The 144,179-nt window shown below is 37.9% G+C and overlaps 3 protein-coding genes across 6 annotated transcripts in view; 2 read left to right on the forward strand and 1 right to left on the reverse strand.

The window, feature by feature from the left end:
* Positions 1 to 14,042: 14,042 nt before the first annotated feature.
* On the forward strand, positions 14,043 to 73,367 carry bbx.S (bobby sox homolog S homeolog). 3 transcript variants are annotated; one of them, XM_041584131.1, is made up of 17 exons: positions 14,044 to 14,315; positions 21,565 to 21,631; positions 39,231 to 39,401; positions 41,735 to 41,971; positions 46,319 to 46,517; positions 47,338 to 47,453; positions 50,194 to 50,274; positions 58,768 to 58,848; positions 59,567 to 59,653; positions 61,098 to 61,178; positions 63,435 to 64,263; positions 65,051 to 65,189; positions 66,460 to 66,608; positions 67,001 to 67,090; positions 70,163 to 70,351; positions 71,363 to 71,552; positions 72,397 to 73,367. In XM_041584131.1, exons 3-17 carry the CDS (start codon positions 39,240 to 39,242, stop codon positions 72,479 to 72,481), a joined length of 2,715 nt encoding a protein of 904 aa, XP_041440065.1. In that variant the 5' UTR covers positions 14,044 to 14,315; positions 21,565 to 21,631; positions 39,231 to 39,239; the 3' UTR covers positions 72,482 to 73,367. The 3 variants fall into 3 exon arrangements, with proteins under 3 accessions (XP_041440066.1, XP_041440065.1, XP_041440067.1); XM_041584132.1 differs by lacking the exon at positions 61,098 to 61,178 and having other exon boundaries at positions 14,043 to 14,315; XM_041584133.1 differs by lacking the exon at positions 67,001 to 67,090.
* Positions 73,368 to 102,456: 29,089 nt separating this feature from the next.
* On the reverse strand, positions 102,457 to 112,904 carry ift57.S (intraflagellar transport 57 S homeolog). Of its 2 annotated transcripts, none has more exons than XM_041582937.1 (13): positions 112,493 to 112,753; positions 112,148 to 112,195; positions 110,706 to 110,917; positions 109,248 to 109,410; positions 109,038 to 109,156; positions 108,601 to 108,691; positions 107,808 to 107,879; positions 107,358 to 107,480; positions 106,765 to 106,836; positions 106,510 to 106,641; positions 104,563 to 104,625; positions 104,409 to 104,475; positions 102,457 to 102,892 (listed from the first exon to the last, which is right to left on the reverse strand). In XM_041582937.1, exons 3-13 carry the CDS (start codon positions 110,858 to 110,860, stop codon positions 102,714 to 102,716), a joined length of 1,236 nt encoding a protein of 411 aa, XP_041438871.1. In that variant the 5' UTR covers positions 110,861 to 110,917; positions 112,148 to 112,195; positions 112,493 to 112,753; the 3' UTR covers positions 102,457 to 102,713.
* Positions 112,905 to 137,880: 24,976 nt separating this feature from the next.
* LOC121400355 (T-cell receptor-associated transmembrane adapter 1-like) overlaps positions 137,881 to 144,179 on the forward strand; it is an 8,414-nt gene continuing 2,115 nt past the window's right edge. Inside the window, exons 1-4 of the mRNA XM_041583269.1 lie at positions 137,881 to 138,055; positions 140,264 to 140,365; positions 141,750 to 141,786; positions 143,279 to 143,340. Coding sequence (XP_041439203.1) covers positions 138,049 to 138,055; positions 140,264 to 140,365; positions 141,750 to 141,786; positions 143,279 to 143,340 — 208 coding nt within the window. The 5' untranslated portion in view covers positions 137,881 to 138,048. The remainder of the gene's footprint in view (positions 138,056 to 140,263; positions 140,366 to 141,749; positions 141,787 to 143,278; positions 143,341 to 144,179) is intronic.

Genomic DNA, 144,179 nt, shown 5'->3' on the forward strand with positions numbered 1-144,179 from the left:
TGAGTCCCGTGACACTAGTAATAAGAGTATAGACCCGAATCCAAAATCGGACTGCCACAGGGCAGTTCCACCACGTGTGAAGGAAAGAGCCGGACTGGTTACAAGCTCTGAAGCAAAGAGTGGAGGAAGCAGGATACCATCTGGCAACCTTCTCTGGAACCAGGTACCATTGGTGCAGCACTTTCTGGGAGGTCTCCTGTATGAGAACGTTGACAGAGCACTTAATGGTATTTGTAAAAATGTCAGACCAAGTATCTTCATCCAGACATTGCCTGAGATCCCTCTCCCAATATTGGACGAACTTCAATGACTTGATAGGGGTGATATGGATCAGATGACCATATATGTATGACAACGCTCCTTTGGTGGAGACGAGATGCAGGCAAAGACTTTCAAAAGCAGTCGGAGGGGGGAAAGTAGTACCCCCTTTGTGAGATTTTATAAAGTGCACGATCTGCTGGTATCTTAACCATTCCCCCTGGGGAGCCTTGTATTGTTCCTGAAGCTGGGAAAACGATAGTATCTTGTTAGAGCGTGTGAGGGAGTAGATAGTCGACAGGAGAGACTGTTCCCACCAGGCGAAAGCCTTAGATGACTTACCGGGGGGGAAGTCAACATTGTTGAGGAAAGAGGTAGCCGGTTTATGAGGAGAGAATAGGCCAAAGGTGTCTTTTGTGCGGGCCCACACTGTCAGAGAATGCGCCACTATAGGGTTATTCGTGGCTTTAGTAGGAAAATTTGTAATCCACAGTATATTCCGTAGAGAAACGTCCTGGAGAGAATGTTGTTCAATGTGAACCCACAACGGGGCATCGTAAGGCTGATGCCAGGAGACTATTTGAGACAATTGAGCAGCAAAAAAGTAACATTTCAAGTTCGGGATACCAAGGCCCCCTTTGTAACGACTGCGGCAAGCTGTAGAGAAGTTCAATCTGGCCCTCCTACCGTTCCAAACAAACCTAGTAAAAGCCTTCTGTAGAGTGTCCAGCAAACCCCTTGGAGGGTAGGTAGGTAGAGTGCGGAAAACATATAACAAAAGTGGAAGAGCAGACATTTTGAAGGCCGTAACCCTCCCCAACCAGGACAAGTTAAGTTTACCCCAGGATGTTATCATGGCTAAGACTTTATGACCAAGTTTAGTATAATTGTCTGAGGCCAGAGTAGAATAATGGGAAGATATCAGTGTCCCTAAATATTTAATGGTTTTCGGCCTCCAGTGGAAGTCAAAGTTTATTTCCAGAAGCTTCCTGTGATGTTCTGGAAGGCAGATGTTCAGTGCCTCCGACTTAGAGGAGTTCACCACTAGGCCGGACAGTTTAGCATATGTGGAAAGCGTGTCATACAGAAAAGGTAGGGAAGTCATGGGCTTGGTCAGGGTCAAAATAATATCATCGGCATATAGGGCACATTTATATTCTGTCTCCCCCACTGACACCCCCGAAATTTTGTTATTAGCTCTAATGGCTTGTGCCAGCGGCTCGATCGCTAAGGCGAACAGCAGGGGAGACAGGGGACATCCCTGTCTAGTACCTCTCAGTATAGGGAACTCCGTGGAACTGAAACCCATGTAATTGACTCTTGCTCTAGGACGGCAGTAAAGCGCCGAGATGACTTGTGAAAAGGACGGAGGGAAATTAAAAGTTTTGAGGACTTCAAAAAGGAAAGGCCACGATATAGTATCGAACGCTTTCTCCAGATCTAGGGAGAGGAGCATAGATGGTATATTTTTCGATTTGGCAATATGAACTAGACCTAACTTTTTTGATCAATCTGAGGGCAGAAGCAAGAACAATACAGTTGGATGTTACTTCACGAACCATTGTGCAACCCAATACAGGCCATTGAGAAATATGTTTTTTAGAGATAGCTAAACATATTTATAATGTAAAAATCATGTAGAAGTCAATGGCACATGGTCCCTTTAAAAATTGGAACATGTTTTTTAGAATTCGTCAGGATTCTAGATAGTTTTGAGTTGTTTGCTTTTGTTTTCACTTTTTCTTACACCAATTTTATCGAGAATAATTATTGGTAAATTAAGGGCATTCATATTTGGGAGTTTGGTTATATTTTTTTTTAATTCAGTGAGAAAAAGTCGAGTTTTAGTCAATATGCCCCTTAATGTTAGGTCCTTGGACAAAAGTTGAAGAAATACTGTAGTAAGCCATGTCTAGATAGCTTGCTGCATCTTTAAATAAACCATGAATTCATATTAAACTATCTATACACTGCTAAACTACAAATATACAAATATGCTGCATATTTTAGTGCTAAATTATTTTTATTATTATTATTATTATACATGTGGTATGAAATCTGTTCATTGAAAACCATAATTCAGAATTATGGGAAGACCATCTCTCATACAGTATCTTTCTGTAATTTGGATCTTTATACCTTAAGGGGCAGATTTATCAAGGGTCGAATTGAAAATTTGAATTTTCTAAAAAATTTTATGGTAAAAATCATCAAATTCAACTAGGAAGTTATTCAAAAACAATTCGAGGTTTTTTTTAAAAAAAATCTAATTTGATTTTTGAGATTTATCAAACTCTGGCCCTTAAGAACTCGAATTAGACTATTCACCACCTAAAACCTGACGGTTTCAACATTGCGACTTCATTCGACATTTCTATCTCTCACCTTATTTCTGTTGCATGCAACTTGTCGCAGTGTGACAGGTCGCACCGAAAACATCCATGTAATCCTACCCTAACTGTATAAGTCAATGGGAGACGTCCAGGGATCAATTTGGAATTGTTTACAGCCTTCCTGACATTTGAGGTTTTTTTCAGAGAAAAAACTCGAATCAAGTTTTTTTTTAAATTCTAACTTAACACAGAGAAAAAGGTGATTGTTTTTAAAAAATTGGATTATTAAGTTATAATAGAGTCAATGGGAGATGGCCTTTCTCTAATTCAAGCTTTCTGGATAAGGGGTTTCCAGATAACATTTACCATACCTGTAATATACTGTTTTTATTAGTCGGTGCCATTGGGTAATCCTAAATAGAAAATTGCCATTTAAAGAACTAACAGTCACCCCCCTTGGATCCTATGATAATAAAACATTCCAAAAAAAAATTTAAATTTAACTTAAAGGTGAATCACCCCTTTTATTGTCATAGTAACTTGGATCTCCATTCTCAGTAGTGTTTATTACCTTTTTTTTTTTTAATTCTATCTTATCTATCTCCCCCTATTGCACACATTCTCCTGTCTGCACCGGCATCTACCTCAAACTTGCACCTGAACCAATTGCCTGCACCTGAACCCGTTATTGGAGAATACATGGGGGTGTCCTCTGAGGGCTCTGTCAAGAACAGTTGCACTTGCACCTCGAATAGTTTTTGGAATGGGACTTGGCAAAGGCATGATACAACACTGGCTAGTTACACATATTAATGTCATGCTCTTAATGGTAAATCACCCACTTTGTATTAGTTAGAATATGTTTTATTAGTATACAATTTACCAGTCACATTTAACTGACCCAGTGTTAGCTTCACATTTGTATGTTCCCTTTTGGAAACAAACAATTAGCTATATAATGCAATCTTGATGATGATGATGATGCCACACTTGGAGCTAAGATGTTACATAATGTGGAAGCTTTTTTAGATATGCACTTAGAAGAATAGATTGAAAATTTCACTCAGTAGTGAGTCATTATCTACTGGAAGGTTTTGCTTTGTCTTACAAATTTCCTTGTGCTCACTGCTATACTGTGTAACAGAATATATATCCTGGTTACCATCTTGTTTCTTATAGTTTTGAACATCTTTTTCTACTGCAAAAGCTACTATTTGATATCAGCACATGTTATGTTTTTCAGGCTTTAAAGGAGAAGGAAAGACTGTATTTATTTGGAGGTGCCAAAATTAGGCATCCCAAGTGATTGTATATACCTACCTAAAACCCCAGGCCAGTGCTCCTATCAGCAGAAAACTGCGCAGTAGCGAGAAAAGGTGAACTGTACCAAATAAGTTGGCTATTTTGTACTAATGCGCATGCATCTGCCCTGGGAAATTTGAAGAAAGAAGAAGGAAGTTGATCGCTCCGTGGTGCTCGCTGGAAGAACCCCCAGAATGGTGGAGTGTTCTCCTGATAGGTGCACCAGCCCAGGGTGTCAGGTAAGTATATACAATCACTTGGGGGTGCCTAACTTTTGGCACGCCCAAGTAAATAGGCCTTTTCTTCTCCTTTAATCCACTTACTCAGCCTCTCTTACTAAAACATCAGAATAGAACCTTAATTTCACCTTTCCAGAAAAATTGATTCATTGTTCATCAAGTAACTCAGTTGGTGAGCAAACTCACCTTTATTTAAATTTATCATCATATAAATTGTTCGCAGTGTATGATACATGGAGGCTTATTTATTAAAGGTCGGATTTTAGTGAGTTTTTCTCACAATTCTTAGTATAAAAATTCTGAAAACCTCTAAAATTATATAATACATTTTAAAAATAGTCCAATAGGATCAGTGCAACTCCCAGGACTTCTACAGCACCTTGATAACTTTTACTTGACGAAGTTTGGCATTAAAAGATGTTGTGGTTTTTTAACTTAATTAATCTTGAATTTTCAGAGCTTTTATAAATACAAGTCTAGTCTAGGATGACAACAATTTGCACAAAGAGCATTATACTGTACCTTCACTAAGTTTCTAAAATATTCTGATTGTAAGGTCAGTGATTGGCAGCATCCAATGATATCAATGCAGCATTGTGCCACAATGTCACCATAGTGCTACAGTAATGTGGTGCTACAGCACCAAATTAAAAATAAGAGGCCCATCTGGACCTGGGTTATATGTCTAAGCTTTTTTTTTACTAAAATCTGAACATTTCTCATTATTTTAGTAAAACTACTTTGACCAAACTCCCATACACAATATTACCTTATTTATCAATAAATGAACTTGAAAAAAACCTGGTTCAGGAAAGGCCCAATAAAATAGTGAAAAAAATCTGAATCACACAGTTTTTTTGGATTTGATGCCCAAAAACTCTGACTTTTTTCAATTATCATCTGAGAACCATGAGTATTATATGAAACACAGTGGAGATTATTATATCTTCCAATTGTAAAAGGGACATCTGCCATTGACTTCTTGACATTGGCAGGTTTGAGATGGAGTTCTTTTTTGTTCTGACTTTTAGCAGCCTCTGGTTTGATAAAGCTAGAAAAATTCAAGTTTTTTTCTTACAAAAAAGGTTATTTCCTGGGTGTGCTCTATATCATAAAATTATTCCGTTTATTGATCCTTGGCCAGTTACTGACTGTTGTGATCACTGCCTTGACTTGTGCTTGAACCTGGATTACAGACTTGTTTGTATACTTTGGATATCTCACTATTGGACATATACCTATTCCTCAGTATTAGCGTGCTCCTAGTCCTGGTCCTTAAAGGGGTTGTCCACCTTCCAAACACTTTTTTCAGTTGAGTTGTTTTCAGATTGTTCACTATAAACAAATACTTTTTTCAATTTCTTTCCTTCTTTTATTTTTACTTTTTTACAAAATTTCTAGTTTAAAGTTTGATGTTCCTGTCTCTAGGGTTTCAGGCTGACAGCTCAGGAGCATTGCTACATTTAATTGATACATTTAGTTGATACATTTATCAGCAGTAGCTGTGGAATATTAGCAACTATTGTATCAATTCTAACAGCTGCCTTTAATGGAACTCAGGGATTCTGCTCAGCAGGGACAAAGATAACAAATGTATCAACTAAATGTATCAATTTAGAGCAGTTAAAGAGTTGGCACCCCCCCCAGAGCTGGTTTAAAAGTTGAAAAATAAAACGTTATACTTCAATATGAGAAAAACAGTCACAAATAGAAAATAGAAAGTAATTGGAAAAGTCTTTATTTCTAGTAATCTATCTGACACCAACTGAACTGAAAAAAGTGTTTGAAGGAGAACAACCCCTTTAAAGCCCTGATGATAATCATTAAAGGACAAAAAAGTTCTGTTGTTCACTATTTAACTTATTCCATATAGCCTTTTTTCAATTTCTGCCATTGCTACACAGCAGCTTGTTTATATGAACTATAGTAGTGTTTCTGAAGCAAACACATCAGTTTTACCAATGCAGGGCAACAGTACATGATATTTTCATAACTTTAAAACACTTTAATTGTTTGGTGTTACTGTTCCTTTAAGCTAACATTGCATTGATGAGATATGCCGAATGGTCTAAGGACGGCTCAAATTAAATTGTGGCCACATTCAATTAAACCAAGAAAGTCCAAAAACCAAAGGCTGTGACAAAGTGTCCCTGGAAACTGTTTCCAAGTGTTGCCAACTATACAACATTAATATACACAGGCACATACACAGGCCAACCCCCATCCACTTGCTAAATGGACAGATACCACATGAGGAACTATACAGTATGTTTAACATTTTACAGTTCTGCTTGCCCAGAGGATTTGAACACCAGGAAGTGAAGAGAAGCACTCCACTTCACTTCCTTATCTGCCAATGCACCATGCAATGACTGACGATGCATCCCAATTGACAACTAGCTCATACAGTAGAACCCCCATTTTACATCCCCTGATTTTAAGTTTCCCCTCATTTTACATTGTTGTTTTGTGGTCCCACCTATATATTATGCATTATACATTTCCCTGATTTTACATTTTCCTGGATTAATACCATTTTTTTTCTGGTCCCCTGAAAAACGTAAAATGTGGGTTCTACTGTGTATATAAATACTACACAGATTGGTCATTGGGCCCCCATACACACGCATAGATGGATAACATTATTTTATTGGAACAGGCATGGCACGCTTTGGGCTTATGGCAAATGGGTTTTCTCTGGCAGTGTATTTTTACCGGTGGAGAAACACCTGAAACTGTTCCTGCTGCCCTCCATCCCCCTATATATGTGAGGCAGCAGCAGGTCTTGGATTTTAAATAGGCCCTGGAATTTACTGAATTCAAGCTATCAGGCTGTTTCAGAACAGCAGTCAAGCTATCAGACCATATTTCAATGCACAAAGTCAAACTATCAGACTATGCTTTTAGCAACAGCAAATCACATTTTCCGTGCATTCTACCACTAATGCCACGCAGGGGCGATCCTGGCCCCTCCGCCGCCCGAGGCAGCAGCAGTTGCTGCCGCCCCCCCCGTTGCGCTTACCTTTTTGCGCCTGAGGGGGTCCGGGGGGTCCACACGGGCAGCAGAGAGGGCCAGTGCACTAGCGCAGAGAGCCTAACTGCGCTCTCTGCGCTAGAAGAGTACCAGGAGCGGCATTTTTGCCACCCGATAAAAAGCTGCCGATTCAAATCGCAGTTAAAAGCTGCCGACAAACGTGTCGGCAGCTTATTGGCCCGTGTATGGGGCTCCCCGACGGGCTTCACCAAGCGAGATCTGGCTGAAAGTCGGCCAGATCTCGATCGGATGGGGCGAAAAATCCCGCCGATCGCGGCCGCATCTATTCGTTGATGCAGTCCCGCGATCCGACCGCCCATTACTATTCGTTACTATTCGTTAGGATCAGCCCTCAAGGTGGGCATATCGGGGAGAGATCAGCTCGTTTGGCGATGAGCGGATCTCTCCGTGTATGGCCACCTTTACTCAGTCCACTTAGTTTGGTGAAATTTCACTGTCGAAATTTATCGCAACACTTCGCCAAATATTGCAAATCGCACTAATTTCTAATCCTCATATGCAAAGTTCTGTTATCCATAGCAACAGCAAATTACATTTTCCGTGCATTCCACCACTAGTGCCACAAAGTACAACACCACCTTACTGCGGATTAGAAATTAGTGCGATTTGCAATATTTGGCGAAGCGTTGCGGTAAATTCCGACAGTGACATTTCACCAAACTAAGTGGACTGAGTAAAAGGAAATTTGTTCTTACCGTAATTTCTCTTTCCTTTGGATCCAAGCAGCAGCACCTATGAGATTGATTCCTCCCCTTCAAAAATAGGACAGTTAGACACACCTCCAACAATTAATTATCCAATAAAAACCCCCCTTTGCCCCACACTCCTCATTGTCATAACAAGTAAACCATAATGCATCTTAACCATTTATTGAGAAAACAAGGGGTGGGAAACTACTGCTGCTGCTTGGATCCAAAGGAAAGAGAAATTACGGTAAGAACAAATTTCCTTTTTCCTTTGCATCCCTCGCAGCAGCACCTATGAGACATAGAAAGTAATTCTTTTATACAGGGAGGGAATTTCCAGACATCGCCGTGTGGAGAATGTTTCTGCCAAAACTTGCTTCTTCTGAAGCCCAGATGTCAAGCCTATAATGCCTCGAGAAGGTATGCAAGCTACTCCATGTAGCTGCCTTGCAAATTTGCTCCGCTGACACTTGACTCCTTTCAGCCCAAGATGTGGCTACAGCTCTGGTGGAATGTGCTCTGACAAACACTGGAAGTGGAAGATTTGCCAACTCATAACATAAGTGAATAGTATCCCTAATCCACCTAGCAATAGTAAACTTGGAAGCCTTATTGCCTTTTGTTCGACCTGAAAAAGTGATCAGTAAACTTTCGGACTTCCTGATGGGACTGGATTTCCGTAAATAACTTCTCAATGCTCTCGCTACATCCAAAGAATGCAGATTCTCTTGCTCTTCTCCCACGGGATTTGGAAAAAAAGATGGCAGAATTATTTCCTGGTTTATGTTTGAAGCTGTGGCCACCTTTGGTTGGAAGGATGGAACAGTTCTTAATACCACTCTGTTTTCCAAAAAAAGAATATAAGGCTCTTTAGCAGATAGAGCTCCCAATTCACTGATCCTCCTCGCCGAGGTAATTGCTAGGAGAAACGTCACTTTCATAGATAATATTTTAATGTCTGAGTCTTCAATAGGTTCAAATGGGGCATTACATAATCCCTTAAGAACAACATTCAAGTCCCAACTCGACACAGGCTCTTTATAAGAAGGACGGATCTTCCCAATAGCCTTCAAAAACCGTGTCACCAAAGGATCCGATGAAAAGACAATCCCAGTGAAAGCAGAGATCGCAGAGACATGTGCTCTAATTGTACCAGGCTTTAACCCTTTGTCAAATCCCTGTTGTAGGAAATTTAACACATCACGCACAGACGGGGTCAATGGCACCACCTTGTTCTCCACACACCATTTGCTAAAGACTTTTTGAATCCTTGCATAGGCTTTATTCGTGGAAGCTTTCCTAGATTGCAGCATGGTTTCGATTACCTTATGTGAGAGTCCATGCTTCGTTAGTAAGGGCCTGTCAAGTTCCATGCTGTCAAGCAAAGTATCTCCAGATCCTTGTAAAGATATTTGCCCTGAGATAGTAGGTCCTTGACCTGTGGGAGAATCCAAAACTCCCCATGACTCATTTTCATGAGTAGGGCAAACCATGCTCTCTTGGGCCAAAAAGGAAGTATTGCGATTACTCTCGCTTGGTCTTCTCTCACTTTCTTCAGTACCCTGGCTATCATCGGGAAAGGAGGAAAAATGTAGGCCAGGCTGTAATCCCACGTCACTGACATTGCATCCAGCTGCTCCGGAGCATCTTGAGCAAACAGTGAATGAAATCTGGGGAGTTTGGCATTCTTTCTCGATGCCATTAGATCTATTTGTGGAACGCCAAATTTTTTTGTTATCTTCCAAAACATCTGAGTTTTCAAGGACCATTCCCCCGGCAGAATTACCTCCCTGCTCAGCTGATCTGCCCACACATTGTCCACACCCTTTATGTGGACTGCCATGATCTGCACCAGATTTGTCTCTGCCCAATGAAGCATCCTCAGAGCCTCTCTTAGCAACAGTGGAGATCTGGTCCCTCCTTGGCGATTTATATAGGAGACGACCGTAGCATTGTCCGTCTGGACCTTTACTGATTTCCCCGTGACAAACTCTTGGAAATGTATTAATGCCAGGCTTACTGCTTTCAATTCTCTGAAGTTTGAGGATAGAGTCCTCTCTATTATGGACCATGTCCCCTGAATTGAGCGACTGCCTAGATGGGCTCCCCATCCTTTGCCGGACGCATCTGTTGTCAGTATACACCACTTCCTCTGAAGTAGTGACCTGCCCTTTTCCAATCTGACAGCCTGGAGCCACCATCTGAGCTGTGATCTGGTGTCTCCTGACAATATCCAACATTTGTCCAGAGAGTCGAGTTTTCTGTCCCACATTGTTAGCAACTCTTGTTGCAACAATCTCATGTGGAGACGAGCCCAGGGTACTGCTTCTATCATTGATGACATTAAACCCAGGACTTTCATTACTCTCCTGGCAGATATGGGTACAGGCTGTCTTAGCTTTTTCACATGATCTATTAATTTCATCTGCCTGTCCTGGGAAATCGTTAGACTCATTTGTCCTGAGTCTATCACAAAACCCAGGAATTGTTTCCTCCTCTCTGGTTGTAGAGATGACTTTTGTAGATTCACTATCCAACCTAAAAATTGTAGGAGATTCAGGACTCTGTCCAGGTGTTTTTTCAACAGACTCTCCGACACCGCCTTGAGCCACCAGTCGTCTAGATATGGTACTATGACGATGCCCTCTGTTCTCAATACAGCCACCACCGCAGCTACAATTTTCGTGAAGACCCTCGGGGCACAAGAAATACCAAACGGTAGGGCCGTGAACTGGAGATGCCAGACTTCTCCCAGAATGTGAACCGCTATTCTCAAATATTTCCTGTGTGGTTGAAAAATTGGTACATGCAGGTAGGCATCCTTCAGATCTAAGGTTGCCATATAATCCCCCTGCTCCAATAGATTGATAACCGTCTTGATCGAATCCATTCGAAACGTCTTTTTCCTTATAAAGGTATTTAAGTATCTTAGGTCTATGACCATGCGAACTCTTCCGTCCGCCTTTGGAACCAAAAAGACCCTTGAGTAAACTCCCAATTTTACTTCGTTTGTAGGTACTCTCTCCAAAACCTTGTTTTGGACAAAATCCAGAATAGCTAGTTGTAACGCAAGCTGTTTCCTCTGGTTTGTTGATTGAGGGGTAATAAGGAAGCGTGGGTTGGGTGACTTTATAAACTCTATCTTCAAGCCTTGGTGTATTACTTGGAGTACCCAAGGTTCTCGAATGACCTCTACCCACTGCTGTGAAAAAAAGCGCAACCTTCCTCCTACCCCTTCCCTTCTGGCGTCATGCATCTGAGGGCTTAAATGAGTAGGGATATTTACCCTTGGGCTTAAACTCAGTATTCTTCCTATAGGGTCTAAACTTTGCCCTATCTCCTTGGTTCCTATATCCACCTCTGTTGACATATCTAGGGGGAGACTTTTTCTGCCCCCGAAAAAAAGATTTTTTCCAGTTACCCTTCTTTTTCTGTGGTAAATTTTTTCCCTTGTCATCTGACAATTTTTCCATGAGATCATCTAATTGTTTCCCAAAAAGATGTCCAGGTTGAAACTCCATATTGCATAGATTATTCTTAGAGGCCACATCTGCTTCCCAAGGCTTTAACCAAATAGCCCTTCGAGCTGTAGTAGACAACCCCATAATCTTTGCTGCAAGCCTAAGATTTTGGATTGAAGCATCACAGAGAAAATCTGTCGCCATCTTAATATCCTGGAGAGATTTTAAGATATTCTCCCTTGAAACTTTTTTCTCCACATCCTGCTCTAACTGCAGAACCCATGCTCTGAGAGCTCTAGAAACAGAAGTAGAGGCTACTGTAGGTTTGCATTGTGCTGCCGCCGCCGAGTAGACTCTTCTTAATGATGTCTCTGCCTTACGGTCCATAGCCTCCTTGAGGCTCGACCCATCCTCCACCGGAATTACTGTTCTTTTGGAGAAGCGGGCGACAGCTACATCCACCTTTGGTGGTGCCTCCCATTGATCAACCTCACTCTGTTCTACTGGATACAACAGCTTGAATCTCTTATTTATGACTGGAGCCTTCTCTGGATTCCTCCATTCCATTTTCATAAGCTCCTTCATAAGCGGGTGTACCGGGAAAGTTTTATTTCTTACACAGCCTCTAAGATCCCCCTCTGGGTCCTTTGACTGAGACTCTCCCTCAGAAATCTCTATTTCTGTTCTTACCGCTTTTATCAATTTGGGCACTTTTTCCGTTTGGAACAAAGCCAATTCCACTTCCTCCTCTGAGGATGATGAACCGACCTCATCTAGGATCACTAGATCCCCTTCTGGACCTGTATCAGAATCCTGTTGAGCAAAACTTCTCTTAGGGTCGCTGTGATGTCCCGACTCCTGCATGGACTCTTTAATCAACTGTTTGATTAAATTAATGGAGGACACCGAGAGTTGGTCTCCCCTCTGGGATTCCCTCTCTAAACACTCCACACAGCGCCCCCTCTGATAATCATCAGGAAGAGGTGCTTCACACTCCCTGCATATAATATGCTTGCTCTTCCTTTTCCTCTTTTTAGGTCCTTGACCTTCCATAGGACTTGACATCTAAGGTAGGTAACAATAATATGTTTTATTATTTGTCCCCCTTTTATATATACATATATATTTATATCATATTTTTACAATCCACTGCAAAAAATACCTTAGCTCTTCAGAAAAAATTCTTCAGGCAGAAAGAACCTCCTAGGTACCACAACAGCCACCCGTTTCATACGAAGAGGCCTGTTGTCAATAGTGCTGGCTATAAATAGCCTATTCAAAATTGTTTGGCGCGAATTTCGGCGTTTCCAGCGTCCTTACGTCATCTTTGCGCACTTGCGCCTTCGCGCATGCGCAGTAACGTCAACCGCCGTTCCTACGTCGGCTCGTCCGCACGTCAGCGTCTGACGTCACGACGGGCCGCATTCCGCCCCGTTGCTTAATCCCAGAAGGATATTCTGCGCAAAAAAACTGGGGCCAGATGACAAAGAGAAGACTTCTCTCCTACACAGAAAAAACGTCTTCCAATACGCACCTTCCTCAATCCGCCAGCCAAGGTATTTGCCTGGTTCCAAAGCCCCCTGGAGGTACTACTGCCCCTTTCTTCTTCTAACCATCCTATCTTGTCCGGTAGGACAGAAAAAAACAATGAGGAGTGTGGGGCAAAGGGGGGTTTTTATTGGATAATTAATTGTTGGAGGTGTGTCTAACTGTCCTATTTTTGAAGGGGAGGAATCAATCTCATAGGTGCTGCTGCGAGGGATGCAAAGGAAAGGTGGTGTTGTACTTCGTGGCATTAGTGGTGGAATGCATGGAAAATGTGGTTTGCTGTTGCTAAAAGCACAGTCTGATAGCTTGACTGTGTGCATTGAAATAAATGGTCTGATAGCTTGACTGCTGTTCTGAAATTGTCTGATAGCTTGACTCCAGTTGGAATTTTAAGCACACAAAGGCCAAAATAGCGCCCCAACAACTCACTAAATAGTGAGTGTCTATGCATCTTACATCAGCCCTTCTGCCATTTGCCAGAACCCACAGATAGCCAGTCTGGGCCTGTGTAACAGGGGTCTATTATGCCACATGCCACCAACTTTAGCAAACACAGCCAGGCCATAAAATAAATGAACAATATAAAAGCTTATTTAAAAAAATAAAATCACATTATAAAAATTGTATGTGGAGTTGGTGCAATACAAATGTTAAGTCCAGCCTTCTATTTCAAATAGAGCAATAGAAAACAAGGATAAAGGACCTGTCATGCTACTGACACAACTCATAGACGCAGTTCCTCTCGCACTAAAGGCTATTTCGGTGTTAAAGCTGATGCCGAGTTTCATAGCCCACTTTGAGGGCTGACTTCATGGAAACAACAGCTTGACATGATATTGGGGCACAGGCTAAAGGAAGTGGGGCTCCTGGAGTGATGTGCCCGTGTATATAGATGAATCATATCGCGACACAATGCACTTCTCTTCCTCTGGGAGACTGGCAGGCTGCATTATATCACTTCGACCTCCCACACAAACCCGTTGACGCCACTTTGTTTAATTCCCGTTTATTTGCACTGCGCACAACACATTCTCACCCAGGTGTTTGTATTATAGCGGCCGCTAAAAAAAATGAATACAAAAAAGTGACCGATTTACACTATGTTGCTCATCTAATGATAAAGAAACGTATGGGTGCGAGGGAGAGGCGGTCGGGTGTAACGGGCTATCTGAATGGCTGGCTAAGCTGTCCGTCAGCTCTGCAGCCAATCCCGCGTCGGCTTAGAAATGAATGTTTGCAGTTTGTCAGTGCATGTACACTATGTGGAGCACTGTACTGAGCGGCTCCGAGGCACAGTGCTGAGTCCCCTCTCTATACCCCATACACCGCAGGGGGAGGGAGCTCGCACTCACACGACACTCTGACAGACGGGGAGAGAAAGAGGGTCGCTAGTACCAAGAAAATAGTGCGCAAGGAGGAGTGGGACACGCGAGGTAAGTGCGGAGTGTGAATGCCATCAGCCCTGTGCACTGAGCTGCCTTCCTTCAAACACTTTTTCTTCACTTGCAAACACGCCAGGTGCCGGGGGAGCTGCAGGCAGCACTTGCACCGCACGCAGGGGGACACGGGAGAACAGCTGCTGCCTGTCCCGGCGACAATTTTCAGTCACTTTTTCGGGCCGGCATAAAGTTCAGCTGGGGATGTGTGTGTGTTGGTGAGAGCGGCTGCCTAATGCTTACATGTCTGAGCTCTCCCCCCTCCCTCTGTCTCTAGGCCGGGAGGTGAATGTACAGATGAGTGGGCCAGGCCAGCGGTGCCAGGCTGCTCCAGCAGCTCCTATACACAGGGGAGGGGGACACACAATGAAAGTGACCCAGCGACAATAGCATGTGAGTGACTGTGCCGAGTAACTGTACAATCATGTCTGACATCTCGCTCCCCAAACTTGCCGTGTGCCCGGGGAAAGTGTGAGATGAGGCAACGCATGGGGGGGGGGGATTGAAATCATCGCCACTGGCTCCATCTGTTGTTGTCTCCAGTGCTGAGTGGCACCTCTTACCCCAGACATGGATGGGATGCGGGTGCGGGTGGGATGCGGGCTTGCTGTCATTTGGTGGGAGGGGGAGGTAGCTTTGGGATTATATCAAAGTGCTGCTGCTGCTGCCATGTTTAACCTCCAGCGGCCCTCCAGCTCTTATTAAATGACATGTTTGCCGGCGAGTTATAGTTCATATAGAGGCTACAGGTTGAACTTCACTGAGTGCCCCCCAAGTTCAGGTGGGCGGGGGGGGGGGGTGATGTTTAATGGAGGGAGCCAGGGTGCAGGCCTTGCTTTTTTTAAAGTTCTGTTTACGAGGTACGTGCTGAACTGTCTGTGACGCGATGACAGAAAACTTGTAGTCGATGCCCCCCCCCCCCTGCACCCACCGGACCCCTCAACTCTCGGCTCCCACCAAGTCACACAGGGGCTGCTCGCTAGAAACAGATTAGAGGAAGCATCCCCTTGGCTTCCTCCTCCTCCTGCAATGCACTCCTAGGTGAGCCAGGCTAAAACTTGTGATGACAGAGAGGAAGAACCCATTGGAATGAGCAGGACACTGTGTAATGAGACCGGAGAGGCGGATGTGTGTGTGTCTGATCCATGTCGCGCAGGAGCTAAAAGCGAAAGGATAAAGGTGCAGAGCGGGGGGCAGCAATTAGTCCTGACACTGGGCTACACGGCCGCACGGAACTTTGCTTAAATATTTCATTGCTGGGGGAGGCAGAGGAGCTGTCCTGTGCTTGTGCACACACACATATACATATATACACATATACATATACACACATATACATATATACACATATACATATACACACATATACATATATACACATATACATATACACACATATACATATAGCTGTCATGCCGGTCACTGGCCTGGGCTGCGAAACCATCGGCGTCCCTGCTCATGACACGTTCTTTTCTGTCAGGGGCGAATACCCGGTACGCGCGTCCCATAACGGGGGTGGGTGTCCGAGCACATGGGGTCCCCGGAGCAGAAGCATATGGGCTAATCTGCCATGAACACACGGAGGAAGCTCGTTTCCACTTATTCTCTGCGAGTCGCCTCTCCTGGCAGGCAAGGACTGCGCGCTTTATTGTTCTCGGGAAGGGGCACGGCTCGGGGAGACCCCCTTTCCCCTGATGCTGCTTAAACATGATGTGCCTTGTTGTAGAGTTTGCTACTGCCTGAGCCTTTTACTTCTCCCCCACCCCTGCCGAGGCAAGATGGACTCTGTGCGTCTCACTGTCTATTTATTCCTCTCTCTCCCTTTCTGGGCTGTCTCGTCAGCCTTTTAGAGCGACATTTTGCACTGGGATGTAAGAACATGAATACAACCGACATCTGATCACTGCCTCCCTTCTCTCTCATTCTGTCGGCATCTTGTTTTTATTTGTGCTAACATCTGATCACACTGAGTGACCGACTTTGTTGAGTTATTGTGTTAATCTGTGGCTGATCACTGTTAGTAAGTGTGTGTTATTATGAGGCAGACAATGTTGGGCTGTGTGCAGGTTCAGCTTGCTTTGCAGTCATTATTAAAGTGTGTTTGTGGATTTGTAATGTTTATGTGACAAGATGTCAAGATGAAGATATGGGGTTTTCGCCTGATCCCACGTCAGTTTACTATACATATGTTTTCAGCACCACAGGTTCCTTTCCTAAGGTGTGAAATAAAAATATGGCCCATCCCACAAACAGTGAAGAAAGGCAGGGACAAGCATGTAACATAATCCGCACAATGCTATCATTGTTATATTATAACCTCCATACACAGTGCTAGAAAAATAGCAGAAGCCTACCTGTATCATGAGTATAATATAATGAGCTCGAGGCCCTATTATCTTAAAACTATTGCTGCACTTGTTTGGACTAATGTTTTTTTTTAAAGTATAACCCTCCATGACTAAAGCTGGCCATAGACGTGCAGATTGACCTTCACATCGAACAAACGATCGTTCGGTGCCATCTCCCGACCTGCCACTAACCTTTCAGATCAAATAAAGTAGTAATATTACAGATCAGCCGATGTTCTGCCCCTGACGGCAATCGTACGAAAGTTATGTCCGACAAAAGCTGTACATGTAGAGATATTATCAGTAGCCATCAGAAATTTTCTCACCTCAACAACCAATCACCATGGCACGAAAAATGTCAGGACACTCCACACACGGCCCAAAAATCGTACAAAACTGAGATTTATACGATCAAATCTTTACTTCTTTGGCCAGCTTTAGGCGCACATACAAAATAATAAACTTTTGGAGCTGAACACATAAGTAGTGATGGGTGAATCTGGCCTGTTTCGCTGAAACATTTGCCAAATGCATTCAAGTCAAAGGCCAACAATCTTTTTTGACACGTGCAAAATATTTTTACCCATTGGAGTCTATGGGTGTCTTTTTTTGAGGCAAACCCCTGCATAAGTAATATCACTGTTCAGCTGAAATGGAAACTAACAATGCAATTCTAGGATGTTCAACGGCAGTTTGTTGTTTTGGGATGGGGGTGTAGTTAAATGTAGTTTGAGAACATCTGGATTCACAGAAAGATGAAGGCCAGAGGTATATTTCTGGCAACTTAGTCCACTGGGAAGTGGTTAGTGGACCATATATGTTTTATTATTTCAGAGCACCCACCACTAGGTAAGTGAGGCATCAGAAGCCTCAGATAATGCTAAGACCACAGATCTCTTTTTTCATTATTGATTATTATTTTGCATTTTGGAAAAGGTAGATCTAACTGACTCTTAGCAAACCGTTCTTGGGTACTTCATGATGATTGCTTGAGCTCCATCAAACCAAATGATAGACAATGGAAAGTGGTTTATTTTTTCATTAACTTTTCTGAACTCCAGTTTTTAGCATATTCAAGGAATGCATTAATATGTACCCAAAAATGTCTCTCATCACTAGTGATGTGTGTTAATCAGGGCTGATGTTTTTACTGGCCTTTAAATGCTTTGGACTTTAGACCTTTTGCATTGGTGAGAACATGGCTAAAACATTTTGGAAATGAACACAATGCAATAATTCTATGCATGATAAATATGCTTTTACTTTAGATTGTTACATGGGAGCAGGGACCAGGGATTCTGCCACTATGAGGTGAGTTGAAAAACTTGCCTCAGATGGCAACGTTAGCAAGTTACCTGAGGTGACAAAAAGCTGCTCCTGGTAACTTCAAGAGTCCGAAATTCCACTGGGGTCAGCATCTACTAGGCCACCTTAGGGTGGCACTTACGTCCCTGGCATACAAGTGGCATAAATCATCAATATTCTCTGTGAAGCACTGCAAAATGTGTTTTATATTTTTATCCATTATTCTTTCCCCATTTATAAGAATTGATTTACTATATTTATATAAAATATAGTTAATCAATTGTTATAAATGGGGCAAGAATAATATATATACTATGAGGAGTCGTGTGTGTGTTTAAGTGTAAATATAGAGACACATATATATTTTTACCCTTTATTGATATAGGGCCGACATTCTGCAGTGCTTTATGTGTAGTTTATATTCTAAGATGTAACTAAGTTATTAGATACTAGAACCATCACATAGTAAGGCCCACTTAATGTTTTTTAGACCAGACACATGCACACCAAAGCATGGAGTCATTTACAGATATATTCAACAATATACTAAATAGGATTTGAACCCAAATGTATCAGGAGTGTCTTTTAAATGGGTAACTTTTAGTATGTTATAGAATGTCTCAATTCTAAGCAACTTTTCAATTGGTCTTCAATATTCTTTATATCGTTTTTTTTAAATGATTTGCCTTTTTCTTCTGCTTCTTTCCAGCTTTCAAATGGGGATCACTGACCTACAAATTCTCTGTAAAGCTAATATACAGTTATTGCTACTTTTTATTATTCCTCTTTTTATTCAGGCTTTCTCCTATTCATATTCCAGTCTCTTGTTCAAATCAATGCATGGTAATATGGACCTTAACAACCAGATTGCTAAAATTAGATACTGGAGAGCTGTTGAATAAAAAGCTAAATAAATCAAAGACCACAAATAAAAAATGAAAACAAATTGCAAATTGTCTCAGAATATCTCTCTCTACGTCATAATAAAAGTTAACTCAAAGGTGGAGAACATCTTTAAGAACCATGTAAAAACAAAAATAGGATTTTTTAGGTCCAAGAGAGATGTCAGTTATTTTCAACTATATTTCATAAATGTCACATTAAATATTGTTCGATTTCCAGCAGAGAGGAAGCACACCAATATATTTGGCAATGCCTTTAGCTCTTTTTTTCAGCAGAAATGCATTGAAGTCTACAAATCGCGCTACACATTTTTGAGGTGCAACATTTTTTTTCATCCATGGGGGTAATTTTCGTGGTGAAACTTTCCATAAAATTTAGTGTTATACCAAAGAGAAAAAGATAACAATCTACTATTCGGATAATGGACAGTGAAGTAACCATACATTACAGAGTCTGAAAATAATTATAGGTTCCCTAAGTTTTCATAAACATTTATTGCTAAAGACTGAACCATATATTCCCCTGGCTTCCTTAACAGTCACAGGGTCTTCTTCCTCTATAGTTATGACTGTGGTAATGCATTATTGATAACTTCTCATTTATGATCCAGCTTCTTACAACAGTTACATGTCCTGTTGTAAGCTTGGTGCAAATGTTTGTTGGCTGACTGCTGGGATATCAAGAAATCCAAAGTAATTGGTATTTGCATTGAAAATGAAATTAAAAGATTGTGTACACATTTCAAAGCAAGCATTATTAAAATTAGTATACCTGACAATGGCAGACATTTCAACCAATTTGCACAGCTCTTGTTGTGCTGGTTGAGTAATAGCCACTTATTGCAAGTGATATGATTCCCTCAACTTTTATAGTTCAACTGGGAACCCATAAAATCCTTCTGGATAGGGGAGAAATAGTTGGAGAATAGCTAAGGTTTTCCAGAGTTAAGAGCTAAAATAACACTGTAAATGAGTATTTTAGACTGCTGTTTTTCAGGGAAAATGGAAGAATTAAATGTAGAGAAATGATATGTGTAATTCTGGTACACATATAGATGAATTCAGCTGATATGTATTTAATTATTTATATAGCACCACAAATGTACACAGTGATTTACAAGGTGTAAACACAAACAGGGGTCTGGTTATAATAATGAAAAAGTGAAAATGAATCTATGCTTAAGTATTTCAATACATTAATTGTAAATTCTTTAGGAAAAATATCTCAATCTATTAAGAACAGGGACGTAACTACAGAGGAAGCAGACCCTGTGGGTGCAGGGGGCCCAGAAGATATGGATGCCCAATGAGGCCCTAATTAATGAGCAATTTCAATATGTATTGTAAAACAGGACAGCCTCTGTATGTTGGGGGCCCTAAAACGAATTTGCTGTGGGACCCAGTAACATCTAGTTACGCCACTGATTAGAAAGAAGAGACAAAACCAAAAAGGGTGTATTGCTGAAGACTATGGAAGTACTTCTTCTAGAAGCCAGTTTTTACTGAACTGGCTGACATTTCCATATGTTAGGGTCCAGTTGAGCAGAATTTCAATCCTATGTGCACTTGAGCTGGGATTTAGGGAGTGCCTGAATGATCTCAAGTTCAAAAGTACAACCATTTGGCTTGCATCTGCCATTTGTATCAGAACTTTGAAGTCAGATTTGTGGAGTCGGAGGCAAATTTGGGTGTCTGGAGTCGCTAAAAATGTACTGAGTCTGACTCACCACTGAAAAACTCACCCATGTTTTTTTCATTCCTATGGGATTTTTAAATTCATATTTATTAATGAAGTTCACTTTTTAATAAATACGCTTTTAAAAATCCCATAGGGATGAATAGAAAGTTAGTGAATTATATTGTGGTGAGTTCTAAATTCGCACTTTGATAAATCTACCCCTTAATTGCAATACAAAAATATGCAATGTCCTATTTCACAGGTAATAGTCATAATAAAGTACTTCTAAAGTACTGCTTTAATAAAAAAGCCCAGTTTGTAGCTGTTTCACTAGTGTGAAGGCCAGTTGAACTATTATGCAACCTGATATTCAAGAGCTTCTTTAAAGGAGCAGCAATTCTGCTTCTAAGAAGAATACTTGAGTTAATTTTGTATTGTATATAAATGGGTGGTTCATAGAATGGCTAATTCTAAGCAACTTTCAATTGGTCTTGGTTAATTTATTATTTTTTTTTTTATAGTTTTTGAATTATTTGCCCTTTTCTAACTCTTTTTTACTTTCAAATGAGGGTCACTGACTCCATCTAAAAACAAATGTTCTTTAAGGCTACATGTGTTGTTGTTGATATTTTTTGTTACTCCTCTTTCTGTTCAAGCCCTCTCTTATTCATATCCCAGTCTCTCATTCAAATAAATGCATGGTTGCTAGGGTCATTTGGACCCTAGCAATCAGACCGGTGAAACTGCAAACTGGAGATCTGGTGAATAAAGAGAGCTGGTGCCAGTAACAAAAAAAAGTGTTTTAACATAAGTATTTAACATATAATATGCTGTTAGTATGCACTGGTTAAAGCTGTGTGTTTGCTTCAGAAAGAGTACTATTGTTGACTTTTATATAATTTTTCTAAAATCTACTGATTCTACTGGGTGACATCTATTTTCAAACTTGTCATGTATCATCTAAATAGTATTGTTATCTTTGTGCTGACTGAAGGAATTATTTTTTCTTCTAGGTCACTGTCACATGACAACGGGATCAAAATATAGTTGCCAGTCCGTTCTTCCATTTGCCTTTCTTGGGTAAGAAATTGCTCTATCTTCTAAAAGGAAACATAGGAAAATCTATTAATGTGACCCAAACAATAATGGGCTAGTTTTGTCAACAGACCAGAAAATATGCTATGTTTCCTGAACTTGTTTATGAATACAGGCTATACTTTTTTGCTTTTAGTTAGTGTATATGAGAATAGTTTAAAACAAGAGGTTTAACAATGAGCCTAAAGTGGGTTAAAGGCTTTTGTTTAAATTGGAATGGAAACCCTAAAAAAACTCATGTATAATTATTCAGAGAGCACTTTTGTAACAACTAGGAATATAAACTTATGCATGAAATTTAAAAATGGGTAGCTTTGTTTTTCACAAAAAAACACTGAGCCCAGCCCACCACTAAATTACACTGTGCCCCATTTAAATACCTTGACCCTAATGATTCTCTTGGGTCCTAAAGCTCATTTCTGCCACTAAACTTTAACACTCCATAGAACAGAATTCTGGCTACATTTTGAATGGCCCTCAGTAAACTCCCCCAAGTTTCTTTAGGCATGTTAACCAGTTCACTGGTTGTTGTTGTTGAAAGTATCATTATGTGCATCTGAGAGCAATGGCACACTAGTAGATTAGTCGTCCTAGTTAGCGAACATTTAACGCAGGTAATTAGCAGCATATGTTTTCCGACTGGTGATTCATATTATTCTTGTCGAGAAAGCACTTGCAGGTGATTAGTCGCCCACAAATGCGAAGATTTATCTCAGCCGACTAATCTCCTAGTGTGGCATTGCCCTAAACATATTTGGCAGAAACACATAGGGTCAGATAGGTCTGTGCAGTGACTCCATGGCTGCCAGTTGCTCATCAAGCATATGCTCCTTTTCAGTTTTGCACGTAGAAGTCTAGAATATTTTATACTTATCCTTCTTTTAATACCTCTTCCACTGGAACAGTAAGCTGGAAAGAGGTTGGTTTTAGCTTCAGACTAGGCTAAATTAGCTTTCTGTCTAGCCTCCTCCTGGAAGGCAATATCCCTTTCCAAAATTAGTAATGCAAAGTTTTAAAAGCATGCCAAGAGGTGCTTTGGGGTGTATCTGGCATGTTGGTACACAAAGCACTTTTTTAGGCATGTAAAATATGTTTGCAGCTCAGAAATCTTTTAGCCATCGTTCCAAAAATTCTCAGGTGTGTCCACCTGTAAGATTTTCATTGTGAAGTTTACTGCAGTACTCTGTTCTCAAGAAGATCTTAGAGGTGCCCAGAAGGTTCTTTAAAATTCTGCTGTTATGTAAGGATCCAACTTTGTTTTCTAGAGCAAAAATCCTATCTCAGTTGCTTTGCATGTCCTATATAAAAATACAAAGGTGAACACTAACATCCTCAAAGCTGGTTGGAATATTGGCACTAAGATTTTGGTAAAAATCTTAAAAGATGCCAAAATAAATTATAATAAGAAAACTGATGTTGCCATTAACTCATGGAAAAAGGAACAGTAGTTAACAGTTATTAACACATAGAAGAAATATCTACTATCCCCATCCCTCTTAGATATAACACTGCTTAACATAGGCAATGCTCTATTCAAGGGGCCTTTCCCTAAGGAGGGAGTGGCTGACATGAGGTATGCGGACAGAGGGAAGACACTGCCTTGTGGTATGTTATGATGTAATGCCTTTGTTACATAGTTACATAGTTAGATTGGGTTGGAAAAAAGACCAAAGTCCATGAAGTTCAACCCCTCCAAATGAAACTCAACATCCTTACATACACACACTGACCCCTCCATACACCATCATAAACTAAATATGCTCATGTACTAACTATAGATTTTAGTTTCGCAATAACCTTGGATATTATGCTTGTCCAAGTATTCATCCAAGCCACTCTTAAAGGCATTAACAGAATTGGTCATCACAACATCACCCGGCAGTGCAACCTGACTGTCCTCAATGTGAAGAACAACCTACGCTGCTTCAAATGAAAGTTTTTTTCCTCTAGTCTGAAGGGGTGGCCTCTGGTGCAGTGATCCTCTTTATGGGAAAAAGGTCCCCTGCCATTTATCTATAATGTCCTCATGTTCCTTCTCAAGCATCTTTTTTTCCAGAAAAAACAACCCCAACCATGACAGTCTACCCTCATAATTTAAGTCTTCTATCACGCCAACCAGTTTAGTTTCACGTCTCTTCACTCTCTCCAGTTCAGTTATATCCCTCTTAAGGACTGGCGCCCAAAACTGTACTGTACACTCTAGGTGAGGCCTTACCAGGGACATATAAAGAGGCAGAATTATGTTTTCATCTCTTGAGTTTTTTCTTTAGTGGCCACAGAATGACACTGCCCAAAATTAGTCAACTTTTTATCCACAAAAACCCTAGATCCTTCTCAGTTAAGGAAACTCTCAACACACTACCATTTATAACTTACATTTATATTATTTTTGCCAAATTGCATGATCTTGCAATTTTCAATATTGAACCTCATTTTCCAGTTTGCTGCCCAGCTCAATTGCTTTCCATCTTTTATTTTTTACTATTTTCCTAAAATTGAAGTTTAAAGTTTGATGTTTCTGTCTCTGGGGTTTCAGTCTGGCTGCTCAGTGATCTAGGAGCAGATTCTGAAGTGTTGCAATTTGCTACATTTAGTTGATACATTTCTCAACAGTAGCTGTGGAATATTAGCAACTATTGTATCAATTGTAACAGCTGCCTTCAATGAAGCGCAGGAATTCTGCTCAGCAGGGACTAAGATAACTAAATATATCAATTTAGAAAAACAACCCCCCCCCCAGAGCTGGTTTAGAAGGTGGAAAATTAAACTTTACACTTCAATATTAACAAACAAAATGGTCACAAATAGAAAGTAGAAAGCAATTGGAATTAGAAGTCTTTATTTCTGGTGATCTATCTGAAACCAACAGAAATGAAAAAAGTGTTTGAAGGTGAACAACCCCTTTAAGAAGGAAAACCTTTATTAACTGGCTCCTCATTTGTGTATACGACGAAAAATAACAGTTTAGAATCTCTGCTTTTTTATGTTCTCATCAACCGGCTGACCCCCCCCCCCCCTCTGGTATCAAGGATTCGATCCATTCCTGCTTCATTTTTTTTACTATTTACATATTTAAAAAATAATTTTGGTTTCGTTTTACTGCTTTCTGCAATACCCCTTTCCATATTGATATTAGCTTGTCTGATAGCTTTTTTATATGATTTATTGGCCTCCTTGTACCTGATTAATGTTTCTGCTGTCCCAGGCAACTGCAAAGCCTCTGAAGCACGTCTTACCCACCTCAACACCAACATTGATTGAACTACAATGGTTTTGTTTTGCTATGATGTTCCTTGCTTACAAGTGGAATATACTGACATGTTTATTTGTTAAGCAACATTTTAAAAACGTCCCATTTCCCACTTAATATGTTGCAGAGATGCCCTTATACAGTTTACTGTTTTATTTACTCCCTTGTTGTTTCTATATCATGAGCTCAAAGGAGACCATGTTATGATCACTAGTCCCTAAATGCTCACCCACACAAATGGTAGAGATAATTTTAGTATTATTAGTTATTACAAGATCCAAAAGACACTGATTCCTACTTGGTTCTTGAACGAGCTGAAATATACAAACCTGCTAACTTTTTCTGTCTTGGCTACCCCATTACCCCAGTCAATGTCTGGATAATTAAAGATTAAAGTCACCCATAATAATAACTTGACCTAGTTGTGGAGCCGCTTCTATTTGTTTATATGCACAATATTTTTTATATATGTTGCTGTGGTGATTTTGCACTAATAAATGTCTGAAGTGAGTCACATTGCATATAATGTTGATTATTTGCTGTGTGCTATTGGACCCTTGCATATTGCTTTCTTATAGATGACATATATCCAAAGTACAAAGTTTAAACATCAATATGATAGTGGCTTATTATTGGCATTATTATTATTTCTAATTCATTTACACACTTCCAAATATCTGTGGTCGTCCCCATGACGTTTGGCCTGCCTCTTCTGCTGAATCATGTGTAGTTGCACTTGACATTTGGAAACCTTGGAGTCACAACAACCATGAAGTAGAAATTTTGTGGTACCAAAGTGTCTGTATGTCCAGACTAATTTTTGTTAACTGGTTATTTTATAGCATTGCTACACACAAATTATATGTGCCAAGAATTCACCATTTCAAAAATAAAAAAAAATATGCTGCAGACTTAACTATAAATACTGTACATAACTTTGTGACTGCAGAAAAATACAAATCACTTCAAAAGGTTGTTTTCAAAAAAGTAGATACAGTTTAACTCCCCAGAAGATTGTATAAGTTACAGTTTGGGGCATCAGATGAAAATAAAGATGAATGAGTCAGAAAATTAACTTACCAAAGTTATTTTAACTCTCGGCTGTGCATGTACAAAAGCATGAGATAGAGTGGTTATACAGGTGGAGTGTAATATTTATATTCATATTAAATTAGCGTTTAAAATGTGTCTTTGCCAAAAGGGAATTCATGAACATAGAACAATTTGGTCCAGCTGTTAGGCATTCCTTCTGCCATACCATTTGATGTGTGTTGGTTTATTTATGTTACCAAAGAGAGAGTGCAGGTCATGTTATAGTCAGGTTTATGATGATGTTCATGTTTACAAAAAAAGGGGGGATACTCACCAGGTTATGCCTTACACCCTAAATTAAAGGTCTTCTAAAAATCCCAAGAAAGTAAAACTCACAATTTTTGTGATATGCATAAGACTGCTGATCTGCTCACTGTTGCCAACAGCCATGTGAAAAGTCTTTATGTATTGAGTCACATTGGATTTAAAGTGCACCTTTTAATACAAAGATTTTTTTCTCTTACCAGAGATGCGGGCTAATTTAACTTATTATTCTCATGTTAGATGTAAGATCAGTTTTTCTCCTACATCACATGCATACAAGCTGGGGCGCTTGTTCCTTGTGTGCTCTATTAGCTCAAACCACTGGTGGAGGAAATAATTTTTGTATGACAGGTGCCCTGTAATTTTGTTCTTTTTTTTTTTTTGACACACTGATTAACAGAAGTTGTCTTTTTCATGTCAAAGTGAAAACATATCCCTGCAAAGTGATTTAAATTAATTACAATGAAAATACACAAAATAACTGATTGCCTATGTATACATCCACTGTAGCTAGTGCTTAGTAGGTACACCTTTGGCAGCAAGTACAGGCTTTACTCTGTGTGGATCTGTCTTTATCTGCAAAATTAAATTCACAGGGATTATACACATATTTAATCACATGTTGTTTTATGAACTGCTTCTTATTTTATCCACTGTTTAATGTCTGAATAATGTTAATCATGAATTTTATACGAGTCTTCAAATAGTGCTCCACCTTGTTAGTTTCAAACTACATACCTGTGGCAGTAATTCAGTGATTCCTGAAGTATGATGTTAACTTAAAACCTGTGCTTAATTACAGCATATTTGACATTTTTTAACAGCTGGCTTAATACCTAAATCTTACATCCTGTAAGGATCAGATTATTACTATATGAATAATGTGAATGAAGTATTTAGGAAGTCATGTTTTTTTTGAGAACAGGTGAGCAATAGTTGAGAAGTGGAAATGCTTAACTTTAATTAGCATCCAATGACACCTCTGTTTTGTCCTGAGTTCATAGTTAGTGAAGTCACGAAATGTATGTCATGGGAATGTTTTATATTTATAATTTCATTGCAGTCATTTTATGACAGTTGTTCATTGCTGACTATTGTAATACCACTCCTTTGCATTCCAGTGACCCTCTTTAACACTTTTAGAAATACAGCGAAACATCAGTTTTTCATCCCCTGATTTTATGTTTTCTCCTAATTTTAACCTAATATATAATGCATAATATATTTCCCTGATTTTACATAATTTTTTTTAAATGGGGGTTCTACTGTATATCTCCTGTAAAATAGCTTTAGTTGATACCAAAGTATTTTCAACTTGCAGAAGTTATTATTCTTAATATTTAGGCATGATTTTCTACTTAATAATTAACAGTAAGGGGCACATTTACTAAGGGTCGAACATCGAGGGTTAATTAACCCTCGATATTCGACCCTCGAAGTAAAATCCTTCGACTTCGACTATCGAAGTCGAAGGATTTACCGCAAATACTTTGATCAAACGATCAAAGGATTTTCCTTCGATCAAAAACAGCTTAGAAAGCTTATGGGGAAGGTCCCCATAGGCTAACATTGGTGCTCGGTAGGTTTAAAGTGCCGAAGTAGGTAGTCAAAGTTTTTTTTTAAAGAGACAGTACTTCGACTATCGAATAGTCGAATAGTCGAATGATTTTTAGTTCGATTCAAAGTCGTAGTCGAAGGTCGAAGTAGCCTATTCGATGTTCAAAGTAGCCACTTAATAGGTCCAATACCTGTATCATGAGGTTCTAAAGGGAGCATAGTTTGTCATTTTTACTTCTGATTTACCAATAGTGTGTTTATTATGGGCCTAGGTTAGCACCTAGCTTTGTCAGGGGTTCTGTATTTTTAAACCACAATTTACTTTTATTATTGAATGCGGAGATCAATAGACTTACTTAAAGGAATTGTTAAGTGTAAAAATAAAAACTGGGTAAATAGATAGGCTGTGCAAAATAAAAAATGTTTCTAATATAGTTAGTTAGCCAAAAATGTAATGTATAAAGGCTGAAGTGATTTGATGTATAACAATTCAGTCAGGACACTACTTCCTGCTTTTCATCTCTCTTGGTTTACACTGACTGGTTACCCTGGCTACAAGGCAGTAACCAATCAGAGACTTGAAGGGGGCCACATGGGTCATATCTGTTGCTTTTGAATCTGAGCTGAATGCTGAGGATCAATTGCAAACTCACTGAACAGAAATGTACCATGTGGCCCCCCTTCAAGTCGCTGACTAACTCAGAGTTATAGAGCTGAAAAGCAGGAAGTTGGATTCTGGCTGTTTTATTAGACATCTGTTCATTCCAGTCTTTATACATTACATTTTTGGCTAACTAACTATATTAGAAACATTTTTTATTTTGCACAGCCTATCTATTTATCCAGTTTTTATTTTCACACTGAACTATTCCTTTAAAGGAGAAGGAAAGCTATGGAGGCATTTTATTGCCAATAGATTAGCTGCAATAGTGCAAGCTAGAATGCTATATTTATTCTGTAGAATATTTTACCATACCTGAGTAAAAAGCTCTAGAAACTCTCTGTTTGTTTAGGATAGGAGCTGCAGTATTAACATGGTGTGACATCACTTCCTGCCTGAGTCTCTCCCTGCTCTGGGCTCAGATTACAGCAGAGAAGGGAGGGGGGAGGAAGAGGAGCAAACTGAGCATGCTCTTGCCCAGGGCAAAGAGGTTTAAGCTGAAGGCAGGAAGTCTGATACAGAAGCCCATGAGTACACAATAGAAGGAAAGAAATGCAGTGTTTCTTTTGACAGGGGACTCAGAGCAGCACTACTTTGGGGGTTTACTGGTATATTTAGATGGACCTTTCTGATAAGGCTTACTTAGTTTTAACCTTTCCTTCTCCTTTAAAGTAGCTCTTACATAAAAGAGTTGTTCACCTTTAAATTAACTTAAGCATGATGTAAGGAGTGATATTTTGAAACAATTTGCAGTTGGTTTTCATTTTTTGCTATCACCCAAATTACACTAGCCACCATGCATTGATTTGAGTAAGAGACTGACATATGAATATGAGTCGGCCTGACTTGACAGATGAGTAATAATAAAAATGCAATAACAATACATTTGTAGCCTTACAGAGAATTGTTTTTTTTTTAAAATTGGGTCAGTGACCTCCATTTGAAAGCTGGAAAGAGTCAGAAGAAAAAGGCAAATTCATAAACTATAAGACTAGGGCCAGACTGGTCCGAAATCAGTCTACAGAAATTTGCAGGCTAATTTTAGCCCTAGCCTTGTGTCGGCTCCACCACAAACACATTTGCCAGATTTTGGTGCGTGATGCAAAGTCTTCCGTTTCTTCACCAAATGTCATCCAGGTTTATTTCCAGTCGTTCTACTCTTCCACAAACCTTTGCACTAACTCTCATTTTCCATTCCTGGTTCTAACAGGTAAATCACATTGGATAAGGCTATTCAGTCCTCATCCAATGTAATTTTTTCTGGTAGAATGAAGACTGTTGCTGTAGACCACTGTCAACAGTTCTGACCTGGGTGTCACTTGGGTGGCCAAACTGTTGATTTGGAAACCTTGGTAAATAGTGGCAGATAAGGTAAATGCCAACTTTTACTAGAATTTATTAGCACACTCATATAGACAATAAAATTAAGCAAGTTGCAGTTTAAAAAGATGTCTTATTTAGTCAGAGAAAAATGCTCAGGAAATGTTGTTATTGCCTCTGCTGCAATAGAGTAGATGCAAGCTTTGCATGTGGCTTTTGCACAGTAGATACGCATGGGAGGGAGCAGAGGCTAGTAGATCAACTGATTCTCAACCTGCTTCTAAATGCAGATCATCCTCATCCTCATCTGGCAGTAGCCTAACAGTGCCTCTACCTCTAGTTCTGTACATTTCTTTTAAATAGCTTTAGCTGCACTCATGGGCACAAAGACCATAGTGTGTTTATAATGAGCCTAGGTTAGCACCTAGCTTTGAACAGTTGTGGAGGCACATTTATCAAGGGTCGAATTTCGAATTCATGTGAGTTTTTTTTAAACACCCTTAAATTCAAATGAATTCAAAATTTGACCTAGTGAAATGTATTAATAAAATCGAATTATTAAAACTCGGACGAATTTAACTACCAAAAACTCAAATTGAATTAGTTTCGAATTCAATCAAACTCGATTTTGCTTTTTTCTCTGAAAAAAACCTTGAATATCAGGAAGGCTGCAATCTCCAAATTGATCCCTGGACCTCTCCCATTGACTTAAACAGTAATTTGTTAGGTTTTAGGTGGCGAATAGTTGAATTCAAATTCTTAAAGGGCCAGAGTATGATAAATCTTGGAAATCAAAATAGAATTTTTTTTAAAAAAACCCAAATCGAGTTTGGATAATTGCCTAGTCGAATTTGACAGTTTTGACCATAAAAAATTTTGAAAATTTGAATTCCAATTTTTAATTCGAACATTATTATATCTGCCCCTTAATCTTAAATAATCCTTCTCACACGGGAATCAATTGTGGCTAAATTTCACAACAGCATGCTGGATGCTGTTGTGAAATTTAGATCTGCCATGTGCCATATAAGCCAAATATCACCAATGCGCGTGCTGTAAGGGTCAGGTCACACTCTCAGATTTGGGGAGATTAGTTGCCCGGCGACTAATCTCCTCAAACTGTCTCCCGCCGGCTAGAATGTAAATTGTCGGTGGGATGGCACTCGGAGCACTAAGTTTTCCGAAGACGCCCAAAATTTCCTCGTGAGGCAACTTTGGAAAACGAAGTGCTCCGAGTGCCACCCCTCCGGCGATTTACATTCTAGCCGGCAGGATGCAGTTCAGATAGATTAGTCACCCCGAAGAAGAGGAGATTTGTCGCTGGGCGACTAATCTCCCCGAAACTGAGCATGTGCCCTGACCCTCAAGGACTCACAAAGGTATATGCTCTGCAGAGAGTATGTTTGTGGACCAGTTGAAAATTATTAGCATTGTCAGTACTTTGTTTATTTATATGCAAATCAGTGATTTTTTTGGTAAGTGATAAAAAGTACAGTTGTCCGAAAGGAGTCAGAATCAACATCTCCTGATAGAAGTGCATTATATAATGGAAAAGAAAAAAATAGATGTTTTAGCTAATCAAACTCCGCTATAATTTATAAAGGGGTAGTTCACCTTTTGGACACATAGCTTAGGTCCAAGCCAATTTGGAAAAAACGCACACCTCACAAACCCCAGCAGAGTTTCCTGGTGCTCAGTGATGGGGGAATCCGCAAACACCCAGTCAAGGTACGTTGAAGGATCACCGGCACACAGGAGTTTAGTTAAGCAGGGCAAGCCCTTGCAATTTTATTGAATGCAGTGCCAGCAAGGGCTTGCCCTGCTTAACTAAACTCCTGTGTGCCGGTGATCCTTCAACGCACATAGCTTAGGTCAAATACTGTAGTTATTTTAAAAAGTTATTTATTTAGCTTCAGTAATATGTTTGTACAGGTATGGGACCTGTTATACAGAATGTTCAGGACCAGGGGCTTTCCAGATAATGGAACTTTCTGTTATTTGGATCTTCATACCTAAAGTCTACTAGAAAATCATGTAAACATTAAATAAACCCAATGGTTGGTTCTGCTTCCAATAAGAATTAATTATATCTTAGTTGGGATCAAGTACAAGCTACTGTTTTATTATAACAGAAAAAAGGAAATAATTTTTAAAAATTTGGATTATCTGGATAGAATGGCAACTATGGGAATTTCCATAATTTCCGTAGTTTCTGGATAACAGATTTCTGGATAATGAATCCTATACCTGTACTGTATTCTAGATAAAGAAAATTAAAAAAACAAAAACAACAAAACCAACATATTTCCAGTGTTTACAGTTTCCTTGTCAGTTTTGAAACCTAGGCTGTCCATTTTGATATGTGTAGCAGTTAAACCAGCTAATGATATGCCACAAAATCTTGGACATCGATTTCTATAACTGAGCATGCCAAAAGCTTGCCTTCTTTCCTAATGAGCACATGTATTGGTGGTGCAGAGATTGGTTTACTTCCTCAGTAGCTACAATCTGCTCAATCCGACTATAGCTGCTGCTATACATACTGCACCTGTATTTTTAGCAACTCCACTGAGTGGGTTACACATGGCTATACAGGTATTGTGTGGTCCACAATCTATGCCTCTCAACATGGTTATCCTCACCTCTCACTTATCACTAAAGATCCTATAGGTAGCATGGTCACTCTGGGAAACACTGAAACACTTAGCTTCACTGGGACAGAAACTGATGTGAATGATATATTATCTCTGTACACACTGAGGAAATGTGTTGTCACTATATAAATCATCTGGAAATAAATAATAAAATCATATTCTGACAAGTGCTTTCTCATATATGTGTTTTATACAACAGTATATAGTTCAGGCAGCTGCTTTTCAGAGTTGGATAGCTGAGGGCTTATTAGGGCTGCCCACCAAAGTGTATCTAAGTATCTAAGTAAGGAAGTAAGGAGTAATGTAGTGTTGCCCTGCAACACACACACACACACACACACACACGTATAGTTAATAAGCTGATGAGTAGCCATGGGAGCAGGTTTACAAATTGAAATGGCACTGGGTACCTAGCAGATAACAGATAAGATTGGTAAAAAAAGAGAGATGTTATTGGTTATCTGCTATGTAACCTGTGCCTTTTCTCTTTTTTTCCAGCTTAAATGTCAAACCCCATGGATACACGGCAATGTGTTTGTATAAATAATAGTAGTGTTTATGAAGCAAACACATCCGTTTTACCAGTGCAGGGCAAACAGTACATTGCATTACTTGAAAACTCTTTAGTTTTTTGGTGTTAATGTTCCTTTAACATGTACAACTGGAGTTTTCCAGAAAAGGTCTTGTGGGTAGAAGAGACCTAAGGTTTTTGGCAAAAGGTTAAAGCCATAGATGTGGCTTGAATCTAACTATAGTGAAGTATGGTGGTGGTAGCAGGACCACCATCAGAAATCACGGGGGCCCCCTTAAGACATTCTGGGCCCGCCAACCACCACAGGCCCCGCCCTAGACAATGGTAAAAAAGTCACACATATATGGGCACTAAAAACCCATTGGTGGCCAGGGCCCCCCATAAAAGTTAAAAAAAACTTCACAAGTGACCAGGCCTCCCCTCACAAGTTAAAAAAAATATTTGGTGATCGGGGCCCCCTATAAAAGTAAAAAAAAAAAAAACTTTACTTGTGGTCAGCCCCCCTCCCCCATAAGTTAGAAAAACCCATCGGTGGCCAGGATCCCCCCCCCCACAAGCTAAAAAAACAAAACATTGTTGGCCAGCCCCTTTATACGTTAAAAAAAATTGGTGGCCAGGGGCCCCAAGAATTGTTTTTTAAAAAAAAATGGTGGCCAGACCCCCCATACAAGATAAAATACAATGGTGGCTATAGGCCCCATAGAAAATATAAAAAAAAACATTGCTGGCCAGGGGCCTATGGAGGATTAAAATAATACATTGGTGGCCAGGTGTTTAATAACATAAAAAAACACATTGGTGTTCAGTGGAAATTATCTTATTCTTCCTTTTTGGCAATGGCAGCTTCTTCGGTTTTCATTGTCCTTTTACATCTTTTCCATTGAGACCCCATTTTTGGTATTCTCTATACTGCTTCAGAGATCACCTGATCAGAAATGCTAACTGTAACAGGAAGAAGCATGGAAGCTAAAGACAGAACTCTGTTAATTGGCTCATGTGATCTGACATGTATGGTTTGTTTGTGTGCACAGTCAATCGTAGGATCCCAGGGGATGACCCTTAATTCTTAAAATGGCACACACTAATAAAAAAGCTAATAATTATGAAATGGTTTATTAACATGAAGCAGGGTTTTAAATTTGAGCTGTTTTATGCAATATATTTTAATAGAGACCTACTGTTTGGAGGTATAGTTCTTCCTTCAAAGACTTGTGTATGTTTGGTTGGGCTGCTCGCCATCAGTGCTTGTGGCTAGCAGGTGTTAAGGTACAAGGATCTGCACTTTCTGGATGAATACAGTGATGTCAGCATTCACTAGCACTTTATTATGAGGGACAGGCTGAAGGAGGCACATATGCAACCCCCACCCCATAACTTGGACATCATTAAAACATAGTAAGGTAGTGCCAGCAGTAGTCTGGGAGCAGGTCCGGACTGAGAATTAAAATAGGCCCTGGCATTTCATTTTACATAGAGGCCCACTCAGCCCACACAGAAAGGTTTCAGTATCTTAGAATTCATGCTGTTGATACACGTACACATACACATATATTTATTGAAAAATATTATATAATAATAATTACTGTTTTTTTTTTGACTATTTTTCTAAAAATTTAATATCAATGATTAATTAGTTTTGTTTACCAGTAGCAGTGGTAAGTCATGTTGCCAACGTATAAACTCTTATGGGGGAATGTAATATGTTTAATTAGAGCAAAAAACATGCGCAAAGACCATTGCAAATGTTAGTGACCATGTTTACATCCTCTTTTTATGACATTCGCAGTGTATGAAATACAATTTCGCAAACCATGTCATGCAACAAAATATTTAATGTAACTCCAAAGCAGGTGTTAACGCTACCCTTTTTGATTTTACATTGCGAGCAGCACTAAACATTCGCAAAAACACCATTTCAAACATTGCTTGTGGTTTTTTATTACATTCCCCCTTTAGGGTAGGGACACACTGGGCGATTTGGGGAGTTTTAGTCGCCTGGCGACTAATCGCCGCGACTTTTCTCCCCGAATGCCTCCCCTCGCTCTGCGCCTGGCTAGAATGAAAAATCGCCTGCGCTAATCACACGCGGCGATTCGTTTTCCGAAGTCGCCCGAAGTTGCCTCACGAGGAAACTTCGGGCGACTTCGGAAAACGAATCGCCGCGTGTGATTAGCGCAGGCGATTTTTCATTTTAGCCAGGCGCAGAGCGAGGGGAGGCATTCGGGGAGAAAAGTCGCGGAAAGTCGCGGCGATTAGTTGCCAGGCGACTAAATCTCCCCAAATCGCCCAGTGTGTCCCAGCCCTTATAGTTTGAGACACTTCTCAGCAAAGTGCTGTGTGAGTCTTTTAGCAATGCTGTGTTGGTTCACAGACATAAACTTCCATGGCAGTTTATGTATAGAAATGTATATTGGTTCCTATATTTTGTACTAATGCTAAATATCTACTTGCTGTGCTTTTTTGGTACGTGTCATTATCAATGTTATCAATTATATCTGCTACTTTCCTGTGTAAAGCAACAGTATACTCATTTCTGAAGGGATTCCAAAGATATTGTGAAGCCCGTTTCACTGTTTTGTAAAATATTCTTTTAAGCTGTTGTAACAGAAATCCAACACTAGGGAGCAGAATGTGATTGTGTTTTGTATCTGTAAGGCATTTCTGTGCTGAAATCAATTTTAGATTGCGTTCATAGTTACTCAAAATAGCCCTTTATTATGTATCAGTGTTCCTGCTGTTTGCTTTGAGGAGCATCTGGCTTTCAGAAATATCTAAAATATTTATACAGTAGGTTTGGAAAAATATGCTACATGTGTGCCATTGTGTATGTACTTACATAAATGAATATGTTTTGTTTTTAAGAACAAGTTTTTTTGGTGTTTGCACAGAACTCTGCCATTTTAATTTTGTCAAATACAGCTTACAATTTAGTGGTGTTCATGCTAATTCTTGATTCCATCATTACGCCATGTAATTGGCTACAAAGCAGTGTGTTCATGGAGAGAATGTGCTTATTGTTGCAATCTCTTGGCAAACAATGCTGACTCATAGGATTGTGGTGTTGTTTCAGTTGCAGCACAGCAGCATGGAATACCTGCTCACCTGTTTTACACCACAGTAGCTTACAATTCCTCTGATTTTATTACTGCTACAGGCTCCGTTATCCGGAAACCCGTTATCCAGAAAGCTCTGAATTATGGAAAGTTCTCCATTTTATCCAAATAATCCAAATTTTTAAAAAATGATTTCCTTTTTTTTTTTTATAATAATTAAACAGTACCTTGTACTTGATCCAAGCTAAGATATAATTAACCTTTATTGGAAGCAAAACTAGCCTATTGGGTTTATTTAACATTTAAATGATTTCCTAGTAGGCTTAATGTATGAAGATCCAAATTAAGTACATATCTGTTATCTGGAAACCCCCAGGTCCCAAGCATTCTGTATAACAGGTCCCATACCTGTATTACTTTTACATAAACTGCTTTTGTATAAGTGAACATGGGTATTGTGATGCTGCCTTCATGTTTTCAAATATTGCTAAGTGATGTTTCTGTTGCTGTTAATATACTCCCCAGAACGACTCATGCCTCAGTTTAAGGTCGTTATTTGCAATTTGTTTTCATAAAGGTACTTTCTTAACATTAAACACTGCAACATTTATAATACATGTTCAATTTCCCTTTACATCTACTAATAGGCAATAGCAAAAAAATAAAAATTGTGTCCAGCTGGCAGACACAGATCAGATAGAATGGCATGCAGTTCCAAAACTGTTTAACCAAACATGCGACCCGACCCGTGTGTTGCTTAAAAGAATCTTTTTTTCCAGTCTCAGTCTGACTGCCGTTATGTGTAACCAGTATATGAGCAGATTGGGCATGTGTACCAAGAATTAAAAGAGAAAGTTCACCTTCACTTTGCTTTCTATTACTATTATGTCAGGCCCCCAATTGTTTAATCTGTTACAGTTTGATATGTTAGTTGATACATTACTCAGCAGCATCAGTGAATATTAGCAACTAAAGTATTCAAAAGTTGAAACAGCTGGTTTGTTATAAACTACTTTGAAACGTCAACTTTAAAGGAAAAATAACCCCAAGCTTATAATAGGCAGGTACTGACTCACATGGAAACAAGTTTTTTAATCCACAATGCAGCACTTGTTTCCAGAATTCTAGCATTTTTGTGGGTTCCTGAAAAATTGCCCCTTGCTATTTACGTGTTGCACCAATATAGACACAGATCAGCACTGATTTGGTACTTTGTTTGCATGTTGCAAATTAAGCAACTTTACCTGTATTTGTATCATACTGATGTCTCTTCTGGTGCAATTAATGTCCAATTCACATGGTGTAAGTCAGTGCTAGCTGTTGGCACAACTCTACTGTAACCCTGGACCTACTGCCATATCAAAGTTGGCAGCTAGGTGTGTCAGTGATTATTATCATAATTTTATATATGTTTTAATTATATGTCCTTACATTTTGTCTTATTTTAGAACATGAGCACAGTGAAAATGTTTTTGCATCTTTTTCATTCTTGTAACATGGCAGAGTAACAATAATAATGAGTAAATTATCTGCAACAGTGAAAGCATTGTGCGCCTGTTGCCACTTAAACATGATCAATTATTCAGTGTTCTTTGCACTTTACTTCACCACCCCTGAGAACATTATACTAGAAAAAGGAAACATTGCAAGGTAGTAAGAGAGCTTTTGGTGTTTCTTAAACAAAACACCCCAACAACAATGGTTTATAAAAATAACATTTATAAATGGGGATAGTAATATTGGCCTTGGCCTTTGCCTTTGCGAACACTTTACCCCTCACTAGACAGTAGTTTAGTGACAGTAGGATTGTGAATTTGTTGTTTCCCATAGTGAACAGTGTATGTAATAAAACTTTAATGAAAAGTTATCACATTTGCTCCAAAAGTTTACGTCACCTTCAAGCAAGGTTCTAAATGCGCAATTAAGATTCGAGATGCAAAAAAGCATAATAAAGAATCGCAAATGTGTCCTCTTTGCAAATTTTATTACATTCCCCCTCCCGAAGGATTTTATATGACAAGATCATCTTATATAGGTTTTTATATATGCTTCTCCTCCTTGTCTCTCACAAATATCTGGTGTCTAACCTTTATGTACATTTGTCTACATCTAAACTTTCGTTTTCAAAATTAATAGTATTTTCTCGGAGGAATAATATTTTATTTGGTATGGTTTACCAAGAATTCTATATATTTTCAGGCCGATTTGCTTTGGATACGGCCAATGACACAATACAGAGGCTGCTGAGGCAATTACTATACTGTATGTTGTTTTTTGGGTTGCACTCCATGTTATACCTAAAACTGTGTCCTTTGTAAATGAGCATTGATGCTTATAAAGTTTATTGCCAAACTACAGGGCACCCAAAAAGCAGAAGCACTCTTTTTTGAAATATATCATAGCCCAAGAAGGTTGGGGGAGGGGTTCATTTTTTTCCTCTAATTAAATATCATCTCTTGTTTGTAGTGCATCATGCAAAATTAGGATATTATGCTGCATATAGAGAATTCTGTCATTATTATCATTATTATGATAATGTTAAACTCCAAAACTCATTGTAACCCTGAATAGGAAATTATGCATGTGTTAATCCTCCGTAGTATCATGCAAGAAGTGCAGTTGGAACAATATCTAAACAATATCTTACTTGTTCCCAGCATGCAACTATTAAAACATCAATTCAGTGAAACTTAGAAATGATCATTAATGGCTCAGTGCTGAGAAACAATGGAGAATACATCACGCAGCTAGCCTGTAATTACCATCCTATGCACTTCTCCAGTGAAAGCATATTAGGCTGACACTTTAATTACACTTGTTTCACTGAGAATTTATGCATTGATCTTTCTTATTGCTTTGAAGTTGTTTAGTTTTTGTACACTGATCTACAAGGCAAGGGCTGAGTCTGATGCCACTATGCTGCATTATTCATTATTTACATCCACACCCACCCTGTTTTACATTACTTTATTCAAGTATCTCTGTTTTAAAAGGATTTTAGTATATTAAGCAATGTGAATTCTCAAAATCACACCTGCAGAACCTTTACTACTAGGCATCAACTAGGATTTCAAGTTGGGTTTTCTTATAGTTACTGTATAACTACTGTGTTCTTTTTGTCTTCTGGTAAAATTGCTATTTATATATAAAACATTTTATTATTTGATTATGTCTGTGTAAGCTCAATCTTTTTGCTTTCAGTGTATAGTCATGAAAGGCAGTGCAAGAAATAAGGACCATTCTACTGAAGGAGAAGGAGCTGGAAAACGACCAAAGAGAAAGTGCCTGCAATGGCACCCACTGCTTGCAAACAAAATCCCTGACTTTTCTGAAGAAGATGAGGAAGAAGAGGACGAAGAAGATATTGATAAAGTAAGTATTTCATGTTAAAGTATTTAGATAGCATGGTGTATTTTGCTATGGTAAGCAAACTTGTCTAATGAGAATTTAAAATGAACTTATTGAAATTAAGTTGACATTCATTATTACCTACAGTAGTCAATCACTTCAAGGTGGGCATATTGGTAAAAGATCTGCTTCTTTGGCAACTCCTCCAAAATGAGCATGTATGGCCACCTTAAATCTGCTCTGGCATGAGTGATTCAAGGACAATGGTTTAGTTTTGACACAGTGGAGAATCTGAGTCAAAACTGCAATCCATAGATAAATTCTAAACCTTAACACACCAGTAAAAAAGCACAGACATTGTCAAGAATTAGGTGAGATGCTCAATGTGGGTGACAGATTACGTGGGAAGTTCATGACCAGAAATGACATTACCGATGGGTGATGCTACTGTGTAGTACAGTACTGAGTAGGCGGAAATGCTTACAAGTTTGGGAGGCTTTCTTCCAGTGCATTGTTTTGTGTGCAATTAGCATATATTGAAAAAGCGCCCTTTTACTGAACCGCTTATTATTTTAGGGCATAGATGTATCTGTCCTATAAAAAGCGTACCAATACAAGATTGCTGTACCATACCCCAAAAAGTGATCTCACAACAGCAGGGCTGCTAGAAGATATTTCAACTACTTTTTCCTCTGAGCCTATTGATGCGGTTGCAGGCAAGAATGGAAAGATGCTTGTTCAATTCTAGGAAGCAGCTTAGCATAATTCTACACAATTAACAGCTAAAGGTGAATAACTCTACAAATAGGGTCTGTCCTTTCCTTCTTTAAAGGGATACTGTCATGGGAAAAAAACATTTTTCAAAATGAATCAGTTAATAGTGCTGCTCCAGCAGAATTCTGCACTGAAATCCATTTCTCAAAAGAGCAAACAGATATTTTTATATTCAATTTTGAAATCTGACATGGGGCTAGACATATTGTCAATTTCCCAGCTGCCCCAAGTCATGTGACTTGTGCTCTGATAAACTTCAATCACTCTTTACTGCTGTACTGCAAGTTGGAGTGATATTACCCCCCTCCCTTCCCCCCCCCCCAGCAGCCAAACAAAAGAACAATGGGAAGGCAACCAGATAACAGCTCCCTAACGCAAGATAACAGCTGCCTGGTAGATCTAAGAACAACACTCAATAGTAAAAATCCATGTCCCACTGAGACTCCTTCAGTTACATGGAGAAGGAAAAACAGCAGCCTGCCAGAAAGCATTTCTCTCCTTAAGTGCAAGCACAATTCACATGACTGGGGCAGCTGGGAAATTGACAAAATGTCTAGCCCCATGTCAGATTTCAAAATTGAATATAAAAAAATCTGTTTGCTCTTTTAAAAAATGGATTTCAGTGCAGAATTCTGCTGGAGCAGCACTTTTAACTGATTCATTTTGAAAAAAAACATGTTTTCTGATGACAGTATCCCTTTAAGGCAGAAGAAAAAAATTTACTCAGTAGGGGAACATTATATAGAGGGGGGAGTTTCTTTTTTTTATACTTCTGTCCTTCCTCCAGAGCTCAAGGAATACTTAACCCCGTACTGACAGAAAGGACCACTGGAGAGAAATAGTTTTTTTGGAGGTACAGTACTAGGTAAACAGATTAGAAAAGTAATTGTATAAGTTTCAGTTGAGTCAGGTGCTAAACTACACAAAGGCAGTAGCACTATTAACTGATGCGTTTTGAAAAAAAACATCTTTTCCGATGACAGTATCCCTTTAAGGCAGAAGAAAAAAATGTACTCAGTAAGAGAACATTATATAGAGGGGGGAGTTTCTTTTTTTTTATTCTTCTGTCCATCCTCCAGAGCTCAAGGAATACTTAACCCCGTACTGACAGAAAGGACCACTGGAGAGAAATAGTCTATTTGGAGGTACAGTACTAGGTAAACAGATTAGAAAAGTAATTGTATAAGTTTCAGTTGAGTCAGGTGCTAAATTACACAAAGGCAGTTACCATTAGCTACCTATAGCTACAATCAGCAAATAATTAGTCTACTAATTGCAGTCTGCTTCCAGTTAAAAAAGATCTAATTTGAAACACAAAGATCTAATGTTGCTATGGGCAAATGCGCTGGTGTAGTTATAGTAAATCAGCCTCTGTAGTTCATCCATGGCAATGCAATAATAAATTCTGATTCTGACATGGTCAGATATTTACCTATATTAGTAGTCAGTGTAGACAATATTTTTATTTTAAACGAATGATTAAAGTTCTACGGTAATGTAAAATTCCAGCAGCTCAGAACTCATGGTGGGTTAGTGATTGTGTAACTATTAGAGCCAGATTCTGACTTATATTGTCTTTAAAGGTCCAGCTTCTTGATGGCGATGGTCTTGAAAATGATGAAACAGAAGACAATGAGACTAGTGAGCAAAGAGCTCGCAGGCCAATGAATGCTTTCCTCTTATTTTGTAAACGTCATCGCTCTCTAGTGCGTCAGGAACATCCTCGTCTGGATAATCGCGGTGCTACAAAAATACTGGCAGATTGGTGGGCCTATCTCGACCCTAATGAGAAGCAAAAGTACACAGATATGGCTAAAGAGGTTTGTAAAACACATTTATTTCAAGAATGTATTAAGGTCATTCAAGTGCAATGGCTAGACAGATTGTTAAAAATAATAAAGTATATTATTTTTATAATATTTATTGCAAATTACCCTACTTATTTTAAAGGGGTTGTTCACCTTCAAACTCTTTTTTTCAGTTTGGTTTCAGATAGTTCACCAGAAATAAGTAATTTTTCTAATTACTTTCTATGGTTTTTTTATAACTGTTTTTCTATTATTGAAGTGTAAAGTCTCATTTTTCAAATGTTGATACATTTGTTATCTTTTGCCCTACTGAACAGAATCTATGAGTTTCATTAAAAGCAGCTGTTAGAATTGGTGTAATATTATCCACAGATGCTGCTGAGAAATGTGTCAACTAATGCAGCAAACTGTAACAGTTCAGAATATGCACCTGGATCACTGAGCTGCTAGACAGAGACAGGAACATTTAAATTATAAATTTTGGGAAAACCGTAAAAAATAAAAGATGGAAAGCAATTGAAAAAAGTTTTTGTTTATGGTGAAACATCTGGAAACAACTGAACTGAAAAAGTGTTTGGAAGGGGAACAACCCCTTTAATTTATTCATAATAGCTCTTGTCAGACTAATTTAATTGCCTTCTTTGAGGTGGTAAGCAGGAACCTGGACTCTGGGATGGCAGAGGATGTAATCTACTTTGACTTTGCTAAAGTATTTTTAAGGAATCTTGGTCTGTAACATAATATTTGTACTTGACTGATCGCAGGATAGATTACAAAGAGCAGTGGTAAATGGATCATTTTCTAATTGGACTATTGTGGTTAGTGGAGTACAGAAGGGGTCTGTCCATGGCCCTTTGCTTTCTAACTTGTTTATTAATGAATTTGGGTTGGGCATTGAAAGCACTGTTTCTATTATTGCTGATGATAGTAAACTGTAAAAACTATATGTTCCATGCAGGATGCTGCCACTTTGCAGAGCCATTATGCACTTTGGAAGAAAAACATAAATTAATGTAGATTCATTCTGAATATTATTCTGGGCAGTGTCATTCAGTGGCTACTAAAGCAAATTAAGTACTGTCTTGCAAAAAAAGGACATTATCTTAAAGAATGAAAGCATGGCAGATTTAAACTATGAGAGTAGACTGTCAGTGCTAGGGTCATTTTCTTTGGAGAAAAGGCACGTGTGAGAGGACATGACTACTCTTTACAAGCACATTAGTGGACATTATAGACACATAGTGGAGCATTTTACCCATAGAACAGATCGGTGCACAAAAGATGGTTCTTCGCAGGGAAGACATTAAGGTTGTAGAATGCCCTGCCTTGTGATGTTGTAACGGCTTTCTATTAATGTTTTTAACAGTGACTTGTGTGTTTTTTCTGAACAAGCATAATATACAAAGCTATTGTGATCTTATGATCTACAGTTATTTTAGTGGAGGTCAGGTGGTGTCCAAAAAGTAGATCGGAATCTACCAGTAGACCTTTAGCTGGGGATCAGTAGATCTCAAGACACGTCAACAAACAGCTTGTCTATATCACCCTCCTGTTTCATACTTTTCTTCTCAGATATTTATTATGTTATGTTACATAAGATATAGTTGTTTGTTAAGTAGCAATATACATTTTCTCATAAATTCTTATTTAAGTCATATTTTCCATGGAACATAATGCTAACAATGGTTTTATGTAAATCATAATGAGACAACATCACTATGGGGTATATTTATAAGAGATTGAAGATAGAGATTGCCACAGTCCTCTAGAGTGAAATTCCACCACTCTTCATTCATTTCTAAAGGGCAATGTCTAAAGGTCACTATTCCAATCCTTCTAGATCGCTCTGCAACCTTTGACACAGTTGACCACACACTCCTCCTAGAAATTCTACACTGAGCTGGCATTCATGACACTGCTCTTTTATGGTTTACATCTTATCTGTCTGACTGTTCCTTTAAAGTTGCCTTCTCTAACTCTACTTCTACTATATATATATTTAGACTGTAAGCCCTACGGGGTAGGGTCCTCTAGCCTTTTGTTTCCTTGACACTGAGCACTTAATCTTTATTGTAATTATATTTTTTATATTTATGTGAATTGTATTTCTCATATTCCACTTATTGTTACTTTTTATTCCAAAGACCCCTAGTTTGTTACTACTAATTTATTGTTTTGTTGTACAGTGCTTTGCCCTCAAGGAGCGCTTTACAAATAAAAATATACATACATACATACATACATGTTCCCTCTCTCTCTGTCGGAGTTCCTCAAGGCTCTGTTCTAGGCCCTCTGCTGTTGTCGCTCTATACAACTTCGCTAGGAAAACGTATTCAGTCGTTTGGACTTCAGTACCACCTTTATGCTAATAACACCCAACTCTACTTGTCTACTCCAGATCTTTCTAATTCTGTCCTTTCCCAAGTTACAGACTGTCTCTCTGCTGTCTCCTCCTGGATGTCACAACGCCACCTGAAACTGAACTTTTCAAAAACAGAACTCTTTATATTTCCTCCAAGATCTTCCCCTGTCCCTCAGATATCACTCACAGTAAACAACACCACCTTTCATTCCACCACACAAGCACGCTGCCTAGGAGTTATCCTAGATATCCTGCCTTCTCTAACTCTACTTCTACTATATATATTTAGACTGTAAGCCCTATGGGGTAGGGTCCTCTAGCCTTTTGTTTCCTTAACACTGAGCACTTAATCTGTATTGTAATTATATTTTTTATATTTATGTGAATTGTATTTCTAATAATGCACTTATTGTTACTTTTTATTCCAAAGACCCCTTGTTTGTTACTACTAATTTATTGTTTTGTTGTACAGTGCTTTGCCCTCAAGGAGCGCTTTACAAATAAAAATATACATACATACATACATACATTCTAATTCTGTCCTTTCCCAAGTTACAGACCGTCTCTCTGCTGTCTCCTTCTGGATGTCACAACGCTACCTGAAACTGAACTTTTCAAAAACAGAACTCTTTATATTTCCTCCAAGATCTTCCCCTGTCCCTCAGATATCACTCACAGTAAACAACACCACCTTTCATTCCACCACACAAGCTCGCTGCCTAGGAGTTATCCTAGACTCACATCTGTATTTTCACCACACATTCAAACACTTGCAAAATCTTGTCGTATTCAACTTCGCAACATTGCCGAATATGACAATATCTCAGTTCAGAATCAACTAAAACACTGATTCAGTCTCTCATCATCTCCCCCCTTGATTACTGCAACCTACTTCTCGCAGGTATTCCAACAAGTCACCTTTCACAACTCCAATCTGTTCTAAATGCAGCCGCTAGACTCATTCATCTCGCCGCTCAACATCAGCTGCTCCCATATGCATGTCCCTTCACTGGCTCCCACTTTCCTCTAGAATCAAATTCAAATTACTAACACTCACTTTCAAGGCCCTAAATAATGAAGCCCCCCCTATATTTCATCTCTGATCTCCAAATACTCTGCTTCACGCAACCTTCATCACGCAACCTTCACTCTGCTTCTGATCTTCGCCTCTCTTCTCCTCTCATCACTTCTGCCCATTCTCGTCTACAAGACTTCTCTCGGGCTTCTGCTTTTCTCTGGAACTCTCTGCCTCGAGCTGTCAGACTTTCTCCTTCTTTACAAACTTTCAAGCACTCCTTAAAGACCCACCTGTTTAAAGAAGCTTATTCAATGTACCTTAATCAATCAATCATTGCTGTATCAAAAATCACAAACTGTTTCTAAAATCCTAATGTCTCAATTGTACCCTAACCTTTACTTTATAAACTCTAATTTGTAGGGCCCTCTAATCCTATTGTACTCTGTAACCTTTGTTTATTATCCCCCATTTATTCCCTTTTTGGTATAACTAAGGTAAAGCACTGCATATCTTGTCGGCCCTATATAAATAAATGATGATGATTTCTTTGGGATTTTTAAAATAGTATTTATCAATGGGTGTATGTGAAAGTTCATCCTTTGATAAATATACCTTTCAAAATCCAATAGAAATGAATGGAGAGTGGCGGAATTTCACTCTAGAGGACTGTGGCAATTTCTAACTTCACTCTTTGATAAATATAACCCTAAACGTAGACCTTGCATTAGAACAATATGGGAGCTCCTGGTGTAGGTATTGGGCTATATACAGTATTTTATTTATATATATATATATATATATATATATATATATATATATATATATATATATATATATATATATATATATATATATATATATATATATATATATATATATATATATATATATAAAGTCTGAACTTGATGGACTTTTTTCAACCCAAATTTACTATGTTGCTATGTAAGTTTTGTCATTAATTCCTTTTTCTCTTTTTAAGTACAAAGATGCATTTATGAAAGCAAATCCAGGGTACAAGTGGTGTCCTACAACTAATAAACCAGTGAAAGCCCTTTCACCTACTGTAACTACCAGGAAAAAACTGTGGGCCTTTAGCTCAGAAACTGTTAAAGATGCTTCAAGTCCCAAGAAAGTCCCAGAAGAAGATGAAATGCCACAGCTTAATTTTAGTATTGCAGGTGAGTTATAAAGTTGCAATCCTACAATTTTATACATGCATTCTGGGGTTAATGCAATACAATTAGTTTGAAAGCAATGTCTCATTCAGTGCTAAAAGTTATTAGATTTGTTTGTGGCCATACACGGCCAATAAAATCTGCATATTTGACCCAGGTGTGAGGGCTTTGAGGAGGCATGTCTGACCAATGTTTGGCTGAAAATCAGGCAAGTTTGGGAATTCCCATTCTGGGAAAATCATGCTGTAAATTATGTTTTTTAAAAAGTAATTTGTGTTCTATTGTGACACACTGTTGAAATTATCAGTGTCTTGGATATTACTGATAGGTACACAACTCAGTTTACCATGTAAGTAAAACATTAACAGAAATACTTTAGTTTAAAATGTGCTGTACATTATTGCTCTAATCAAGCAATAATGTCATTTCGAAGTGTTAGCTGGCTTTGTTTTATAGTGTATTTATATATATAATATATAGTCTGTCTTTTTACACACCATTGTAACATTGAGCCACTGTTCTTTGTTCAACTGCTTATGTTCCACAGATTATAGAGTTACACCATTCCAACTCTGTGAATTTGCACTATATATACGTGTGTAGAGGGGGTACTTTATTCACTATATATATATAGATATATATATATATATATATATAGATATATATATATATATATATATAGATATATATATATATATATATATAGATAGATATATAGATATAGATATGTGAAAGGAAATTTTACTGACACTTTAAACTCAAATGAGAGAAGTACAAGATGGTTTGCCATCTGACTAACTAAAGATGTAATACTCTAAACCAGATCCCACACAAATGGGAGGACTGAGTATGCTGCTTCTTGCTGGTGAACATGCCTTGACTTCTCACAGGGATAATGCTGTGACTGGAAGAATGGAACATGTATTAAGTGACCCTGAGGTAGGGAATTATATTTGTTTTTCTCTCTTCAATCTCTTCAATTCTCTTGCAAATTAAGTATATAAACATCAGCATATTCTGTTATCACTTAGTCACAATGTTACTAAAAATGCACTCAGTGAGTATCAAATGCAAATCATATGTTTATTTTGGGTGCTAATTTTGTATAAATCAATTGCACAAGAATGATCTTTTTTGTAGGCACACCCATGTGCCATAAGTATCATATTAGGGTTATGAAGCCATCCATGCAAGTTGGTAGCTGTTATCACAGTGGGATTTTAGTTTTCACATATGATCATCCCTATTGGCCAGTTAAGATGTGTGCTGTTGATTCTATTTCTCTCTGTTGGAGGTACAGAGGACAATGGACCTTCTGTTATAGGGTTCTAAAAATAATATGAGACTTGTGATGGCTAAAGGAGAAGTAAACCCAAATATTACATTTTGCATAATGAAAGCATGGGACCGGTTGCCTAACATTGAAGTTAAGTATTGCCAATGATGGTACTCACAGCAGCCAATTAGCAATTTCATTTGACCATTCACAATTTAGAAAACAAAAGCGAAAATCGAATTGGTCATTATAGGCAACAGCAATGGTGATATATATTTCCAAAATGTGTAAACCAGTTCTGTACTGGTAAGCAACTTTCCAGAATGCATTAATTACAAATCAGTGATATTTAAGTTATTTGTAAATACTTCTGCTATTAAAAATAGTATCTGTCCTCCCCTTCTATACTCTGTACTGCTAGTCCAGACATGTACCACAGAAACATTTAAAGAATATTTCGCTCACTCCCAGCCAAGACTCTAGTTCCAACAATTCCTTGCAAACTTTTTTTTTTCCTTACATTTCTGTTAATTACAGAACATGCAATGCATTGTGTGAGATGCAGCACCAAAAGCTGCTCAGGAAAATGATAAAGTAAGAGTCTGCTTGGTTTTTGTTGCCCGTTATGGTGGAATCCAGATTATGCTGCAAAGTATCAGCCCATGCTGTCGGCTTCTGAGGTTGAAGTGCTGGTGGTTTCTATAGTCTGCCAGTTTTCTTGCTGTTTTCTCATATTCTCGTACAAGTTTGAGGGGTTTCTCCTCAAAATGAGTTGTAATATGTTTGTGATGGTTATCATTCATTCAGGTCATGGTATAACTATAGTAATAAATCAAATCAACTGGACTTGCTGTATTTTTTTTTTTTAAAGACATTTCGCTAGTCATCCGACTGGCTGTCTCAATTCAGAATGACCTCAGTGAGGAGTGCTCGGACTTGTATGTGGGAGAAACCAAACAACCGTTACATCAACGTATTGTGCAGCACAGAAGAGCCAGCTCCTCTGGACAGGACTCCGCTGTGTACCTACAAAGAAAAAGGACACAGATTTAAAGACTGCCAGGTTCACATTCTGGGCAGGGAGAAGGATTGCTGTTTTGGCATCTCTCCAAGACAGTTTAATAACACTTCATAGCTCCAATCATGTTAATACAATCAACACCTTACCATGAGGTATCTGACCCCATGCTGGTTTTACTAAACAGATGATGCTGATTGGAGTAAGATCCCACTGTATTTAACCACAAATATTTGGTACAGGTCATTCTGAATTGAGAAAGCCAGTCGGATGACTAGCGAAACGTCAAAAAAAAAAAAAAATTATATATATATATATATATATATATATAAAATGCAGGGATTGACAGCACTCCAAGGAAATACATCAAGTCAATAATTCATGAAAGTGGAGATTTATTGGTGATCCAACGTTTCTATATATATATATATATATATATATATATATATATATAAATATATATATATATATATATATATATATATATATATATATATATATATATATATATATATATATATATATATATATATAGTGAAAAAGGATTGCGGCACTCACAGGGTTTTAGTGAAAAAACAAAAAATGTTTTATCATTAAGCCTCAACGTTTCGATCCCCCACAGGGATCTTCGTCAGGAGAAAAAACAATCTCCTGACAAAGATCCCTGTGGGGGATCGAAACGTTGAGGTTTGATTTATTACCAGGGTTGGACTGGCCCGGCGAGACACCGGGGAAAAAACATGGTGGGCGCCCAGCTCTTGTGGGCCCCACAGGCCCAGATACGCACCCAGATGCCAGAACCGCAGGCTTCTTCCTGCCTTAACCTCGCTTTATCGGGCGATTGTGGCAAAAAATGGTGCGGCATGGGAGGAGTCGCGGGGGGCCCTAGACAGCAGCCTCGGGCCCCCCAGTCCGACCCTGCTTATTACTATAGATAAACCATGACCTGGATGAATGAGAACCTTTACAACCAGTACCTAGACTGCATAGCTAAAAATCTGTGGAATAGTAAGCTAAGGACTGAAGTAGTTTTAGGATCATTGTGTCGGAAGTTAACATTCAAATAAACGTTTACTGTATTATAGATGGAGCTATTCTTAGCAGCATCTAAATTTCTCTTCATTTTATATTTCTTATCATTTTCAGATTATTATCCTTCTTATTCTGCATCTTTCTGACATTCATCTTAAAATGCTTTCTAGTTGTTGGTATCTAATGGCCCTGGCCTCCAAAAGAATAGATTGGCTACTCTACTATTCATCTTCCATTTTGGCAGCACTGTACAATAAATGGGTGTATACACTGCCTACTTCATATAAAAAGTTACTACCCATTTAACCTGAATGCAAAGTATAACACATATATTTTATCTCTTTAAATTATAGGTTTCTTCAGGTATTTGTCCTTTAACTGAATCAGGGTTTCCCCAGGAAAATAGGAAATCCTCATTATTTCATTTTGATGAGGTACAAATTTTCTTCGTTATATTTATAAATATAAGTAATTACTGTTTATGTTAAGCTTATATTATGTAATATTCATAAAATGTCATTATATTTTTTTGTTATTAGAAACACAATCTAACATTTATTAATGAACTCTAGAATTACATTTGCCACAGTTGTTAGCCTTGTTTGTTCCAAAATCTGGGAAAATAAACTGAATTGACCTGCAGCCTTGTGCTTTTATATGGTCATGAGAGTGTTTAGTGACATTAGTCCTTATATAAATATAGTACAAGTATAGAATCTATTATCCAGAATGCTTGGGACCTGGAGTTTTCTTGATAAGGAATCTTTCTGTAATTTGGATCACCATACCTTAAGTCTGCTAAAAAATCATTTAATAAATAAAGCCCAATAGGATTGTTTTGACACAAATATGGATTTGTAAACCTTAGTTGGAATTGAGTACAAGGTACTATTTTATTATTACAGAGAAAAAGGAAATGCAAATTAAGCTAGTCGCACGTAATCATTTATCCATTTATCCATTTGATAAATCTGCCCAAGTGTAATTGCACACTGTCTCACAGGGGAGATTTTGGCATGGGCAATGCAATTTCCATCAGTGCTTCAGCAACATGATACAGAAAAATCTTCTCTACAAAATTTTTACTCCAGTGGAAAAAATGCCCTGTGTGGCATTAACATACAGAGCATTTCAGTGATGATAGACATAAAGAGTAGCATAATGCACATTTAAATTGGGAAAGAGGCACAGAACTATATCAAGACATTTTGATATCCCAGTGGGCATTGTTATTTCACTTTTCACTGAAGCCAGGATTAGCTGGAAATGTGGATTTCCACTTTGGTATGGGCATCACATAGCATTTATGTATTTAACTGTGAACTAATATAGAGATCCTGCCTTGCTTGAACATGAATACAGTATATAGAGGTATGGGATCCATTATAGGGAAACCCGTTATCCAGAAAGCTTTGAATTAAAGGAAGGGTGTCTCCCATAGACTTCATTTTAATCAAATAATTCAAATTTGTGAAAATTATTTCCTTTTTCTTTGTAATTAAAAACAGTACCAAACATTTGTATTTGGTTTAATGAATGCTTAAATCATTCTTTAGCAGGATTTAAGATATGGAGATTCAAATTACATAAAGACCCATATCCAGAAAACTCCAAGAATTCTGAATAACAGGTCCCATATATATATGAAGACACACACACAGCAAGTAATAGCAGTGTGGAGTTCAATTAGTGAGGTCATTCATTCTGTGAAAAAACAGCTGTCAATTACAGCCCTTATTTAAGGAAGGAAGGAAGGCAGCAAATGTTGTATATGCTGCTTCTCTCTGAAAATCTGAATAAAATGGGTCATTCCAGACATTGTTCAGAAGAACAGCGTACTTTGATTAAAACTTTGATTGGAGAGGGGAAAACATATAAAGAAGTGCAGAAAATGATAGGCTATTCAGCTAAAATTATCTCAAATGCTTTAAAATGGCAACAAAAACCTGAAAGTTGTGGTAGAAAACTGAAAACTACCATTCGAATGTATAGAAGAATACAAAAAATGGCAAAGTCAATGATCAGCTCCAGGAATATCAGAGAAAGTTACCTGTGAATACTGTTACAATTAAAAGACACCTATGTTAAGCCAAGCTATCGACGAGAAGCCCCCACAGTCCCTTTGTTGAAAAAAAGACTTGTTAAAGAGGTTACAATTTGCCAAATAATACATTGAATGGACTAAAGAGAAATGGTGCAACATTTTGTGGACTGATGAAACCAGGATTGCTCTATTTGGGTCTAGAGGCCACAGACAGTTTGTCAGGCAACCCCCAAATACTGAATTCAAGCCACAGTACACTGTGAAGAATGGGAATGATATGGGAATGTTTTTGTTGCACCTATTTATCGCATACCAGGGATTATGGATCAGTTTCAATACATCATAATACTTGACTGGTCATGTTGCCTTATGCCAAAGAGGAAATGTCCTTGAAATGGGCGAGCAACATCTTGGTTCCAGACCAACAACATTGACTTTATGAAGTGGCCAGCCCAAGCCTGGACCTTAAAGGAACAGTTCAGTGTGAAAATAAAAACTGGGTAAATAGATAGGCTACTATAGTTAGTTAGCCAAAAATGTAATGTATAAAGACTGGAGTGACTGGATGTGTAACGTAATAGCCAGAACACTACTTCTTGCTTTTTTTCATGCTATAACTCTGAGTAAGTCAGCGACTTCAAGGGTAGCCACATGGTACATATTTGTTCAGTGAGTTTGTGTAATGGAAAGTAAAGAACTTACCCCACGGGACGTCCAAGATGGCGACCTCCTGCTCCACCATGCGGTTCTTCCTGGTCGTAATATGACTGCGTCAGAAACATGTCACCCCAGGATTAGTCGCCGGCGACGGAATGGACGCCGGCGTCAGAATGTGCGTCGGCGTCAGGACGCCAACGTGAGGACGCCGGCGTCGGCGTCATGACGTCACCGCGTCAGTTTTGGCGCCAACCTTGGACTATTTAATCCCAATTTCCCTTTCAGTCTTTGCCCAATTATAGGTCTATCTTGTATAGTTCCTGGGTGTGATTTCTTGCCATTCTGATTATCTGTGTATCGACTTCTTGCCTGTTTTACGATTCTGATCCTTGCTGCCTGTATTTGACCATTTGCCTGCTTACGACTATTCTTCTGATAAATCCTTTTGTACCGCGAACTTGGTGTTGTTGTCTCCTCCTTGGTCCACACTACAACAGAGCCTTCGGGCCCTGACAGTATAATTGGGCCATAGACCCCTCTGAGGAGCCTCAAGTTCCAACTGATGTCGGCAGAGCCGTTCGTGGATTGGCTTCCCGCATGCACACCTATGAAGCCCAGCAAACCCACTTCGGCCAGGCACTTGAAGCAATCCTGGAGAAATTGTCTGCTTTATCTCCTGTGGCTCCAGTCCCTATGCCGGTTCCTGCAACTCCGCTCCAGGTTTCCGAACCTCGCATCCCTGCACCTCCTCTGTATAGCGGTGATCCGGAATCATGCCGTGGTTTCATCAACCAGTGTGAGATCCAATTCACCCTGCTTCCAGGTCAGTTTGTCTCGGAGCGAGCAAAAGTGGGCTATATTATCACCCGCCTGCAAGGGAAAGCTCTGGAGTGGGCTTCTCCTCTTTGGGAGAAGGAGGATCCGGTAATCGACGATGCCAAGGCCTTCATCCGGGACCTTCGCACTGTGTTCGATGCTCCAGGTCGGGCTACTTCTGCCTCGGCTCGTTTATTCCAGCTGCAGCAGGGGACTCGCTCTGTTCCTGAATACGCCATCGAATTCCGAACTCTCGTGGCAGAAACTTCGTGGAATAATGATGGATACCATGCTGCCTTCTATAACGGCCTGGCGATGCGCATCAAGAATGATCTAGTATCTCGTGAGATTCCTTCTCGATGGGAGGACCTTGTTGCGTTGGCTGTGAAGGTTGACACCCGACAGAGGGAGTTCCAAGTCGAACTTGACAGGGAACGTGCTAGGAAGTTTCCCAGGTTCCAACCCACCCTGGCTCCACGCTTCCAAAGACCCTTACTCCCCAGTCCGGCTTCCAACCTTTTTCCTCCTCCTCCTGCGGCACCTGCTACTTCTTCTCTACCACCTGAAGAACCAATGCAGATCGGACGGGCACGCCTTTCCGAACAGGAGAATCTCCGGAGAAGGGCTGCTGGGTTATACCTCTACTGTGGGGGAAAAGCCCACTTCGCCCAGGAATGCCCAGTGAAGCCGGGAAACTCCAAACCTAGGTAAGCTTGGGGAGACTTACCTGGGTGGAATTTGTTCTCCTCCCCATTCCTCTGCTCAACGTTTTCTTCTTCCTGTTCAAATCCAGTTCGGCTCCAAAAAGATCTCTTCTCAAGCCTTCCTCGATTCTGGTGCTGCAGGCAACTTCATGGATCGTGCCTTTGCTGATGACCATTCCATTCCGCTTCAACCCTTGGCAAACCCTCTTCGACTCCTGGCGATTGATGATCGTCCTCTTTCTTCCGCCCTCATCTCGCAGTCTACGCAGGAACTTTCCTTCAAGGTGGGCACTATGCATTTGGAAAGACTGTCTTTTCTTCTGATCGATTGCCCTTCAACTCCCGTTGTCCTGGGACTGCCTTGGCTGTGTGTTCATAATCCGGTCATTGACTGGTCCTTCTCACAAATTTCCCATTGGAGTCCATTTTGTGTACACAACTGTTTACCTGCTGTTCCTGTTGTCAAAGTTTCTTCAGTGTCTTCAAGTTCTTCTCTCCCTCCTGTGTACCAAGCCTTTTCCGATGTCTTTGATAAGAAGTCTGCTGAGACTCTCCCTCCTCATCGTCCCTATGATTGTCCTATCGAACTTTTACCCGGCTCAATGCCTCCCCGAGGCCGCACTTATCCGCTTTCTCCCTCCGAAACTTCTGCTATGAAGTCTTATATCCAGGAGAATCTTCAAAGAGGTTTTATTTGTCCTTCTACCTCCCCTGCTGGAGCAGGGTTCTTCTTTGTTGAAAAGAAAGACGGTAGTTTGCGGCCCTGCATTGACTACAGGGGATTAAATAAGATCACCGTAAAGAACAGATATCCTCTTCCTCTCATCTCTGAACTTTTTGATCAACTCAAGGGGGCTAGTTTCTTTACCAAGCTGGATCTACGTGGGGCCTACAATCTTATTCGGATCCGTGAGGGAGATGAATGGAAGACCGCTTTCAATACTCGTGATGGCCATTACGAGTATCTCGTCATGCCATTCGGTCTTTGCAAAGCTCCAGCGGTCTTCCAAGAACTAGTCAATGACATTTTTCGTGATCTTTTGGGACAGTGTGTGGTTGTGTACTTAGACGACATTCTTATTTTTTCCAAAAACCTTTTTGATCATCGTTGCCAAGTGTGTGAAGTTCTTTCCAGGTTGAGGAAAAACAATCTTTTTGCCAAATTGGAAAAATGCACCTTCGAAGTTTCTTCCATTCCTTTTCTTGGCTACATCATTTCTCCACAAGGTTTTAAGATGGATCCCGCAAAAGTTTCTGCAATTTTGGATTGGCCCCTTCCTACCAGCGTCAAGGCAGTGCAGAGGTTTATTGGCTTCGCCAACTATTATAGACAATTTATCAAAAACTTTTCTTCCAAGATCCATCCAATTCTTGCCCTGATCCGTAAAGGGAGTAAACCTCAACTCTGGCCCCCTCAAGCTCTCGAAGCCTTCAAGACCCTCAAGGAAGCCTTTTCTTCTGCTCCTATTCTTAGACACCCTGAACCCCTACAACCCTTCTTCATTGAAGTCGATGCCTCTGATGTAGGAGCTGGAGCAGTTCTGTCTCAAAGATCTTCTTCTGACGGTAAACTCCACCCTTGTGCTTTTTTCTCCAAAAAATTTTCTTCCCCTGAGCAGAACTACGATGTGGGCAATCGGGAGCTACTTGCCGTTAAGTTGGCCTTGGAAGAATGGAGACATTTGCTTGAAGGTTCATCTTTTCCAGTGACAATCTTTACCGACCACAAGAACCTTGAATTTATTCAATCCCTCAAGCGCCTCAATCCCCGGCAAGCCAGGTGGGCACTTTTCTTTTCTCGTTTTAATTTTATTATCACCTTTCGTCCTGGCTCCAGAAACAGGAAGGCTGACGCTCTGTCCAGAAGCTTTGCTCCTGAAGATTCCTGCCCCGAAGATCCGGTACCCATTGTGCCCTCTACCAAGATTATTGCTGCCTTGTTTCCCTCCTGTGCCTCTCAGTTACTTTCTGCTCAGTCTTCGGCTCCTGTTGAGACTCCTCTTGGTGTTGCCTTTGTCCCTCCGGAATTTCGTCATGCCATTTTATCCCAATCTCACAGTTCCAAACAGGCTGGTCATCCTGGGATTAAGAAGACAACCGAGCTCTTGTCTTGTTTGGTCTGGTGGCCGACCCTAAGGAAAGATGTCAAAGACTTTGTTTTGTCCTGTTCCACTTGTGCTGTTTCCAAGTCCGGACATTCCCCCCCCAAGGGTTTCCTCTTGCCTCTTCCCATTCCATCTCGACCTTGGACTCACTTGGCGATGGATTTCATTGTCGATCTTCCTGTTTCGTCTGGTCACACTGTCATCTGGGTGGTGATCGACAGATTCAGCAAAATGGCTCACTTCACGCCTCTTCGGAAACTGCCTTCTGCTCCCGAACTCTCTGAACTTTTCATCAAACATATATTTCGTCTCCATGGTTTTCCTGCCGAGATTGTGTCTGATCGGGGGTCCCAGTTTATTTCCAAGTTCTGGAGATCTCTCTGCAAAGCTCTTAACATTTCCCTTCAATTTTCTTCTGCCTACCACCCACAGTCTAATGGAGCCGCAGAACGGGTCAATCAGGCCTTGGAACAGTTTCTTCGTTGTCATGTGTCCTTGTGCCAGGATGATTGGTCGAATCTTCTTCCCTGGGCTGAATTTGCCCACAACAACGCTCTGCATTCTTCTTCCCAGACGTCTCCTTTCTTCTGTGTTTATGGTCTCAATCCTTTGGCTTTTTCCCAGGACCTTCTTCTTACCAATGTGCCTGCGGCCAATGACCAAGCTGCTCACATGTTGGCTATTTGGCATGCTACTGCGGCAAACTTAGAGAAGAGTTGAAGGATTTCTTCCCCTCCATATATTCCTGGTGATAAAGTTTTCCTTTCTACACGCAACATTCGTCTTAAGATTCCTACTCCCAAGCTTGGTCCTAAATTCATCGGCCCCTTCCCTATCATCGAAGTCATCAACCCTGTGGCTGTTCGTCTTCAACTTCCTCCTGAGTTGCGGATACCCAATGTTTTTCATGTTTCCCTGCTTAAACCTGCTATGTCTTGCCCCTCTTCTTCTTCCTCTCCAGCTCCTGTTTTGGTTGACGATCATAAAGAATTTGAAGTCAAAAGAATCTTGGACTCTCGTATTTCCAGGGGCATTCTTCAATATCTTATCGAATGGAAGGGATTCGGTCCAGAGGAGTGTTCTTGGGTGAGAAGCTCTGACGTACATGCACCTGTCCTGGTTCGTAAGTTCCACAGACTTTTTCCTTCTTCCCCTAGCCTCGGTGGTCCTGAGGCCCCCCCTAAGGAGGGGGGTACTGTAATGGAAAGTAAAGAACTTACCCCACGGGACGTCCAAGATGGCGACCTCCTGCTCCACCATGCGGTTCTTCCTGGTCGTAATATGACTGCGTCAGAAACGTGTCACCCCAGGATTGGTCGCCGGCGACGGAATGGACGCCGGCGTCAGAATGTGCGTCGGCGTGAGGACGCCGGCGTCATGACGTCACCGCGTCAGTTTTGGCGCCAACCTTGGACTATTTAATCCCAATTTCCCTTTCAGTCTTTGCCCAATTATAGGTCTATCTTGTATAGTTCCTGGGTGTGATTTCTTGCCATTCTGATTATCCGTGTACCGACTTCTTGCCTGTTTTACGATTCTGATCCTTGCTGCCTGTATTTGACCATTTGCCTGCTTACGAGTATTCTTCTGATAAATCCTTTTGTACCGCGAACTTGGTGTTGTTGTCTCCTCCTTGGTCCACACTACAACAGAGCCTTCGGGCCCTGACAGTTTGTAATTGATCCTCAGGATTCGGCTCATTTTCAAAAGCAACAGATATGACCCATGTGGCCCCCCTCAAGTCTCTGATTGGTAACAGGGTAACCAGTCAGTGGAAACCAAGAGAGCTGAAAAGCAGGAAGTAGTGTTCTGGCTATTATGTTACACACCCAGTCACTCCAGCCTTTATACATTACATTTTTTCTATATTAGAAACATTTTTTATTTTGCACAGCATATCTATTTACACCGTTTTTATTTTAATACTGAACAATTCCTTTGATCTATTAGAAAACTTGTGCGGTGACATAAAAAATGCTGTTTCTGAGGCAAAACCAAGAAATGTAGAAGAATTGTGGAATGTAATAGGTGCCAGAAGTTGGTCCACTGCATGCAACACAGATGTGCAGCAGTTCTCAGAAACCGTGGTTATGCAAAGGAAAGCAAAATCTTGAAACATTTTTATATAGGGAATGTTTGAGTTCGTAAAGAAGAATGCAGACACTGCAATTTTTTGGAACAGCTTAATATTCTCTTTTCTTCACTTTCTGTAAAGTAATAAAACAAATTTGATAAATTTTTCTTAATGTTTTGATTTAGAATAGAATGTGAGTGTTCCCAATGCATTTAAATGTATGGAAATAAAAGCTATTATAAGGAATTTTATGTAATGAAAAATATGTTAACCTCTTTAAACTATGCAATATTAATTCTTAAAAAATATCAGTGTTCATAAGTTTATTTGTAATATAATTGCAATTTAAAACAGTATTTGTTTATTCCATCCGTATACAGTATTTGGTTCTGACTATTAAAACAATGTTGCTGAAATCAGTTTTAGGAGACTGTAAATACAATGTCCATTGTCCTAATTGTTCATTATTTGTTGTCACATAATTTATTTACAAATTCAGAATATTTACAGTTATGTATTATTTTAAGGTATCTTCCAGCACATCACATTCAGATGACCCAGCACCTGCTAAGCAAAGTGAGAAGTCAGCACTTTTTCAGTTTGCTGAGGTATGACATTTTGAAGACCAAAAGTTAAAGGGCTTTTCTAGTCTTCTTTAGAACAGGCTCATAGTTCTACCAATCAACATATTCCTTAAGAGTTTTCCTATTTTTATGTGACTTTTTTATAGATTAGAATGTTATTAGTTATTCATATACAGCGTGTGATAGAACAGATTATTACAGTAGATCAGAAATGTCTCTGCTTATTAGGGTTACCTCTCTAGAAATACAGAGAAAAAAACATGTAAGCAAGGCATGTTTGTTAGTAAGATTCAGTTGGTGGCAATTAAAGGGTTTGCCATGAACATAAAAGTTGTAACTCCACTGAAAGCAAATACCCTTGAAAAGTTGAATTTTCAGCAAATACTAAAATAAAAAAACCAAAAAAACTTGATTAGCTGCTGAATCTGCCAAGCTGCTTATACCTTCTAAATCTTGCTCATATAAAATTCTTTATTCAGGATTGTTAAGTGTTACACATACAGTGTAATACTGTGAGTGTAAATGTTCCTCACAATGTGCGAAAAGCAGAACTGGGAACTATCACTGCTACAGAAGTTCTGTCTTTTCATGTTTATGAGGTTTACAGATATAACATGAGATAAGTTTTTATTTTTGTGCTAAATTTAGTTGCATCCTAATCTATATTGCATTTCAGCACAAAAATACAATTATGCAATATTTGTAACACTGTTCTAAGGCATTAATGTGTTTTCCTTTGCAGATATCTTCAGATACTTCACAGACACAGATTCATTGCGTTGATCCTGCAAAACGTTGTGGGAAGTCTTCCCTTTTCCAGTTAGCAGAGGTAATATATTAATTTGATATTCAGAGGTAATCATTCTAATACATTTGGCAATGGTGGCAAGACTATTGCTGAATAACACATTATTTAATTGTATTTAACATTATTGACAGTGTCCTTATAAACAGTGTTGGCATAGCTTAATGACATTCCATGCTGTTTTTAAACCTTTTACTTTTAGACTAAGTATAAAGTGTTTTATTCAATGTCATCAAAAAAGTGTAGGGTTTATTTACCATTGCCACAGGTGGAAATGCTAGAAACTTAGGAAAGCACTTTGCTGTTTGCATTAAGAAGTAGTCCTACAATATATTCTTACATTTGGCAAAATAATGGTCGTGATGGACCTAAAGTGGCAATATACAGCTATGTTCAGAATGAGTTAAAAATTAGTTAAAAATCCATTATTTTCATTTAAAAACATGTAATTTTTTGTGTCATACTAATCAATGGAGAACAGTGAAACATTTGTTTCTTCCTCTTTGCTTTATAGCATTTAATCAGTTTATAACGTCCTCCTTCTGTACAAGTCTGTAGTGGTGAATAAATCAGGCTCTTCTGATTGTTTGGCCTCTGGGCCAGTGATTGTATCATATGGGGGTGGAGCAGACTGTATCAACTGCATAATGTGATCCTTATCCTACAGTACTTTTTAACCTTTTACCACTAGTTTTTGATGAAATTTCACCTAATTATCTGTCAAGGAGGCAATGGTAAATCATACATATGCCAGTGGGCTACTGACTACATACTATTGCCTTTCTGTTGTGTTTGCAGTTATGGCTACAGGAATGTTATGTTATAGCTAAAGAAATACGTTTTTTGTTCAGTGAATTGTTTCCTTGTAGAAGAATATTTACAGTTTAATTTTTTCATTCTTGGGTTATTTTGTGCACATGATGTTTCTCTGACTAAAACTGCTATTGCTATTCAGAATTGACTTTGGACACTTGGCTCAAAGTAAATTACTTTCTGCTATTCATGTACCTTCCTAGAATGGCTTACAACAGTATATTGGATAGTAGTACAGCTAAGATAAACATGAAGTATTTTGTTAGCATTATTTGACTGTACTCTTGAGTGTCCTTATCACATATAGTTGCAATGTAGTTTATAATAACATCTTGTTTGTCAACTATATTAAAGAATTGTCACGAGTAACAAAAACACTTTTTGTTGAAAACAGAGAAGAGCTGAACACATCTATTAGTACTTATGTTATTGGTGTGCATACATTCTAAGACTTTTAATTAAACCACACATGATACTCATATATGACAAGTAATACTTGTGCATTACCTGTCATACATACAATTAGAGATAAAGTTTATCTATGCAAATGTAACATTAGGCAAAACATAATAACCCATTTCATATATTGTGTTAACACCTATTACTATTTTATTTTCATATACATGATTGATATGTTTGTTGGTTTTGAGTGTAGATATCTTCAAGTTCATCACATTCTGATTCATCTGCATCAGAAAAGCAGTGTGGGACATCAGCATTGTTTCAGCTTGCAGAGGTAACTCTTGGAAATGTAACTATGCATATTGTCCTAAGTAGCCATTGGGAATCATTATTAATAAGGTATTTTTAGAGGTACTCTTTGTACCAGAAGTCTTCAGAATGTTGCACCTTTAAAGAGGTGGTTCACCTTTTAGGTACTTTTATTATGTTATAGAACGGCAACTTTTCAATTGGTTTTCATTATTTATTTTTTTATAGTTTTATAGTTAATTGCCTTTTTCTTCTGACTCTTTGCAGCTTTCAAATGGGTGTCGCTGACTCCCTTCTGAAAAACAAATGCTCTGCAAGACTACAAATGTATCGTTATTGTTACTTTTTATTACTGATCCTTCTATTCAGGCCTCTCCTATTCATATTCCAGTCTCTCATTCAAATCAATGCATGGTTGCTAGGGTAATTAGGACCCTAGCTACCAGATTGGTTAAGAAGCAAATTGAAGAGCTGCCTGCTGAATAAAAAGCTAAATAACTGAAAAACCTTCAATAATAAAAAATGAAAACAAATTGCAAATTGTCTTAGAATATCACTCTCTGCATCATACTAAAAGTTGTCTCAAAGATGAACCACCCTTTAAACACATGCTAGCAGAGCAAGTGGAAAAAGGGCCTTAAAATGTTGCATTATTACCCAATAATTTGCAGGTGTTATCTCTGCTTTCATTTGCTAATTTTTGTCAGAATGTTGCATCCATCAATATCACATCATAGACAAATTGCAAAGGTGTCCAAAAAAGGATTTTTTCCCATTTAGTGCGATGCAGTCCAGTTCTGTCATTTTGGATTAAGGTGCAGAAGGCTAACTTCCTTTTCAGCAGTGGTGTTAAAAATGATCATATATGAACCTTGCTGCTAACATTTTTGAATACTCCTAAAATATAATACATTTGCACTCAAACACCATCATTGTAATTTTTTCCTCATTGTTGAGCATACATACCCAGGACTACTGCACATAATTCCTTTAGGACAATTAAATGTACATTCAATTTCTTTCACATAGGAGAACCATGCTTGAGCCCTTTACTTCCATTTTCTGTTTGTTAAAATTGTATTGCTTATAGATACCCCTATTATTCGATGATGATATGAATATGAAGCTCCATTAAATATGATGGTCAAAGTAAATTTCAGAATTTGGCTGCTGTTTCTGTCACTTCCATTTGTAGCCTGTCCCTAAATGTGTTGGTCAGAAATGGCAATGTGCACAGTGAGTGACAAGCAAGGTGCAAATGGCCTCTTCAGTATTCTTCAGTGATAGTGATATATATATATATATATATATATATATATATATATATATATATATATATATATATATATATAATGTTTATTTATTTATGTTCCTCTGTATTATACGGTGCTACTTTTACAATTAATGTTAACCAAGCCAGCAAAAATGTATTTTGATAGCAAAATGCGTTAATTTTGCTTTGCCTTGAAGGGATTCTGTCATGGGAAAACATGGGCATGATTTATGCTAAAACATGAATTTATGAAAACCAAGTTTGTGCACAGTACCTTAAATCTTTTCACTTAGAATGGGTTTAAGAACTGCAATAGAGAAAAGGCATCCGAGGAAACAATTGTCACTAGACTTTGGTATTCATAGAATTAATCCTAATGAAACTTTATTGTGATTCAAAAAAAGGTTTTCCATTGTACAGTTCTGTAGAGATCCATGAATGACATTTAACCCCTGAATGAAATTGTATTGTACACAGCTAAGTCTACTATATGCCTGTAAACAAGTACATATACTTCAAGGGTGCTGACTTTTATACAATCTGCTTTCCACTACCTAAATATGTGAGTGTGCTCTGACAGGCACAGGATCAGTCGATCATTGCGCACATTGTGCACAGATGTTGGCATGGAAAGGCTATATAATGCATTTTGGCACTGGAATTTGCTCTGTGTGTGTATGACAGTGTGATCCCATGTCTGTATGTCTGTCTCACAGTGGATCAAATGAACCCATGTGCCAATAGCCTTATGCCCTTTTTAGTGTGAATGGGTGTTTCCATGGCTCCACTGCAGCTTGCTTATTTAAACCATAGAAGTATTTCTGAAGCATATACACAATTTTTACCAATTAAGGTTAACACTACCTTACTGTATATTTAAATGCGTAACTTTTACTGGTCCTTCAAGATATCTCTTCAAAGTTAAATTCACTGTGAGTGATAATGGGTAATGATGCAAATTATAGTAAGATTGTTCTATCCCTGATCTAAAGTTGCCATTCTTTACAGATGTGCGTGGCTTCCGAAGCTGTAAAAATAGAAATATCCAGGAATGTAGATACAGATGATTTGGTAAGAAAACCTGTTCCCATGAAGGAAGAAATAGAAGGCTTGTCAGAGGACCTGATTTCTAGAAACCTCAATGATAGCTCACATATCTGTGAGAAAGTAGAAGCCAATAATGTTAAAACTAAAAAGCACAAAGCACATTCCCTAGAACCTATAGATGCAGAACATTTAGGACTTGTGAAACGAGAAAAAATAAAAAAGAAGAAGAAAAAAAATAAATCAGACCATGATGCTGCAGAGAAGGCATCCCCAAAGAAGACCTGTAAAAAAAGGCAATCGTCGGAGTCTGATATTGAAAGTGTCATGTACACTATAGAAGCTGTCGCGAAAGGTGACTGGGGTATTGAGCAAAATTCCAGTTCTCCAAGCAAGAAGGCACACTTTGCTACTAGCCCTAAAAACAGCATTTTTGATTTAAAATCAACAAAGAAAAAAGTAAAATCAAAAGAAAAAAAACTGCAGAAGGATAAAACATCAGACAGTACCAAAGAGCTGTCAGTGCCAGAACCCATAATTACTGCATCTATCATAGATTCACCCTCCAAGACTCCTGAAAGTTTAAAATCAGAGCCACTTACTCCTACTGATGAGCTGCCTCCCATGTGCTTGCCAGAAATGCAAGAAATGCTTAAAACTGAGGACTGTAACAGCAATAAAAAAACAGAAGCTTGTGGGTCAAGGAAATCAGAACGGTCTTGTAAAGGTGCTCTTTATAAGACACTGGTGTCCGAAGGCATGCTGACATCACTGCGGGCCAATGTTGATAGAGGTAAGTCTTCAAGGACAATACCTTCTGAATAAACACTTAACTAACAGATAATGTGTATCATGATAAGTGACCTATTAAATAATCTTTCCAAATTGGCATATCATTAAATATTACCCTTTTACTTCTTTTACCTTGTTCTACCATTTTGTGATGGTCTGTGTGCTCCCTCAGAGATCTCCTGACAGGAAATAATACAGCTGTTCTAACTAAAATAGAAAGAAGCGTGGGAGACAGACTTATTGACTTATGTAACCTAGCATGTATTTGTTCACTTGTTTTGTATGTGAGCACAGTGAATCGTATGAGCCAAAGGTAGCTCTTAGTACTTCAAATGATGGTTTTCTGTTTAAGATTATCCAATGGCACATACATTTATTTGTATGAGAACTGTGTATTTAGATGAATCAGTGTTTTACATATGGGCTCTTTTATGTGATATCATTTATAGAGACCTGTAGTTTTCAGGGGTATAGTTTCTCTTTAGTGATGAAAATGGTTTAAAAAAAAAAAAGAAAACACTGATATTGTCTCATAGACCACCACTATCTTTTAAGACAGAAGTGCATTGGCTACAGAGAGCAAAAGAAGCCCTCAGTTCCCCAACTATCAAATTTAGTTTGGTTTTTAACTTCTGTAGGTGCAGTGGGCAAAAATGCCAATTGTGGCATTATTCGCACACTGTGTGGGGCATTAAAAATGACCCCTATTATCATTCAAAAATCATTACATTATTTTAAGCAACTGTAAAGTTTATATTAACTGACAAAGCATCTTTTAAATTGACCAGGCAAAAGAAACTCGGGAAAGGGCTGTTTATCAGACCACGAAGGATGCTGGAGTGAAGACACTTGGGCATTTAATCAGACTGGAGCCACTGGGAGTAAAAAGCTGAAAAAAATCAAACCAAAGGAAGAGTCAACTCTTGGGTATAACAGAATTTAGCAACAATAGCACTGAATGATAGTCTTTAACACACACATTATATTAAGAGACATGTATCATCTATAGTTTCTTATTGTAATGATAAATGTTTAGCATGTTCAGATTTCTTAGTAGTATAGAAAGAAAAATATTTTTTAAATATATTAAAATGATATAAAAGTGAGTTTGAGCTATATGAGCTATTTCTAGGTTCAGAATAAGTTGGATTATCTTGCCACTAGTTCTATATATCGACATCTGAGAAACTGCCACAGAGCACAGAAAATTTAGCAAATGAACCAGGGACATAAGGACTCACTTATTATGTGCAGGGTGCAGCAAGCAAGTTAGGGAGCACTGCCACAGGGTGCAAAACAAATCTAAACTTACCACCTTCCCTATGGTGCTATTAGCAAGATATAAAATACAAACCATCAGTGCTGTGCTCTGCAACTAGAGTCCACACAGAGCACTAGAAACAGAGCACAGCTGACCCATGACACAAGTGCTTTTAAAATAACCACTTAGGCTGGCAGAAAGAACAGGGTTGCCTTGCAGCTGTCGGCACTATGATCTGCATCTAGTTGCAGAGGGCATCCAAACCACAAACTTCTGGGGTCTCTGTAAATTACCCCTGTTGTCAGTGGTGTGCCTTCAAAGCACTAGGGCCCCCACAAATCTTTAGAGGGGCCTTTTGCACTCCCGCAGGTCCCTCAACCAAAACCCCCCAACCCTATCCCACCCTATGTACTGTGACACCACCTGCCACAAACAAGCAGTTTGGTGATATGTTTGATTTTTACAAGGCTGAGGAACTACCAAACAACAACCCTTTATCTGTGCCTCCTTGTACCTCATGCCCCCCCCCCCATATGACTATGGGTTCTGCAGTATGGTAGGTATGCCACTGCTCGTCATGTATTTAGTATTCACACAGCAACAGAGAGTAAGAGTTTGAAGAGAACTTGTTTTCCTGAACAGCCATATACGTATAAATTGAATAGTGGAACATTGCTGCTTTATCTCAATCTCGCAAACCCCCAGTGGGCCCACAGGGGGTGCAGGACCTGGTGCACCCCAGGAAGTTCCGCCACTGTTCACTATTACTTTTGGTCTTTTAAAATATGAACAGCTTTTTGTGTTTGTAGTGCAACAATAAGAAGGATGCAATTATTTTTTTTTTATCTTGCAGTGATGGTAAAATTCATTTGTATATGTGTCCTTCCAAATGTAATATGTCACTGACGTTGTCTTATTTGCACTCTTGGTTTTAAGATTAGCAAAGCTGGAAGAAGAGTTTGAAAATAAGTTTAATAGCCTTCCTCAATACAGCCCTGTTACGTTTGATCGGAGAAATACATCACTTCCAAGGAAGAAGAAAAAGACCAGCAATTGTGAAGCTGAGCCACAGAAAGCCTATAAAGGTGAGGCTATAAGAAAACCATACATTGTATCATTTTCTGATCAAAATATCACAATAAATTAACTGCCCAACAACACTCCGACACATGTCTAGATTAATAGGTTTTTGAATCACTTGGTGCTTCATTCTTCCAAGTGGTGGAATTGGCTGACTGAAAATATGCCTTATAAACAAAACTAGATTTTATTACTTTTTTTTTACTATTTTCTAACAATATTTATATTATAATGATCTTTTCATTATTGGCTTCTATGAAACATTTAATTAGCTGTTTGTTCACATGAAATAGCGAGAACTGGAAATAGAAAATAGTCAATTCTTCAAGAATAATTTAAAAGCATATCTATACTGTATAAAAAATCCCTACCTGAAAATGTACTATATTCATTGCAGGTGTATTCCAGCCTCAGAAAAAGAACCTCTTTCACAAAATTGTAAACAAATATAAACACAAAAAGGAAAAACTAATGATTTTGGATAAAGGTATCTATGTAATATCTGTTTCTTTCATGTGTTGATAGTATATTTGATGCAACAGCACTTGCATACAATTTTGCTGTGTTTAGAACTGAACGATGTTTTAGCTCATTTCTTGTTGATTGCCAACATGATAGTTTTATTCTTGAATCAACAGGGGTGATATATATTAAAGCTGATATTTGTCCTCGTCTTATATTTTGACATCCCCGTGGTTTAAAATTCTTGATGATAAAAAGTAATTTTAGCAAAATAGTGTATTTTTATTTAATAACAGAATCTGTATTCTGTAAAAAAGCCTAAAGCAAAATAATGTAAATACAACCCAATGCAACAGGCTTTAGTTGGGCCCGTAACTTTTTGGGGGGATTAGTCAATGGTGAGCAGGCAGCGTAGGAGAAAGGAGCATGAAGACAGGGACACACAGCTTCTTCAAGGAAAACACACGTTTATTTTCCGACTTTTCACAAACACAGTATTGTCCACAGACACAGGGGTGACCATTTTATCATTCAAACAAATAATAAAATAAAAACCTAGCCCATTGGGCACTACCTTCACACCTTGAAGCAGTCCCTGACTAGGCTGGGCCACTTGTGGACTACCAGCAAACAAAACAATTGTTGTGGCTCACCCCTGTACTCACAGTCTTTGAGTGAGCTTCTTAGCCTCCTGGCTTTTCCTCAATGTCCCACATTGCCCGTGGCTCTTAGTGACGGCCACGGGCTCCCTCTGCTTCTGGCAGGATCAGGCGGCACTCCCAGCTCTTCTGGGAGTTCCTCACACAGCCAGGTCTCCTACCTGCTGTGCCCTGTTGAGAGACACACTCTCCCATTCTAATTAAGTTTAAATAGCCTTTCCACAGGACAGCTTTCCTGTGGAAGGTGAACTCCAATCTCTGGACTGGATCTGCGGAATGGAGTCCCTGACTACTAAAGTCTTTAAACAGATCACTGATGCTCTGTTTCATAACTCCCTTCCTGGAGCCTATCTCAGTCCCTGGGTCGAAATTAAAGGCTAGAGTGACCTTTTTCCTCCTTTTCCTAGTCACTCTACCACAATATATATATATATATACCACCCCTCACAGGCAGGAAGGATTATTAAAGGAAAACTATACCCCCCAAACAATGTAGGTCTCTAAAAAAGATATTGCATAAAACAGCTCATATGTAAAACCCTGCTTCATGTAAATAAACCATTTTCATAATAATATACTTTTCTAGTAGTATGTGCCATTGGGTAATCATAAATAGAAAATTGCCATTTTAAAAAATAAGGGCCGCCCCCTGGGATGGTAGGATTCACTATACTCACAAACATACCAACAAACCATACATGTTAGGTCACATGAGCCATGCTTCAACACTTCTTCCTGTTACAGTTAGAGTTGTATTTCTGGTCAGGTGATCTCTGAGACAGCACAGAGACCATCACGAAATGGTGGCTCAAGGCAAGAGATGTAAAAGGGCAATATTTACTTAAATATATATTCTAGTTTGGTAAGATTCTTTAATATGCCACTTAATATGATATGAACTATCTGTTGCTTAAGTGTTCATTTTGGGGGTATAGTTTTCCTTTAAGTGCCACCCCAAGACTTCGATAAGTTGACATGAATTGTGGGACTTGCAAACCCAGCATTATGCTAAACATGTTTGCATGTTAACTTATGTCTCCCACCCTTCCCAGTCAAGGATTGCCCAATGAACACTGTATACAAATGGCCAAAAAATACATTAAATGGGTTGTCTACCTTCCAAATACTGAATACTTTTTCAGTTCAGGTATTTTCAGACAGTACACCATAAATAAAGACAATTTCCAATTGCTTTCTATTTTTGACTATTTTTTTATAAACCTGAAGTTTGCTCCCTTTGGTGTTTCAGTGTGGCAGCTGGCAGTAATCCAGGTACAGACTTACAATTTGCTGCATTAGTTGATTTCTCAACAGTATCTGTGAAATGTTAGCAATGATTGTATCAATTCTGACTGCTGCCTTTAATAAAACTATTATTAAATTATTTGCAATGATTATATGCAATGATAAGAAATATATCAACTAATGTATCAAAGAGAAGAGTAGACAAATCCCACCCAGAGCTGCGCTAGGGAGACGTGAGAAGTTGAAAAACTGTTGGCGCACTCCACATACGATCCAAAAATCGTACAAATCGAGATAGGATCTGTGTGTCTATGGCCAGCTTTAGTAGCACCTAGTATAGTATGAGATCTTTTATCTTCCTAACCTCTTATGGTATGAATACATACACTGATGTTATCATTGGACATCATCTACATTTCTTTTCACTAATTCTTTTCACTAATAATCAAATGTATATATGCATGTGAGTTTGCACAGAGGAGCACTACACTTTGCTGTAAAGGTCAGCTAAAGCACTCATTTGGGAATTAGTGCAAATAAGTGCTCTTTCTCAGGAACCAACAAACAGAGCTGAAACACATATAAATAATCAGACATATAAATAACCTCACCCCACACACACTTTTGGCTCCAAAAACAGGTAGTGTAACCATGGCAACCAATATAGACACATTCCAATGCTTGCAAGATCAGTGAAATTTATACAGACTGTGTTAGTTAAAATAAAAAAGGCATCATATTCATTTCAAAAGTTAGTGACAAGCAAAAGTTTTTCTAGTTTTATCTTCAATTTGACAATAATTGAGTGTGATACATTCAAGCACATTCAGCTCAATTATCTGCTCAAGAATCCTCTCAGACTCCTCTCAGATGGAAACGCAGTAGCAAGTCCCACGCCCTTACCTTGAGCTATAAAAGTTTTCACATCCACTCTGATTGCACTGCATGTTCCTTTTGACATCATGCAAGCTCTGATGATGGTGCACATGCTTAAAAACTGTTTTATTTTTAACTGTAGGTAGCAACGCTTCTTAGAGGGTTATTGCGCATGCACAAACATGTGAGATATTAGATATATTTGAAGGATATATGTATATGTAGGTTGATTTTGTATACTCCTGTGAAATTAAGATTTTTGCATGTTCTATACCTAACATTAAAATGCTTTATTATGGCTAAATGTTGTGTTTCAGCCATATCAGAAGATAAGAACAGCAGGGAGAACTCACCCAGAGCCAGTAATTCTGCATTCAGCATTCCAGAATGTACAGCCATACAGGAGCCTCTGGTAGGAAGCCAGAAAAGAAAAGCAAGAAAATCGAAGATAACCCACCTCGTTAGATCTGTGGATCGTCAGACGTCATTAAAAGGACAGATTTTAGGTACTAACTGTAGATGGTTATTCTGAAATTGTAACACAATAATTTTATGTTAGGAGATTGACTTTTTCATATTTACACTAGTAAAGGTCATTGGATGCCTTATAGAACTTGCTTTGAATGAACTGCAAAGCAGGCATAAGGAAGTAAGCAATCTGGTCAATCAAAGCTGAAGGTAAGTCAGGTTTATTGATTCATAAAACCATGAGTAAACTAAGCATGGGGCTAAAGACTTGTTAAGCCAAAACAATTAACCTCACTTCATGATGCATTATGGTTTAGAATTGTAACTACACATAAAGGATTGAAGGAAATTACATCATGTCAATACCTTCAGTATGTAGAGTTTCAGTGCAGAATTTGGTATTTTATAAAACTAGTGAAGAACAGAGTGCTGCACATCCAGATCTACAGTTTTATTGACTCTGAAAGTGCTGAACTTTTCTGGAGAGTAAGACGTTTTAAATTATTGAGTTTCTTTTCTTAAAAAAGAAAAAATAATGAAAATGTATATACTTTAGGGGAGTATTTTCATGCCTAATCCTTCAGGACTACACAAATCTTTGAAAATCATGTCAACCTGGACTAAAAGTACATTCAGTTAGAGCAAAGTGTAATATGTTTTGTACTCAAATTTTTTTTTATCAGAGCACATAGAGAGATGAAAGGATAAGTCAAGTAATATTCACTGGGGGTGCCAATGTATTAGGCACCTATCAGTGAATAGAATCACTAATCTCTGGCATGAGGTGCACTATGCAGCCAGTTCCCCTTCCAGCAGAATAGCTTGGGTGTGCTTTTCTTTTCTATGTTTAAAGGTAGAGGAATTGGAAAAGTTGATAACAGAGATTGGTGTGACAGGTCCTGTCCTAAGAATGTAATAGATATCAGGCTACCCTGACCCCTTCCAATGCTACTTCTCCATACAGCATCTTTCTTTTTAAATGCATTTGAATTTTGTATTACATCGCTAGTAAAATCTAAACCTTGTTGCTCTCTGATTCTGTTTTATAGATGCAAAACCACTGCCTAGCATTTGTGAAAAGATCTGCAACAAAGATGGAACCCGCAGAGGTGAACAATTAATCGCTAGAGAAACTGAAGTGGAACAGAATAATAGTATTGCCCAAGACATGCCTGCTGTGTCTGCATTTTTTAGTCTTGCTGCTTTGGCCGAGGTAGCTGCAATGGAAAATGCTCACAGGTTAGTTGCTATTTTCTGCTACAGTTTTGCAAAAAGAGATAATTAAATCTTGCCACAAATGTAGTCAGCCAATTTTGCAGGGCATATTAGCATATCCATACCCAATATGCCTATCCTAAATGTAGTTCAGAGACCTGAGCTCCCTTCATTAATACAGCATTGACTGTATTAGTCAGTGCTGTATTAGTGGAGGTACATATGCTTTCCCACCCCCGTACCTTGTTTATCATTCAGAAGTGCAAAGTACAGAGTGGCAGCAGATGCAGCCTGCATCAGTGCTCTGTCCTTACCACCTGCCCAAAGGTGCAAATAATATTTAAATAATTTTGCATAAATCATATTGTAAGTTTAATTAGCAGACTTAACTATGGAGATCCAAATTATGGAACAATCCAATCCCTTATCCAGGAAAACCCTTTGTTCCGTGCATTCTGGATAACAGGTGACACACTTGTAGTTACTTCTACCTGTCAAGAAACTCTTCCCCCTTTAACAGAAAGAATCCACAATGTTGACTTGATACTGTAAAGAACAAAAAGAAGAGAGCTCTGCAGGCAAAATCAGGTCTATAGTGAGCTACAAAAAGCCAGTGCTCGTAATTTAGTTGTTAAAGGTATTGCTAGTCCATACTTCCAGTTTAAGTGAGGTTTGCTGTGCACACTGGACATTATAGTCTGTGTTACACAGTAGTTACATCATCATAAAATGTGCACCTTGTGATTAATAACTGGGTCATCATTTAAACTGGGTATTTAAATTAAGAGCATATTTCATCATGCATACTTTTAATTTGATACTTTATCTTGACCTAATATGTATATGTTTTTACTGATTCTTACAACAGAAGTCCAAGAGGAGGCCTTTCCCGAGATGGACAGAAGAAAGAAATGTCCCAGGCAGCTGTGCTGATTTCATGTGCTGATCAGTAAAGCTTTATTTTACTGTAAACTGTTTCTCTGTAGTCAGTTCTAAACCCTAAGCCTTTGAAAGGCAAATGTTATCCATGAGATGGAAGACATGACCCCGAGACAAGAGTTTGAAATGGCTAAGGACCTTGATTTCACTTAAAGCCATTCAGCTTTGCTTGACACATGATTGGCCCCAAAATGGAATCATCAAGTTTGCATTCTGTTGCGGCTAGAATTTGGAATGCATCAATGAAGTAAAAGATGCTGTTTTGTAATGTGTCTCACTCCAGAATCTCTCTGAAACAAAACGTGATACTAGTTTCATATATTACCAACTTATCAAAAAAATGAAAAAAAAAATTATATATAGAAAAACACAAATGCACTGCACTAGTTAATAGAGATTTTCAGTCATTTTTTACATGAGGTTTTAAGTTCCAGATGGTTTCTATGATAGTTTATGCTTAGATTTATATTGTAGATTCAGTTTTAAAACATGTTCCAGGAAGTCCTTACTAGCTGGCTAAGATGTACAGTACCATTGTTAACGGTTGTTGTGTGCCTATTCTCAAGTCTTTTTTTTTTCCTTCTGATTTACTATACTTAATTCATATATGTGCACTTTAGATAATTAGTCACCCCACCTCAAAATAACATTTGGCAAAGTAAGAACATAACATAATTTCCATCTCACAGCTGTGAAAATCTAAAAAAATGTTTTAATGCTTTAATAGACTGAATCTTGAGGCGCCATGTCTATGTGGTCCTAGCCTTGCACTGGGTAGTTCATGGAAGAAATTGGTTTATTGTTTATACTGACCTGTTAAGCCATCAGAGGTGGTACATACATGGATAACAACATGCCAAATGGGCTATTGTAGGGCTAATGAAACGACAGTTGCCTGAACATAGAACATTCAATTAAAATATTCAGTGTTACACCCACTAATTACAGTGCAGTTTACAATACTGTACTGGCAGATGAATCAGGATTAATCTTCTACAGGGATAGTTTACTCCAGTACACAAACCATTATTAACTATGCACTAATGCCAAGTTGACATTCTAATGCAAATAAGAAAGGAAGTGGAGAATAATATTCCTTTTTGTTACGACACAAATTTGTCAACTCTAAATTTGCATTTTCAACTGAAAATGTAACAATGATGGAAGTGAATACATGCAATAACACTACTCTGTACTAGTGTGTCTGAACCTCAAAATATGCAGTGTAACAAAGACAAATGATGCCATTGTTTTGTTTGTATGTGTTTGTGAAAATCTGTAACAATAATCTATTTATCCCCAGAGACTAGGAAAGAAAAGGATAAATGTGTTGCTGTGGGGTTGGCCTGATGCATGTTCAAAACATCAGTAGAAACAGAATGTATGATTTGCCACTGGATATTCCCCAAACATTGTCATTATCACCATGGTGACTTATTTATTAAACGCAGTGGGAATGTTTGTAGTACTTTCTCTGTCTAAGATAATTACTACTGTTATTCAGTCTTTAAAGTTATCTTAAATCAGCGGAGTCCAGCACAGATGTCTAGCTCTTAGGGTCTACAGCATCCAGTTTTCTGCAACAGCCTTTATATACTGGTAAAAGTTAGCAGTAGTACAACCTAAATCACAACAGCTGGGGGGTTGGGAGTCACCACTGCCTTAAAGTAAGGTATGAAACTCACAGCAATTCAGTTAAATAAAAAAACTCTCAGCATCTGAAGAAACATCTATATGGTGATTAGAGTTGTGCTTTCTAATACCTGAGAGGATGTTGTTTTACCATCCCTGAGCTAAGATTTAATAGCTTAAGACTGATAATAATTAATACACTGGACTTTAGTTGCCATTATGCTTTGCTTTTGCTTAAGCAAAAGTCATTTCTAGTAACACAAAATTGTACATTGACAACATTAAGGGTCGAATTGAAAATTTGAATATTCTAATTTTTTTATGGTCAAAACTGTCAAATTCTTCTAAGGAATTATCCAAACTCGATTCAAGTTTTAAAAAATTCTAATTTGCTTTTTGAGATTTATCATACTCTGGCCCTTAAACCTAAAACCTGCCGAATTTCTGTATAAGTCAATGGGAGAGGTGCAGTGACCAATTTGGAGTTGTTTGTAGCCTTCCTGACATCCGAGTTTTTGTCGGAGAAAAAACTCAAATTGAGTTTGGTCTAATTCAATTCGAGTTTTCGAGTTGATAAAATGTGTCTGAATTTTAAATATTAGTTTTAATTAATAATTAATTAATAAATAGTCGAATATTCAAATTTCTAGTACAATCAAATTCATGTGAGTTAAAAAAAAACTCACATGAATTTGAAATTCGCCTCCCAGAGTAATACAGGTATGGGAATTGTTATCTGGAATACTTGGAATCCAGGGTTTTTTTTATAATTTGGAGCTCAATGCCTTAAAGCTACTAAAACACACTTTAACAAAAAGAAAAAACATGATTGTTTTGCTATCATTAGGGATTTACTCTAGCTTAGTTATCATCAAATACAAGGTATCATTATTATAGATTAGAAACATAGCTGTAATTAATTATAAGTAATGCTTGTTCAGTTAGAAAGTATTCTGGAAAATAGATCCCATACCTGTACCCCTATTATCTTAGAATGTGATTGAGACTGTAATCTCAGTTTGCGGAAGAAGCACTTGCAGAATATTAGTGTAAATGTTATAATCAGCTGAAATCCAAATATATATATTAGTTTACAGTCCTAACGTAGACATGCACCGTAACAATGGTACAAATGCATTCCTATGTAGAATCCCCTTAAATATATCTATTTTTGTCTGATTGCCCCATTACATTTCAATATTGTTCCTAGCTATTTCTTTATGACTATGGTACCTTTATAAAAGAAAAGAGAATAATTCCTTATTTTATATGTGAATTAATTATTTACTTGATCTGTTTCCTAAAACTCTATTGTTTTCACTAGAGTAGAAAGGGTGGAGGGATCAATTTACTGGATATGACTGTTTTATTCTGAAACCGTTTTTTGTAGATAATGCTTAATTTTTAAGCTGCTAGGCAACGAGTATAGCCAGATTTCAGCAAAGCTTTAGATAGTGTCTGAGATACTTTCCCAGGCTGTGATCTTTACTAGTTACATTTGCTAATGCACTGAATCTCCTAGGCGAGGCATTGGTATAATCAGGTAAAAAACAAACAATTTAGCACAAGTTCCTAACATTTCACTAGAACAGCTCCTGCTTTATGTGTGTGTATAATTAGATTCCCTTTACCTGTACCCATTTTTTGTAACAGCGTACAATCAGAGTTGTATGTTTGAACCCCAAAATTGCAGTACTGTTAACTGTATAACTTTCCTAGTGTTGTTATCAAGAAATGCTTAGAACATTAGGAAGTTTTTGCACCTTACGTATCTTGAAAAAAACAAAAACAAATTGCAACACACATCTACATTGTGTTTCCCCAAGTTCTATTGTTTTCTCAAACCTTACTAATGTAGTTGAAAAAATACACAGGATACTTTTATTTCATCATCTGTCTTTAATTTCTGGATTTGAACCTGTGCTTCAGTGTCAAGAAAGGTGTTTTTAGTAAGTTATTGGAAAATATTATAGGTGGCAGTGAAGACAATAAATTATACAGTATTCTGTCACCTTTTATGCCTATAACTGATTAAGGTTTTCCTGCTGTGTTGTATTATTAAGTTTGGCGTTTGTTTATTGTGCCATATGAAATGTTACAGTATCAAACGATTAACTATGATACTGTTGATTAGTTGCAGCTGATATGAAGGAAAGGTAATTAAAAATCAGGTTCCTATCCAAAATATTAGATTTTATTCCAGTTATGAGACCAAACTTGTTTAGTTTATTTGTTACCTTTACACCTGTTGTGTTTGACAGTATATTCATCCCAATGCTGTGCTTCATAAGTGAGTTTATATTTATTAAATAACAGTAAACTAATGTTTTATACCGCTGTAATGATCTTGTTTTGTTTATTTCAAGCAAACCATTATAAAATGTACTTGAAATCTCTAAAGTGGTAAAATATATATGTGGTTATATTCTGTACATACTCACATATACACATTTGCATATACAGTACCTTGCAAAAATGTTTAGACCCTTGACCCATTTGACCTAATTTTTCTAAATAACAAATTCTGTACTGAAATCAAAGTATTTAAACTCAAAATTAGTTTATTACTGTGAAATGTATTTTTCTTCTTACAATAATTAAAAAAGAAAAAGAAAATTGTAAACCTGTTATTTGTGTAAATATTACATCTCGACACGTATTTAAATATTTCAGTACCTTTTACAGCAATAACAAATCCTTTTGGGGGAAATGTGTGTGCCTAATGGCACACTGCCGTGGAATGACTATGGATCTTTTTTTCCAGGTGAATTTTGCCCAAATTTATCCAGTTGGCCAAGGCTTGCACATTTCACCTAAAATAAAGTATATAGGTGGTATTATTTGTAGCACTGACATCTACTCAGCACTTTTCAGAGAGTTCATTTTTACATAAGCCACTGCCCAGATGAAGGTTACAATCTTATTACTTTTTCACTCACTAAGATCAGGAGCCAATTAACCTTTTTTGTTTGTATGTGGGAGGAAACCAGAGGACCTGTAAAAGCCCGCACATATATATTGAAAGCATACCAACTTCTTGCATACCGTAATAGAGCTCAGGTAGAAGCACTAACCACAGAGTCTCTGAGATTGCTTTTCATTTGCAGAGTTTGCTTCAAAACAAAATTAACGCTTGGTCATCTTTCAGCAGGACAATGATCCCAAAAACAATGACACATTAAAGTGATACTGACACTAAAAAACTACTTTTTAAAATATGAATGTACATTTAAGGGGTTATTTATCAAAGTCCGAATTTATCTCAATATTTTCTGAAAAAAACTCTGACCAAATCCGCACAGGATTTTGGGCTTATTTATTAATACACTTTCCCGAAAATTTTGTAAAATTTGGAAAAAAAATAGTGAAAAATCCGATTTTCACAATGTTTTTTGGATTTTTCATCTGATTTTCACGATTTTTTCAGATTTTTCACCCAAAAACCCAGTGCACATCAAAAAATCATTGGGACTTCTCCCATTGACTTATATGCAACCTTGACAGGTCTGAGATGCCGGATTTTCAGATTCTGACTTTTCCATCCTCGGGGGTCTAATACATTCCGAAAAATTTTAAAAGCCCGGTTGATTATTTTTTGCTGAGAGGTTTGTTTTTGTAAGTAACTGTTAGTTGAAGTTTCTAAACCTGACTGTTTTGCCAACCTGACTGTCCCATCTCAGCCTCATCTCAGTTAAAGTTTCTAATGCTAACGGACTTCTTCTACACAAATATGGCAGCCCCCTCATACAGGAACATGGGGCATCAGACAGGTAGTGCAAATACTTTATGGCAAAAGTTATATGTAGCCTTCAAAGCCATTATTAATATAGATGTAAAAATAGTTTAAATTTCTGGTGTCAGTATCTCCTTAATACTGGCGTTGCTCAAGAAAAAATATTTACAGTGGCCCAGTCAAAGATCTTAATCATGTAGAAGGCAATGGGAGATGTCCCTTTAACAATTGGAACATGTTTTTTACCTTCAGAATTCTCAATTGTTTTGGGCTTTTTGCACTGGTTTTCATTCGACTATCTGATAAATTTGAGTTGTCACTGTGAGAATTTGATAAAGCCAAGTTTTCGGGGTGTAAAAAGTCGCACAATTTTGTCACTACTTTTCAACACACCGATTTTTTTTCGATAAGTTAAGGAGATTCATCTTTGGGAGTTTGGTCAAATTTTTTTCTTTTTAAACTTTTAGTGAGAAAAAGTCAAGTTTTAGTAAATACCCCCCTAAATGTCAGTTTTACTCTTTTTTATTAAACAAAGTGAAAGAATTATAAATGGGTCTAAAAACTTGTACAAGGATCTGTACAAACTTTACAGCATGTGAATTATGGGTTTTTTGACTTTGAAATGGATCAGGATCAACTACAAAATATATCCGCAGGATATTATATTTAGTTATGAATTGGTCTCTTCTAGAATGATTTTGAGTTATTTCATTAAAGTATTAAAAAACATTAGAAAAAATCCCCTTATTGCTTGCCTAGCACTTAGTCATAGGCAAGTGCTAGGTAAGCATGAAACGCGTTAGGCACTATAAGGGGATTTTTTCTAATGTTTTTTAATACTTTGATGTAATAAACTCTATTTTTTAACTTGTAAGCATGCCTTGGAGAATTATTTAAAGTATATTTGGTTGTACCTCTGTTTGGTCACTAGAGGACTCCGGCATGCTCAAGACTAATGTTTATTGGCCTCTACTTCCAAGTTGATTAATATGATTTTGAGTTATGCCCATATTGAACACAAAGTATCAATGTAGTTAATACATAGTTGTGCTGAATATAATTATCTTTCCCTACAGCAAACAGAACTTGTTCAACATAGCAAAGCAGGCCTTTAGGCAAGTTTCCCAGCATGCTGCAGATAAAGCTGAGTATATACAGGTATGGGACCCATTATCCAGAATGCTCAGGTCCTGGGGTTTTCCGGATAACAGATACTGTATTTCTGTAATTTGGATCTTCATATCTTAAATCTATTAGAAAACCATTTAAACATTAAATAAACCCAATAGGCTGGTTTTGCTTTCAATAATGATTGACATCTTAGTTTGGAACAAGTACTATGTTCTGATTTATTATTAAAGAGAAAAACAAAATAATTTTGAAACATTTGGATAAAATGGAGTCTATTGAAGACAGCCCTTCCATATTTTGGAGCTTTCTGGATAACGGGTTTCTGGATAACAGATCCCATACATGTATCGAGTACTGTAGATCTACCATTAGACTTTGCAGCTGTTACAGACTTTCATTACCAGTTTGCTATCAGAAAGAATGTTTTTTTTTTGCTAAATTTATAGACAAATAGTTCAGGATTGTATCAGCTAACTGTGAAACAACCTAGAACAGGTCAGTAATATAAACTGGCACAATGTGAGCTATCGTTTACAGATGCATAATTTCCATGTGTATTGTTATTTACTTGACTGCACTATCCTAATTTCTTATAACCAAGCCTGCTGTTATATGGCTACCTCTACTACCAATAATTATATTCAACTTTCACTTGCTTAGAGAACCCAATATTAAAGGTTTCTAGTCTCTTAACTATGATTTATTTTCCTCTTTTTTCACCTGAATAATATACATATAAAATACACTGTATTTTAGGACACATATAAAACCCACATCACGAGTACAAAACTAAAAATGACATGTTTGTCTTGTACATAGGTCTTCAATCCTTGTATTAATATATGAACTTCGCTTCACCCTACAATAAAACTAGGAAATCTTATCTGCTTCATTGTTGGAATGATATGCCATAACCAATACACCAAACTGAATTACATAGGTAGCAATTTTATCAAGTTTACCGCTGCCAAAACACCATACCTGCTGATAAGAAGGGAATTTTTTCTGACCCTGTAATAGCAAGAGGTTCAATTTATGTGTACCCTTTCTTTAGAGAAGATAGAGTATTTTAAAGTCATTTGTCCAAAAGCAATCCTTCTGTGCTGCTTGCGAGTCCTCCATACTTACTGGATGTCTGTTGGGCATAGTCCTATTTTAAGTGCTTGCAAAAACAGCTTCATGCTCAAAAGTCATTAACCATACAATGGAAAAGTTGCTGTTCGTGATCAGCATCCATGTTCACTTTTTAAGTATTCAGTATCTGCCCTTTAATATATTTGTAAATCTCATAGATAGTATTAATCATATACAGTAGGATGTCAAGATTCAGCTGCTCATGATTAAGAGGTGCCACGGCTGCTCCTCACTGCACTCTATATGATACCCATTGCACGCAGCAGTCCTGTCCTGCTTTATGACTGAAATATGAGTTGTTTTTTAACATACAAACAAAATTCCCAATTAATATTGCTTTTATTTAGACAGTAAATTATCAGTTCTGAAATACAGATAGCATTGTTTAACTTTCCCAAACACAAAAAAGGCACCACATGGAAATGCAAGTAAAGATTCCCATGTGAAAAAGGCCTAACACGCAAGCATTTAAATGCACAGCTATGCTGAACATATCAAACCACATATACAGTACGTCCTTTGTATGCAATTATTTAACACTAGTGATTTCAGTCAGGGTTCAGTATGTATTTCATTTTGAACACGCCTCAAACATTAAAATGAAGCATGTTGCATTTAAAATATACACATCTGTGGTAAAACACAGATCTGAGTATGTGGGTACAACCCACACTCATACATTGGGCTCTAACATGATGTGTTTTTGTGACTTAGATATTCTCTGTTTTAATATATTTTAAAAAGATATTTAAAACATAAAATGCTGCATGTTTAAACACCACAATGGAATGTGACTGTTCTGAAATCTAGGTCTGAAGCTTGTGGGTACAACCAGATAAAATAATTAATCTCCCCCCCAAATATGCCTTTGCAGCCTTATTAGTTCCTAACTTATTAAGGTTCTATTGGATACACCTGAAAGCTACTGGGACTGAACTACAAAATGCCTCTGCTGATTGTCTCGTGGCCAGAACTCCTGCTGATTGTTTGTTATATGCTGTGTAACGCTGCAGCTGCTACTGATTCTGCTCTGCAAGCAGGTAAGATATTTTATTCCTGTTGCATTTCTTCATGTGTAATAATGTCCTAACATTTTATTGTGTTGAATTTGAATTACATATGACTTTACTGACATTGTACAGTGTTGGGGGTATAGCTGAGGTCCAGCAGATCAATATAGCTTTCCTACTCGCTGCTGAAACCATACCTGCCAGTTTTCTATCTGCCTTTGAGATATTTGCCACATCTCCAAATATTGCCCATTCGGGTGTAGGTGATATATTGATTAAAAAACTGGTTTTACAATAAAGAGTGACTTCATTCCAAAGTCCTGATTACTTTTAAAAGTGGCCACCAATGTAGTTCAAGTTTTAGTAAAGTAACTTTTATGTTTGTTTTTTATAACAAATAATTTGGTGCTTTGTAGCAAGTATTAAACTGAAGTAAACAAAACTAGCCATTGCCCTAACCAACTCCCTTTCCACCTACCAAAACACACAGGGATTAAAGGTTCTGCTAGGCCTTGAGGCAAATGGTTGGACAGTTGTTTCCTTCACAGCTTCTGCTCATCTCTCTACCCTAGCTGCAGAAGAGAGGGAGCTTGGAGAATACTGCCATGAAATCATTGTAAGTATTTAGACTTTCTCTTATCTCCAAACCACCTTTCATGGCACCAACTTCCCTCTCTTCTAGAGCTAGTATTGTCTGTATTAGCTCTAAGGGGCCGATGTATCATAGTGTGAAATTAGATCTAAAAATTCCCATACTCTCTATTCATTCCTATGGGATTTTTCAGAGGCGTATTTATCAACAAGTGAAAATGAGTTTATCATTAGATAAAATCCTTAATTTACTATCCTACTATGCTTTGGCATTGAGGGTGGGGATTGCCATCTTAGTGAATGCCACGGAAGGTGACATGGCAATATAAATTGCAGTAAGTGTGTTGAATTTTCTGTTTTGGTAATCCAGTAAATAAATTGCAGGCATACTTTAAAATTTATTTGCAAACACGCTATGTTACTAAATGCTGCCACTAGGAAATTGCAGCCATTAAAACAGTTTACAGTAAAGCTTACATTTTTTTCCCCTGTAAAATATATAAGTTCCCACCATTAGTGAATGGCTCCTCTTGCTGGGTAACAAACACCCTAAACTATGTTCATAATTATGATACAGAATCAAATACTTGTACTGTACAAAAGCCAACTCTGTTATTTATTAATCAATAGGCGTACCTTGACATTTGTACCTTCATTTATGTAGCAGACAATCAGCTGAGCCTGTGCCACATACTTTCAGGTAAGAAAAATACATTTTAATATTCTGTTAATGGTAATGTAAAACCAAAAATGATTTGTGTATAATGAAAGCAAATGTTATTTTAAACAACATTCCCAATATACATTCATACATTTGTTGTTTAATGTTTTCAAATGTATTTTTTTTTTTTATTTAAAGTTGCAATTGTAACAAACTTCCTTACCGTGGAAACTCTCCCTACTATCCTACTACACACTCCATGGTTACTGTTATACAGGCCTTCCAGAAGGCATTGAAGATCACTTGTGGTTCTTTGGAAGCTTGGTCTCCTTGTCCCATTCATCTTCCTCATTTTTGCTCTCTTCCAGAGAGCTGGGTATTAAAACCTTAGGTGACATAGCCATAGACTAAATTCAAGATGACCATAGAATTACTGTGAAGAAAGGGATGGTTTTATAACGGCCTTTCAGGGAAGGAAGTCCATATGACCAATACATGGAAAATACCAAACTATTGGGAATGCTTTAGGATTTCTTAGTTTGCATTTAATAAATCTGCCCACAAAGGCTATCCTAAGGGCTCTTACTGACGAGCGGTTGAAGCTGCGTTCTGTTTTTCAGCGTGTAGGCGCCGAACGCAGGTTGAGATGCAACATGCTGCATTTTTCCTGCGTTCGGCGCCTACACGTGCCTGTATGAGTACAGCCCCATTGAAAAAAGCTAAATGCGTCTATTCCTGCGGCTGAACGCTGAAAAACGGAACGTAGGGGAGCGCAGCTTCAACCGCTCGTCAGTAAGAGCCCTTATGCACTGGGAAATCTCTTGACCCTCCTCCCCTACCATCTTGGCAAAACTTGGTAAATGATTCCTACAAGTCAAAAATTGACTTGGCTTGAACTGCAAAATGTCTTAATTGTTTAACATCTCATTCTTTGAATTTGGTGCTCACTTTGTATTGCTTTCTCCTTTCCTTCCTTTACTTTCCTTTCTCTCTCCTTTAGTACTATCTCAATTGTTTGTATATTTAAAAAAAAAAAATAAAAAACATGCAAAATAAAATCTTTAAAAAAAAAAAAGTTGCAATTGTAAGGATTCTCTTTCTGTCCCTTTGTGCAGTGCTGTCTCTTGAAATGTAGCAGAAGTCAGCCTTGTCTGTGTCGTCACATGTTTGCTAATCAGCTGATTTCTGCTACATCATTTCAAAATACATAACCACCAAGGCACAAAACTAAAAGGGACAGATTCTTTTCAATTGCAGCTGCTTAGAATTAAATCTTTTTTCAATCCATACAAAGCAAACAGCAACACTAAGGGCTCTTACACATGAGCGTTCTGACCTGCGTTCCGTTTTTTGGCGTTCAGCCGCAGGGGAGCGCAGGAATAGACGCAAGTCATTATTTGAAATGGGGCTGTACTCGTGTAGGCGCCGAACGCAGGAAAAATGCAGCATGTTGCGTCTGAACCTGCGTTCGGCGCCTACACACGCCTGAGTGAGTACAGCCCCATTTCAAATAATGACTTGCGTATATTCCTGCGCTCCCCTGCGGCTGAACGCCAAAAAACGGAACGCAGGGGAGCGCAGGTCAGAACGCTCATGTGTAAGAGCCCTTACTGGTCTACTAATTGGTTACTACGATTAATTTAAGGCCTGCATGGGTTGGGGGTCATGTGTCCCTTCCAACCTATTCCAGATGCAAATTATTGTAAGATTCATCTCAAAAACTGTGTGAAGCCCAGAGGTTTTTTTTTTTTTTTGTTTTTTTTCCAAATCCCTAAATTAGTTTGGAAAATGGAGTTAGCAATACAAACTGAATACACTGAGGGTATATGTGCATATTACCCACTAGGTGGCACTGCCATATTTAACAAAACTAGGCAGCAGGTTTAAAAGAATGTTCTGCCTAAAGAATACGTGAAAAGCTGCACTGGCAACCTGTGACCATAAGCATGCAAGAATCTAACATTTCAACATTCTTTCCCTACACTGAATCTGTAAAACTTGTTTTTTATAGGTGAATCTTTCTCTTTGTAGTGACATTTTAAAGTCTTTCATAGATTAAATATCACTTTGTATTTAGTCAGACCCATGTTGCATACCTCCCAACATTTTAGTAGTAAAAAGAGGGACAAATTTTTTTTTCGCACGTAGAACAGCAAAATCTTTTGACCATGCCCCTTTCTGTGGCCACACCCCCTAATTACCATGTTCATTTTCAAAAATTTGGCAGGTTATGAAAGTTTGAAAATATTTCTCCTTATCTAAACTGTTTTTTTGTGTCTCAAAATTGTTACAAAGTATCTTATTTGCACCTGTTAGCTGTTCTGGGCTCTCTGCTAAAAGCCAATTAAGTGAGAAACTTTGTCTCTTTTTCTGGCTGTTCAGTGCAGAGAAAAGAGGGACTTTCCAGTACAAATGAGGGACTGCGGGTTGAGCTGTCAAAAGTGGGACTGTCCCTCCTAAAAAGGGACAGTTGGGAGTTATGCATGTTGTTTTTATACAGAGTAGTGACTTTTGGGTGGGTTCCCTTCAGGAAAGATGTTTACAGACTAGAACAGTGGTCTGACTATTCCTCTGGTAGCTGGCTGCAGGTACAGATGTAGTCTTGGTTAAAAAATAAGCCACAATCACGCAATCTTTAATTCTTTGCATGTCTCTAGTCATTTTTCTCTTCAGTTCACTTGTTTCTTAGCGAAGTCTTTTGAATTTAAATATAGGACACAATGGGGCAGATTCACTAAAGGGTGAAGTGGCCAACATAAATCCCATCTGCAGGGATATAGAGGACAATACGCTAGAGACCGTCAGGCAATGTGTGTGTTAGCCTGTTAAACCAGTTCTAGGAAATGATAAACATAGTGTTGCCTGGCGCTACACCCCAGTCACTAGAAGCAACAGCTACGGATCATCCACTAACACTAATCTGCTCTCACAGTAAGTGAATTTAGTGAAATCACATTGCTTTATCTTTTAAGACAGAAACTAGACATTTGGTGCTGGTGTGTGTACGTTTATTTTATTATATCTTGATGTATTTCCATTAGGGATGTGCATTTTTTCTTTATCTTTTCTGTGAGAAGACTATGGAATGCAATAGGCAGTAGATATTCTATAACCTGCCATACATTTTGAAATCACTGCACGCTTGGGGGCACATTTACTATGGGTCGAATATCGAGTGTTAATTAACCCTCGATAGTCCACAATTCGTTGGAACGATAGAGGGGAAAAATGGATTGAACGATTCTAATCGAGCGATTCGAAGGATTTTAATTCATCGATCAAACGATTTTCCTTCGATCCCAAATTGCTAGGAAAGCCTATGAGGACCTTTCCCATAGGCTAACATTGTACCTCGGTAGGTTTTAGGTGGCGAAGTAGGTTGTCGAAGTTTTTTTTAAAGAGACAGTACTTAGACTATCGAATAGTCGAACAATTTTTAGTTCGAGTTGAAGGATCGAAGTAGCCAAAAATAAACTTCGAAATTCTAAGTATTTTTTATTCTAATCCTTCACTCGAGCTTAGTAAATGTGCCCCTTGGAGTTAATTCTGTATTAGAATAACTCACTTATGAATGTACAATATAAAAGTGTTATCTTGAAGACCCTGGTTGCTAATGTATGCACTTTTTTAGCTAATGTGATATACAAGTATGAGACCTGTTATTCTGTATGGGTTTTTCAGATAGCATATCTTTTGTATCTTCATACCTTAAAGGAATAAAAAAAAAAAGACCCCACATAGACCCCCCTCCTCCCCCCAGCCTAGCTGCTACCCTGGGCCATTGTCGCAAACCGGGAAATTGCTCCAACTGCACATGCGCTGCCACGCCAGTCTCATTCTCAGATTACCAAAGATCAGGAAGATGGCTGCTGTGAACTCCAATCTCTGAATCTGCACCGAGGGGTTAGTAAAAAGTTAGGGGCATTTGCCCGGAGTAGCAGCTAGGCTGGGGGGAGGATCATCTTCTTGCCTTAAGTTTACTAGAAAATCATGTAAACATTAATAAACTGAATAAATTGGTTCTGCTTCCAATAAGGATTTAATTATATCTTAGTTTGGATCAAGTACAAGCTACTGTTTTATTATTACAGAGAAAAAGGAAATCATTTTTAAAAATTGTGGTTATTTATATAAAAGTCTATGGGAGACAGCCTTTCCGTAATTCTTAGCTTTCTGGATAACGGGTTTCTGGATAAGGGATCCTATACCTGTACAAGGTACTGTTTTATTATTACAGAGAAAAAGGAAATAATTTTTTAAAATTAGGATTATTTGGATTAAATGGAAAAAATTAATATTTTCTAAAATTATTTGGATAAAATAGTCAATGTGACAGCCTTTCCATAATTTGGATCTTTCTGGATAACTGGTTTCTGGATAATGGATCCCATACCTGTACATCATATAAATGACTTGCACGCACATTGAGACGCCTGCTCAATGTGCGTGCGCCTCGCCATCACTACCACTGTTGCTTGACTGCCTATTCGTTTTATATTGGTAGGAGGACGGGAATAGAAGTAGAGGCAGGCAGGCCAAGCAGAAGAGACGGTCATGGGCCATGAAAGTTTTGAGTGCTGCTGAAGCATAAGATATGTGGGGGATATGATTGCACTGCGAGCAACTAAAAAAAAAATTTCTCCTAAAAAAATACTTCTTTGCAATTTGAAAAATGCTTATAGTCACTCCACTAAGCCAAAGAGGGATTTTAATTTTTGACCATGCATCCCCTTTAATAACACTTTGTACACTATAACTGTGATCTATTAGAAGCTACTCTGGCTGTTTTATATTTTATTATTGTAACTGTGTTCCTAGATACTTGGGGAGATCCAGTCTGAAGGTGATTTGTGTTTAAAAACAAAACACATATTTTCCGTTCTAAATATTTGCAAATGGTTGAATGTGCACAAACATCAGAAGTCGCCATGTGGACTCCCTGACACTCAGATCAGCTGGAAATACAAGGAGGGGTGTGGAGACAAATTTTTATAAGTGTGAGATTAGAGTTTACCACGGAGTATATTGGCTTTATGCTTGGCAGCACATACCAGTACGTGTATCTGCTTATTACACAATGCTTTCTCAATCTGCTCACAAGAAAATAATTAACAAATGTTGAACTTTATCTAAAAGTGCAGAATTAAATTTAAAACAGTGCAAAGTCTACGTGGCTGATCTCAGTGTGGCAAAATAAATGCCAGATTTTATTAGCATTCTAGGTTACTTAGAAATAGGTCATTTCCTTGTTGCACAGCCTGCCAATCTTCAGTACAGAGACTAAGCAATAATGGGAGCAACCTATAGTAACAACAAAACATAAACTCTCCGTACCTACAAACATATATGCGATCGGATTCAGAGAGCTGTAGTTCTGCGTTACCATAGTTGTGCTGGAGAACAGTATAATTCTATAACCAAAAAGTTTCTATGTGAACAGGTTTCTGGTTTGAGTATTTAATACAGATTTTGTAAACCTGTGGTGTCTTATCTGCCAGCAGAAAAGCTTTAGGCAGAGTAGTACCTTCACCTAATATGATCCAAGCGGAACAACTTTGAAGGGCTGGATTTCAAGAGGCCAGGCCCCTAGGCTTTATTCGGAGACTGCCTCCCCCTTTCATGGGTGTGACTGGAAAATAACTGACGTTCTTATGTATTTATAACTCCCAGCTTCAGTACATTTTTGGGTAATGGCACAGTTATCAACCTCGTTATCAGGCGATAAAACACCCAGAATCAATTCCTATTCATTTCACTGGACATTGCCTTTACCTGGATGGCGTACATGTGACCAGGTCAGAAGGTAATATAACCACACCACCTCCCCTTGTGAGTGCGCAGGCCCCCTGAGGAGCACTGGGGATTAGGTGTGTCGTCATTGCCTCCCCAAAGCTTCCAACCAAACTGGAATGTGACCGGATGGCATGCGACCCTTAAAATCTTGCTGCACTAGGACAAGTTCCTTTGTGGTCTTGCTACAAATTGGGAGTCTGCTTGTTGCTCAGATAACTGTTGCTGACTCTCGCATTATTGAACAATAAGTATCCATTACTGGTTCTGGCAATTCTGGGCACTTGTTTTTTTTTTTTTTTTAAAGGTTTTTATTTTTACCATTTTAGAAAACCCAAAAACAAAGAGAAAAAACAAGATCTCATCGTTGTATCCAGTAACATATCGACATTAAGGATGTACAGAAGCCTACATTTATAACAACATTTACATACCATCAGATTATCACAGGGATTATCAGACATAATATGGTTTATCTCTATATACCTTTAGGCAAGCGTGGATACACTCGAGGCTCATACATTAGGGTCAGCCTCTGGGTTGGGGCACTTGTTTTTATTGAGCAATTAAGTAATAGTGCAAAACTCCCTTGACTGCATGTTTTTGTAAAGGTGCCAGTAAACCTTGCATAACCCAACACAGGAATGATAATTATGTTGCTAAACGGGTTTGATCTGTGACGAAACGAAATAGGAACATGCAAATACAGAGATGGGGTAATTTTTTGATAAGTAATTAAAGAAATATTTGGGACATTGTGTATGACAAGGTTCCCCAACCTTCTTTCACCCATGAGCCACATTCAAATGAGGGAAGCTGCTCCTATGTGACACAATTTTTTTTTTAATTGATTTTATATGCCTGGTGGGAAGATTACCTTATTTGAGTGCCTGTTTCACAAGAATTCCTGGGAGCAACACAAGCATGACAAGTTCCTGGGCTGCCAAATAAAGGATATGAATTGCTATTCAGGTGCCCTATGTAGACTGGTACCTCATTAAGGGTTCTTACAGATGAGTGTTTCTTGCTCCATTCCCCTGCGGTCATTTTTAATGCCTTCCACCTGTGCTTGGTGCTTCTGAGCGCCAGTGTGAGTACGGCCTTATTTAAGTTAATGGAATGTGTTCCTTGTGCACTCTTCTGCGAGTCACACAGCAAAAGGGCAGCACTCCGTACTTTGGTAAAATTGCCTTTATTTCCACATGCAGGGCAACATATACAGCAACGTTTCGAGCCTAGCACGGCTCTTTGTCAAGTGTTCCTTGTGCACTCTTCTGCGGTCTAACAAATTAAAACTGACCACAGGGGAACAGAACAAGAAGCACTCATCTGTAAGGGCCTGTAGGAGGATGCGTCTACATCTGGCTAACACCATAGTGGCATAAATAGGCCAGCAGATAAAATGCCATATTTTAATAACCATGCATTGTACATAAATATGCATTCCAGTGCGTTTCTGCTTCTTTTTATGTGTATAATTTTTGACAAAGCCAGAACCAGTGCCAGGCCAGTTGTCAGTGTCCTAGGCAACTGTTGCCCCCCTCGTACGTCCTGTGGTGCGCGCCAGTGGGGGGGGGGAAGACCAACAAGAGCTGGGGTTGGGAGGGTACATGGGCTATGACTAGTTGGCAGAAAAGATATGTGCATAGCACTTTCCCCCAACTTTTCACACTAGGCATGTGCCTTTGCCAGAACTAGAGATTGGTAGAAGTGTTGTGGCAAAGGCACATCTTAAGCACAAACAAAGGGTGTTGGGCATGTACCTTTTCTGCCTGCATTCCTCTAGTTTTTGCTCATCAAGTTCTGGGGATTTGGAGAGTGAGTTGCATGTGTGCAGAGGGTTGGGGTTGTGGGCCAAGATAATGAGCAGGAGAGGGATGGAGGACAGATTTGCTTTGGCTCCCCCAACTTTAGGCATGGCGCTGTTTTGTCCTAAGTCTGTGCCATCAAAGTGTTGTATTAAAACAAGAAAGCAACATCATTGATGCTCTATTCCTGAATTATGGTATTAAAATGTACATTTAATGTCATATCTGCATATAATCTTTGTCTCTCTCTCTCTTTTTTTATTTTTAACAGGTAATATGCTTCTTTTTGACTCGAAACCGATATCACAGAGCACTACTGAATGAAGGGCTAATAAGAGTCAGGGCCAGTAATTCTGCTTTAAACAACAGAGAAGGTAATCTGACTTTTTTGTTTGTTTTGTTTTTTTGTTTCTTTTTAAATAATAATTAGAATGTGGCTTTTTTGCAGATGAATTTTAATTTATATGGTCACTCTCCATGTTCTCTTCTATTTTACATGCCACCCTGGCCTCATCTCCCTTCTGTTTACTGAGCTATTGTCCTTTCTGTGCCATTCAGGCTATGTGTGCCGTATCCTTGTACTTCTTGGGTCTGTTCAGATGTTCTCAATTCTAAATTGATAAACATAGTGCAGAATACAAATGCAAGTGATTCTTTATGTACAAATGCAAGTGATTCTTTATGTGTGATATTCAAACTCCTTGTCGGTTGAGTTATTAGGGCACGTACTTATTGGTGGTCAGGAATTTCTTTCTACATTATTTGGCTGGTGAATATGGTAATGTTTGCATTTCTCTTGTATTGCCTCTTGGCAGGGGCGTAACTACAGAGGAAGCAAACCCTACGGCTGCAGAGGGGCCAGGAGTGTAAGGGTCATATACAGACCAACATTGATGGTACAATAAGTGAACTTACTAATGTTTTGAGGCTCCAAATTGAATTTACTGTATTGCCTGTAACACATAGTTATGCCAATGTTTCTTGGTCACTCTCCTTGAGAACTCAATTCATAAAAAGCATGTATATGTTGTGCAATTGTTTTGAAACTTGTGGGGCTGTAAAGGAAAGGGGCAAGCCTTAAGATCCTGGCTATCTTGCTAGTTATTTATCCCCATATAGTTTATATTTATTTAAATTAAATTTAAAGAATGAATAGACATTTAAACCACTGGTTTATAGCACAGATACAGCCTAATGGTTCAGAGCCATATATCCATATTCGATATATGGCTCTGAACCATTGGGCTGTATCTGTGCTATAAACCAGCGGTTCTGGATGCATAGTTGGCGAAAGGGACATAAAGGAGTGATTTGCATGTCTCCATCCATAATGCCTTATGGGAGAATTAAAACCCTCATTGGTATCTGGGCAGTGCTGTGTGTATGGCATGAGACAAGTAAATAAATGCCTTATGATTTCAGAAGGCTTTACTTTGCATGTAATTACTTGTGAAGGGCTTTTTGGCTCCTTTTAGCCCATCTCACCCTAACCAGGTTTGGTTTTCCATTTCAATATATTAATTGAATTAATAGAATAATTATATTTTTTTCAAAAACTGCTTTTTTTTTTTTTTTTTTTTTTTTTTTTTTTTTTAAGGTTGTTCCCTGCCAGTCCATGAAACAGCAGAGAGAGGGGCACATGTGCAATACTATATTTAAGATTCTTATAGTCTTCAGTTGCTTTGCTGTACATGGTATGTATACAGTCTGTTAACGTGTTTTCAGGGTCCCACTGGGCCAGACACGCTTGCTGCTGCCTGCTCCTTCCTGACCTCCCCCTGCCGTCTGAAGAAATAACGTGTACGTGTATTGAAGCTTGAAATTCCAGGGCCTATTTTAAATCCCAAGGCCTGCATCTACTTAAAATACATAGTCTAGGACTGGACCTTCCAAATCTCACTAGAGAACCTCACATCCAGGACCCACCGTCACAACAATTACATTTAAGGAGTCCTAAGTGACTGTGTTGAATGTAAGAAATTAGGAAATTTACCCAAGTTTGGGGCTCATAAAGACCAGGTCCCACTGAGAGATCCTCTTGTACTTTGGAACCAACCCTAAATACATGTATAGATTTGCCTAAAAGTCAAGTGATTTTTTGCACCAACTTTATATGGATTCATATCCATGTGCTTGCCATGTAAATTTAACTTCAAAAAAGGCAACATTTTTTGTATTAAAGTAGAGATTTTTTTTTTTTTTGGCTAAAGAAGGAGACCAATAATCTTCAGTAACAGACTGCATTCTTAAATCGACTTAGTTGGCAGGAAGCTCTGAAAATGAAGTCGATTAAAGACAGGCCTCTAATCTTTCAAGTTTACATGGTCTCTTTATTTTGAGGTCTTTGTTTCTAAAAACAAAGATCAAATTCTTAGGTTCCTTCGTTTGTGATATAATAACGGTTGAATAATTTGTATTCACTGTAAACGATGGCTTTTTCTTTTCTGTTTCTTTTACACCCACTGGTTCATATGATTACGAATGTATTTATTTTTACTTAACTACTTTTCTAAGTTTTTTTTTTTTATGTTTATTGGAAAGCTTTCTAATGTGTCTTATACAATACCTTTTGTGATTGTAGATTTGATGCTGTCATGTTAACTTCATGTCTATTGCAAAACTAAAAATGTTAAAACATTAGTTTTTTATATATAAAGTCATCTGTATTTTTATATTGACAATAAAGCCTTACACAAAGATTAACGAGTAAAAACGGTCAAACTGCTTCCTCTGTCAGTGTAAAGTGAAACATTACTCGTAGATACCAATGAAGCACAGTCTTGAAATGAGTAGATTGCTGATCTTTTAATGAAGCACCTCTCTGGCATGGAAGTATCTATGTTCTACTCCACAAAGGAAGCCATATAGCTGTATTTCATAGTAACCGCTAAGTATAATATCCCTTTAAGAGACATTCAATAAATATGACTAGTTTGCATGGCTTCAAAATGTTTATCATCAAGCATACGTTCAATTCTTTTTTCATTGTTTTCCAGAGCAGGTTGATGTGCTGGGGCAGCTGCACAGAGACATTACACTGCCATGTACATTCACACCAGGGGAAGATGTAGTTATCCACTGGTATAAAGCCAGCAATGGAAAAAATATTCTGCACTCTTACTTAAATAACAAAGACCAATTGGAAAAACAGGATAAAGCTTACAAAGGCAGGACATCATTATTTTTAAGTGAAATAAAAAATGGAAATGCTTCTCTCTTGCTGCAAAACATTCAAGAAGCTGATGCAAATCAGTATGTCTGTTATGTGGGGACAGCCGCAGACACAAATGAAGTAACTGTGAAGCTGAATGTTGCAGGTAGGAAAGCTTTTTATATGGTTATAAACTGGACTTGGCTCAAAGGACTAAAGCTGGCCATAGATGTACAGATTTTATCCTTGTATCCGACAACGACCATACGTCCCACAACCATTCATATTAAATAAAGTAGTAAAAGGACGAAATGGGACAATGTTCTGGCCTTGAACGCAATCCTATGCCGACAAATTCTAGTGACAGTTGCTCACTGATATCGTCGGAAAGCCAATACACGCAGAGAAATTATCGTGAGCCAACAGAATTCTTCTAACCTGTCCGATCAATTAAACAAGGTCAAAAAATCTTTCTGTATGGCCAGCTTTATTCCATACGCTTGGTTACACTTCCTTTAAAAACTGACTGTTTTCCTGAATGTATTCTACAGCTGAAGAAGGCCTTCCCTTTGCATTAAAGTGTGCTATACACAATATGTGCATCAAACACACCAATGCAAAACAGCCTGGGAATATACTGTAGGTAACACCTCATGAGACCCTGTGGCACACTGAACTGGAATACTGGTATTAAACTCTGGTCCCATTGTCAGGCATAATGAAGGGAAAAAAAGCCAATTAGTCCATGTATGTTTTAAATTTAGGATTGGATGGCAATAGAAGGACAACAGATGACAGCTGGCTAACATTTCCTCTGCTTGCCTAAAGAATACAGATGCAAAGACGGATACAAATATGACCGTCCCCAAATGTGTAAACCAAGAATGAGAAAAAAACACCACTATTTACAGTATACACCTAATAAAAGAAACCATGAAGCAGCTAATATGAGCTTATATAGCAAATGCTTCTGTTGCTTTGCCTTCATCGATTTGGTGCTGTGTCCCTGTTATGCACTTTATTCTTTTTAAAATCATTATCATGTAGAAAACTCTTCCAGGTGGCACTGCTATAAATTGCTTTCAGATGTGTGGAGATGCATGTTATAGAATTTATTGTATTTGTTCAAAATAACTGTTCCATGGTGTACAACATTTGACTGTTTAACTTACTGGAGAAATCCACAGTTATATTTAGATAAGGCATAAGGTGAAATTAAACTTTACACTTCTATATTTGAAAAATTGTCACAAATAGAACATATAAATTATTTGGAAAACATCTAATTTATGGGGGAAAAAATTAGTTCTGCATTTTTTGTAATTGACCATATGAATATGACCTATATCACTAATAACAGTTAATATTATTTTAGCTATAACTGGATTGAAACTAAATCCTAATTTCACTGTAAATTTTAGAAGCAATGCGTTTGCTTACAATTAACATATTTACAGCCTTTGAAGAAAACTCAATGGAATATGATGCAGACAAAGTTTGGTGCTTTGTAAGAAAGGCTACTCCAGCTGGTTCAGTCACAATAACCTGGAATAAAGATAAGAGTTTTGTTAAGAAAGAACGGAGCTTTGACAGTTCTTTGGAAATAAACTCCGCCAGTAACCTACAATGCACAATTCATCATTCTGACCTCAATATTAGCTGGACAGGAAACTGGGAAATAAAGGGTAAGTTTAATAGTCCTTTTTCCCTTCCATAGTCACTGTCTTGATAGAGCGACACTGGGCAATGCAAATATGCTTGTCACTGTTTTCATCAGGCATGATTTCTTTGAAAGGCCTTAGGGCACATAAGGCACAGGCTCCGCTTCTCTCCACCAGCATTTTCACCTTAGGCAGAGAAAAGCCAATGTGCTCCCAATTACTCAACTGTCCCTCTGCACTTACAGATGTACCGTAACTATGTATTTTTGCACCAAAAAATTCAATATGCAGCTGCAGCATGAATTTTTCTGTGAATTGGTTGCTTTGGCAATGGGAAAACAGTGTTGCACCTGACGCTACAAAAAGTGCAAGTATAGTTGTAGCAACTTGTTTATAATTATGTATTTTGCACCAGCTGTGTGTGTCTGCCATAGCACTTACAGTATGAGACTAAAACAAAAGGGCGTTGCCCCGAAACAATGCACTTCCGCATTAATAAAACTACAAGGGCTTGCCCTGCAACCATAAGCCTTGTGTGCTGGTGAATTCCTTCTACATACAGTATATATTGGGGGAGGTTGCTGAACCCTCCATCACTCTGCACTGAACCATAATTATTGGGTGTGTTTGGGTGTGTGATTGCTTCTCTGGTTTCCGTTACTAAAAATACTCAAAACACTTCAGACATTTATTTTGGGTTTTGTTTCTTTGTTTTTTGTTTTTTACAGCTTATAATGTAACTGAAAAAAGTGTTACACTCGGATGTGACCAAAACAAAGATTCTAATTTCTTGGTTACTTGGTCAAGGAAGAACAACTCGCAACTAACTGAAATTGCATCAACAAATAACTTATCTGAGCCATTACAAATAGCTGATCTTTATAAAAACAGAGTTGATCAGACTGCTGGCAAGCTAGAATTGACATTAAACAATCTCCAGGAGGAGGATAATGGAGTCTATCAGTGCACCGTCCAAACAGAAAGCAGTACTCGCATGTCTCTATTAAATCTCAGTATTACACACAGTAAGTATTTGCTCTAGTTATCTGCCTAGCAACTGATGATTGTATGTTCAGGAAATTAATTGACAAAGTGATGTAGACAAGTACTTTTGACAAGTACTTTGCATTCTAAACAGATTTTACTGCACTTTTAAAACTTATCAGTTAACGAGTCAAAGTAAAAAAATTAAATTTTTAATATGAAATTTTTAAAACTGGATTTTTTTTTAGACTAAAAGGGAAGTTAAACTGTGCTGTCCCATTGTGTCAGTATATTTCTATTATTGCACTGTAATCTGCCGGGTGATTAAGCACATTCTTAAGGTATGCATGTATTCTATATTCATGTGTACCAATCAGAATATACCACGTTACCATCTACCCAATGAATTTAAAAAAATGTTAATTTGGAACATTGTTGAAACAGTATAAATATATGTCCTAAAAGTGTATCTGGGATCAGCAATTCTTTTTTTATCGCTGGTCCACACGTGTATAATAAATCTAATCTGGAGGAATTTTTCCTTGTTTAAGAGAGTGATGGTTTCTTTAAAGAGACTAACTTTAACATGGACTTCTTTAATAGGATTCATAAGACCTGTTCATGGTAATGCTCACCAGGGCCGCCATCAGGAATCACAGGGCCCCATACGACAACATTTCCTGGGCCCCCTGGGCTGCGCCTACCACAAGCCCCACCTACAGGAGCCCTGTGGTCGGGGCCCCCTCCATCAAAAAAAAAAAAACATTTGTGGTCAGGGCCCCCCCATTAAAAAAAAACATTTGTGGTCAGGGCCCCACCCCACACTTTATAAGAAAATTGGTGGCCAGGGCCCCCTTAATCATCCATGTAAAACTTGCCCCCCCCAGAAGTTTAAAAATAATTGATGGTCAGGGCCCCACCACACAACAGGGACCACAAAGGGTTACTTTTAGGGGGGCCCTGCCATGTTGCACTTACTTTATTAGTGTGTGTGGCCCACCTGCTGTAAGTGAGCTCTCAAACTACACAAGGGAGGAGGGGCGCAGCATCTTCTTCCAGTGACAGCATTTTCTTCCCTTATTGGTGACAAAATTTCAGTCCCGGTAAAGCTGGATGGTGATTGGATGACCTGGAGGGGAAGTTCAAACCTCAGCTATCCAATCCCTGAGCAGCTCAACCGGGACTTGTAAGCAATAAGGGAAAGTAATGGACAGAAGATACCTCCCCATGTGCTTCTGCCCTGCCTTCCCAAAGTCGCCAGCTCTCAGAAAGCAGGGGGCCCGGCTAATCAAGTAAGTGCGGCGTAGCTGGGTCCCCCTTACCCTCGGGCCCCCTAGAACTCTTCCCCCTAGAACTCTTCCCCCTAATGGCGTCCCTGATGCTCACATGTATGGAGTAATATACACAAACATATTGCCTTCCATTTGTAGGACAATTGTGATTGACATAAAGCTGCCTTGATAAAACTTAGTGCCAGAATTTGCCTTCTGATTTTACATTTAAAATAGAATATAAACTTGTGATGTGGTAATTGCACATGGGCTCCATGGGAGCAGTGATATGTATACTATAATAATAATTAGAATAATAACAGGTGAATGTTTCATGTTAATTTAGAAACATTTAAAGTTCAGATAGAGGCTTATCCTGCTCCTGACAGCAAGGGCCACAAGCTAATTGAAATAACAGAGTTTAGACCTGAGTTTTATGCTAACGAGAAACTAGTTTATTGGAATAAAGAGCTATTTTAGTAATTTTTGTGTTTTGCTTTGGATTTTGCCAATTTAGTGACCCCCTCCTGAGGATACCTTTTGCTTCTAATTATTTTATATGGGGCTTTACATCTATATACCATTTTCTTTCAGGTCCAGAAGTGAACAACAACAATCAATATTATTTAATACTTCTACTTATTCCTATAGTTCTTGCACCCATTATCTTTTATGTCTATAAAAGAAACAATCCAGGTAACCTGAAAATAATTTATTTATAAAAATATACCAACAATTATATGATGTTTTGTCTGTTTGTTCCACCTTAACTGTGCAACACCATTAAACCAGCATTATTTGTTCTCTTCACTTACACAGGAAAGGATATCAACACAGGGGCATCTACCGCTGAAGAGATGAAACAAATGAATACTGAATGAAATGCTGACTAAATGTGAGACAAGACTACATAATGTAGTGGATATGATAATTTGACAGATCTGCACCAAATCCCCATGAAATAGCGGCTAAATTGGTCAACTTTCCCAAGCAGATCTTCCTCACTTTGCTGAGCATTAAATGGCAATTCATTGTGGGAGTGTTAGTGAAAGAAAATGCTGTGAACTGTTTTTATCCAGCAACTTGCAGGTATAAATACCTCCTTCCCAAATCTAAGCTACCAATCAGTTGTATTTGCGGGAGCAATGATTTGTACTTGCCAACCTTCAGGGGCAACAAGGTACATTTTACAAGTTATGATATTTTGCACTTTTCCACTAAAAGGAATCACTATTGTTTGCTTTCTACAGTTGTTTAAAAACATCTCGTGGTTTGATATATGTATATAAGTTGTGGGTAAAAAACAAAACAAAATGTAACCAAAATGAAACACTATTCAGCATCTGCATGGGGTTTTCCTCTCATCCTCCAAAAACATACAGGCAGTTTAATTGGCTTCTGACACTATAGTGTTCGAATGTTAATGGGACTTTAGATTGTAAGTTCCTCTGGGCCAGGGACTGATGTGAATGAATGTGTTTCACTGTGTCCAAGTGCGTGTGCACATATTCATTACAGGGATCCCTTGCATTTATGTCCCCTGTATTTTGTACCTTATTCAGGAATAGGTGCACATTTCTTTGTAAATAGTGGTTTAATGACTGTAGTGCTTTATTTATCTCCAGTACCAATACACTCAGGGACTTAAACTCATAATCAGAATCAATAGCAAGAGGGACACTATTCTGATTTCTCTTCAAGTGAGTAATGGCTTCTGTTTATTTATTATCTCCAGCGTGCTACAAATGAAGGGGACTCTTTGATTGATACTTGAATATATCAGTTGCATTCAAGCAAAAGGATTTTGCCATTATACCATAATTCCATTTATTTTTTACACACCCACCATTTAAAGGAGAAGGAAAGATTAAAACTAAGTAAGCCTTAACCGAAAGGTCTATATAAATATACCAGTAAAGCCTCAAAGTAATGCTGCTCTGTGTCCTTTGTCAAAAGAAACACTGCATTTGTTTCTTCTATTGTGTACACATGGGCTTCCTTCTCTCCTCTTAAACCTCCAGGACATGGGCTTGAGCATGCTCAGTTTGCGCCTCTCCGCCTCCTTCCCCTCCCTGCAGCGAGAGACTCGGGCAGGAAGTGATGTCCCACCAAGCTAATATGGCAGCTGCTATCCTAAACAGAGTTTCTAGAGCTGTTTACTCAGGTAGGGTAAAGCATTCTATAGAAAAAATATAGTCTTATAGCTTGCACTATTGTGGTTAATCTATTGGCAATAAACTGCCTTTTTTGTTTGACTGGAATCTGAAATTCCACTAGTTGCTTCTACTTCTTCAGAGTTGTACCCGCTTAATGCTAACCAATAACTGGTGTGACGTTACTCTTAGGGCTAAAGCAAAGATTGCCCACTTAGTACTTTGGGATTCTATCTACTATTCTACATACTATTTTCCATTACCATAATGAGGAGAGCTGTAGGTTGCTGTCAATCAAAACTTACACAACATCACTTTGTTGGTCTTAGAGTCAAACAAGCCTGGCCACACTTGACACTTGACCTACAAAGTAAGCAAATATCAAACTCCCAGGGCTGGCTGGGACAAACAAACAGATCTTGTGAACCAGATTAAAGGGTAAGGTAACCCTATTTCATTGGGGGCGCAATATGTTAGGCAGTGCCAATGAATTAAAGGAGTTGTTCAGCTTTAGGTTAACATTTAGTGTATTACAGAATGGCCTGTTCCTAGCAACTTTGCAATTGGTTTTTGCATTATTTATTTTCTATAGGTTTTGAATTATTTGCTGCCTTCTGATTCTTTTTTGTTTTTCAAATTGGGGTCACTGGCAAAAACTATAGCTCTATGAGGCTTTATTTGTTTGTTACTTATCGTTTATCTTTCTTGCCTGTTCATAGTTCTGTCTCTCGTTCAAACCTCTGCCTGGTTGCTAGAGTAAAAAACGAAATAATTAAAAACACTGCAAAGTGAATACCAATTGCATATTGTCTTAGAACCTCAATGGCTGCATCTTACTAAAAATTAATTTAAAGATGAACAACACATCTATAGCAGCCCTGCAATGCCTAAATCCCAGACAACCTTCTCCTAGGATTAGGGAGCCTATTCCTTACAATTCAAAATCACATTTGTTTCAGCAGTTCAAGTAAATTTCAGCATGTGGGGGTTGAATATGTTAAAGGAACAATGTGATTTTCATCTGGTTTACTTTATTTTCTGCAAATTCATGTGATTGATCACTTGTGACTCCACACTTTTGTTTGTTTATTAAAACACAGGTATGAGAGCTGATACTAAACTGCTAAGCACTAACAAGGGACTGGCTGGGATCAAAAGCAACTGAATTTTTAAACATTGTGTGGAAAAATACAAATTCTGCATACACCTCCCAGTTCAACATAAATGGGATTCCATATGATTGCCCCTTGTTCTGTCTAGTGGCAGATGTGTATCACTTGAAAATACAGGGCTGCATCTCTCTGAATAATGAGCAATTCCATCCACTTTGTACAGGAGGAAGGAGTTGTAGGGGGTTATTTATTAAACTCTCAAATGCCAAAAAACTGAAAAAAATAGTTTTTACTATAAAAACCCACAATTTTTTGGTGATTTATTATATCCCAAGGATATAACTATGAAGATTTTCATTGATCCAGGTCATGGTATATCTAGTACAGGTAAATACTAGATATACCCCAAGGATGGAAAAAGTCTAAATCGAAAATCCAGCATTTCAGAACTGCGGCAGTTGCATATAAGTCAATGGGAGAAGTCCTGAAGATGCAGTCCTATCAAAAAGTTTGGGAACCCAGCTCAGCCTGCATAATAATTTACTCCACTTTCAACAAAAAATATAACAGTGATATGTCTTTCATTTCCCAGAGTACTGGGGTGTTTTATGAACAAAGATTTTTAGTGAAGCAGTATTCAGTTGTATGTAATTAAATCAAATGTGAAAAACTTGCTGTGCAAAATAAATTTTGTTAATTTGAATGTATGTAAATGCTCAATTCTGATTACTGGTAACACCAAATTGGTTGGATTAGCTCGTTAAGCCTTGAACTTCATAGGCAGGTCTGTCCAGTCATGAGAAAAGGTATTTAAGGTGGCCAATTGCAAGTTGTGCTTCTGTTTGACTCTCCTCTGAAGCGTGACAACATGGGATCCTCAAGCAACTCTCAAAAGATCTGAAAACAAAGATTGTTCAGTATCATGGTTTAGGGGAATGCTACAAAAAAGCTATCTCAGAGGTTTCAACTGTAAGGAATGTAATCAGGAAATGGAAGGCCACAGGCACAGTTTCTGTAAATCCCAGGTCTGGAAGGCCAAGAAAAATACAGGAGCGGCATATGTGGAGGATTGTGAGAATAATTACAGACAACCCAAAGATCACCTCCAAAGACCTGCAAGAACATCTTGCTGCAGATGGTGTATCTGTACATCGTTCTACAATTCAGCACAATTTGCACAAAGAACATGATGAGAAAGAAGCCCTTTCTGCACTCACGCCCCAAACAGTCGCTTGTTGTATGCAAAACCTCATTTAGACAAGCCACAGAAATTTTGGAACAAAGTGCTTTGTACTGATGAGACAAAAATTGAGTTCTTTGGTCATAACAAAAAGCACTTTGCATAATAGAAGAACACTGCATTCCAAGAAACACACCTACTGTCAAATTTGGTGGAGGTTCCATCATGCTGTGGGGCTAGTTCAGGGACTGGGGCCCTTGTTAAAGGTTCGGGTCGGATGAATTCAACCCAATATCAACAAATTCTTCAGGATAATGTTTAAGCATCAGTCACAAAGTCGTTTTTATAAAATTAGATTCGGACTTTGATAAATGGGCCTCCCAGTTTTTTTTCCCCTTCTTGATTAATTGCTGGGATAACTAGGATCCCAAATCTGCTCTTGTTCGAGCACACCAAGTTAGTGCAGGGGTTTTAGATCATAATATGAAAAGCCAGTGAAGTGGGTTCTGCCAATCATCAATGGTACAAATGGTGACACTGATTCCTTATTAGGTCATTGATGCATCAGTGATTGAGTTAGAACCATAGAAACCCCCTTACAAGCATATGAGCAAACCTCTCCAGCTGTGTTTGCAGAAGGTATGTATTTATTTAACTAGGGTGTCGGTAAAGAAAAAGAAACATATGCACATACTTCTTAAATCCCAGGGGCACTGAATAAGGCAGGGTAAGGTAAATGTCCCAGCAATTCTTAATAAACATGTTTGGGTAAATCAAAACACACCTGATCACAGGAGCTTTTGTTGACAAAATGTATTCACATGCTACTATGTTTCAACAGAGACAGAACTGAATAGGACCTGTAACTGGTCAGAGACTGTAAACTCCACTGGGGGCAGATTATTGATGTAGAATCTCTGTAATGTGATGCAGAATACGTCTGCAATATATAAACAGCAGGAAATAAAAATAATAGATACAACTTCATGGTATTCTGCATGTGATGTAAATCTCTGTACGTGGTTTATTTGTGTAGAAACAATTGTAGACATTGAAATGTCAGTAAAATCATAAACACTGCACTTCCAGACATACAGATGGTCACAATTAAATTAAACTAGCAATAACTGGCCGAAACAAAAAGGGAATACCTTGAAATAAAATCATTTTATATGGTGTACAAAAAAATATTTTTTTTTCACATACATATACTACAACATATGAAATGGCTATGGTTATAAAAATCAGTAGGCCCCAATTGAGGAGTCAGGAATATTAAGGGCGTGCATATCTCGCGTCATATTGGATTTTTCCTTGAGTGTTGATTGAAGTAACGTGTGCTCCACTACACCGGTTCTTATATCCATCTGGACAATTTCATGTTTCAGTTTTGTTAATGCCTGCTTGATCTTTACCAGCGGTGCTACATGAAAAATGAAGGAAATAAGTTACAGTTTTCCATGATTTACCATTGCAGTTAGTCTTTAAACCACAAGGGGGGGTAACAATTTGTAATGACCCACGGAGAGTAAAAATTTAAAATTTGATAACAGATCTGGTTAATTTCCACATTTTTCTTCCAAGCAAACTAGTTACCGATTACATTTACTGTGGACATTAATATAATTAAACAGGTATGGGATCAGGAAACTCGTTATCTAGAAAGCTCTGAATTACAGAAAGGCCGCCTCCCATGGACTCCAATCTATCCAAATAATCCACATTTTTAAAAATGTAATAAATAAACAGACCACAACGATTCGGCAAAGGCGGAGCTCACCCTGTCTGTCCCGTCTCCTACCTGATCATAGCTCTCGCTTTACCCCGGTCACTTCTTGCCGACTACAACATCACCTCCTGGATCGCTGATCAAAGTATATCTAGGAGTTTTTAATAACAACTCGGCTTTATACAAGCGCATAATCAGGTTACATTACAACGGTGGGTGTGCAAATCTAACCCATTTCGTTCCCACAACCTTTGCACTTCATCAGAGTTTGCGGGCATGAAACGCATTAGATTTGCACCTGATAACCTGATTATGCGCTTGTATATGGGCGAGTTGTTATTAAAGATACCGGACTCCTAGATATACTTTGATCAGTGCTCTGCAGAGATCCAGGAGGTAATAATAAAACAGTAGCTTATACTTGATCCCAACTAAGATAATTCTTATTGGAAGCAAAACCAGCCTATTAGGTTTTTAATTTTCTAGTAGATTTAAGGAATTAAGGAGCTAAATTATGGAAAGATCCGTTATTCAGAAAGCCCCAGGTCCTAAATATTCTGGATAACAGGTCCCAGGTACAGTGACTTACAAAATTGTTCAGACCTTTACTTGGCTATCGGGCGGCCAGTGATCCCAAATAACCAGAGAGCATTTAGCTATAAACAGGAAGGAATTTACAAAAACTCTATAAGAAATATAAAGGCCAATGGAAATCTATAGCATGTGAAGAGGAGAATTACCCTTTTACAGAACAACACTGAAAGGCTGACTTTTAGGTTCATATTTATGTATTTTCTTAAAGCCTATATTGTAACCCAGCAAACGTATTGATCAAAAAAAATTAAGACCATCAACTAACGAAACAGAATTGCTGGCCTGTTTCTACACTTCAGCTGAGGATCACAGGCAATAAAGCAGTGACTTGTTCCACATTATTCCTCTCCTATATACTTGAAGTTGAAGGAAAAGCCAATGGATGATACAGAAGTCATTAGGTGTGATGGCAGGTGGCTAAACACTTGAGCTTCATTATACAGGAGGCAGTTTAGTGAAGACTGACAGCTGGCCTGTGAGTGTGTGTGTTGGTTTGTACAAAAGTACATCGGAGGATATTGAAGAAGTGAAACGTTGTCTATCTTACTATGCAGTATTGGAGAAAAGATTTTTGGGTAACCCATGCGCTGTTTTCCAAAATAAACCAAGAACTTACCGCCATCAGTCATGCTACTCCCCTTTTCTTCCATTTCCTGCTTTACTTTTTCTAATTCCTCTGTAATCTGATAATAAAACACAAAAGATCTGTATGAAGCAGGAACGGAGCTACACTGGCACTGCATCTGTTACCTCTAAAAGAAATACTTTACCTCAGCCAGAATTCTGGTTCTCTCAGTTACCCCTCCACTTGCTTGCTGGTATCTTTCTTTTGCCTAATAAAGGAAAACCTACATTATTTTGAATGTAAAAAAATTGTTGAAATCACTTATAATTATACAAAACATCCATCCATCTGTATCCAGGGTCGGATTTTCCTATAATCTCAATAACAAATGATATTCGAAGTCGAAGGATTTCAATTCGGCAGACGAATATCGAGGGTTAATTAACCCTCGATATTTGACCTTAAGTAAATTTGCCCCTACGTGTATGTTCAAGATAGTGGGTAAATGGCAAGTGATGAGATGCAGAAGATACAAGTTTCCAATGTGTTCTACATTAAGGGGGTGATTTATCAATGTTCAAATTTAAATTTTGCCACAATTCAACATTTTTTCACAAAACCTTACAAATTTTAATGATATTTTCAAAAACTCAAACGTTTGGTATTTTTTAAGCACAAAAAACCTTGAAAAATGCGAATGTAAAACTTCGCCATTTAAAAGCTTGCAGGTTCATGTATAAGTCAATGGGAGTTGTCCTAGGCAAGATCCAAGTCATTTTTTTTAATTTGAGATGTTTTTGGTGTTTTTTTAACTCGAAATTTCAAGGTATTCCAGTTTTTTTCCAGCACTTTTTATATTCAAATTTTAGAATAAAAAGAGCAAACATTCAAGTTCTTTTTTTTTTTCAATTGTTTATTACAAAAAACCCTCACAAATTCAATTTTGATAAATAAGCCCATAAGTAATGGGAGAAAAGCTGCTGGATAGTTTGTAAGCAGGGGGTAAAGTAATAGGCCTTCAACGAATAAGTGTGATTATGCAATCAGATATCAAAGTGCTGATGTTAGCATGCAGACAAATTAAATGGGAGAAATGTAAAAATTAGCTATTTGTGCAGAGTCTGTCAGGCTGGGAAGACTTGCACTCAGTGGGCTGAATCCAGGGCATTGCAATGGGGTGGTCAGGCTTTGCAACATCATGGCCGTATTCCACATGGTGGCTGTGACCATTCACCCACCACAAGGATACCATTCTTTGGTACTGCATTAAAGCAGATCTGTCACGTACACATAAAAAGCTGTATAATAAAAGTAATTTTCAAATTAAACATGGAAACCATTTTTTTTTTTCATTAAAGCATTCATACCTGTTATAAAGGTGGTTCAATTCTGAGCTGTCAATCAAATATTACCTGTCCCGCCTCTATGCCAGTCAATTACTTTCCATTCAGCAATTCCTACATATCACTACAGTCCTCACATTTCCCCTTCCCTCCTCAGGCTCTATAATTGTGTAGGGCACTGTGCATGGGCATTAGGTCCCCCATTCTGGTGCATACAAAAGATTTTGGGGGTGATACACAAAGTGTCTTAATAACAGTGTCCACTGTATAATTCTAAGATCGAAGGAAACACTAGATTTATTATTTAAATTTTGTAAGTACATTTTATTTAGCTATTTTTTCTTAGGGTGACCAGTCCCCAACAAAAGGTGCAGTCTAATAAGACCCCCACAATCTGGTTGGGGGTAACAGTATGTTTTAAAAAAATTGCCCCCCCCCCCGCCAGCACTAGGCCACCCGCATTGGGAGGGAGCTCCTGGTAAGAGCGGCCATGTTGGGGCACGTGCATGCGTGTAATGAGCGAATGGCACGACTTGCTCGTTATGCGTGTGACACCAGAAGAGCCACAACATGACTCCCTCTCAGTGTCCTAGCGCTATCGGGGGGCAATATTTTTTTTTAAAAAAACGTCACCCCCAATCCTATTAGAGCTCTATTAGCCCACGCCTTTGGTTGGGGATAAACTTGTGACCTTTAAGGATTTAAATTGGCACTTCTTGAGGTAAACAGTTTTCAGTTGACATATACAAGATATGACCAATCCTTCTAAACAACAAAGGAAAAACAGAGAAGTGAGAATGTGAGAGTACCTCGCTCAGCTGAGCCTGTGCAGATCGATACTCTTGCACCAGCTGCTCCAGTTGGTTGTTGATGTACTTTTCACGGCTACTAACTTTTTCCAGTGCCTTGGCGATTTCATTGTGGAGTTTATCAAGGTATCCCTGCAATTTGAAAAAAACAAACAAACGTTATAACCATATCTCTCCATTTGCACTTAATTTGTTCATTTAAATAACAAATGCTATGCAAATGAATTATTAATCACTCCCTAAGCAAAACTCTACCTTAGTTTCCTTTAAGGATGTGTCAATCCCATCTCTGTGCTGGTGCATCTGATCAACATGGACCCTCCAGTCCTACAAGAAAAATATATAAAATATGAAACAAATGAAAAAGTAAACCCAATTGATAAACAGAATACTGATCAAATGATAACTGCAAAATGCACAATGGCCTAGTAGTTAGTGCCACTGCTTTGCATTATTCTTCCTATGACTGTGTGTGTCTCCTCCAGCTGACCCTTCATTTTCTTCCCATGCTAAAAGACAGCTTAGTTATTACTTGACAAACAGACTGTAGTGTGTGTACTTGTTGTAAGGAACTTCATTGTAACCTCCACTGGGGTAGAGAACAACAAAGAATTATCTATGAACTATACAAAGTGCTGTGCAATAAGGTGCCGCTATACACAAGATAATTATAACTTTGTTAATCCTGTACTTTTTAAGCAGCAAGTATGAGAATAAAATCCCCATTAATATATTTTAAATTTTAAAGAATGATTTACTGATAGGATCCCAAAGTGTTCAATGTTTAACAATGCCATACTTGTCTAAGAATGTAATCAAATGTAATACTGAATTTAATCTAACAAGACCTTGTTGTCTGTTCTAATTGTGACTTTCAGCTGGGGCAGAACACGTTCCACTTCCAGAATCCATTCTGCTGCATCTGTGTTCGATTCCAAAATCTCTTCTGGTTTGGAGGATTCTTCTGCATTCTAAAGTAATATACGTTTATATATTAAGTTAAGAAATGTAATAGTTCATTCTTGCTAGTTAGTTTAGCCAAATGCTCTAATTGTTTTAAATTGATTACATCATACCCCGAGTACAGGAAACAAACAGCTTGGCATTGTCCTGTGATGTTATACATTCTCCACAGAAATAAACATCTACCTTGTGGCTTTATTCTTTTGAAAACTATGGAGAAGCCTTAACTGAGAACGTTCTATGGCAGTTCAATGTACTGAGGTATATATACCACTTTTATACTAATGAAAAAAAAAAGTGAAATATCATATACAAATAACGTTGCTTTAACTTACCAATTTCTGAGTTTGTGCTGAGAGAGCTTTTAAATCTATAAAATGTTCCTGATCATTGTCAGAATCCTCTTCCTGAAAATGATATAATTCATTTTTATATATGTATAATATACAGGCAACAAAATATGTGTATAAGTATCATGTGACAGCACAAGTAGTTTCTAATTTTCCCGACACACAGCCCATTACTTTACATGGTAAGAAAAAAAAAATTCTCCTTATTAAAGTATAGTGTAGGGGATACATTGAACTCACAAGTGAAACATACATTGCTAAGCTTCTCTAAGCCAGTTCTCTAGGACACTCTACATGGGCTTAGCAGTTCTATTGATTGCTGCTAACGAATCTCCATAATTGATACATGCTTCCTAGCTCTTCACTGGGCTTCACAGCATAGATGAAGTCTTCCAGGAAAAACCGAACTAGCAGGGCATTAGTCACTATTTTTTTTTACCGTGCCATATATTCTCAAAATGTAAAGAAGGAAAGGAAGTCAATTTGCTGCTTGTGCAACCTTAGCCGTGTGTCCTCTTATTTAACATGTAAAACACAATATGTTATGCTATTTTTGAAAAATGACCACTGCTGTATATGTATAGGGTCAGCTAGTCAGGTTCAATTTGACCTTTCCCATACATGATCACATTCTGCAGTATAGGTGATCTTCTTGTGAGCTACAAGATATTCAAACATAGATAGAATTGTTTCATATTAATATCCCTATAATGTACCTATTCTAACCTTAATGTGACTTTAGGAATGCAAATTACATTTAAAAAGTGAAAATTCTCACAGCAATTTCATCTTCAATTTTGTTCAAAGTCAACTCAGCATCATCTTCTACTACAGTCTCTTCATCTTGTTCTTCTGTTGGGTATGTAGGCCTATAATGATCACATTTATAAACAGAACATGGATCAGACACAATGAACATGCCAGTCAAATTCTGATACTAAGAACACTACAAACACACCTTATTAAATATCAGTATTACCCTTTATAAATAGGCATAAGCATTGAATCTCTTCATATTATATTCTACTAACTTTTACTTACAATCATGCATATAAAGTAGAGACAAAAGCACTGCCTGGAGAGTGTACATTAGATGTACTTATAAAAGCTCAAGTTTAAAAATAAAAAAATATATTATCCTAAATCCAATATTAGCCAGGTATATTCACATTAAAGTATATCACGGTTAACATTAAAAAGGTGAATGTAACGAACCTCTTCCAGCTGAAGCGAATATGTTTTAAGACTTCCTCTGCAAAACAATCAAGAACATAGCACACTTGTTCTCCATAACCTGCCTTTAACCTAGATGGTGGAAAATCTACAGAATATCCCTGCAGAAAAACAGGCAAAATCAAATTAGCATTGTAAACAAACACTAAAAGCAACTGCACAAAAGATGAAATTGTTAAACTGAAAACTTACAAATGACCTTAACTGGGACAGAATATTGGAGATTGTGGCATTTGGGTCATCGTACTCTTGTGGTTGATCAAAATTATTTCCAGCTTTATTTATAAGCCAAGCAGAGAGTGTGCAAAACATATAGAACTGCTCCCCGGGGTTTGTTGGTAAAGCAAAGTAGTGCCTGTTAACATAAAACAAACAGTTTAGTACTGAATTGTGTTTTTAGATCTGACTGGCCAATCTGAGAGGACTTGTACACTGGCATCTTGACTTCAAGTAGAGCACTGCATGGGTCTCCTTTGGTGAACCTTTACCCAACCACACTGAAACCAGAGTTATTACCTGCAGTTAGGGTTTTAGCAGTATTTTACAGGCCTGGACAGTGAAAATTGTGCTAATGTTATTAATTGAGAAAACAAAATTCAAATATAGGAGAGGTGGTATTTTTTTTTTCAAAAAAGTAGGCAACTCTACCTGCAGCTGAGCAGAAACAATCAGCATCACTAGTGAACATGAGGATGGGAGGAAAACAGGATACACCTTAAAAAACCCAGCTTGAAATTTATTTAGGGCTATTATGTAATTGCTGTCCTACATATTCTGGAAACTATGAATGGCTGATGCATGCACATTTTTTGATGTTTGTAGTCATTTCATGAGACAATAGAGGGCCTGACCAAAGGTATAACTTTCAAGGACAGAAATCAACAGGAGGCCTATGGTTTATACAGTTTGTGTATATATTAGGGATGCACCGAATCCAGGATTCGGCCTTTTTCAGCAGGATTCGGCCGAATCCTTCTGTCAGACCAAACCGAATCCGAATTTGCATATGCAAATTAGGATTTGGTTCGGTAATAGGCCGAATCTTTTACAAAGGATTTGGGGGTTTGGCCGAATCCAAAATAGTGGATTCGGTGCATTATATATATATATATATATATATATATATATATATATATAATATTTATTTCTGGGAGCACCAGGGTATGTGGCTGAACTATAAGTGTGTACAGTACCCTTGGAAGAGATATATATATATATATATATATATATAGATATATATATATATATATATATATATATATATATATATATATATATACACATACATACATACATACACACACACACATATACATACACACACACACAGGTATGGGATCTGTTATTCAGAAACACGTTATCCAGAAGGCTTGTACTTGATCCAAACTAAGATATAATTAATCCTTATTGGAGGCAAAACAATCCTGTTGGGCTTATTTAATTTTTACATAATTTTCTAGTAGACTTAAGGTATGAAGATCCAAATTCTTTCCGTTATCCGGAAAGCCCTAGCTCCTGAGCATTCTAGATAACAGGTCCTATACCTGTATATACTAAATCAATAAACACTTTTTTTTTTATACATTTACAGATACAATTATCAAAAATCATGTAAACTTCCACAATTGAAAAAAAAAACGTCTCTCTCACCTGGAAAGTGGTTTCATGTTTTGCTTTCTTAGAACCTCATCTTCATAACTGAGTAACTTTAACTTGTCCAAAAGATCCTCCATCATTAGAAATGCCTGATATGCAGCACCAGGACCGCGATCATCATCCTCTGCTCTTCTACTGTCTTCTGACATTGTTATAGATTTGCCAGTAGACGGATTTCAAATTATTGTGCACTTATATAATAATATCTAAAAAAAATAAATGGAAAGAGTGAAAAAAAAATTAAATCAAACATGCCAATTTACAGTAACTTATGTTTTCCCAGTACTTTTTTGTGGTTTCGGAATATTCCTAAATTTCAGTTTATTCTACTTTTTTGTTGCTTTTGCTTTATTTTATTTTTTGCTTTGCAGCTCTCCAGTTTGGAATGTGCCATGCACATTTTCCTTTGCAATAGGGCATGCATTTGAATGTCAGTATAAAGAATGAATATGGAGATAGAAGTAATACAACTAATCCCTTGTGCGTTTATTGTGTCACAACATTTCGGATGTTCCCCTTCGTCAGGTGACCTGACGAAGGGGGAATGCCCGTCACCTGAAGAAGGGGGAACACCCCTGAAACATTGTAACGCAATAAACGCACAAGAGGTTAGTTCCCCGTTTGAATCACCTTGTGTGCCGTTCCTATTTTCTTGAGCCCTGATAGAGGCCCAGCAGAAGATTGGAATTCTGAATGGACTACAGTGTAAGGCAATGCTACTGGCAAAGTTCCAAAATACAAACGCACATCCTGGCACTCCGAGTGATGTAAAATCCTGGTGCACTGTGAAAGAGGTATTGCCAACCTACACCAATGTGGAAGAACGAAAATCACAGGCACACAGGTAGACGCTGGCAGCGCGAAACCCTTGCTAAAGTTTTATTGCGGTATGCAGCGTTTCGGGGTAAACCCCCTTTGTCAAGCATACGGGATACTGGTGCACATAACAATTTAAGGATTCACAAATTAACATATCAAATTTAGTGGGAGTGATAAGAGGTGTGTAAAAAAGGTAAGAATCAAATAACAGGTAATGAACGTGCAAAGGCCGATAATCCATATATAAAATCCAGAAATTTCCAAAAAATGTTTTAAGCCTTATGTAAAGTCAGCACAGAAACCAGTGCAACTAGCATCAGAATTTAATAATCAGTTTATATTACAGGCCAACCTCATTTTCTGCCTGATAATTGGTGAAGACCCCTAATCTTAGCTTCTCAACAGCTGCTCAGAGCCCACTGAGCATGTGAGTGTCGCAGACTCTTTCCAAGATGGTGACCCCCTGTGACAAGTTTGAAGTCCTGGATCATTGCTGCTATTGACAAGCTGAAACTTTAGGCTGGTGCAATAAGTTCAGTATATAAAACATGGCATTTTTAGCCACATTCATTTTTACGGTTTAGTTCTCCTTTAATACTATAAAAATACGACCTTACCCTATACGTGGGAATCTATCCCTGAAGCAATTCCGGCAATCTGCTTATCTAGAAAGAAAGAAAAGATGCATGAATACATTTGGCAAAAAAACCCAGATCATATTGAATTCTTCATTTGACCCTTTCGGGAAACAAGACTGAATGAGCCAAATCCAATAACATTCTCTGGGCAGGAGAGTTTTCTCTCGGTCAATGTCTGGTTTAAAGGAGACTTTTTCTAAAATCTGCCATCTAAGGTTCTACATTATCAGTACACGGAGGAGTAGAAATCGTGGCAGGATTGTATTGTGACTAAACCGTGTCATGGCCTCCTAAATGTAACACATAGCCAGAGCAGAGACGTGCCTTTCTAATTACAGGTAAATGATGTGCGTCAAATCCATCTCGGACAAACAGTGCGAGAGCGACAGAGAGAGAAGCGCCGGCAGCGCCCCGGGACTACTGCAGTTGCCATGGAGACGCGTCTCGCTACACCGGAACTGATAGCAGAGCCATGGGAACTGAAGCCGGGCCCACAATGGCGCATTAGGATGTATTAAACAAATGTGCGAATCTTATAGCAAAAACGATGCACTTTATATTCACAATAAACTCCTGAAAAGGCCTCGGGTTTACAACAGTACTGGAATACGCATTTTACGCTGCTGTCTGCCAAGCGCTCCCACAAACACAATTTGTCTCTGCTAATCATCTAAATACCTAGGTGATTCCTGCTCGCGATCTTCAAAGCGAAGTACCTAGCAACAGCAACCATCCGTTCTACGCAAAAACTAGGAGCGTGTGTGACATCACTTCCTGCCTGTAGGCGGGGACGCAGCGAAATGTTCCAGACAAGCTGACAGAGCGGGACATTTTGGATTCTGGAAGCTGGTTTGTTTCCTAGTGAGATGAGCTGCATAGTCTCCACGGGTTCCCAACAATAGCCCCGCACAAGACAATAATTGACTGCAAAGGAGAAAACAAAGCTGAGCATTTTGTGGGCAGATACATTTTGTATTGGGCAAAATCACTGTCAATTAACTATAGGGGCATATGATCCCCCCAAACAAGAATGTTTGAGTACAAATGTAAAACCAATTCATCAGGGACAATACAGATCTCCATATTATCACCCCAGTCTGGGGCTCTTACTGATTAATAGGACAGTTGTTTTTTTTAATCCTGGAGAGCAGCTGCCGCCTGCAGGCAGGACCTACATCATTGCAACACCCTAGTCCAGGTCCAGACTGAGAATTAAAATAGCAAATATTCTCAGATGGAGGGCACTCTAATGTACAATAAATATAATATAGTTTAACTTATGGGTGCAATTAAGCCCAAAAAAAAGCCCCCATACAAGGCCAGACACAGAATTTGTGTTAGCAAGAAGGGCCTGCACTCCAAATAAAGAGACTAAGTGGTATTTGAATAGTCATATATTTAAAATGAAGTAAATCATAAGCATAGGCCAATGCCAAAACATGCCAGAAAAACACAGAGATTAAAATATACATACCACTCAAAATATGGGCAAACAGCAATTTGATAAAGAAAGCGAATGCACCTGCTACTATATATACACAGAGTTTATCACAAGAGATTAATACTTCTATCTTTATCAGCGCTTGTGATAATGCATTGAGATCCACTACTATTACGTTACCACTAAACACTCATATTAAGATCAAAAAGTATAAATCCTTTTCTTTTTAAGTTAATCCCAGCTAAAGATGTGTTTATCTTATATAAATTTTAGCTTATTGTCACAATTCTTTGAACCATATTCCCTTATTATAAAGGAACTGACTTCTAAATATATCATCTTATACGTGCCCTCATTATAGAGTATAAAGTGACAGGTGCAAACATTTTAGATGTTTAAAGTGACCGTGCATAATTCAGAAAATAAAATTCATAATAAATATATAGCCCTTCTAAAAAAATTTTTTATCTACAATTAATTCATATTAAATTAAAGTGCATCAATTAAGTCTATAATCATTGTATTTACTCATGTTAAATTAAGTGTATATTTCATTAAATAGATAATAAATAAAGGCAAATAGCCGAAACGTCGGGGTGATTCTCCTCTCAGGGCAGGTGCATTCACTTTCTTTATCAAATTGCTGTTTGACCATATTTTGAGTGGTATGTATATTTGAATCTCTGTGTTTTTCTGGCATGTTTTGGCCTTGACCTATGTATGTGATTTACTTCTTTTTAAATATATGACTATTCAAATACCACTTGGTCTCTTTATTTGGAGTGCAGGCCCTTCTTGCTAATACAAATTCTGAGAATTAAAATAGGCCCTGGCATTTCAGGTACACAGAGGCCCAATCAGCCCACACAGAGGCCTAAACAGCCCCCACCAGCCCAGTAAATACTGACTTTCTATGGGACCATATAGCAGCCCCTCTGGCATTTGCCAGAACCCACATATTGCCAGTCCGGCCCTGCCCTAGTCCTTCAGGGGCACAGCTGTTTGAAAGTTGGGGTGGTTAGCTTGAACAGAACACTACAAATAAGGCCTTCACCAGATCAGTTTGAGTACAATACCATTCTAATTGCTGACAGGGCACAGCTGGTCAATGGGTTAATAACTGGGGCCTAACTTAGCCCTGATAGGGATCCAGCAGACCGTTGCTTGGTTTAAAACTGGTGGTCCAGGTTTAAGCATTGCGAAAGCCAAACAAAAATCCAGCTAATGCTTGCCTCTGATGTCACAGCCCCACCCCTACATTACCAATCTGCCCCCATATGGCAAGACCCCACCTCCATACATCTGCCCCGCCAATATTGCTTCACCACCAACATGAGCCTCCTCCCAAGATGTAAATGTTGCCTTCTCCTTGTCCATCTTTTGTTTAAGCCAAAGGTGTCATTGCTAATACAATTAGTGGTGAGCAGGAACTATGGAGGTGTCCTTATGAGCACAGCAGTCTTTATATTTTCATTCTGCTGTAGGGAAGGAAATTCTGACTAAAATACACAGTAACCTTGACAATTTCTACATTCAATCTATTTTGTGTGTAAGCATACAACTATTGGTCTCATACCAAAGCATGGAATGACCACCGCCATCCTGACTAACTTCACATTTCCATGACAACAGCTCCTGTGGTGATTATTGGCTAAGAAGTACAACTCTTCCAATCACTCTGTTTTCAACTGGCTCTCATGGGCTCCAATAAACTCATTTTTCACTAAGCCCATGAGTGCCTCCTGTACTTCCGACTATTGACTTTAATGGGAAGTACCCGGGATTTATTTGGAATGTAGTGAGGGCCGGTATCTATGATGACTAATATATATATATATATACTTATGGGGGTATATTTATCAAAGAGTGAAGTTCCGTCACTAGAGTGAAATTCCGCCACTTCCCATTCATTTCTTTGGGGTTTTTAAAGGCGTATTTATCAAAGGGTGAAATTTCACTTTCACCCATTGATAAATACGCCTTTCAAAATCCCATAGAAATGAATGGAGAGCTGCGGAATTTCACTCTAGTCACGGTGTTATATATAATATATATATATTATATATATATCTATACATCTATATATCTATCTATCTATATATATATCTATATATCTATCTATATATATATATATATATATATATATATATATATATATATATATATATATATATATATATATATATATAGAACAATCCTAGTCAGGTGCACTACTCTCTTTCCTGAAGACGGCTCACGTGTGAGAGCCGAAACGTTGAAATAAAGGCATTTTGATTTTTGCACCTGACAAGTCCTTGGAGTGCGGTTTGTGAGATGAGAATATATATATATATATATATATATATATTACTAAGGTCACCGATGCCTGGTTGCAGTCCTCGATAAAATAGAATCCATGGAAATGTTAAAGATCGCACTCACAGGTCTTAAGAGTAATAATGGTCTTTATTGGTGGACAATCGCTGACGTTTCGGCTGATACAACAGCCTTTCTCAAAGCCACACTGGGTTATTTATTTCCGTTTGTTTGACTCACTTTTCACTTTGAGAAAGGCTGTTGTATCAGCCGAAACGTCAGCGATTGTCCACCAATAAAGACCATTTATTACTCTTAAGACCTGTGAGTGCGATCTTTAACATTTCCATGTACAGTGATGTGAAAAACTATTTGCCCCCTTCCTGATTTCTTATTCTTTTGCATGTTTGTCACACTTAAATGTTTCTGCTCATCAAAAACCGTTAACTATTAGTCAAAGATAACATAATTGAACACAAAATGCAGTTTTTAAATGAAGGTTTACGTTATTAAGGGAGAAAAAAAACTCCAAATCTACATGGGCCTGTGTGAAAAAGTGATTGCCCCCCTTGTTAAAAAATAACTTAACTGTGGTTTATTACACCTGAGTTCAATTTCAAAGGTTATAAAGCCATTTCTAAAGCTTTGGGACTCCAGCGAACCACAGTGAGAGCCATTATCCACAAATGGCAAAAACATGGAACAGTGGTGAACCTTCCCAGGAGTGGCCGGCCGACCAAAATTACCGCAAGAGCGCAGAGACAACTCATCCGAGAGGCCACAAAAGACCCCAGGACAACATCTAAAGAACTGCAGGCCTCACTTGCCTCAATTAAGGTCAGTGTTCACGACTCCACCATAAGAAAGAGACTGGGCAAAAACGGCCTGCATGGCAGATTTCCAAGGCGCAAACCACTTTTAAGCAAAAAGAACATTAAGGCTCGTCTCAATTTTGCTAAAAAACATCTCAATGATTGCCAAGACTTTTGGGAAAATACCTTGTGGACCGACAAGACAAAAGTTGAACTTTTTGGAAGGTGCGCGTCCCGTTACATCTGGCGTAAAAGTAACACAGCATTTCAGAAAATGAACATCATACCAAGTCCAACAGTAAAATATGGTGGTGGTAGTGTGATGGTCTGGGGTTGTTTTGGCTGCTTCAGGACCTGGAAGACTTGCTGTGATAGATGGAACCATGAATTCTACTGTCTACCAAAAATCCTGAAGGAGAATGTCCGGCCATCTGTTCGTCAACTCAAGCTGAAGCGATCTTGGGTGCTGCAGCAGGACAATGACCCAAAACACACCAGCAAATCCACCTCTGAATGGCTGAAGAAAAACAAAATGAAGACTTTGGAGTGGCCTAGTCAAAGTCCTGACCTGAATCCTATTGAGATGTTGTGGCATGACCTTAAAAAGGCGGTTCATGCTAGAAAACCCTCAAATAAAGCTGAATTACAACAATTCTGCAAAGATGAGTGGGCCAAAATTCCTCCAGAGCGCTGTAAAAGACTCGTTGCAAGTTATCGCAAACGCTTGATTGCAGTTATTGCTGCTAAGGGTGGCCCAACCAGTTATTAGGTTCAGGGGGCAATTACTTTTTCACACAGGTTTGGATTTCTTTTCTCCCTAAATAATAAAAACCCTCATTTAAAAACTGCATTTTGTGTTTACTTGTGTTATCTTTGACTAATAGTTAAATGTGTTTGATGATGAGAAACATTTTGTGTGACAAACATGCAAAAGAATAAGAAATCAGGAAGGGGGCAAATAGTTTTTCACACCACTGTATATATATATATATATATATATATATATATATATATATATATATATATATATATATATATATATATATATATATATATATATATATATATATATATATATATACATATATATATATATATATATATATATATATATATATATTTATATATAACACCATAAGTATATATCTATATATATATATATATAGAGGATCACACTCACAGGAGGTTCCTCCACATTGCGATGAGAAATGACCTCATTTGGGACCCTTTGTTCTACTGACTCAGCTCCTAGATATGTAATCTCGCAAGTGTATAAAATATTACGCCAACCACACCTATTCGTTATAACATCCGATCTAGAACTTTGGGCTACAGATTTAGTTATTCAATTTCAGGAAAATAATTTGCCAATTTTATGCTCAAATTGTTTAATAGTTCCAGATGCTGCAGGTTACAGGAAACCAACTATAAAGTAGCTTCAAGATGGTACATAACTCCTTCCAGACTTAAACTCATCTTCAAACATACAAGTGATAGATGTTGGAGATGTGGCATAGACAAGGGAACGCTGCTACACATATTTTGGTCTTGCCCACTTATCAAACCATTTTGGAATATCATTAGACAGACAATGAGCCATGTTTTGAATTTCAATATACTAGATGACCCGGCTTATGTGTTATTGTTCCATATGGATAAATCACTTAATAACTTTACATCGACTATTTAACTTCTCTTACTAAATGCAGCAAAGATGCTGATCACACTGAAATGGAAACAGACCTCCACTCCTACATTACAGGAGTGGTATAGCAAGATAGAAGAAATACACAAATTTGAACAACTATCCCTTTTTGCAGCAGACCAAAATCTCAGCTATAGTACAAAATGGTATAGATGGCTCACATTCAAAGAGTCAGATTACTACAAACAATCATCCCTCTGTTCCACCCTCCTTTTTTTTTCTTTTTCTATACATAAACTTTATGTGAAAAACTCAATAAACAGAGATTTAATGTGAAAAACTGGCTGTGCTAAAATTTGGGTACCCTTGAAATTTTGCTAATTTTAATTCATGTAACTGCTCAATACTGATTACTGGCAAAGTTAATAGAGGACTGCACAATGTTTACATTGTATTTGTATTATGTCCCAGGATACTTGCAGAGCAGAAGATAGAGAACATATACACTGAAGAGTTTTATTCTTATCTACTGTATTTATTATACTTCTCCCTGTGTGTAATTTTTTTTACATTTTAAGATTGTAAAGTGCAGTTTATTCTTGTAGCACTTTATAAATAAAGTTATACATACTGTGGTAGAGTAACCAAGGAAATGTGTAAAAAAAGTGTGCGTTGCTATTTCTTCCCAATAAGCAATATACTGCAAGCTACAAAGTTGTTGCTTAACAAAGAATGTTTTTTCTGTTTAAAGGATTTTGCTCTCCAGCCCTGGAAGCCATAGTGTTCTGGGAGGAACAGGTGAACCAGGTAATCCATTCCAGTGGTCCAGTTCTCATATTAAAGCTCACTTTCCACAAGAAAGGCTGCCCTGTAGAAACGTATTTCATTTCTAATGAGTGTTAGGATGGTCTCTCTGACCAGGACACAGAACATGAAAGTTACCATGATACATACAGTACATGCATTTTTCTACATTAAAAGGTTATTTTCTAGTGTTGTGGACAGGTAAAAAAGGTCCATTATGAAGTGCATGCATTTAACCATGTCCAAAAAATGTGGAAATGTGTCCTTAAGGAAATTTTCCAGAAATATAATCTGCATAGCATTACAAAAGCATCTAGCATGTGTAATGTTTATCTTGACCTTAAACTGTATATAATTTAGTTGTCGGTTTTAATCCCCCTACATCAAGAAATTAAATTCAGGATATTTCACATTCTCTTCGTGGGCATCTTGTATTACTTGCGAAGGAAACTGTGGAAAAAAGAAAACATGTTTGCATTGCAGCCTGTGCAGTGTCATTATTAAAGCCGACAGTAATGTGATGGCTGGATGGACTGTTAAGTACTATTTCATTACATTTCCTACTGACTATTTCCATAATAATGCATGCAAGAAAAGAATGTGGAGACAAGAATTATATCAGACTGAGCAGCTCAGATAATGGGCACTTTAGTTGCCAAACTTGTGTCTAGCTGGCATGTAATGCTGAGCTTGTCCAAACTAACTCCTACAGCAACTATATTAATGCTTCATTGCTGACAATATTACACTCCAGCTGCACATACAGTAATTACAGTTTAAATAGGGGAAATTGACCATTTTGTTCAGTTAGGTTATATTTTTTTCTAACACGTTTATGCTTATTTTTTTCTGAGGGTTTTGGAGATGTTCGTCATAACCGTCACTATTCATTTTGAATCTTGGCATCTCCTGTGTGTCTATTCCACCCTCTCATTCGCAGCTGTGATCCTTTCTGCCTTTTTTAATGCCCTCAAGTGATCCCTAAAAAACACTAGCAGAGATCCCAGCAATGGGGCCATGCATTACAAAACCATCAAGTTTATTTTAATAATTTGAGATATTCTGGGACAATTTGCAACTGGCTTTCATTATATGTTTTCTTTTGGATTATTTCACTTCATTTGTTTTCTTTTACATCCCCATCACACTTTATACTAACTCTTAGGGGCATATTTATCAAGGGTCGAATTTAGACTATTGCCTAGTTGAAGTACCCAAAAAATAGCTCGAAATTCGAATTTTTTATGTTCGAAAATTCAACTTGACCTATGATAAATCTGCCCCTTAGTTAATATATTTACTCAAAGATATCATTCTTGCCCTTTCATTTATGCTCAGTTCTTTAATTAATGTCCCTCCTCATTTCCTACTCATTCATATTTTACTTCAATCCTCATTTTGCTAGTTCAGCTCTCCTGGATTATAATATTCAGCATTAATACAAGGTCAACCATTTAGTTACCCTCATGTAATAACATAACATTACTCTTAATCACACCAGTTCATATACTTCTCTGAGTCTTTGTCGTTTCCTCACTTCACATTCCACTCACTCTTCTCAGTCACTTTATTTTGAAATGTTAGCAGATTATTATGGTCGGTTATGATGACAACTGAAAAATGCAAGGCTATAATTACAGTATATCAGCTTTTACCTAATTTTCTTTTACTACCATTTCCTATCTATTTTCCTCTGCCTGGTTTGTGTGCTGGAAAGTGTTACTTTATTATAAATTCAGAACTAGATGATTTTCAGCAGGTCTGTCATACACAGTTTTTCACTGGCTGCTGCAGAAGCCATAAGGCAACATGACCTCTTCAAGTATTTTGATGTATTGAAAGTATCCATGATAAATAGGCCCAACACCATAGTATGAGAAACATATCATGATGCTTGTGCCACCATGCTTCTCTATCTTCAGAGTGTACTGTGACTTGAATTCAGTGTTTGGGGGTCGTCAGACAAACCGCGTGCTGCCCTAGACCCAAAAAAAAACCAATCTTGCTTTCATCAGTCCACATAATGTTGCACCATTTCTCTTTAGGCCAGTCATTTTGTCTTTTTTTCCCAACAATGGGACTTTGCGGGGGCTTCTAGCCGATAGCTTGGCTTCACATAGGTGTCTTCTAATTGTAACAGTACTCACAGGTAACTTTAGACTTTCTTTGATCTATCTGGAGTAAACTATTCTGAATAATGTTTGGAGCAACACATTTTACTGATTTTCAGAGAGAAATACACTATAACCAGCATGCACAACATTTGCTGCCTTCCTTCGTAAAATAAGGGCCGTAATTAACACCTGTTTTTCCACAAAATGAATGACCTCACTAATTGAACTCCACACTGCTATTATTTGGAACGAGCTATTAATTTGAACAAGATATTATTATTTGGAACACTGCTATTATTTTGAACAAGCCTCAATTAATGATTCAATTACACAGAATCAGCAGCATGCATGTCATGACTGTTGATTTTGTATTACTCTACTACATTTACTAGTAAATTATTTGCCATGTAGAAATATAATTTATATCAAAAACAGTGATTGATCAGATTAGTGATGTCAGACTACTAATATTCTCAACAACTTCTGTAAGTAATTTAAAGGCATAGACAGAAGAAAAGATTTTGGATCTCAAAGCATGGCTTTCAAGTCCTGAGACAGTTAGCAAAAATGATATAGCTTGTCTTTGATCCAGAGTTTTTGCATCAACAAAGTGAAGTGTAAAGTATTGGAACCTGTTTTTTTGACCGGAGTAAGAGAAGGAAATGTACTCAATTTACTATCCAGGGGCTCATATTCTTCAGGTAATAGGCATATCCGTTCATAAATTCAGACTAGCCCATAGTTTCATTTTAGGAGCCAAGGAGGCTCTTGGGCCTGATGACTTGGGCCAGGGTCCATAATTACCCTATTCTACATGATAACCATAATTACTTGAACAGAAATGTTCATTTGTTTTCACTCTCTCACTCATACTGAGAATGGGGATAAAATGGGGCCAAAGTTCAGAATCTGTTTCAAAGAACACTCTTTCGAATTCAACATTAAAACAGATGCTCCTGCAATAGGTTGGGCATCTATATAACTGTATTAATTTGAACCACATAGTCCTTGGCTGTAGTTTCTGAATGGGAAAACAGTACCTTTGCTAGAAAGAAATACAATAGGTTTTTTTTCATTAGGTTGAAAACAAATTTCTTTTCTCATTAAAACTATGTAAATAACTGGTCGAGACAACTCCATAATGTATGTATTCAGTAGAACAGCATCAGTCTGGAACTCAAAAAGTTCATAAGTGTAAATAGCGTGTCACTTATTACCTAGGTGAAGCAGACAGGCCACAAATTGGTGGGGTAATGGGGGTCTTAATGCAGAGACAAAGGGCCTCTGTGCAATTCCATTTGCAATGGACACTCATTCCCCAACTCTACTTTGCCCCCAGTGAGGGGGATACATGAAGGGGGATCAAAAGCAAACCCATCAAAACCCCTACCTAGAACTGCTATGGATTGTAAAATCTATAATCTGTTGTAGTCAGAGTCTTTACTGCCCATATCTTACATTTTCCAAATTTCACAATTAACCAGTTTAAGCCCTGCACCTGAATAATTTAAAAATATAAAGGTAATGTTAAAACAGAATGATGGTGGAAAATTATCACAAAAAATAAAAAAGAAGCAAACACTTATTTATTTAAAACACTTATCGGCAACTACCCTGGTCAAATTCGGGTGCTAATATTTTTGTAGAGATTTCCAGTGAACTGCTGCAGATTTTCATTTCATTCTCTGTTGCCATATTGGGATAAAACGGATTTACAGTCCATGGAAGCAAGCTTTGTCTAACAATGAGATTGAAGTTTTTGTACCCAATAAAATTTGAAAATGAACAACTGCTACTGCATTAACAAGCTCACACAAACACCTCCATTGTTTTTAACAGCCTGATCATGATGAAGTATCAAATTGTATGAACTATTTCTATTTATTAAATTTATAAATTGATGCTTTGCTATTAGTTGTAATTGGATGGTTATTTATTGAATAATTAATTGTAATGGAATATGAATTGGGGCAATATGCAATTAACTGATGTATTATATATTATGAATTGAAGTATTTAATAAAGGAATTGGGAGACTTCAAGTTGATAATAAAAAACTGATTGGGTATAATTCTAGTGCGGTATGTGAGACACTTTTTTTTAGATTAAAAAGTAAATTTGTAATTTATTTTTGTTCTCATGCACCACTTTAAATATCAAAGTTGTATCGATGCCTTAAAAAGCAGAAGAGTGCGCTGACCATTATAAATAAAAACAGTTTAAAGGAACAGTTCAGTGTAAAAATAAAAAAATAGGGTAAATAGGCTAAGCAAAATAAAAAAAAAATTTCTGATATAGTTAGTTAGGCAAAAATGTAATATATAAAAGCTGGAGTGACTGTATGTCTTAACATTATGCTAGAGTATCTCAGAACCTGTCAGAATGTACCCTGTTGTTTCTAAACCATTCACATGTAAACCTTTAATTTGTTTGCAGTTGGTACAACATATTAAAGAGGACACAAGACTTCTTGACAAATGAAAAAAAAATTGTCAAAATGCTGGGGAAGAAAGTATCCACAATAAAGTGAAATAGCAGAATTACTCTGAAGAGAATTTTTACCATATTAAGTTTAATTTGTCATGAAGGTTTATTTCCTATTGAAGATACCAAGCATATGTACCCCTAATCAACCACTTACTCCTGTGTCCAGCAACAGCAATATCCAACTCTGTCATCCTCCCACAGACAGAACAGTTAATTGCAAGTTACTACAGCTACTATGTACTTTACATAAAAGTGACTCATAATCAACAAATTCTATCCTATGTCCACAAACCCTCAAAGTCATCAGCTACCTTTTCTATACTCTGCGGATTAATCCTATGTGAGGCCCCTAGGCTAAGCCCTTTCTCTCCATCCCACCACGCCCCCGCCATACTCCCGTCCCGCCCCCGTGCAGACATGACATGACAGGGAACTCGTGAGTCGGAGCCCATCCTGTCCCGCCTGCAACCTCCCATGAACGCCGCAGCCAACCCCCACTGCCGCTGCTTTGTAATGATGGAAAGTACAAGTGCGTTTGTGCCTCCTCATGGGCCCCTAGGCTATAGCCTTGGTTAGCCTAGGCATTAATCCTCCCCTGTCTGCCGGTGTCTCAGTGGCGTACAATTATACTGAAAGAAGAGTGTGATAAGAAGAGGTAGTGGGGCAGATTTACTAAAGGGCAAAGTGGCTAGCAAAACTAGCCAGAAATCTCATCAACAGGGACCAATTTACTTACAAGCGCAGAGGACAATTCGCTAGCGAAAGATACCGTTGCTAGCGAGGTTTTCGTGCACTATTGCGAGGCCAATTTTCGCTCACGCGAACCATAGTTATTGCACAAATTCAATAAAGTGCGAATTTTACAGAATATTACCTCTTGCACTAGAGTTTCCTTCTCCAGCTTAGACCTGGCAAACTGATAAGATGAAAACATAATGTTATGTCAGTGACATCATATCCTGTATGCCGGAAAGTCATAAAAGTTCTAAAAAATGCTGGCGTTTTTCATATTTTAAAGCATGATTGCCTTCAAAAGTCCTAACTATTAAAGATTTTTGTGTTAACATTTTTTTCCCAACCACATGAGGGACATGCCACATTTGTTTTAGGGTGTTTTTGGGCTCATGTCTAGGGCATTAGAGATCTCTTTTGTCTTTATTTTGCTTCCTTGGACATTTGAAATAAGCGGCCACTTCAAGCATTTGCACCAACATCACTAATAAAGACATATATATGACCTAAATGTACCCGCCCTATTCAAATTGACCTAAGCACAAGAGTACTAACGAAGTTTCGCTAGGCAGAAATTAACGCTACTGAAAGTTCGCTATGAAATGCTCGAGCTGACGAATTAACTCTAGCGAAACTTCACCAGTGTTCGGCTGCTTCACATTTTAGTGAATTAGTGTAGTGGTATCGAATTTCGCACCTGGCGAAAAGATGAAATCCTTCGAATCTAACGATTCGAAGAATTTTAATCGATCGATCAATGGATTTTTCTTCGATCAAAAAAACCTTAGAAAACTGATGGGGAAGGTCCCCATAGGCTAACAATACTTCGAAATTCAACATTTTTTTACTTCGAATCCTTCACTCGAGCTTAGTAAATGTGTCCCTGAGTGTTTTGAATTCATTATCATTATGATTAATCTGACCACAAGGTGGAGCTTTATTATAATAATATATGCAACTCATCACAAATGCTAAAATAATAAAAGGAACTCAGATACTTGTTTTGATAGTGTTTAGCATTCTTATTCCTGAATGGAAGATTGGCTGAACACAGTTTAGCTAGTGGAAGTTTAGGAGAAGAAATGAAAAATGTTATTCATAAAAAAAATTTTATTCTTTGGAAGGTGTTTGTTCTCAGGAGAGATCTTGGGTTTTAGCTAGGTACACTCATGTTCCTGGTTTGGTAAACTCTTTCCATAGAAAGTTTCCAGGTAAACCTTGGAAACCCCCAGTGTTTGCTCCTAACAGGGGGGTACTGTCTGCCCTGACTCCTTGCCTGCCATGACTATGATTTTAGTTAACCCTAACCGGTGTGTGAAGACTGATCCCAGCAGGGCTCTCCTGTTCACCAAAGACTGCAATCCAACAAGCAGTCCCCAGGGTTCCTGCAACAAAGATCGTGGCATTTTTCACATATTTATAGAAGGTTAATTTTATTATATTTTCTTTACATTTTTATAACTTAACATAAACAAATTATTTGCATTTATTCAGCTGAGGCTAAAAGGATGTAACCAGAACCATCTGCAAGCTAGAAGACCACCCCCATTCAGATTTGCAAATTATACAGTTATACAGTGGATATGACATAATACAGCACTAGCTGGTTAGTGCATTGCAAATTAGATCCCACGAGTTTGTTATTACAAAAAAAAAAAAAAGGTCATCTGTCAGGATCCAGAAAACTAATACACTACCAATGGTCAGGGCTTCTGAAGCATACTGTGTATACTGTGTATCTGAATGAAAAGATAGATTTTGAATTAAAACTAGGGATGTCGCGAACTGTTCGCCCGCGAACTAATTCGCGCGAACATCGACCGTTCGCGTCCGCCGAATGTTCGCGAACGTCGCGCGACGTTCGCCAATTTGGGTTCGCCTTAGCTGGCGCTTATTTTTGCCCTCTCACCCCAGAGCAGCAGATACATGGCAGCCAATCAGGAAGCTCTCCCTCCTGGACCACCCCCACACCCCCTGGACCACTCCCCTTCCATATATAAACTGAAGCCCTGCAGCGTTTTTTCATTCTGCCTGTGTGTGCTTGGAAGAGCTAGTGTAGGGAGAGAGCTGTTTAGTGATTTGAGGGACAGTTGATAGTAACTTTGCTGGCTAGTAATCTACTTGATACTGCTCTGTATTGTAGGGACAGAACTCTGCAGGGATTTGAGGGACATTTTAGGCTAGGTAGCTTTGCTGGCTAGTAATCTACCTTCTACTGCAGTGCTCTGTATGTAGCTGCTGTGGGCAGCTGTCCTGCTGCTGATCTCTCATCTGCTGACTGCTGCCTGTAACCCAATAGTCCTTGTAAGGACTGCTTTTATTTTCTTTTTTGTTTTTTTTACTTTGCTACTGTAAGAGCCCAGTGCTATTAGTCTAGCTGTGTTGGGGAGTGGGACTGGTGTGCTGCTCCTCCTAGTAGTTCACCACTACCAGCACCAACCAGAGTCAAAATTGTTACAAAGTATCTTATTTGCACCTGTTAGCTGTTCTGAGCTCTCTGCCAAAAGCTAATTAAGTTAGAAACTGTTTTTTTTCTGGCTGTTCAGTTCAGAGAAAAGAGGGACTGGTGTGCTGCTCCTCCTAGTAGTTCACCACTACCAGCACCAACCAGAGTCAAAATTGTTACAAAGTATCTTATTTGCACCTGTTAGCTGTTCTGAGCTCTCTGCCAAAAGCTAATTAAGTTAGAAACTGTTTTTTTTCTGGCTGTTCGGTTCAGAGAAAAGAGGGACTTTCCAGTACAAAAGAGGGACAGGGGGTTGAGTGGTCAAAAGAGGGACAGTTGGGAGGTATGCAAGTGCCACCTAGCTGCGTGAGCTTTTTCACATTCTGTCTAAATAACAATAATAATCACCTGAGTGATGTTTTTACAGCAGCAATAATATATTCCGTACCCACTACTGTATACGTTGCTCTTGCAGGCATTGTTTGCCCAGTCTTTAACCAAGTGCCACCTAGCTGTGTGAGCTTTTTCACATTCCGTGTCCAGAAACATCACCTGAGTGACGTAGTGTGATTTCTGCCCTTTACAGCACAAAACGCAGCGCTGTGTCAACAATGTATTTTTCAGATACATTTTTGCCCTTGATCCCCCTCTGGCATGCCACTGTCCAGGTCGTTGCACCCTTTAAACAACTTTAAAATAATTTTTCTGGCCAGAAATGTCTTTTCTAGCTTTTAAAATTCGCCTTCCCATTGAAGTCTATGGGGTTCGCGACGTTCGCGAACCGTTCGCATTTTTGACGCAAGTTCGCGAATATGTTCGCGAACATTTTTTCCGCCGTTCGCTACATCCCTAATTAAAACTTAAAATAGTTGCATATTATACATTTACCTTTGTAGGCCAGATCAAACTGCATGTGGAAGCCTAAAATGTGTTTGTGTTTTGGTTCCCTTCTCTGCACGGTGTTCTCCTATATCTTTATATTCTGCAGGTTTGTGAGATACATCAGGTTCTTTAGTTCTTACAAAGGAAATCACAAGGTGTGTTGCAGACAAGACAAAGTGAAATGTGGCATGTGGTTAGGTTACCGCTATTGCTGTGCTGTTTCAGCTTGTTTTTCCATCCTTAAAATAAGGTTATTTTTTGAAGTAAAGCTCATTGGCAGTGGATGAAATATGCACGCAAATCATTTCTTCATACTGCATTGATATGGATGTGTATTTTGTATATCATATATATGCATTTAATAATCAAATATCTTCAGTCAAAAAAGTAGGAAAAAAACATAGTATCAGAGTCTCCCTGTAAAAAAATGTATGGTGACAATATTATATAAGCTGACCCCATAGCCAAAATGTTAATTCAAGTTTTGCTGGAAATAGTCCTTATTGTTTCTTTCCTTTCACTCTAATGTTGACCCTATACTTCCGCATAGTTATAATGAATGAGATTGCATCAGACCTGCCTTTTCTGATGAATTGTGGGCAACAGTGACTATTGGGGGGAATCTTTGAGCTGTCTTTGGACATAGCAGTAATTCTGGGTTCCCCTGATGTATGTTTCAACACGCGATTCAGACTCGAAGTGAGTGAATTGGATGCTAATGCCGTTTTTTTTTAAATGCCCTTGCATTGTGACACACTCCCCACTCTGAAAATACTTTCCATAACATACATCTGATCCAAAATGCCAACACCAAATTGATTCATTATGATGCATCATGCACAAATGTGGTGGTTGCAACCCTGTGTACAGCCACAGTGCTTTTGGAATTCTAGAATAAAAAAGCTTGGAGAGAATACACTGCAAACTGTGCACGGCAAATAAATGCATATGTGAATACTTTCATTTTTACTGTTACTCAAGTCCCAGATATATAAGGGACGCATATACAGTGAAACAATTTGAAAAAAAGTGGAGGGATGCAATCTGCACCACCCCCACCAACACTTGGGGGCAGATTTATCAAAATGTGAGATTTAGGGGCAGATGGATTCATTTATTCGAGTTGCTTTTATACAAAAATTCAAGTTGTATTGTTTTGGTCAAAACTCACATTTTTGGATTAACAAAAAAAACTTCCAATCGAGTTTTGTAAAAAAAAAACAAAAAAACTTGAATTATCAAGATTTATTACCGGTATACCTCGACCTGGAAATAACTATAGTCCGAAAATACACCACCTAAAACCTGTCGAGGTTCTGTAGAAGTCAATGGCAGAGGTCCCTGAAACCATTTGAAGTAGTAAACAGCCTGCTTGATGTCCAAGTTTTTTTCGGAGGGTTTTGCCCAAAAACTCGAATTCAGAACTCCAATTGATCAATTCAATCGATCAATTTTTTTTTTTGCTGAAAACTCAAACAATTTGGGTTGTGAACTCGAACTCGCAGAATCAGGTTTTCGCCATTAGAGTTTTTTCTTAAATAAGAAACTATTCGAGTTTCGAGGTCATTCAAGTTCATTCGAGGTAAAAAAAACTCTAACACTCAACCTTTGATAAATAACCCCCTTATATTAGTTCAGTGATTCAAAGGAAAACAAAATACTGAAACATTTTTCAGTTTATACAGTGAATGTTTGAGTCTGTAAAAAAGAATGCAGACACTATTTTTTTTGGAACAGCCTAATATTCCCTTTTCTTCTCTTTCTGTAAAGGAATAACACAAATTTTTCTTCATGTTTTGATTTAGAGTAGAATGTGTAGTGTTCGGAAATAAAAGCTTTTATAAGGATTTTGAGCTTTATTCACTTTTTTAAACACACTGCTATTATTCTAAACACAACTTTATAATCCATTTACCATTCCTCAGTCAACACTTCTCCATCTCATCTCTGCTTCTCTCCAAACACACTTTTCTCCCACTTTATCTTGTACATGAATTACTTATAATGAGCTCTTTTTGAAGAATTCTATTAGTGGGTGATGTGAGTATTGGTAACACAGAATATGTAATGGGTGATATGAATTCTGTTTACATGCTATATATGTAACTTAAACATTTCCAGAATGCCAAAGTATAGCTTTGTAGCTTTCACTCCTTTGTGTTAAATCAAAGTATTAAAGTGCAAATTAAACACAGCCAGTACAAAGTGTCATTAAAATGCCCCCAAACGTGAGTAAGGGCCAAGATACAGAGTGAACTGACTTTTGTATATAAAATAGTATAAATAATCTAAACAAATATCACCACTTTTACAAATTCAGCTCAATTTCCTGTTTTTGCCCTTCCCGGATGTTTGAGGTTTATTCTAAATATAAAGACATTGGTAGTAAAATGTGTTTTGAGTCTAACATTTAACCTGGTTAACCATTTAAGAAGAGCAAAGCAAGTTCTATTCATAATTAGCAGTTGGGAATCAACTGTGCAATAAGACACATTACTAAATTGCAGAACAAAGTTTGGGAAATTGCTTGTAATGCCAAAAACCATCAATTTTATTGGAATCAAAATATGAGTGTTAGTTAAAGGGATACTGTCATGGGTTTTTTTCCCAAACGCATCCGTTAATAGTGCTGCTCCAGTAAACTTCTGCACTGAAATCCATTTTTTCAAAAGAACAAACAGATTAATTTATATTAATTTTGAAATCTGACCCAGGATTTCAAACCGGGGCCGGAACTAGGGTTAGGCAGAGTAGGCACGTGCCTAGGGCGCAAAGCAGGTGGCCACCAGTCACGTACCTGCTCAGTCGCCTACCCATGTCTGGTCCCGTCTCTCCCCGACTGGCGCTTCTATTCTTTGTTTAAATGCGTTTCTGCGCATGCCCGCATGTCGTTTTGCGCATATGCGCTGGAACGCAGTTTCACGCATGCGCAGTTTCAGTTGGCCCGGCTCTGTTTCAAACTTGTCGCGAAAGTCACCATCTTGGAAAGTGTCTGCAACACTCATGCTCAGTGGGCTCTGAGTTGCTGTTAAGAAGCTAAGCTTAGGGCAGGGGAACATGGGCAGATTTGGGGAGATTTAGTCGCCTGGCGACTAATCGCCTCTTCTTTAGGGCGACTAATCTCTCTGAACTGCTTCCCCGTGTCTTCCACCAGCTTCAATGAAAAAACGCTCGTCTTACTTTGGAAATCGAAGTGCCACGAGTGCATTGCTGCAGGCATTTTTTCATTGATGATTTTTACACATCAGTTGGTGTCACCCCTGTACTCACGATTTTTGTGGGGGATTGCTCAGCCTCCTGGCTTTTCTCAGTCAGACAGACCCTTTGTCACTTGGTCTCTGCTCTCTCCACACCTTGCAGTGTCAGACGGCACCCCTGGAACCTCTGGGAGTTTCTGACACAGGCAGTATCCTACATGCTCTGTGCCCTGCTCTGAGAGAGATTGCTAACAGCCTCACTAGAACTAAATACCCTCCAATCTGTGAGCTGGACTACTGGATTGGAGTACCTGGCTTGCCTGTTCTTTCCAAAACACTCCAGATTTCAGGACCTGGCCACCAAAGCCTTAAAAGGAGAATTGAACCCCTACCTCCCTACCCTACATAGACCCCCCTCCCTCCTCCCCCCAGCCTTTATAAAGTTTGCGAACAAATGGCTTTTGCGAATATAAGCAGTGTATATAACAAAATGTCGCAATTGCAAAAAAAAGTGCAAAAGGGTCTTTTTGTGCTAAACTATTTCAGGAAACTCCAGAGCAGGTGTTAACCTTTCTTAGCAATAATGAGCGTCATAATATTCACCAGCAAATTATTTTACATTGAGAGCAGTGCTAAACATTCACAAAAATATGATTTTAAACATTGCTTGCAATTTTTTTACAGACCCCCTTGAAACATTGCAGCAGAATTCTTCCCTATGAGCATAAAATACGGAGAGCCATACAAATACTGCTTGTAATAGCAAATTAAATACACTGAATTTTGCATAGAACTGCATGTTATTTCATTATGAAAATAACAGTTTGTACAGTAGTTAGAGATTTCTTTTTAAATACAGGTATGGGACCTGTTATCCAGAATGCTTGGGACCTGGGGTTTTTTGGATAAGGAGTATTCCATAAATTGGATCACCATACTTTAAGGTACCTAACATTAAGGGGGTTATCTATCAAGCTCTGAATATCCGAACCTAGAATAATTTTGTACTTTTCGAAGCAAAAAAAACCTACGAATTATTCCAGATTTATTAAAGTCAGATGGTCTAAAAACTCTAAATCCAAAACTCCGGCATCTAAAAGCTCTTGAGGTCCTCTATAAGTCAATAGGGAAGGTCCCAGTCAGTGTCAGCGCTGATGTCCGTACCGATATCCGATGATTCGGAGCAAAAAACTCTGAAAAAATTGTAGTTTTTGCACAAAACTCAGAACAATTTGGAGTTTTCAGGGAAAAACTCACATAGACTTCAATAGAGTTTTCATGTGATAAACAGTGAGATATGTTTTTCTGAATTGAATGGCATCTCAAATTGAATCTCGTCCATGACTGTTCACATGATAAACCTTTTTCTCATTGAATTGAATCTGGCTCAATGTCTGATATAAGCTGCTGGATAGGGTAAAGCATGGCGTTCAGCCAGGTTTCCTAATGTGTCCGGCTTCGCCCGGCCCAGATTGAAATTACATTTTTGTGTGTAATGTGAAATTTTATAAGCAAAATTTGAAATATGGTAATAGTTTCAATGTTCCAGCATTTTTGAAACGTTTTAAAAATGATTTCTAAACATATTTACAAATAAGAAATTATTTACATATATTTAAACTGTAAATATAAACTGTAAATATGGGGAATGCAGATAACACATTTGTGTCTGTTTCTAAAAAGCTTATACAGATGATCAATATATTTATAGTACAATGTATGTAATATCATTTGTTTTCTTGTCTAAAATGTCACTGAGAGGCAATATTCAATTTACCTAGGACACATCTGTTTAACTGTAACTGAAAAAGAAATGTGGTTTCAGGATAAAACTCACAGACATAATGCTGCACCTGATCTACATTTAGCTCTTTATTCCTTTATCTTTCTCAAAATGTCACAATCTGACCTACTGTTCTAGAAAAAGCCACTTCCTCTGACTATTACTGGAAACGCTAGCAATGTACTTTGTTACTAGACCTCTACAATGATCTTGTTTCTATTTATATTATTTATAAGTAGAGTAATAAATTATAGAACAAAATATATTGTTATTTATGAACCACCCAACAAACAACAGTGAGAGCCATCAAACACCAAGGGATACATTTTAATACTTTTTCCAATCAGAAGATCACACATTCTTTTGTTCTCTGGCTCCTTTCAGTTATTTGATCTGCCTGAATCAGAAGAGGTTCATTTTTAGAAAGAGCCCATGCACATTGTTGTGGTTACCTGCAGGTGTACTGTGCTTGCTTATATAACATGTTCAAACTTACTTTGTGTGAGTATGATTCAGAATATGCATTTTTTATTGCTTCTTCTCCCTAAGCCAAACCTAGCACCTCCTACTTTCTGATCCTTTATACTCTTCCGTTTTTCCCCATAATTTGTCTTCCCTGCTCCTATTGGTGCTCATGTCCTGTAACCTATAGAAAGGTTAAGTAACAACCTAGTAAGTAAGAATAATAAATGATTCACTGATGCTACTTATTTTTGGTTTAGTTTAGCCTCCACATGACTTCATTATAATTTCGCTTATGATGGGGAAAAGACATAACTCCAGCAAGATATATAATTTTGCACTTGCGTGAAGTTTATAGATGTTAAATATGGGGATACTTTGTGGGAGTGGTTGAGGAGAGAAATAAAGGGGCCCCCAGATGCTTACATGCCACCTATGAATTTACAGGGATAGGACTTGTACAGAATGCTTGTGACCTGGGGTTTTCTGGATGACAGATCTTTCCATAGTTTGGATCTTCATACCTTAAGTCTACTAGGAAATCATGTAAACATTAAATAAACCCAAATAGGCTGGTTTTGCTTTCAATAAGGATTATTTTTATCTCAAGGTATTGCTTGATTATTACAGAGAAAAATACATTTTAAATTATTTGGATAAAATGGAGTGGGAGACAGCTTTTCCATAATTCTGAGCTTTCTGGACAATTGGTTTCCAAAAAAAACATCCCATACCTGTACTCCACAGCTACATGGGTACACATCCCTGGACTGCTTCGAATACACATGATTTGTGACTATTGTGGTTGGAGCATATCATGCACCAATAAGTACTAGTTATTATATATATTATACTTAGTTGAAGACACCCACCTGACTCATATGATAGGGATATTGATTGACTATATAAACTGTGTTTCCTTTGGTATGTTTGGATGTAAAATATGTTTCTACATTCTTTTCGAAGCAATATGCTGCCTGGGTATATTTATCAAAGATTGAAGTTAGAGATCACCACGGTCCGCTAGAGTAAAATACCGCCTCTCTCCATTAATTTCTATGTTATTTTTAAAGGGGTATTTATCAAAGGTTGAAAATGAAAGTTCACCATTTGATAAATACGCCTTTAAAATCCCATAGAAATGAATGGAGAGAGAGGCGGTATTTCATGCCAATGGACTGTGGTGACCTCTAACTTCACTTGTTAATAAATATACACCTCTATGGGGTCATCACACCATAGGTACTGAGTATATATTGTTGCTCGCAATGTGTATTAATACATACAGTAATTGCTGCTATTCCAATTAAAATTGCAAGTGTTTAAAATAGTGTTTTTGCAAATGTTTAGCGCTGCTTGCTCATTATCACTAAGCAAAGGTGAGCGTTAACACCCTCTCTGGAACTTTGTTAAATATTTTGTAACCAAAAATATAGTTGAGAACCTTTATTACATACATTGTACATTTGCAAATGCCAACGTCTTTTGTTAGCGAGGAAGTCTCTGAGGTCTGAAATCAGTCAAAAAGGATTCAAACAGTGAAAATCTTGGTCGCTAAAATTCGCAATGGCCTTTACAAACGTTTTTTGCGCTAACAAAACATATTACATTCCCCCATTAGGATTTTCTACATGTTCTCTACATTATTTCTCTTCCATTTTATTCGTTTTGGTTCTTTTGTACATATCTCCCCTCTTTAAAACTGTATTTCAAACTGCATTTTAAAAGATGCTATTTTCAGTTGCTTTTAGATGTTTCCTGCTCTATCAAAAATAATTATTGTTGAATTTACTTTTAGGACAGTCTTTTCTGTATATCACAGACACAAAACCATGAATCCTTTAAAAATGACAGGCCACCCTACCTACGGCAATTTTTCTGCACCTACTGTACCAATATATATTTTTATAGGTAAAACAGGTATTGCATTATTTACATTAACTAATAACTTAGTTTAGATTCATGGTTATCAAACTATAACTATTTTTGTTTTATTGCCCTTTAATAGCTGTGTAAAGCATACATTACAGCATAGTTGTATTATTTTTACATTTGTTTTGTTTCTCTCCTCCCTTTTATAAATGTGTGTATTGACTCAGTAGCTGTAGGCTGTTGATACCTGGGGCATTTAAATCTCTGCGCTTGTGGATAACGTTGAAGTTTGGAGAGCTGTGGGTGGACATCATGGCCTCCCCTTGGAACACCAAGCTTCCCCGCTTCTATTCCTGGAGACCACATCACAAAGCTCTGGGGTGGGATGCTCTATCAATACCATGGAAATTTCCGCTGGGATACATATTTCCACCAATTCCATTGATTCATGCAGTGCTAAAGAAGATCTGCCAGGAGAGAGTCAAGGTGATTGCCGTCATTCCATATTGGCCACGGAGGCCGTGGTTTCCTCTTCTCCTGAATTTAGCGGTAGTGTCTCCCCTGAGACTTCCATGTCGACTAGGTCTGTTGAGGCAGGGCTCCATTCTGCATCCAGATCCTCGGAGCTTGGAAATGGAACGGTCGAGGTTACTGAAAGACGGAATTGCTCTACCGGTAGTTTCTATACTCTTGAAGGCCAGGAAGTCTACTAATGCATTTGGGAAAAGTTTATTCAGTTTGCTGCAAGGGAATCTGTGGATCCATTTTCCCCACCAATCAGCAGTATTTTATCTTTTCTCCAGACTGGATTTGAGAAGGGATTGTGCTTGAGTGCACTAAAGGTGCAAATTTCTGCTCTTACAGCCCTCACGAACATTCATTGGGCAAATCAAGAATTGATAATTCAGTTTTTCAAAGCAGTCTTAAAGTTAAGACTTCGGAACAGGTGCCTTCCTTTAGTACTACATGGTTTATCAAGGTCTCCATTCGAACCCATGGAACAGGTTTCTGATCAACCAGAACCTTCCTGAGACATTACAAGTTAGAAGTTAATTCTTCAGACTCTATTCAGTTCGCTTCTGCAGTTCTTGATGTAGTAACCAATCAGTAAAATTTTGAATTGCAGATGGTGTTATGTGGTTCTTTGTCCCGCCCTGTTAGCTTTTTATTTCCCATTAGTTGCTGCCATGGGGGAACCCAGGAAAAAGGAGAATTCCTATCATACTTACCATAATTCTCTTTTCCTGGAGTTCCTCCATGGCAGTACATGCTCCCACCCTCTGGACTTTGAACAAAGACAGTGCATGGGGGGATGGAGAGGGTTCTTAAGGTCTTCTATGATTGGTCAGTTGTTAAGCCTGTCCATTCTCATGATAGGGAGATTAACCCATTAGTTGCTGCCATGGAGGAACTCCAGGAAAAGACAATTATGGTAAGTATGTAAGTATTGTCAATGTCTGTTTTTTAAAACACCAATCTCCAGCTAAATCTTATGTAGAGAACTTTTATAGCATAATTACAATACATTTCTAACCTCCTGTATTGCAATGGATCATTATAAAGGCACCTGGTTCCCACAAACAACGAGTCAGAGTTTTTCTAGTTGAAGTTTTAAAGGGCAAAACATAAATTACAAAAAACCCCGTAATTTTTTGTAATTGATTAAACCCTGATGCAGTTAGAAGTCAATAATCGGAAAAAATCGGAGTTTTCGGGTGTCAAATCCAAATAAACCCCGTGCAATTCTGATTATTTCCCGCACAAGTTAATTTATTGATAAATACAGTAAATATGTGGATGGGAGTTTGGTCGAAGTGGTTTTAATAAAATGAGACATTTTGGGATTTTAGTAAGTAACCCCCCAAATCTGGAAAATGCATTCTACCTTCTCACATAAACTTGTCTGATCCTTGTGCATGTTGTTATCATTCTACTAAAAATAACTTGTGATCTCAGACACCAACCCACACAAAACAACAGCATCTGTTATAGAAACTAGCAACTAGTTTTTCACGTATGAATGAACCTTAATGGATATTGCTACAATAAAATATTTACATGACATATCTACTGCTTTGCTTTCCTAAAATATTTTCCAATGTGGTGTCCCTAACTGATGATTTTTGTATTGCCACCTACAAGTACAAGTAAATATATAAAAAGTTTAGTAGGTTTTAAGAATAAGATTCCCACTTAGAAACAGATTTAAAGCTGGCCATAGACGCAAAGTTCTGATCAAGGATTCGTAAGATTTTTGGACCGTGTGTGGAGAGGCCCGTCATTTTTCGTCCGGCGGAGATCGGTTGTTTGGTCGATCGGACAGGTTAAAAGATTTCCGTCGGCTGCCGATAGTATGATTTTCAGATGGAAACTGTCAGTAGCTTTGGTCGGACATAACTTTTATACGATTGTTGTAAGGGCAGAACATCGACTGATCTGTTCTTTTGGACTTTACTTTATCGGAATGGTTAGTGGAGGGTCGGGAGATGGGGAAGTCCGATCGTTCGATGATTCGTACGATCGGATCTTTGCATCTATGGCCAGCTTAAAGGGTCATCAATTCAGTTGATTCCAGGCAAGTGTAGATTTGTGCCTTTATAAAAAGCAAATTATAAAAAAGATGTCATTCGGGTAAATTTTTTGGGGAATAAATGGATTCTAGATGTATCTTCAGGCTGATGTTTACTGCAACATCTCCTCAGCACACAATGTAGAACCAAGTGAGTAGATGCAATTGATTTGGGTAGGTTTATTTGCCGTCTACTATGCACCTCATTTCCTGTTTAAAAAGAGAATCATGCAAGGCAAACTTCAAAACTGGAATCTGCCATGAGAGCTTGCAGAAAGGCTTTTGTGAGGTAGAGAAGAAAAAACCCATTTCATGTGACGGAACACATTCTGAAGAGATATGTCTGGTAAGCACACATTCCTTTCATGCCATATAAACTGATGAATGATATTGAAACACTGTTTGTTTTGTGCAGTTATTGGAAATGTTGATCTAATTCTATTTGATTCCGACCTTGTGACACAATTAAGGTTCTGTGTATTTAGATGCAGGGCTGGGACTGATTGTGTTCATGTTGTAAAATGTTATTTAATATAAACTGGCACAGCAACTTCCATCAGCCTTATACTTATATATATATATAAATGTGTAAATAAATAGAAAGATAAATACATGAATGGCATTTTTATTATGAGGGGTTGATCACATTTATACTTTCATTTACTGTATACTTTTTCCATTTTACCTGCCTTGGAAATAAAACATGTGCTGCTTTGAGAAATATAACTGCTGCAAGGAATTTAGTGAAAGAACTAGTTTTGCATTATTATAAAATGGTTTTGATTATTCTTTCGCCACTGATTAGTAGTAAGTCAGCATGGTAAGCAATTTCATATCAAATACAAATTATTGCTAGAGCCATACCAAAATGTTACCATTATAATGAAAATTATATATACATTAAAATATGACATAAACAGAGAATGAATTTATTTATTTACATTTATTTTACTGATTAAACCAAATGAAAGGCATTATATACTGTACGAACTTATTATATATATATATTGCATTATAATTAATATCAAGTAGCTCAATTTAAATCAGCATTACGTGTACATGTTTCTACATTTACTGTAAGAATTGTGTTGCATTATGTTTGGTCATTACCATAGGGATAAAACCAACCAAGGTTACTCTTACTCACTACAATTATCACATGACTAGCACATATTTTTAGAAGATTGTGTCCACTCTATTTCAATAACGTTATGATACACGCACGTTTGTTTACTCAACCTTGCATTTACTCTTACACACCTGTATTCTTCTTACATAAATATAAATATGTAGTATTTAGAAATATTTATGCGTGTGTTCTATTTGTGGCACAAAGTTTAACCCAGACACAGAAAATCTGTAAAGGATATATGTAATAAATCTGCACACACATTAAACACAAATAACTTCAGTTTATTTAAAAAAAAATATATGTGGAATATTTGGCACAGAAACATATTCATGTATAATTTAAGGGCAGTTTTATTTTTGTTTCGAATAAACTTTAATTCAAGGTAGTATCTGAATAATGAATGAATGAATTGAAATATATTTTTTGAAGCAGTTTAGAATTGTATTCAACTGCACTTAATTGAAATGTCCAGCACATAAACACATGGACCAAATCCAGCACTTTTTGCAGTGCTTGTCTGTATCACACAAATGAAACTGATATCTGAGCATGCAAATTATAGTATTCAGTCCACATTTTGACTGAATTCAATAAAGCATTGCTAAGCAAAACACTATACAAAACAGTCAGACAGTACTGGATCGCAGGACTTACCTGGAATTAGAAGAGTTTACAGGCAGATTGGGGGACAAATAATATATAATGTTAATACCTATAAACCAGTTCCTACCCCTTTAAGATTGAGGACCTACATTCACCCAATATTTATTTGACAAACCCTCTATAACACTTGCACTTTAGGCAGGACTTGGGCAAGCTTGTCCATTGCCACCAGGGCAGATCAGAAGAGAGGACAAAATGCACCAATTTTTATATCAAATGGAGGTATGATAAAATATTTTTCCACATAGTGACACCCAAAGCAAATTTAAAGGAATATTTTAAAAATGAAGAATACCGTTCATTCCAGGTTTCGTTTGTAGAATTTATCTAGACATATATGTCATACAGTATCAGCTGCTTAATTATTCACAGAAAATGTTAGTTTACGATATATATTTAGCAATGATCCAGAATATACAACTGTGGTTTTGTAGTTAAAAGAGATCTGTTTTCCAGAAGGTAAAGAATATATATATATATATATATATATATATTTCTACTGAATTATGCTGCTTGTTATTTGCCATTTTTTTCCCTTTTAAACCCAAAGGCTTTTCTTTGGGAATTTGAATGGTTTGTACAAAAAGCAAAATGAAGCTCTTTTTCCCATTGTTTTATAATGCCACCCAAATGTCACACATTATATTCATATTTAGATCAAAAATCTGCTCTTGTGTAGTGTAGTGTAGTACTGACATTTAGATGAGATGTGTAGAAATAAATAACATTCGTTGTGGTTTTTTTTTCTGTTTCATGTAGACGTATGCACACATTTCCATGTGCCACTAGGAATCATGTGCATGGCCTTTGTCATTTCACTGACTATAAACATTGTAAACTGCGTGGTCAAAAATAAGAAAGGTAAGGTTAATACAGTGAAACCTTAATTTTACATCCCCTGATTTTAAGTTTTCCTTCTTTTTACATAGTTTTTTGTGGTCCCGGCTATTTATTATACTAATACATTTCTGGTCCCCTGAAAAATGTAAAAGAGGGGCTATGCTGTACTGTTATTTCTATACTATTGAAATATGTAAGTAATCCTTATTAATGGCTCATAATAAAAGTTTTTTCCTTGGTGGCATAAACAAAACTCTTGGATGCCTACATTTGGCCTAGTGATTCCAGCTGAACAAACCAGTAGTAGACTAGGGTCCTATTTACTAATTTCTATTTTTCTTACATCCCTCGAGATTTATTAAGTATAAAACGATGAAAAACTGTCGAGGTCCAATAGAAGTCAATGGAAGCTGCACTGATCCTAATGAGAAATATTTTCGCGGTTTTGAGTTTTTTCCGAGTTTTTTTTTTTTAAAAAAGGTTTTTGAGGTATTCATATTTTGTGGAGCTTTATTTATGATATGATTTATAATAGTTAGATTTTGGAGGTTTTTTAAATCACAACTAAACTCAGACTCTAAAACCATAAATTTTCATTGAATTTATTAAAATATTAGAATATAAAAAGTGATGAATGCTAAAAAATACAAAAACCTCTAAAAATTTCAGTTTTTCCTAGTGAAAAAAATCTGAAAACCCTCTAAGTCTGAATTGATGTAAAGCCATCCAATCAGATCAGCTCCCATTAACTTCTACAGGACCTCAACAATTTTTACTTGGCTAAGTTTGGCATTAGAGGTTGAGTTTACTAAAACTCAACTTTTTCTCACTCTGTGAAATCTGACCAAACTCCCAAACCCGAATGTCCTTAATTTACCAATAATTTTTTTCGAAAGAATCAGTGCAAAAAAAAACATTGCGTCAATTCATACCATCTGACAAAAACATGTTCAAATTGTTAAAGAGACCATCTGCCATTGACTTCTATATGATTTCAACAGGTTTTAGCGGGAGTATTATCACATTTGGATTTGGAGCATAATAAATCTCGAAAATTTTAGTTTTTTCCCCTTTAAAACCTGACCAGAAAAATTCATGGCTTCATAAATAGACTCCATTTGCTTAAAATTGAGTCTATGGCGGTGAACTATATAATTCAGAGCTAACTGGATAACCTATACCATACAGCAATGCAGCTGATTTCAATGTGAATATTGCACAATTCCCAAATTACCTCAATTCACTCCCTGCTACCCAGGTTGCATTGTAGAACCGATCCAGTGTCCATGCTGCATTATCATCTGTCCTACTGCCTCCTGTTTTGCTTACAAAAGCCATTAACAATCTTAGTCAAGTGTTTCCATTTGTCATCATTTAACTAAATCATTTCTGTGTTCTTCTACAGCTAAAAAAGTTTTCTACTACAGTGAAGGCACCATAAGGTATGTTATTAATAGATCCTTTTTTAAAATAAAAAAAAAAAACTGCTGTCGATATTGAGTATACAAAAAAGTGCTAGTTTATTATTGCTAAATCCATGTATTTAGACATGGATCACTGCAAGATTTGGAAACAAACTTTTATTAAAGTCCGATTTTTTTTGGACAAACTTTTAAAAGGGAAAAACACCAATTTTTCGGGATATATTAAATCCCAGATGGTGTTAAAAGTCTGAATAAAATAGTACTCCAACTTAGACTTGCGGACTTCATGCAGAAATCAATGGCAGGTGTCCAGTTTATATTCTGATCTGCCCTGGGTTTCGTTCAATAATCGGAATATTTCGCGGTTTTCGGGGTCAAATCCAAAAAGGGTTGTAGGCTTTGGGTGTAAAATCTGAAAAAGTCACAGTTTTCGGTGAAAAATCCAAAAAATTTTGTACAATTCAGGGTTTTTTTTTTTTAGTAAGTTTCAACTGTTTTTCATTGTTTATTTTTATAGTTTTTAGTTATTTGCCTTCCTATTCTGACTTCTTTCAGCTTTCAAATGGGGTCGCTGACCCAAGCAGCCAAAAAACTATTGCTACAGTATTAGTTATTTTTATTACTAATCTTTCTATTTACACCCTCCTCTATTTATATTCCTGTCACTCTTTCAAACCACTACCTGGTTGCTAGGTTAAATGGAACCCTAGGGTTCAGACAACCGCTGAATTTCCAAATTGGAGAGCTGCTGAACAAATACTTAAATAATTCAAAATCTGCAAAAAAAAAATTAAGATTGTAAATTATCATACAAAACTTTAATTTAAAGGTGAACAATACCTATATGCCTTTTTCAATCGGCAAGTGAACACTGGGTGTAAACCTAGAACAATAACTGTATGGGTGCTCCAGTCAACTATAGGGGGGTTATTTACTAAGCTCCGAATACCCGAAATTCCCCAAAATCCGAAAAAATTCATGATTTTTTTTATAAAATCGGACTTTTAAAAAAAATCACAAATTTTTCGGGAATTTATTAAACCCCGAGGGCTAAAATGCCCGAATAAAAAAACACGACATCTCAAACCTGTAGAGGTTGCATAAAAGTCAATGGGAACAGTCCCATTGATTTTTGGTTGTGTCGTGGGTTTTGGGCAATTTCAGGATGTTTTCGGAGCCTTCGGGTAAAAACTCAGAAAAATTCGGAGATTTTGGGGAAAGTTCCCGAAAAAATTGTGAAAATCTGAGCTTTTCCCGCAAAGCAAATTTTCAGGAAAAATTTAATTAAATAAAAGTTAAAACCCCGAGAGGGTTAGATCGGAGTTTGTAGCAGCCGATATTGAGATAAATTCGGACCTTGATAAATAAATAGATAGGTGTCTGGATCAGATACAACTTAGCATTCACTGGATGCTTGGCAAGGAGCACATGCTACTGAATTGTAATTCCCCACTGATTCTTTGTCAATTCTGGTGCCTTTTAAAGACAGTGTTTTTTGTGTGTGTTGCAGCTACGAACCACAATATATTGAAACCAACCCTATATATGGCAACTTGAATCAACCAATGCTTGGTAAGTAAGTTGTATTTATTTATTTTTGTTTTCTTTTTCTTTAGAATTAAGGCAGTAGTACTTCTTTGCATTCATGTATAAAATGTATATAAATATTTAGGAAAGTTTTAGGAGCTAACCTGTTTGCAACTTAATGTGCCAATGCTGCCCTAAGCACTTCCATTCCATAGGTCAAAACGGAATTAAACACAGTGACACAGGTTTTAAAAGTAGATAGTCTTGGAACCCTTATGGAATCCATATTTATATCTATAATAAAATAGCCCAAGTCTTCACCCATTGCTCTCAAGCTATTTTTGAGCCCCTGTTCATGGCAAACAAGGCTTAGGTTCTATATTTGCATACCACCTGCATTTATCTTTTTTTTTTGCATAAAAACTTACATAGGCAATGTAGCAGCTCATATGTAAAATCCTGCTTCATGTAAATAAACCATTTTCATAATAATATACTTTTCTAGTAGTATGTGCCATTGGGTAATCATAAATAGAAAATTGCCATTTAAAAAAATAAGGGCCGTCCCCTGGGATCGTAGGATTCACTGTACTGTATGTTAGGTCACATGAGCCAATTAACAGACAGAGTTGTGCCTTTTGCTTCCACACTTCTTCCTGTTACAGTTAGAGTTGTAGTATTTCTGGTCAGCTGATCTCTGAGGCAGCACACAGACCATCACGAAATGGTGGCTCAAGGCAAGAGATGTAAAATGGCAAGATTTACTTAAATATATATTCCAGTTTGGTAAGATTCTTTAATATGCCACTTAATATGATATGAACTATCTGTTGCTTAAGTGTTCATTTTGGGGGTATAGTTTTCCTTTAAGCTGTCTGCCAAAT

Source organism: Xenopus laevis, chromosome 2S (assembly GCF_017654675.1).
Source record: "Xenopus laevis strain J_2021 chromosome 2S, Xenopus_laevis_v10.1, whole genome shotgun sequence".
Lineage (NCBI taxonomy): Eukaryota > Metazoa > Chordata > Amphibia > Anura > Pipidae > Xenopus > Xenopus laevis.

What these genes read in the sequence shown, in the direction of transcription:
- bbx.S (XM_041584131.1), top strand. Translation starts at nt 39,240, where the DNA reads ATGAAAGGCAGTGCAAGAAATAAGGACCATTCTACTGAAGGAGAAGGA. An exon ending in CATTATTTCATTTTGATGAG is followed by an intron (nt 50,275 to 58,767) that starts GTACAAATTTTC and finishes TATTATTTTAAG; the next exon opens with GTATCTTCCAGCACATCACA. An exon ending in GCGGGCCAATGTTGATAGAG is followed by an intron (nt 64,264 to 65,050) that starts GTAAGTCTTCAA and finishes TAAATTGACCAG; the next exon opens with GCAAAAGAAACTCGGGAAAG.
- ift57.S (XM_041582937.1), bottom strand. Translation starts at nt 110,860, where the DNA reads ATGTCAGAAGACAGTAGAAGAGCAGAGGATGATGATCGCGGTCCTGGT. An exon ending in AACATGAAACCACTTTCCAG is followed by an intron (nt 109,411 to 110,705) that starts GTGAGAGAGACG and finishes TTATGTTAACAG; the next exon opens with GCACTACTTTGCTTTACCAA. An exon ending in CATCCTTAAAGGAAACTAAG is followed by an intron (nt 106,642 to 106,764) that starts GTAGAGTTTTGC and finishes TTCAAATTGCAG; the next exon opens with GGATACCTTGATAAACTCCA.